Source organism: Gorilla gorilla, chromosome 1 (genome assembly GCF_029281585.2).
Source record: "Gorilla gorilla gorilla isolate KB3781 chromosome 1, NHGRI_mGorGor1-v2.1_pri, whole genome shotgun sequence".
Classification (NCBI taxonomy): Eukaryota; Metazoa; Chordata; class Mammalia; order Primates; family Hominidae; genus Gorilla; species Gorilla gorilla.
Window position 1 is genome coordinate 95592108 of NC_073224.2, and position 108643 is coordinate 95700750.

At 48.8% G+C, this 108643-nt stretch overlaps 9 protein-coding genes, 1 long non-coding RNA gene and 1 other non-coding gene across 42 annotated transcripts; 5 read left to right on the top strand and 6 right to left on the bottom strand.

The window, feature by feature from the left end:
- The first annotated feature begins 1066 nt into the window (after positions 1 to 1066).
- Positions 1067 to 7736, top strand: B4GALT3 (beta-1,4-galactosyltransferase 3). 2 transcript variants are annotated; one of them, XM_019025633.3, is made up of 8 exons: positions 1067 to 1629; positions 2467 to 2612; positions 2948 to 3235; positions 3815 to 4050; positions 4987 to 5177; positions 5309 to 5431; positions 6716 to 6820; positions 6957 to 7736. In XM_019025633.3, exons 3-8 carry the CDS (start codon positions 2983 to 2985, stop codon positions 7228 to 7230), a joined length of 1182 nt encoding a protein of 393 aa, XP_018881178.1. In that variant the 5' UTR covers positions 1067 to 1629; positions 2467 to 2612; positions 2948 to 2982; the 3' UTR covers positions 7231 to 7736. The 2 variants fall into 2 exon arrangements, with proteins under 2 accessions (XP_018881178.1, XP_018881186.1); XM_019025641.4 differs by having other exon boundaries at positions 1517 to 1629; positions 2969 to 3235.
- Positions 7737 to 7827: 91 nt separating this feature from the next.
- PPOX (protoporphyrinogen oxidase) lies at positions 7828 to 12814 on the bottom strand. 11 transcript variants are annotated; one of them, XM_055364076.2, is made up of 13 exons: positions 12656 to 12814; positions 12118 to 12212; positions 11818 to 11952; positions 11566 to 11681; positions 10922 to 11054; positions 10469 to 10613; positions 9862 to 10052; positions 9325 to 9385; positions 9021 to 9139; positions 8527 to 8637; positions 8277 to 8426; positions 8097 to 8139; positions 7828 to 8012 (listed from the first exon to the last, which is right to left on the bottom strand). In XM_055364076.2, exons 2-13 carry the CDS (start codon positions 12202 to 12204, stop codon positions 7870 to 7872), a joined length of 1434 nt encoding a protein of 477 aa, XP_055220051.2. In that variant the 5' UTR covers positions 12205 to 12212; positions 12656 to 12814; the 3' UTR covers positions 7828 to 7869. The 11 variants fall into 11 exon arrangements, with proteins under 11 accessions (XP_055220051.2, XP_004027798.5, XP_004027799.5 ...); XM_004027749.5 differs by having other exon boundaries at positions 12380 to 12671; XM_004027750.5 differs by having other exon boundaries at positions 12441 to 12668.
- Positions 12815 to 13324: 510 nt separating this feature from the next.
- On the bottom strand, positions 13325 to 19576 carry USP21 (ubiquitin specific peptidase 21). Of its 6 annotated transcripts, none has more exons than XM_063693551.1 (13): positions 19372 to 19576; positions 18543 to 18683; positions 17809 to 18429; positions 16954 to 17013; positions 16661 to 16781; positions 16325 to 16436; positions 15977 to 16132; positions 15431 to 15495; positions 15069 to 15172; positions 14800 to 14886; positions 14108 to 14516; positions 13907 to 14021; positions 13326 to 13693 (listed from the first exon to the last, which is right to left on the bottom strand). In XM_063693551.1, exons 3-13 carry the CDS (start codon positions 18406 to 18408, stop codon positions 13603 to 13605), a joined length of 1920 nt encoding a protein of 639 aa, XP_063549621.1. In that variant the 5' UTR covers positions 18409 to 18429; positions 18543 to 18683; positions 19372 to 19576; the 3' UTR covers positions 13326 to 13602. The 6 variants fall into 6 exon arrangements, with proteins under 6 accessions (XP_063549626.1, XP_063549621.1, XP_063549614.1 ...); XM_063693544.1 differs by having other exon boundaries at positions 18543 to 18720; XM_063693556.1 differs by lacking the exons at positions 18543 to 18683; positions 19372 to 19576 and adding an exon at positions 19284 to 19363 and having other exon boundaries at positions 13325 to 13693.
- A 617-nt stretch (positions 19577 to 20193) lies between these two features.
- UFC1 (ubiquitin-fold modifier conjugating enzyme 1) lies at positions 20194 to 46471 on the bottom strand. Of its 3 annotated transcripts, none has more exons than XM_055364369.2 (7): positions 46334 to 46471; positions 24955 to 25149; positions 22031 to 22098; positions 21731 to 21794; positions 21357 to 21433; positions 20840 to 20930; positions 20194 to 20639 (listed from the first exon to the last, which is right to left on the bottom strand). In XM_055364369.2, exons 2-7 carry the CDS (start codon positions 25075 to 25077, stop codon positions 20559 to 20561), a joined length of 504 nt encoding a protein of 167 aa, XP_055220344.1. In that variant the 5' UTR covers positions 25078 to 25149; positions 46334 to 46471; the 3' UTR covers positions 20194 to 20558. The 3 variants fall into 3 exon arrangements, with proteins under 3 accessions (XP_055220344.1, XP_055220355.1, XP_063549684.1); XM_055364380.2 differs by lacking the exon at positions 46334 to 46471 and adding an exon at positions 25226 to 25370; XM_063693614.1 differs by lacking the exon at positions 46334 to 46471 and having other exon boundaries at positions 24955 to 25331.
- On the top strand, positions 37772 to 37900 carry LOC115932621 (small nucleolar RNA ACA64). The gene has a single exon (XR_004068860.2). It is a non-coding gene; the product is annotated as a small nucleolar RNA ACA64 (small nucleolar RNA).
- Positions 46396 to 57767, top strand: DEDD (death effector domain containing). Of its 7 annotated transcripts, none has more exons than XM_031011606.3 (6): positions 46396 to 46563; positions 48241 to 48273; positions 54574 to 54962; positions 55155 to 55262; positions 55877 to 56023; positions 56575 to 57767. In XM_031011606.3, the coding sequence occupies exons 3-6, from the start codon at positions 54638 to 54640 to the stop codon at positions 56949 to 56951; spliced, it is 957 nt and encodes a 318-aa protein (XP_030867466.1). In that variant the 5' UTR covers positions 46396 to 46563; positions 48241 to 48273; positions 54574 to 54637; the 3' UTR covers positions 56952 to 57767. The 7 variants fall into 7 exon arrangements, with proteins under 7 accessions (XP_030867466.1, XP_030867478.1, XP_030867469.1 ...); XM_031011609.3 differs by lacking the exon at positions 46396 to 46563 and adding an exon at positions 46603 to 46723; XM_055364257.2 differs by lacking the exon at positions 46396 to 46563 and adding an exon at positions 46720 to 46871.
- A 263-nt stretch (positions 57768 to 58030) lies between these two features.
- Positions 58031 to 61028, bottom strand: NIT1 (nitrilase 1). 4 transcript variants are annotated; one of them, XM_019020093.4, is made up of 7 exons: positions 60934 to 61028; positions 60231 to 60326; positions 59724 to 59978; positions 59499 to 59602; positions 59153 to 59286; positions 58873 to 58998; positions 58031 to 58599 (listed from the first exon to the last, which is right to left on the bottom strand). In XM_019020093.4, coding segments are annotated over exons 1-7 (984 nt in total). In that variant the 5' UTR covers positions 60936 to 61028; the 3' UTR covers positions 58031 to 58332. The 4 variants fall into 4 exon arrangements, with proteins under 4 accessions (XP_018875638.1, XP_055220218.1, XP_018875639.1 ...); XM_055364243.2 differs by having other exon boundaries at positions 60903 to 61004; XM_019020094.4 differs by having other exon boundaries at positions 60873 to 60981.
- A 20-nt stretch (positions 61029 to 61048) lies between these two features.
- PFDN2 (prefoldin subunit 2) lies at positions 61049 to 78540 on the top strand. Its single transcript, XM_031011625.2, has 4 exons — positions 61049 to 61160; positions 76704 to 76792; positions 76908 to 77031; positions 78238 to 78540. The coding sequence occupies exons 1-4, from the start codon at positions 61086 to 61088 to the stop codon at positions 78412 to 78414; spliced, it is 465 nt and encodes a 154-aa protein (XP_030867485.1). The 5' UTR covers positions 61049 to 61085; the 3' UTR covers positions 78415 to 78540.
- A 209-nt stretch (positions 78541 to 78749) lies between these two features.
- KLHDC9 (kelch domain containing 9) lies at positions 78750 to 80731 on the bottom strand. 3 transcript variants are annotated; one of them, XM_019025515.2, is made up of 5 exons: positions 80611 to 80693; positions 80030 to 80426; positions 79587 to 79746; positions 79296 to 79494; positions 78750 to 79033 (listed from the first exon to the last, which is right to left on the bottom strand). In XM_019025515.2, the coding sequence occupies exons 4-5, from the start codon at positions 79465 to 79467 to the stop codon at positions 78870 to 78872; spliced, it is 336 nt and encodes a 111-aa protein (XP_018881060.1). In that variant the 5' UTR covers positions 79468 to 79494; positions 79587 to 79746; positions 80030 to 80426; positions 80611 to 80693; the 3' UTR covers positions 78750 to 78869. The 3 variants fall into 3 exon arrangements, with proteins under 3 accessions (XP_018881060.1, XP_004027794.1, XP_004027795.1); XM_004027745.3 differs by having other exon boundaries at positions 80030 to 80731; XM_004027746.5 differs by lacking the exon at positions 80611 to 80693 and having other exon boundaries at positions 78895 to 79033; positions 79296 to 79513; positions 80030 to 80604.
- Positions 80732 to 88420: 7689 nt separating this feature from the next.
- On the bottom strand, positions 88421 to 95318 carry LOC129527398 (uncharacterized). The gene is made up of 3 exons (XR_008672349.2): positions 94332 to 95318; positions 94115 to 94207; positions 88421 to 92244 (listed from the first exon to the last, which is right to left on the bottom strand). It is a non-coding gene; the product is annotated as an uncharacterized lncRNA (long non-coding RNA).
- Positions 89595 to 108192, top strand: NECTIN4 (nectin cell adhesion molecule 4). 3 transcript variants are annotated; one of them, XM_019025494.4, is made up of 9 exons: positions 89595 to 89935; positions 99213 to 99572; positions 101437 to 101727; positions 102697 to 102817; positions 104413 to 104561; positions 104796 to 104952; positions 105374 to 105449; positions 105870 to 105944; positions 106284 to 108192. In XM_019025494.4, exons 1-9 carry the CDS (start codon positions 89857 to 89859, stop codon positions 106506 to 106508), a joined length of 1533 nt encoding a protein of 510 aa, XP_018881039.1. In that variant the 5' UTR covers positions 89595 to 89856; the 3' UTR covers positions 106509 to 108192. The 3 variants fall into 3 exon arrangements, with proteins under 3 accessions (XP_018881039.1, XP_063549704.1, XP_055220026.1); XM_063693634.1 differs by having other exon boundaries at positions 89622 to 89935; positions 105870 to 106011; positions 106284 to 106344; XM_055364051.2 differs by lacking the exon at positions 105870 to 105944 and having other exon boundaries at positions 89622 to 89935; positions 106284 to 108189.
- The last annotated feature ends 451 nt before the right edge of the window (positions 108193 to 108643 follow it).

Genomic DNA, 108643 nt, shown 5'->3' on the forward strand with positions numbered 1-108643 from the left:
GCAGTGAGCTGTGATCTTGCCACTGCACTCCAGCCTGGGTGACAGAGTGAGACCCTGTCACAAATTTTTAAATTAAAAAAAAAAAAGTAAAGAAAAAGGCCAGGCGTGGTGGCTCACACCTGTAATCCCAGCACTTTGGGAGGCCGAGGCGGGTGGATCACCTGAGGTCGGGAGTTCCAGACCAGCCTGACCAACATAGAGAAACCCTGTCTCTACTAAACATACAAAATTAGCCGGGTGTGGTGGCGCATGCCTGTAATCCCAGCTACTGAGGAAGGCTGAGGCAGAGGTCGCGGTGAGCCAAGATAGCGCCATTGCACTCCAGCCTGGGCAACAGGAGGGAGACTCCCTCTCAAAAAAAAAAAAAAAAAAAAAAGTAAAGAAAAAAGAAATTAAGAAAAAAATGAACACGTGTTTATTTTACCTAACTCATGAAGAAACTAGCAGATGTTATAATTAATACAAGAGAAAATCTAGAGAACGGACATATTTATGGATCAGGAAAACAGAAATGAATATGAAAATGGACGCCAAAACTGCTTTTTTCCCCCACAGTGTGGGGAACAGCAGGTTAATTGAACCTCTACCAGACAGGACAGAATTTGCATACATATCAGTTACCTACATGAATTGTAAAATAACTCCCATGAAAACAGAATCTTTAAAGCAGAAGGATATGTTATAGACAAGTCCTTCAGGTTTCCCATTAGCCATCACTTCTGGGAAGCCTTTCTAGAATCTCCACGTATGAATGAGTTGCCACTTCTAGGCCAGCATATTTATCACGTTATATTGTTTACATCCCTCCCTCCATACAAGATACACAAGACCATGGGCTTTTTGGGGCAGATTCTCTGAGTTATTCAAGTCTCTGATTGTTTCTTCAGCGTGAACATCTGCTTCTAAGGAACACAATATGCTAGGGGGTAGTGTTTGTCGTAAGGTAAACATATTGCATGTTAACGGAGCATCCATTTTACTCTAATATCTGGGGAAACATCATTTGACTTTAAAGAAGACGCTGTCTTTCCCTCCACCTTCAGTGTTTCATTGTTTTATTAACTAATCGCTTTTTATTTCCAGGCCTGCGGGATACAACGGGAATACAAAAATGCGCTAGAGCGGTCCGCAACGCTGTAGTCTGCGTAAGGAACAATTGATACTAAGTGGCACTAGGCTGCAGGGGGTGCCACTGACACACTGGGAGAGGGCTCAGCCAACCACAAGGTGATAACGAGGTCAGCGGAGCACTAGAAACCGGCTCACTAGCCTCCTGATCAGTCTCGGCCCAGAGGAAAATGAAGGGCTTGAGCTTCTGCTTTTACAAATCTGAGGGGCAGGAAATGAAATCCCACTAGCAGTCTGCGTAGTGGAGTTGAACCCTCGCACCCGCTCCCCAGGGGGTCGCCTACAACGCGTTCCAGGTGGGCAGGCTCAGGCGCTGCTCCCTCACAAGCCCCCGGCCACGCGGTGTCTGGGACCGGGTGCCTAGTCAGCCCGGGTGGCTCCGCCCCGAGGCCCCGCCCCATGACGCGAGACCCCGCCCCCGCAGCGCCCGCTTCCAAGATGGCGGCAGCGATGCCTGCCCGGCCGTTAGGGTGGCGGTGACGACAGGCAGCAAAAGACCAGGTATGTGCGCTGGGAACGCGTCGACACGGAGGCCTGGGATAAAGGTTTGAGCATTCGAGAGAGTGAGAAGTTTTGGGTAACGCCTGGAGACGAGCCTGAGCAGGGACGGGGTCCTAGGTGGAAGTATGGACGGGGGCCGGGCGGGCTCACGTTGCTAGTACGTAGGGCAAAAGCAAGAGACTGGGATAGGATGGGCGTGCTCCGAAAGAGCTGGGTTTTAACCCCCTCCACAGCGCGGACCACGCCCCTCCAGGTGAGCCCTTCCAGCCACCCCTGACTGTCTCTGCCCCTGCTCTCCCTCTCCCTTTCTCTTCAGCAGTAACCCTCCTCCCCACCCCCGCTAGAAGAGGGGAAAGGTAGAAAAGGTAGAGGACGCCACCCCCACCCTACTCTTCGCCGAGCTCCGGGGCTGTTCGCTTACAGCCCCCAGGTGGTCACGGTCCCTGCACCTGAGGAGTTGGCACCCAGGCACATGAAGAATAGGAGCCTGTTTCCTACTTCGCCCTGGGTACTCCTTAGGCCACTCCACGGTCCTGTCATGACTCTGTCGCCACTTCAACTGGTTCTTGGTCTGGGGGAAAACAGTGTTTCCATTAGCTGTCCTGTCCCCACTCCCCAATCTGTCCTGTTGGGGTGGGGGTACGGGGGTGGTTAAGTATGAACCTGACACTTATCATTCCAGGGTAGCACGCGAGACAGGCGAGGGACCTACCATCTCCTCCTCCTCTTCCTTTCCAACCACTTTCTTTCACTTCGCCTGCTGGGAAACCAGCTTCACCCTGATCCTGATCTCTGGCGGTGCAGGTAGCTAGTTATCCTTTACCACTTCTGTTCCAGCTGGTCCCAGATTCGCTGCTGGAGTGCTGGATGGAGCCTTTCTCTGCCCTCTGTGACATTTCCAATTTTAGATAATGCCTCACATCTCTGTCCCCCCGGGACCCCCTGGAGCCCCCATGATCCCTAAGAAGACAGCTTGAACCTAGGTGAGTCTATCTCTTCCCTTCTAAAATTGGAAGAGGGGTTCTCTAGAGACTTTCTGAAATGAACATGAGATTTGAATGATGTAAACATTTTTGGGGGTGAGGACTGACAGTAGATGGTGGGAGTGGTTTGTGGGGAGGTAGAGGAGAGCGAAACTTGGGCTGAAGTGACAGGTGGTAGGGTTACTGGTGGTTACATTGTTTCCTTGCGTGACTGTGCACCTGTGTGCTCCCTTCTGTGACTTTGTTTTCTGCTTTTTCCTCTTTACCCCTGGCATCACCTTCAACCCTACCTACTGACCTCTCTGCTGGCTTGCTCTCTTCCTGCCTACCCCCAGAATTCCCCTCTCCCTCCCTAGATCTCACCCCCAGGATGTTGCGGAGGCTGCTGGAGCGGCCTTGCACGCTGGCCCTGCTTGTGGGCTCCCAGCTGGCTGTCATGATGTACCTGTCACTGGGGGGCTTCCGAAGTCTCAGTGCCCTATTTGGCCGAGATCAGGGGCCGACATTTGACTATTCTCACCCTCGTGATGTCTACAGTAACCTCAGTCACCTGCCTGGGGCCCCAGGGGGTCCTCCAGCTCCTCAAGGTCTGCCCTACTGTCCAGAACGATCTCCTCTCTTAGGTAAGTGCAGGAGGAAGGAGGTGGTGAAAGGAAGGACAAGGTGCCGAGACAGGGAGGCTTGGGGATAGGGAGGCATGGAGTGGCAGAAGTGGAACTTAGAAGAGGATAGGTAGGCTGAGGCTGCAGGTAGGCTGAGGTTGAGATAGAGGGCTGAGGTTGAGATAGAGTAGACTCTGAATTTGGAGTTTAGACTAGACTATTGGGTTTCCACTTTCTACTGCTTGCCCCTTTATGGGCTCTTCCTGCCCCAGGCTAGGAATTGTTTTCCTTGTAGATGAGCCCTGGTTTAATTAGTTGCAAGTCTCTCCAGCCTTCAACTATAGCTTCCAACCCTGTAAGACAGGAGAAAGTTATGCAACCCTAAAATAAGAAGAGAAGGCTAGGTAAGGATCCTGCACCTTCCAGCCTTTGTAGAGCTGTCCCAGTGATAGGTAATCCAAGGCATGTGAGATTTCTGAGTGAGCCCTGAGAACTAAGCCCCAGAACCAGACTGCCAGTGTCAGAGGTATTCCCAGACCCTAGTTTGATTCTTTTCTCTTTGCCCCTCTGATCCCTCTACTTGCCATTCCTTCCCAACAGTGGGTCCTGTGTCGGTGTCCTTTAGCCCAGTGCCATCACTGGCAGAGATTGTGGAGCGGAATCCCCGGGTAGAACCAGGGGGCCGGTACCGCCCTGCAGGTTGTGAGCCCCGCTCCCGAACAGCCATCATTGTGCCTCATCGTGCCCGGGAGCACCACCTGCGCCTGCTGCTCTACCACCTGCACCCCTTCTTGCAGCGCCAGCAGCTTGCTTATGGCATCTATGTCATCCACCAGGTACGCCCAATCTCCACCTCATTTTGACTTACTTTCTTCTAAGGAAGCCTCAAGCACATGCCACTTCACTTTCATCTAATGGGTCCCTAGAATAATTTTAAGAAGGCCAGACTGTTAGAGTGTGGAGAGGCACCTGGCACTGCTCTTCCAACTTTGTTAGTCCCATACTTTTCCTTAATCTGCTTAGGTTATTCCCACTGTCCTACACTCTTCTGTGATTTTTTCTTTATTGAATGGCTTGTGCAGAGTTGGAATTGGACACAATAGGGCTAAAATTCTAGTTCCGTCACTTGTTACATGTATGACTCTGAGCAAGATACTTAAACATCTAACATGAGGAAAGAGCAAAAGATAACTAATATACCATCTGTTCCACACCACACCATTGTTGGTTGCCAATTGTCAGGATTAAATGTTAGACAGCAGCATCTAAGTATCAGGTCCATACCAATACACAAGCAAGATTTGTCAAATGACTAAGTGGAAAAATGAAAAAGATAGTCTTTCTTTTTCATTCTCCTTGCCCTCCACCCCACTTTGATTTCCCTCTTTTCACTTTTATTCTTTTTTTTTTTTTTTTTTGAGATCTCACTCTGTCCCCCAGGCTGGAGTGCAGTGGCACGATCTCGGCTGACTGCAAGCTCCACCTCCCGGGTTTTACGCCATTCTCCTGCCTCAGCCTCCTGAGTAGCTGGGACTACAGGCGTGTACCACCACGCCCAGCTAATTTTTTGTATTTTTAGTAGAGGTGGGGTTTTACCGTGTTAGCCAGGGTGGTCTCAATCTCCTGACCTTGTGATCTGCCCGCCTTGGCCTCCCAAAGTACTGGGATTACAGGCGTTAAGCCACCGCGCCCGGCCTTCACTTTTATTCTTTAGCCCCCTTTTCTCCGCGCCACCTACAGACATAGTCTGGTTCCCCTCCATTATCTTCCAGGCTGGAAATGGAACATTTAACAGGGCAAAACTGTTGAACGTTGGGGTGCGAGAGGCCCTGCGTGATGAAGAGTGGGACTGCCTGTTCTTGCACGATGTGGACCTGTTGCCAGAAAATGACCACAATCTGTATGTGTGTGACCCCCGGGGACCCCGCCATGTTGCCGTTGCTATGAACAAGTTTGGATACAGGTAGAGGGCATGGAAGGGTACTGGGAAACAGGGAAGTCTACTATCCTGTGGAAGGAGGAGAGCCAAGCGGATTGTGGTTGGGGATGTGTCCCCAGAAGACTCGGGGTATGCAAGGATCTTTCTCTCCCTAGCCTCCCGTACCCCCAGTACTTCGGAGGAGTCTCGGCGCTTACTCCTGACCAGTACCTGAAGATGAATGGCTTCCCCAATGAATACTGGGGCTGGGGTGGTGAGGATGATGACATTGCTACCAGGTCAGACTTCCTGCCACTTCCTCCCTCCTGACCCCAGTCTGGATCCCTGTCCTCTAAGACCACCTTTGACCATAGCCCTTCTTCAACACTAACCTTTAGCTCCCTGGTCCTGCACTGAGCCCATTCCTTTCCCTTAGTCTTTTTAGGATACCCAGGTCAGGCTTGCATGCTACTGCCCATTGTGTCATCCTTCAGTCTCCTGGTTAGTTTGTTCTTAGGAGAGGACATAAGATCAATAGGAAATAGTATCGTTGGATTCCAGAACTGGAAAGGGGCCCAGAGACAGCTTAGTCTTGCCTTCTGCTGGGGTTCCAGCCAGGCCACTTCCTATGGGGTTAGGAGAGAGGGGCTCTGCTCCATGTTCCCAGAATCACTTTGTAAAAGGCCTGTGCCATTGGCACAGGGCCAACTCATTTTTAGCATGTGAAACATTCTGACCTTCAGCCTCAGCTGACCCAATTTCATGTCTGTGGTATGAATATTTGGGCTTGGTATGCAGGACCAATTGCCTCCATTCCCCCTGTGTCCTCTGTGATGACATCTCTGTGAATTCTCATCCTCTGTATGTGTGTGAAATACCCAGTGAATTGTAAATATACATAAGTATTCTTCTAGTTCCTTCCCAGGCCATCTGCACTCCATGCTTCTGTGTGTCAGAAGTGGAGTTTGTTTCTTTTAAGGTCCTGATTACCTGGTTCTACCCTTTTCTTTTCTTTCTTTTTTTTTTTTTTTTTTTCCTTTTTCTCTAGAGACAAGGTCCCATTATTTTCCCAGGCTGGTCTTGAACTCCTGGCCTCAAGTGATCCTTCTGCGTTGGCATCCAAAAGTGCTAGGATTGCAGGTGTGAGCCACTGCACCTGGCCTACCTTTTTCTTAACATGGGGAATGTGGGAGAGAAGCTGGGGTAGCTCAGTCACTATTCTAACTAAGATTCTCAGCAACTCCCAGTCTTTTCTTATTCTTTTGACAGAATGGCCTCTCTCTGCGTCCTTCCTAGACTGCAAGGGCAGCTCCTAGGAGCCCTTTAGGAAGCCAAGGGAATAGGTTGCCAACTGTTTAAAGGCCCTAGGGGGACTGGCACTGGGCCCTGAGGATTTGGATACATCCAGCTTTTATATTCTCTTCAGCCATTTCCTTCTTTCTGTTTGACTTCTGTCCTGGGCTTTTTTTTTCTTTTGCCTACTAAGTAATAGTTGTTTTTTGTGTGTACAGAAACATTTAATCCCTTCCTTGCTTGCTTTTCTCTACTCTGGATTCCCCATGATACCCTCACTTTTCCCATAGGGTGCGCCTGGCTGGGATGAAGATCTCTCGGCCCCCCACATCTGTAGGACACTATAAGATGGTGAAGCACCGAGGAGATAAGGGCAATGAGGAAAATCCCCACAGGTAGGAAGAAGGAAGGACTGCCTGGGAATTGTTACTGGATCCTCAGGGTTCTGTACCCCTAGCCAGGAAAATCCTAAAGGTCCCTAGATTTCTGGCTGTTCTTTCTGGGTCTTAGTCTCCAACCTCTAACCCTCAGATTTGACCTCCTGGTCCGTACCCAGAATTCCTGGACGCAAGATGGGATGAACTCACTGACATACCAGTTGCTGGCTCGAGAGCTGGGGCCTCTTTATACCAACATCACAGCAGACATTGGGACTGACCCTCGGGGTCCTCGGGCTCCTTCTGGGCCCCGTTACCCACCTGGTTCCTCCCAAGCCTTCCGTCAAGAGATGCTGCAACGCCGGCCCCCAGCCAGGCCTGGGCCTCTACCTACTGCCAACCACACAGCCCTCCGAGGTTCACACTGACTCCTCCTTCCTGTCTACCTTAATCATGAAACCGAATTCATGGGGTTGTATTCTCCCCACCCTCAGCTCCTCACTGTTCTCAGAGGGATGTGAGGGAACTGAACTCTGGTGCCGTGCTAGGAGGTAGGGGCCTCTCCCTCACTGCTGGACTGGAGCTGGGCTCCTGTAGACCTGAGGGGTCCCTCTCTCTAGGGTCTCCTGTAGGGCTTATGACTGTGAATCCTTGATGTCATGATTTTATGTGACAATTCCTAGGAGTCCCTGCCCCTAGAGTAGGAGCAGGGCTGGACCCCAAGCCCCTCCCTCTTCCATGGAGAGAAGAGTGATCTGGCTTCTCCTCAGACCTCTGTGAATATTTATTCTATTTATGGTTCCCGGGAAGTTGTTTGGTGAAGGAAGCCCCTCCCTGGGCATTTTCTGCCTATGCTGGAATAGCTCCCTCTTCTGGTCCTGGCTCAGGGGGCTGGGATTTTGATATATTTTCTAATAAAGGACTTTGTCTCGCATCTGCTCCTGCTTTCTGCATCCCAGGCACACTTTGCCTCTTTGCTGCCCCGCATTCTTATGCCTATAGGTGATAGAACAGCAAGACGAAGCCAAGCTCCAGCAATTTTTATTTTCATGAGTGAGAGTTGGGGATCAGCTGTTAGGTTCTGTGCCCAGGACACTGACTGCTGCCTGGCGCCCACTCTCTATACAGTCATTAACAGCAACTCCCTCATAGGAGGCTCCAGCCAGAGTCAGGGGCAACCTGTGAGCAGTCAGGAATTGCCTAGCTGACTCTGGAAGGAAAGGATGAAAGGAATGTTTTAGCTGGGGGTCTGATGTCTTTGGCCCTCCTCAGCCCAGCTGTTTTCCCAACTTACCTAGTTTTTGCCAGTGACCTAGTGTATACTGGGGAATGCAGTTCTGAGAAGAGAGGAGAGGATGCAGGGAAAAGTTTATTATTGATGTCCTAGGCCTTGGCTGACATACAGTGACAAATGTTCCAGTCTCTGTCTTCAAGGCCTTCAGTGGAGAGCTGAGGAAAGTTTATCCCAACTTACCTTGTGTAGATGGACCAAGCAGTGGCTCGGCATCTCCTTCAGTCCTAATTGTGTAGCAGCTGCTTCCTGGGCCCGCTGTTGAAACAGCTCCTGAGATAAGACACAGCCGCTAGCCTCCAGTGTCTGTAACCAGGAACCTCCCAGCATCACCTAAGGAGGGAATATAGCACTGATCAGTCTGGCCTTGCCTACATTGGAGCACAGAGGAGCCCTCTGGAAATGCCACTAGGCAAAGTTTCCTCCTCCTCACAGTTACTCTGAGGCCAGGGGGGCTCCCGTCCTGCTCAGGGAAAGCAACTGAGTCATACACGATTCCCAGGACGCCTGGATCTTCTGAAGATGGCACCAAATGTCCAAATCCCTGGAGAGAAGGACATTCATGCGTCAGAAGGAAAGGGCTCTAGCTGAGGCTGTCTCTCCTTCCCGTTTTTTTTTTGGGCGGGGGGGACAGAGTCTTACTCTGTCACCCAGGCTGGAGTGTAATGGCAAGATCTCAGCTCACTGCAACCTCCACCTCCTGGGTTCAAGCGATTCTCCTGCCTTAGCCTCCCGAGTAGTTGGGATTACAGGTGCAAGCCACCACACCTGGCTAATTTTTGTATTTTTCGTAGAGATGGGGTTTCACCATGTTGGCTAGGCTGGTCTCGAACTCCTGACCTTGTTATCTGCCCACCTTGGCCTCCCAAAATGCTGGGATTACAGGTGTGAGCCACCATGCCCAGCCTCTCCGTCCCTTTATCGTACCTGGACAGGCAGATGGGCGCCTCGGTACTGCAGATTCACCACAGCTACAGACACTGCAGTGATGGCACTCAGGGCACGAGCCAGAGGGGCAGCCTCAGCAGGGAGCAGCTCACTGAGCACTAGAGATCAGGCAGAGGCCTGACTCAGAAGGCATTCCCATTACAGTTGTCAGTTCTCTTTGGGATTAGACTCCCATAGAGATGACCAGTTCAGGGGCATGGTGTGGTCCTGCTGACCCAGGAAGGTATAGCTTTTGCCTCTCACTGGTAGGGGTTGGGGAAGGGGAAGGTGGCTATTCCATTACCTGAAGCTGGAATGGCACTAACAACGTGGTCAGCCTCCAGACTGCTGTCCCTTAGAGATACCTGAGGGCATGAAAACATTTGAGAGACCCAGAAAATTAGAATTTGAAGAGTGAAAAGAGACTTCTGGTGCCTCACTCTCAGTTTCCCAGGCACCCATGTGGCCGGGGAGACTGTGTACTGACCCAGGATGAAGAGATTGGGTGACTATGTAGACTTCACAAAAAATCATTCCTCTGTGTACTCCAGGAAGTGGACCAGACAGGCCAGTGTGGCTGTTCTGAAATGTTCAGTGAAGCTGGGTTCTTTCCCCTATCTCTAAGCCACTTATAAGTACTACTTCTATCCACAGACTTGCATAGGCTCTTTGAGGAAGGTTCACAAATAGGGCCTAGGATTCTGGGGTAGCCCATGTCTAAGTAGCTTCTAAGGCACAAAAACAATGAGGAACTCCAGTCCTATCGGCCCTGGCCTAGTTAAGCCACTTGGATAAAGATGGAAACACTGACAGGTTCATTACACTCCAGGGTTTCCCCTACCTTCCAGCGCCCTTCTGCCTGGAGGCTGAGCCCACAGACCGGCTGGCCTCTGAGAACACTGACCCCCCTACTAGTCAGGTGGGTTTCAAGGGCCTGAGGCAACATCTCTAGACCTCCACGAAGTGACCACTGGCTCCAGCGCTCAGCCAAGGCCTGGCGAATGAGTGCTGAGTCTGGCTGTGGGGTCCGCCCTGCAGAGGAAGCAAAGAAGAATCATTGAGGCTGGATGCAGTGGCTCACACCCGTAATCCCAGCACTTTAGGAGGCCGAGGCGGGTGGATCACTTGAGGTCAGGAGTTTGAGACCAGCCTGGCCAATATAGTGAAACTCCATCTCTACAAAAAAATACAAAGATTAGCTGGGAGTGGTGGCACATGTTTGTAATCCCAGCTACTTAAGAGGCTGAGGCAGGAGAATTGCTTGAATCTGGGAGGCGGAGGTTGCAGCGAGCCGATCTGAGATTGCACCACTGCACTCCAGCCTAGGCAGCAGAGCAAGACTCTGTCTCAAAAAAGAAAAAAAGAATCATTGAATAGCACCCCTTGTCCCCACTCCCTCACTTTGGCAGTACTTAATATCTTCACCCTTTGAATCAATGCCCCCTCACCTGCCCCCAGCAGCAGGCCCAGTAATATGGAACGATGGGTTTGCTCAGCTTGGAAGAGACTGGGAAAGCAGGACCTGATGCTGAGCTCACGGCTGTTGCCTGCAAACACTCCACGGCAGAGACTGTCCATGGCTAGAGACGCCACCTTAAGGGTGAGACTAGGACTAAGGAGCCAAAAAATAATCTACACTGACTGATTTCCACAGCCCCTATTTGGTAGGGAATGAGGGTGGGATAGGGTTTGGGTTGGGGGACATTCCCACTGTGACAGAAGGATGGAAGTGAAGGCCTTCACTCCCAATAGTGAGTTTTGGGAATTATGAGGGGGTGGGGTATGAAGAGAAGAGGGCATCCCCAAATGATACAGAAGAGCCCCTAGGTGGTAGATTTGAACAGGGAGCTCTGCAGCTGGTTTAGGAGGGAAGAGGTTTGGGGCCTCTGGGCAAGTGTCACCTCAGGTCCAAGGCGGCGCTGGGCAAAACTGTGCACAGTCTCATCAGGCTCTTTGCCCCGGGGCTTGGTCAGCTCCCTCAGCCCAGCCCAAAACAGAGGTTTGGAGAAGGGGGGTGAAGGGCGGAGTAGCCCCCTGCATGGAGAAAGGCATAGTGAGGGGGAAGCTCCTGACATACCTCCCCAGCTCCAGGCGCTGGGGTCACTTCCACTCATTTGGCTTCCTTTTGCTGGGAAGGCTGACAGGGAGATGAAGAAATGGAAGGCAGGTCAGGCGTGGTGGCTCACGCCTGTAATCCCAGCAACTTTGGCAGGCCCAGGTGGGCGGATCACAAGGTCAGGAGTTCAAGACCAGCCTGGCCAATATGGTGAAACCCCATCTCTACTAAAAATACAAAAACTAGCCAGACGTGGTGGTGGGCACCTGTAGTCCCAGCTACTTGGGAGGTTGAGGCAGGAGAATCGCTTGAACCCGAAAGGCGGAAGTTGCAGTGAGCCAAGATCGCGCCATTGCACTCCATCCTGGGCGAGAGCGATACTCCGTCTCAAAAAAAAAAAAAAAAAAAAAGAAAGAAAAAAAAAAAGAAAGAAATGGAAGGCATATGAGGATGAGGGCACAGTAAAAGGAGCGGAGGTGCTGATGTTACCTGAGGCCAGTGGGTAGGGCATGCAGGGCACCGCCCACGTAGAGGAACCTGTTCTGGGCAGCTGGGTGGTCTCCCCGGACAGGCAGCACTTCTGAATCCAAGCCAAGCTCAGAAACCTGCTCTCCACATGCCCTCAGAAGAGGAGAAACTAAGGGAAGGTCTGACCCACCAAACATACTTCCTCCCCTAAACCCTATTCCCCAATGGAAGCCCCCTCCACAACCTCTCCTAGACATCCCACAAGCCTCTCACCAGGAGCAAGGTCCGGGCCCCTAGGGCTCCCGCTGGCCTAATTCCCCGAGGTCCAAGCTCAAAGATAGCACCATTCGGGCCTCGAACGGAGCGAATCCAGCCTCCCAGACGCTCACTGCTCTCCACTAGGACCACCTGGCGACAAGAGGGAGAGACACTGCAGCACCGCCTGTAGCCGCCGGCGAGAGATCAGGAGGGGAGGGGAAGAGGCACATTCAGAGGGCCAGGATCCATCTAGCTTTTGATGGAAATGGGAAGAGCATTAAATGAAGCTCCCTCTGGCACAAGTGGAGCACTCACCTTAGGGGGGCAGGGGGCCCGGCTCAGGTGGTAACTGGCGGCCAAGCCGCTGATGCCTCCGCCCAGCACGACCACGGTCCGGCCCATGGGGAAACCTGGGGGAAAGGGGGCGATATGGATAGGCAGACCGGGGACACCCTGCGCTCCAGAAACCCCGCCGGTTTTGCGTTCTATCCCGGCCACTCACTGCTTTAGGGGAAACTAAGTGTGCACGGATGGGCTGGTGGAACAGTGAGGTCCCCGTCCAGGGGCCAGGACTCACCCACAATAGGTAGGGATGGGAGAAAATGAGGGAGAAGGAGATCGAGGTCCTAAGACCGTACCCCGCCGGCGCTCTGCTGGGTGCAGATAAGGGCCACACCCTCGCTATCGGCCCTCGCAGGGCTCGGGCGGCGGGCAGTACGCCTGAGTTCTGAGGCGCTCTGCTTGCCACACCTCTGTAGGCCAAGTGCTTCAAATCCGCTACTCCCACCCCCAGCCTTTTCGGTCTCTCCTACTCTCCGTCCACTCTGTTCTCGCGGCACGCGCCGGACCCTACCTCTCCTACATCTGGATTGGCGGGACCTGGAAGGCCCCGGATCACGTTCACCAATAAAACATTGAACTGGCAGAGGCGGAGCGACGGCAGCTGTAAGAGCTGGAGGTTAACCGTGTTAGCGCCGAGCTGGGAGTGAGCGGCCGTACCCGGCACTGCCCTCCTCAGGACCGAGGCGGCGAGCACTTAATGCTGGAGTTAGCGTTCCCCAGCACAAGCTTCCCAGGTCCAGCTAGGGTGACAACCCTAGAGGGAAGGCCCCAGGAGCTTTGGTCGTAGGGAGAATAGATAGGGACACTGAAGGCCAGTCCACGGGGAGGCGGCTCCATAAACAGCTCCTTGATGTTAGCAACAGACCGGGCCTACGGGAGCTAGGGCCGCCCGGCAACGTACCCAGTGTTTGTCAACAGTGGCACCCCCACCATCGCCGACCAAACCAGTCGCCCCAGAGCCTGCACGCAGCCTCACTCAAGTATGCCTTTCCTCTTTTCCTCCCAGTACTTAACCTTCACTGCTGGGGGACACAGGTCCGGGTCCAGCACCATCCCCGAAACCTTCCCCCTCGGCTCTGAGAGCGCCCCCACCTGTTAGAGAGGGAACTTGGGTCCCAAGAAGACTCCAATTTGGCCCAGTTCTCTATCACCCCCTAAGCAAAAATACAAATAAGCACATCATTTTTTCTTAATAAATTTATTCACAAAAAGTGATATTGCAGAGGGTCTGGGGACTGTACATGGGCAGGGGCTTGGTGAGCTCTGTACATGGGGCTGGGAGACAAGGGAGCCTCCAGGTGGAAAGGTATTTTTTAATAAAAAAAATAATGGAGCTACAACCACCCCCTCCCCCCTCCCCGATTAAAAAGACACAAAAATAGACGTCTCTGAGGTAAACGGGGAGCCTGGGGCTTAAGAGTGTTTAAAGGGCTTCACAGGTGCCAGAGCTTAGAGGTGTCACAGGCACCGGGGTGGCTCCTGCATCAGTTGGTAGAACAGCACGTAGCCCTCGCTGGATGCCACCTGGTTTTCACTGACAGGGGAGACACTAGGAAAAAGGGAGATCGGGAAAGGGTTGTGGTCATTCCTGTTTACTCCCTTCTCCCTACAAGACCAAACCTCAGAGCATCCAGGAAATGATCAGGCAAGACCTCCACCTCTCCTTTCACCTGGCACTCTGCTCTCCTGGAGCTTCATAGAAGGGGAGGGTGTCAGGGCTGAGTGGGAATGGGGCAGGATGTAAATAGGAGGCTATTCTCACCGAGAGTCATTGTAGACATGCCAACCAGTCTGGCACCGGCACAGGGCTGTGTAGTGGCCATAGTGGACGCTGCCTGAGTGGTTGCAAAGGGCATACAGCTGGTATACAGGACTTCCTGCAGGGTTGGAGATGATCAAGTTCTATAATCAGAGCTGTGCCCCCACTCCTTTGGCTCCTTAGGACTTTCCCCACCAGACTCACCGGCTTTGTCACTGGCAAAGTCCCCTAGGCTCAGTCGCTGCAGTGGAAAGTCTACACCTACTGAACTTTTTTTGATGGAGCCTCGGGAGGCAGAAAATCGATTCAGATCTAAGCCCTGGTTAAGGAGCATTTGGGAGGCAGTGGGCCTCTGAGGGGGACTTCTTCTATCCTGAAAGCTGTCCTCTCCCCACTCCCGACCCACTGGGAGCAGCTTGTGGAAAAGTGGGTGGCAGACTTTTCCTAAGGAAAATTCAATTCTCTGGAAACATGGAGGAAAGAGAATGTATGGGAGGTATCCTAAGAGAAGTAAGAATCTGAAGATTAGGATATGGAGCACGAGGATTCGAGGGAATCTTTGTACTGTCAACTTTTTGGTACTTCGAGTTTTCTGCCGACATCGGTCACACACCTGAATAAATGGCAAACAGTGTTAGGTTAATATGCTCCTAACCTCAATTGGCTTTTCTGACACCCCGATCCACATACAAATTTAGTATGCTCTTCATTACAGCTGGATCCTCTCGGCTTCTCCCCTTTGCTGTAGGAGTACTAGAACAGATCTGAGACTCCAACACAAACCCAGATACATAAATATTATTCCCCATATTAAGACATCATGCAATCCCTTTTATCCACATGGAGTCCCCCCAGGTCTCCCACCCTTACTGTATCCCTTGTGAACCTCCACATACTGGGGCATTCTCCGACTCTAGCTCTTCTTCCTTAGTGAAAAGGTTGAAACAATCCCGCAGAGACACCTTGCCCCCAGCAAATCCTTTCTGGGGGAAAAGGGGAAGAAAGGTCAACATGTTGTGAATTTCCTTTTCCAACTCTTCTCAATCAATCCAGGCTTCAGTTCTGCTCCAGAAACCCACAGGGTTCCCGCCCACACTCTGGGGGTGGGTAGGCTTGGGTCACAGAGCCCCTGTCCTGTCCACCCCGGAATCCTCTGGAATCCCACCTTGGGGATGGGCAGGGACAGGTCACAAAAAACCTCGAAGGTCGTGGAGCGATACCCACAGGCCTGGCACTTGAGACAACTTTTCAACTGGCCCACAAACAGGTCTAGACAGAAGCACAGGGACAGGAGAAAAGGTCATTGTTGGATGTTATGAGATGATTTCTTGGATTTCCATCTCTTCCTGCCCCTTTGCCTGACCCTTCCTTTCCCACTACCAACACTCCTAATCAACTCTTCACACAACTTCACATTTGCATCATCCAGTCTTGTTCCCATACCCCTTGATAGTATCGATTTTTCCCCCCAAGCCTGTACCCTCCTCACACACTAATTTTCCCTCATTGCTTTGCCCCATTCCATACCCACAATCTTGCTGTCCTCTCGCTCCAGGTAACGTTTCCACATTAGGTTGGCTCGGTCATCATCACTACCACAGATCAAAGGAAGTGGGGAGCACCCATGAGACAGCAGGAACACTGGGCACCCCCAACACCCACTGAAACAACCCACAGAGCCCTACTCCCCACCCACACCCCTGCTCCTTCCCTAAATTTCAAGGAAAAGTCAAAGGAATAATGCCTCAATGAACTTTCTAGGGAAATCCGAGGTGAGAGGAAAAGAAAGAAATGTACACAAGGGAAGAATATGCTGTCTTCCTCTACCTGTAAATGAATTATCCCCTTCTTCAATTTGGTGACATCCCTAGCATGATCTTCTGCCTCCATCTGCTCCCTTAGACTCCCCCTCTTCCTTCCTTCCTTCTACTTCTACGTTGCTTCTCATACTATTTTCTATACTAAAGGGTTTCCCTGGACCCTACATCTTCAATCTTTACTAGTTTAGTTCTATGAAGTGTGAATGATACTGATAAACTACTGGGGAGAGGAGGTAGAGGGAACGACCCTTACCTTAACTCAGGTTCTTCTAGCAGAGCCCCTCCTCGGCGGGGTGGAGAGGGAACTGGACCATTGGCAAGTATTGGTGGAGCCCGGCGGCCTCGGCGGTTGATTTCAAGGTGTAGCCGCTCCATGAGGAGCTTCAGGAACTCTTGGGCATCCTGCTGGCTACAGCCAGACAAAGAGTATGGGCAACTGACTCCTCTCCTAGTCCACAGACACTATTCCCTGCCCAGATATTGGTCCCCACTTCCTGGATGAAGAACATCTCAAGGCTCAGAACAATGCTGCCAGGGCCCTTGCTTGGCCCTACCCCCAGACACGGCCAGAGAGAAATCCCATAGCCTCCAGCTCTCCCACCTGTATCCAGAGAAGGAGGGAACATATTTCTGGAAGACAGCTCGGAATCGAGTAGGATTCACAGCTTCGCAGGAGTCAGGGTGCCAGAGGGCACCAATCACATCTGCAAAGGCTGTTGGGATGGGAGTGGGGAAGGCAAACAAAGGTTAATGTCTGGAAGAGGCAAGCAAAAGGTGGCTCAGAGGGTAGAAAATAACCTTTAGGAAAGTAGGCACTGGGAAAAGTAGATACAACTGCCAGATTTAAGAGTTGGGGGCCACCAGCAGTGGCAGATGGACCTGCAAGTGGTTGGGGGAAAAGGGACTTGAACAGAGGGAGCAGGAGTTGTTGCCCCACCTTCAGTGAGCTCTTGGGCTCGGCCTCCTCCAGGCACCTCTTGCCGGAAGTCCCTTCTCAGACAGAAGTCCCGAAGAGGTCGAGTGCTGCTCAGACACTGCAGCACAGCATTCAGGAAGCACTGGGGAGCAGTAGGGACACTGCTGTTATCTCTCCAGACCACTGCCCAGGAAGCCTTAGAAGAGCTTCAGAGCTCTCCTTCCACATGCCTTCCCCAAGCTCGTGGGTTTTCCCCACCCCCAGCACCATTTCACATTCCTTTTAGAGAGGAAAGATAGGAGAATGGCTCTCACCGTGTTTCCCAGGTTTCGAAGGCCAACATGACCAGAGCCCAGAAGCAGTGTGTGATGAGCCTGGAAGGTCAGAGTACAATCGGCAAGTTCCTATATATCCTACCTGGCACTTTAACCTTTCAACAGCATGCTGCCCACTGCCTCCCCCATCCCATGCATGTTTCATCCCCAAACTCTACCCTATTCCCCTCACTAGGTATTCTAGTCTCCCTACCTCACTGGTCATGAGCAGTAAGCCCATCACAGCTGAATGTACCACGGACTCAGCCATGGCTGTCCCACCTGTTGCCCACTTACTCCTCTGCTCAGCTAGCTGACGTTGCAGCTCTTGGGGCAACTCCCCCAGCACCGGCATGGTTGCCCAGCTGCTCACCACTCCCACCTTTCTGCCCCCAAAACCCCCTCCTGCCCCCGTGGCCCCTTCTTGCCCTTCTCCTGCTGGCTCCAATTGCAATCAGCCTAGCTTACTTAGCTCAGGAAATGTGCAACCACGTTTGCTAAGATGTTCTGTGCCTGCCTCTTTAGCTCCAGAGATTAATTAGGCCTAGGCAGAGTCCCAGTAGAGAAGGTGCAAGCAAGGGAAAGGAAGGGCCTGAGGACCCAAAGAAGAATTCTAAATAGTTGGGGTAATCCCCTGGGGACCGAAATGGCACACCATGCTGAAGAGTCACCAACAACCCAAAAAAGGGTCTAGGAGGCTCAAGGGTATTTAAGCAAGGGAGAGGTGTGTCCAAACTGCTGTAATGAAGGGCTGAGAAAGGAACTTCAGGGAAATGGGGGACAGAAAAGGCAGAGGATGGCAGGAAAGCATAGAGGAACATGGGCACGAAGGCCATATGTGTGGCAAGTCCTCACCATCTTGTCATCAGAGTAGAAAGGCTCAGAGGACCGGGCGGATATCATGTGGAAGGAGCCATGGGAAGCAGGGGGCTCTGTCCGTATGCTGAACAGGGTAGGGGGTCCAGGAAAGCCCCCTAGGCGGCGGAGAGAAGTGCTACGTCTCAAAGTGGGTGGCTCAGGCCGGAGGGCCAAGCGGCTCAGTGCAGCCCCAAGCTCTCCGGTGCCACGGTGCCCTCCCAAGGCAATCCCCATTGGACGCAAGTCCCCACTGCTCACAGACTTGGAACGGGCTAAGTTGGTCCGAGATGGGAGAGGCAAAGCCACTGTTGGGGGTGGTGAGCCAGGCAGGGGAACCCCATGATCTGCTCGAAGGGGGCCTCTGGGACGAGGGCCTGAGGTCCGTCCCCGTCCCAGCTCCAGTTTCTTGAGCCGTTCATCAGGCGGACCTGGCCGGGGAGGCAGAGGTCGTAACATGGGGTTTGGCCCAGAGGCTGGGTTTCTGCGCTCCTTGCTGCGGGCCCTGGGGGCAAATGGTAGCTTGGATCCCACTCGGGGCTGGATATTAACAGGTGGCTCTCGGGTCCGGCCCAGGCGGTGCTCAGAGGCCTGGGGCATTGTGGACACCACAGGCTGGACCTGGGAGGAGAAGAGAGTGTCAGCATTTGAATATGGGGGGAAATGGGAACCCAGGCTGCTGTACTGAACCCTGCCACACTAATTTTCCCTTATTGCTTTGCCCCATTCCATACCCACAATCTTGCTGTCCTCTCATTTCCACATTAGGTGGTTGGCTCAGTCATCACCACTACCACATCAACGAAAGTGGGGAGCAGTATACGCACTGAGAGCGGGAACCAGATCTATCGAATCAGCCATCGTATCCCCAGTACCTGGCATCGTGTTTGGTACAAAGTAAATACTTAGTATCTATTGGGTAAACAAATGAATGAAAGATAAGAAGCCCATGGCTTTGACCCTTTCTATACTCCCGTCCCCTCCCTGCAGAATACAGCTTTACTGAAAAGCCAGTGATAACTCCTATCTCGGCTCTAACGTAACATGGGACCCCATACCCGGCTAGTAAAGTAGGATGTGCCTCGGGTCACTTAAGACCTCTAGCCAAATGGTAGTGTAGATGCAAGAATAACAGCCCAAAAGACAGCCCTCCATCCTCAAATCCCTGCCTCTCTGGGCTGCAAATGAAACAGACTATATGGGTGACTTACGATCCATTCCCTCCCCCACCTCCGACCTCCGACATGGTGTCGAGGTTCAGGAAGCAGTGGTCGGGGATGGAGGACGAACAACTCCTTGACCCTTAATCTCTGCACTTCTCCCACCACAGCAGGGCTTTAGCCGGGTCCGCCCCCCTCGAGGGCAGAAAGGCCGAGACCGCTGATTGGCTACGGAATCCGGCGGCGTATTCCCCGCGGTCCAGGGATGCTGTCCCTCCAGCCCAGTTCTCCTAGGCCCCGCCGGGCCCCACGCGCCTTTGTGGAGAGTGTCCTCTCGGGTCTGGAGCAGTCTTCCCTCTGCGCCCCCCCACACCCCGCCATGCCATAACGCCCCGGCCCGTACCTGTCCCCCAGTGAGGCGGCGGGAGAGGCCAGCCGGGGCCAGGCCCCAGTTCAGGGCCACCCCCTACTACCCCCGTGCAGCCCCCCCGTGGGCCCGGCTGCAGCTTTAGCCGCAGCCGTTGCCCAGATCGCTCCCGCCGCAGGGGCCGCCGCCATCTTTGTTGGTCCCGCCCGGCCACCGGCCACCGGCTTCACCGTCTCTCAAAGCGCCTGCGCATCCACACCCGAACTCCTCCCACCGGTCCCTTGGCGCTTGCGTGAGCCCGCCCCCACGGCTCCGCGATCGACACCATGGAAACGCAGCCAAGTTTAGGGTCGCTGGTTCTCAACGCTGCCCAGAGAGGTCTTTAATCCATGACTCCAAAGCAAGTCCCTGAGGTATAGGGTGCCGTCGCCCCATCCTATAGCCCATAGGGATGGAGATCTGACAGTCGTAGTATGGCCGCGAGGCTTACAGCACAGATCCTTCCCAAACAGCAGGGGTGCAAGTATGGCAAACTGCAGGCCTGGGTCCAGCCCGCAGACCAGTGGAGAAGCATCTAGCACTTCACAGAGGGCTGGGAAGATCCCTCGAGGGCGGGAAGTGCTGGTCCGGCAAAACCACTTCTTGCAGGCTAACACGGTAGGGCGAAGCATGGCTCACCACTAAAGGACAAAGGTAGATCTGAGCAGCAGGGGGAACAGTCAACATTTCATTCCCACTCCTGACCAGAGCATCCCCTATTTCCGACTCTTTCCCAACCCAACCCGGTGTAGCTGTTCATGTGCCTCAGGTTTCAGCCCACTTGCCCTCTGTTAACAGCTCCCAATGAGAACCACAGGCTACCAGAGGAAGCAGCTTTTATTGATGGGTTATCTCCAGAAACCAGAAAGACTATATGTACTCACTTTCAGTTACCCCCTGTGCCTCCAGAATCGCATGTTGCTCCACCTGGAGGCGGATATAAATTACCTCTAGATTGTCCAAAGCCCAGTCTTTCCCTTCCCTGTGCAGCCTTAGAAACTAAGTAGCAGTACTGTTTGGTGTGTGTTTGTTTCTTCCCCAGCAATGCCTGCTGCAGCTACTTAGTAACAACTAGAGGTGGAGGGTGTCCGGGGAAGCAGTTAGATGAGTTAAGTGTGATGCACAGGAAAATAGTATCGTAGCCTATCAAAGGTCCCTCTGCCCTGCCTCAGTGGCTTGATTCTTCATTGGTTGCATTTCTCTTTGTGTTGGATGACGCCCTTCTGAATCAGATCAGGGATTTCCACTGCCAGCCATGGACCCAGCTGCAATACAAGGAAAATCCTGTGAGATTACTACCAGTCAATGCTTCTTGTTCCATTAGAAGCTCCTTCCTGGAGACAGATTCTGGGGGAACATGCTTAAGGGACATCACTGTTATTCCTTTTATTCTTAGCTGCTTTTCTTGTACTGCTCAGGGCCTAAGTCCCTCTTTCTCCTTTTATGCCAAATACACAAAACTTACCCCCAGAGCCATGAGATGAGCTAGTCCAAATTTGGGCACATTCCTGGCCCACAAAGGTTTGAAATGATCCGTCAGGCATATTTTGCCACCCCTATGAGAGGGACATGAAGAAGGTGTTGACATGCAAAGTTTACCATAAAGCACAGCAGCCTCTTGGGGGCATAGGAAGACTACTAGTGATCAGAATTGAGAACAAGTTCAGCTAAGTACTTTGCTTAGGCTCAGCAAAGGAGGGCCTGGCACCCCACTAGGCCAGGAGACCCTGGGAAAATCTCTGCCTCCAAAGTTCTTCCTTTTTTTTTTTTCCTTACATCTTTTAAGTTCAGAGGTACACATGCAGGATGTATAGGTTTGTTACATAGGTAAACGTGCCATGGTGATTTACACATAGATCATCCCATCACCCAGACATCAAGCCAAGCATCCATTAGCTATTCTTCCTGATGCTCTCCCTCCCGCCACGAAGTTCTTCCTTAAGGCCTTCTTTGACTCTTTGCCATCTCCTATTCAGTCCTACCTGTACATCTTTGCTGTCTTTCCATCCAGCTCAGGAACTGCAATTTCTGGGGCAGTAGTAGGATATGTGATAGGAATCTGGAGAAATTATAAAACCTTAATAAAACAGAATCAGGATAGAAAGGAACTAATATAATCAGACATACATATTTCTTGGTTAAACTGAAATGTTAAGTAAAACTCCCCAAGGAGCACATCCATACCAGGATTCTGGATGTGGAGATGAGTAAATATAACTTATGCTTGCCTCAAACCTCAGCTTTTCTCTCCCATTTTAAAAGTTTTCTGGTCCCTTCGAGAAAGGATAGCTTGTTACCAATCATCTAATCCCTCCCCTTCTACTAACCTTCATATTTCCCACTCTATCACACTCACGTCAAACTCGATGTCAAACTCATATTTCAGGAGGTCATGGATATACCAGCATTTTCCAAACCACCTGTAACAAAGACCAAACCTCAGTCCAATTTGCCTATTCTTCCAGTACTCAAATGATATCTTGGCTTAGGCCACCAGCCTGGGAGACTCATAGGATGGGAACTGGGGAACTCTGGCGCTGTGGGAGTGGAGACAGCTAACATGAGACAGGGCAGCTTTGGTAGTGGGCGCTAGGATACCAAATTGCCTAACTCATATAAGACTCCCACCCCACACCTCCCAAGAGGGTCTACCTACCGAGTCCCTTCCTTGTTGGACTCCAGTCGGAACCAATCGTTGTCAGCATTCTTGTTGTTCTCCACATACTGAAAGCAGAGAATGAGGTCTTTGAGAGAGTAGTTGGGGCCAAGGGCAGTCCCCCTCTCCTCGAAAGAAAAGTATGTGGTTATTTTTTTTATTTTTTATTTTTTTTGAGATGGAATCTCGCTCCCCTCGCACAGGCTGGAGTGCAGTGGCGCGATCTGGGTTCACTGCAACTTCCACCTCCCAGGTTCAAGTGATTCTCCTTCCTCAGTCTCCTGAGTAGCTGGGATTACAGGCGTGCACCACCATGCCCGGATAATTTTTGTATTTTTAGTAGAGACAGGGTTTTGCCATGTTGGCCAGGCTGGTCTCGAACTCCTGACCCCAGGTGATCAACCTGCCTTGGCCTCCCAAAGTGCTAGGATTACAGGCGTGAGCCACTGCACCCAGCCGGTTACTTTTTTTTTTTTTTTTTTTTTTTTTTTGAGACAGTCTCGCTCTGTCACCCAGACTGGAGTGCAGTGGCGCAATCTCGGCTCACTGCAAGCTCCGTTGCCTGGGTTCACGCCATTCTCCTGCCTCAGCCTCCCTAGTAGCTGGAACTACAGGTGCCCGCCACCACGCCCGGCTAATTTTTTGTATTTTTTTTTTTTTTTTTAGTAGAGATGGGGTTTCACCATATTAGCCAGGATGGTCTCGATCTCCTGACCTCGTGATCCGCCCACCTTGGCCTCCCAAAGTGCTGGGATTACAGGTGTGAGCCACCACGCCCAGCCTACTTTTTCTTAATATGTTTACCTAATTTTTCTAACATTAGCAAAGCTGAAGACAAGGCTATACTGGTAAGTGGGGGTCTGCCCAGAACAGAGAATAGAATGTTTGGGCTCCACTCAATTTAGCAAGCACAAAAGACCTGAAGATACCATCTGGATTCTCCTCTCACTTCTCTGATAGTGTCTGCCCTCAGCCCACAACTCATTTAATGATAGACTCCTTCTCTGGGTAACTCCCTTCTAGCCTCATATAGTCCTGGTTTCAACTAGCACCCACAGGCTAATAACTCCCAGATTTTCATCTTTGGTCCAGATCTTTCCTCAGAACTTCAGCCTTTAGTATCCAACTGTATGTTGACGTTTTGACCTTCATTTCACAGGTACTTCAAACTCAGCATTTCCATCTGGAATTTATAATATTCCTTTGGATACACTTCCTGAATTATCCTCCTGAATTATCAATTTCAGGTGGCAGTATGAGCATTCACCCAAGGCAAAAACCTGGGAATCATCTTTGACCCTCCCTATCCCTTACTACACTAATCCATGATGTTATGCTAATTTTACCTTCTGAATATTCTACAAATCTACCTCTCCTCTCTATCCTCACAACTGCCTAGTTTAGATTGCCTTTTGTTTCGCTGAGATTAATGACGGCCTAACTTGTCTCTTACCTTCAGTCTTGTCCCTGTCAATTGTATTTTCCCCTTATTGCCAATGTGACTGATCTAAACCCAAATCTGGCCATGTAATTCCTCAGCTTAATAACTTTTAACGGTATCCCAAAGCCTCCAAGAGAAAATTCAAGTGCTCAGATATGTCTCCTAGCTTTGTCTACCATTCCCTGCCTCACATTTGATGCTCTAACAACTCTGAGCTACTTTGTTTCTTCAAACACATCATGCCGGTGTCTGTGCCGTTTCTAGATTCTATGCCTTTGCTCATGCTGTCCCTTTTGGCTTGAATGTCCTTCTACTCTTATGTTTTATCAGGCTAGCTTATGTTTACTCTTTAAGTTTCAGCTCAAGCATTACCTCTTCCAGGAAACCTTCCGTAACCGAATGCAAACTGGATGTCTCCTCTTATGCTCTCAAAACATCCTAGCCATTTCTCGCTTTATATCTGTCCATATCTGTCTCAGTCTCTCTCCACTTAAACACTGTATTATAATGATCTGGTTTTGTCTACCTCAGTAAGTTCCTCCTTATTCGGCTTGGTATCTCCTCCCTAGGTTCTATATGCACAGTAATTTTTTTTTTTTTTAGTGAATGAATACATGAGGTAGGAGAACTAGAACTGCTGGTCTTTGAAGCAGGCAGAAACTACAAGGAAGACAAACTTTTCTCATCTTCCACAGTAGAGATAGCTGAGAAGACAGCCCGTTTCTAACTATGAGCTAAACTCCCCAACTCTCTGTAGTTAACACCTACTTGAATTTTCAGCCCTAATGTGGCTTGAAAGAGTGAAGAGTGAGGCCAGGCGCGGTGGCTCACGCCTGTAATCTCAGCACTTTGGGAGGCCGAGGCGGGTGGATCAGGATCACGAGGTCAGGAGATCGAGACCATCCTGGCCAACACGGTGAAACCCCGTCTCTACTGAATATACAAAAATTAGCTGGGTGTGGTGGCGCGCGCCTGTAGTCCCAGCTACTCAGGAGGCTGAGGCAGGAGACTCGCTTGAACCCGGGAGTCGGAGGTTGCAGTGAGCCGAGATCGCGCCACTGCACTCCAGCCTAGCAACAGAGCGAGACTCCGTCAAACAAACAAACAAACAAAACAGTGAAGAGTGAAGAAGGGGGCAGAGAGATGCGGACTGGGAGTTGGCACCCTGAGGATTTTTGTTCACATCCAGGTGAACAAACACCTGGAGCCAGGGAGACACGTCACCTTCTGCGGAAGCGTATCCCTAAAATAACTGCTGCTTTTAGCCGCAAGGTCTGGCCCCACTGTGCACCTCACCCGAGTCTTTTTTGCCCTCTCCCCACCATCCCTCCTTAGTCCCCGAGCCCCACAATAGTCCCATTTCTATGAATTTGGGCGTTAAACTTAAAAACCGGAAGCGGCTTCCACACGGAGCCTATTATTGAGGACACCTGATTTCTCCCAACCCTTATGCTACGCGTTAGACTGTAGAAACACAACTAACCCGGATAAGGGACTGATATTCCTCCTTCAGTCGCTGCACCCACAACTCACGATCTCGGGGTCCGGCGTTAGTCTTCAGCACCGGGATCTCAGACACAACACGTCGCGTGGCCTCATCCGCCATCTTGGACCAGGGCGCAAGAGAAACGCGGAAGTGATGTTGCCTGTGGCTTACCTCAAGGCGCCGTCATCTTTACTATGGGAAGATGAGACGTTGGGTCGCTGTAAGACCTCTTTTGAATAAGATCTTTGTTTTCTTGTCACCTAGTTACCTGCTTGTGAGTGCATCGAGAAGAACAGAATGTAAACAGATTACTCCGTCCTATGTATGACACCAATCATTAAAATCACCGCATAAGGCACAAAGGGTGACTTCCGTTCATGCTCAGAGAAGTAATCGCAGAAAACCCGGACACCTTCCCAAACTTGGAAAGCTCTTAGAACTTCAGGCTGCTGAAGGCATTTTTACTTATTTATTTATTTTTATTATACCTTAAGTTCTAGAGTACATGTGCACAACGTGCAAGTTTGATACATAGGTATACTTGTGCCATGTTGGTTTGCTGCACCCATCAACTCGTCATTTACGTTAGGTATTTCTCCTAATGCTATCCCTCCCCCAGCCCCGAGCCCCCAACCCCAAGGCGCTTTTCAAGGCACTGACTTCCTAAAACGAGCGATTCGTGTTTCCTCTTCGAAGAACTTTTCCTTTGCTTATATATAGTCCTGCCTGCCTCTAGATGCAGTTGTCCTGTAGAAGGATGTTTAACTCCTGATAAAGATTAGAAACCATGCAGAATCAAAAGACAAATCCCTGCAAGATTTCTGCCTTAGTCTAGCCATTCACCGAGTCCTAGACTTTTTTTTTTTTTTTTTTTTTTTTTTTAGACAGTGTCTCACTCTGTTGCCCAGGCTGGAGTACAGTGGTATGATCATAGCTTACTGCATCTTCCATCTCCCGGACTCAAGCGATCCTCCTGCCCCAGCCTCCCCAAAGTGCTAGGATTACTTGTGGGGAAACAATAAATAAACTCCAGTTGGTCTTAAAATCTAAACACATTAATTTTTGCTTTTTTTTTTGGAGACCGAGTTTCACTCTTGTTGCCCAGGCTGGAGTGCAATGGCATGATCTCGGCTCACCACAACCTCCGCCTCCCGGGTTCAATTGATTCTCCTGCCTCAGCGTCCTGAGTAGCTGGGATTACAGGCATGTGCTACCACGCCCGGCTGATTTTGTATTTTTAGTAGAGACCGGGTTTCGCCATGTTGGCCAGGTTGGTCTTGAACTCCTGACCTCAGGTGATCCACCTGCCTCAGCCTCCCAAGGTGCTGCGATTACAGGCGTGAGCCACCGCGCCGGCCATTTTGGCTTTAATTTAAATATCCTGTTTGGCTGGCATGGTGGTTCAAGCCTGTAATCCCAGCAACTTGGGAGGCCAAGGCAGGTGGATCACTTGAGGTCAGGAGCTCCAGACCAGCCTGACTGGTGAAACCCGTCTCTACTAACAATACAAAATTAGCTAGGCATGGTGGCGCACGCTTGTAGTCCCGGCTACTTGGAGGCTGAGGCAGGAGAATCGCTTGAACCCGGGAGGAGGAGGTTACAATGAGCCGAGATCCTGCCATTGCACTCCAGCCTGGGCAACAAGAACAAGATTCCGTCTCAAAAAATAAATAAAACCTAAACACGTTAATTATAGATTTAAATATCTTGTTTGGCCGGGTGCGGTGATTCACACAGGTAACCCCAGCACTTTCAGAGGCCGGGGTGGGCAGATGGCTTGAGCCCAGGAGTTCGAAAATAGCTTAGGCAACGTGGTGAAACCCCAGCTGTACAAAAAATACAAAAATTAGCCGGAGTGGTGGCGGGCACCTGTAGTCCCAACTATTTTGGGGGCTGAAGCAGGAGGATCTCTTGAACCCCGGAGGTCGAGATTGCAAATGAGCCAAGATTATATACCACTTCACTCCAGCCTGGGGGGTCAAAGTAAGACCAAAATTTTTAAAAATATATTTATTTATTTTATTTATGTTTATTTCACTGTTTATTCAGTGAATCATTCCAGCCTGTGGCAGTAAGTTTTTTTGTTTGTTTGTTTTGTTTTGTTTTTGAGACAGACTCTCACTCTGTCACCCAGGCTAGAGTGCAGTGACATGATTTTGGCTCACTGCAACCTCCACCTCCTGGGTTCAAGTGATTCTCCTACCTCAGCCATCCGGGTAGCTGGGATTACAGGCACGCAGCACCACGCCCGGCTAATTTTGTACTTTTAGTAGAGATGGAGTTTCACCATGTTGGCCAGGCTGGCTTCGAGCTCCTGACCTCAGGTGATCCAGCCCGCTCGGCCTCCCAAAGTGCTAAGATTACAGGCGTGAGCCACCGTGCTCAGCCTCCAGTACAATATTGAGTAAGAGTGTTGGCGGGGCGCGGTGGCTCACGGCTGTAATCCTAGCACTTTGGGAGGCCGAGGCGGGCGGATCACAAGGTCAGGAAATCGAGACCATCCTGGCTAACATGGTGAAACCCCGTCTCTACTAAAAATACAAAAAAATTAGTCGGGCGTGGTGGCGGGTGCCTGTAGTCCCAGCTACTCGGGAGGCTGAGGCAGGAGAGTGGCGTGAACTCAGGAGGAGGGGCTTGCAGTGAGCCGAGATCGCGCCACTGCACTCCAGCCTGGGCGACAGAGCGAGACTCCGTCTCAAAATAAAAAAAAGACAGTGTTAACAGCAGACATCCTTGTCTCGTTCTGCCTTTAGGGGGAAAATCAATGTCTTTCTCCTTTTTTTTTTTTTTTTTTTTTTGCGACAGAGTCTTCCTCTGTCGCCCAGGCCGGAGTGCAGTGGCGCGATCTCGGCTCACTGCAAGCTCCGCCCCTCCAGGTTTTAAGCAATTCTCTGCCCCAGCCTCCGGAGTAGCTGGGATTACAGGCGCCCGCCACCACGCCCAGCTAATTTTTTGTGTTTTTAGTAGAGACGGGCTTTCACCATGTTGGCCAGGCTGGTCTTGAACTCCTGACCTCGTGATCCACACGCCTCGGACTCCCAAAGTGCTGGGAATACAGGCGTGAGCCACGCGCCCGGTTGTCTTTCTCCATTAAATATGAGGTTAAGCTGCAGATTTTTCACAGATGCCCTTGTCAGGTTGAGGAAGTTCCCTTCTGGCGTTGACGGTTTTTCTCAAAAAGGAGTTGTTTTTTGATTTTTGTTTTGAGACGGAGTCTCCCTCTGTCACCCAGGCTGGAGGGCAGTGGTGTGATCTCGGCTCACTGCAATCTCTGCCTCCCCTCCTGGGTTCAGGTGATTCTCCTGCCTCAGCCACCCGGTAACTGGGACCACAGACGCAGGCCACCATGCTCAGCTAATTTTTGCATTTTTTGTAGAGAGGGGGTTTCACCCTGTCTGCCAGGCTGGTCTTGAACTCCTGACCTCAGGTGATCTGCCTGCCTCGGCCTCCCAAAGTGCTAGGATTACAGACATGAGCCACAGCGCCCGGCCTTATAAAGGAGTTTTTCAAATGCTTTTTCCATGTTGATTGAGATGATGGTGTGTTTTTTGTTTTTTATCAGCATGCTATATATCTCTTTCATAAAAAAAATTGGATATTGGATAAAGCTAAGGCAGAGCTTTGTACTTCTTAACTAGAGATCTCTCTTCTGGGGAAATAAGATTTATTCCATTTTGGGTGTGGGCACTGTGGTGTGATATAGAGAGCAGAGATTTGGAATGAGGCTTTGCAATTTAATTGTCGTAAGACTTTAGCGGCGGGGCGCGGTGGCTCACGCCTGTAATCCTAGCACTTTGGGAGGCCGAGGGGGGCAGATCACGAGGTCAGGAGATCGAGACCATCCTGGCTAACACGGTGAAACCCCGTCCCTACTAAACATACAAAAAATTAGCCGGGTGTGGTGGCGGGCTCCTGTAGTCCCAGCTACCGGGAGGCTGAGCCAGGAGAATGGCATGAACCCAGGAGGCGGAGCTTACAGTGAGCCGAGATCAGGCCACACTGCACTCCAGCCTGGGCGACAGAGCGAGACTCCATCTCAAAAAAAAAAAAAAAAAGGGTTACTTTAACTCTGTTCTTTAACTCTGTTAACTGTATTTTCTCAACTATAAAATGAGGATAATAAGGCTTATAAGGCTGGGCATGGTGGCTGACACCTATAATCCCAACACTTTGAGAGACTAAGGGAGGAGGATTTCTTGAGCGCACAAGTTCGAGACCAGCTTGGGCAAAACAGAGAGACCCCGTCTCCACAAAAAGTTTAAAAATTAGCTGGATGTGGTGGCGTGCACCTGTGTCCCCATCTACTTGGGAAGTTGAGATGGGAGGATGACTTGAGCCTGGGAGGTCAAGGCTGCAATGAGCCGTGATTGAACCACTGCATTCTGGCCTGCGTGACAGAGGGAGACTCTGTCTCAATTAAAAAAAAAAAAAAGCTTATATAGTTATAACTATATATGCAATGGCCATTCATTTACATAATAGGCTGTCAGGATGAAATTCAGATAAATAAATGGCAGTATTCAAACTTTTATATGGTAGTGAAGCCAGGTTTACAAACAAAATCTTACCTGGAGTCCCAAATTATAATCAATATAGCGCTGCTCTTGTTCAAGTGCAGGCAGAAGACCTCTATCCCTGAGAATACTTCTATGGTAACTACTCATCACACTTTATTAATTGTATAATTATCTTGATAACCTGGAAGCTCAGTCAGGGTAGGGATTGTGTATTTATCTTGTTCAATGCTGTGCTTCTAAAACCTAATATAGCGTCTGCCACAGATTAAATGTTCAATCAATATTTTTAACATCAATGAGTATCTTGATACATAAAGTAAGCACCAGAAAAGCTGTCTTTATAAAGCTGCATGTTGTTTTTGTTTCATAGTTTTGGAAAACCACCCTATTTTTAATTTCTATTTTTTTTTCCTTGAGACAGAGTTTCACTCTTGATGCCCAACCTGGAGTGCAATGGCTGAATCTCGGCTCACTGCAACCCCTGCCTCCTGCGTTCAAGCAATTCTCCTGCCTCAGCCTCCCCAGTAGGTGGGATTACAGGCGCCCGCCACCACACCCAGTTAATTTTTGTATTTTTAGTAGAGACGGGTTTTACCATATTGTCCAGGCTGGTCTCGAACTCCTGACCTCAGGTGATCCTTCCGCCTTGGCCTCCCAAAGTGCTGGGATTACAGGCTTGAGCCACCGCACCGGGCCGGAAAATCACCTTATTAAACCATTTAGTAAAGCATAGCACATAATAATGTATGATAATACAAAGCACTGTCTCTGTTATAAACATAGGCCTGCCTCTATTATAGGCATAGTTGCATCTCAGTAGGACATGCCTCTTTAAGAGAAATGTTTAAACTATGGATTTAACTTACTATTAAGTAATGCTCACATGAGACAAGAAACTAAAATTGAGAAGACTGGGGCTGGGTGCGGTGGCTCACGCCTGTAATCCCAGCACTTTGGGAGGCCGAGGCTGGCAGATCATGAGGTCAGGTGATCGAGACCATCCTGGCTAACATGGTGAAACCCCGTCTCTACTAAAAATACAAAAAAATTAGCCGGACGTGGTGGCGGGCGCCTGTAGTCCCAGCTACTTGGGAGGCTGAGGCAGGAGAATGGCGTGAACCCGGGAGGCGGAGCTTGCAGTGAGCCGAGATCGCGCCACTGCACTCCAGGCTGGGCGACAGAGAGAGACTCCATCTCTGGAAAAAAAAAAAAAAAGTGTGTAGTCCCAGCTACTCGGAGGCTGAGGTAGGAGAATGACATGAACCCCGGGGGGCGGAGCCTGCAGTGAGCTGAGATCGCGCCACTGCACTCCAGCCTGGGCGACAGAGCGAGACTCCGTCTCAAAAAAATAAAAAATAAAAAATAAAAAAAAATAAGGAAGAGTATGTAGGCCTGAGCCTCACTGTTTTTCAGAGGAAGAACTCATTCATGAGCAAATGTTTATGGAGTTCCTAATATGTTCCAGGCATTGGAAATACAGTAGTGCATAGGCAGGTGGGCTCCCTGTCCTCATGGAAATTATCCTTAAATAGTTATAAAAAGGAATTCAGCCAGGCGTGGTGGCTCACGCCTGTGATCCTAGCACTTTGGGACACCGAGGTGGGTGAATTGCCTGAGCTCAGGAGTTTGAGATCAGCCTGGGCAACATGGTGAAACCCCATCTCTACTAAAATACAAAAAATTAGCAGGGTGTGGTGGTGTGTGCCTGTAGTCCCAGCTACTTGGAGGCTGAGGCAGGTGAATTGCTTGAACCCAGGAGGCAGAGGTTTTAGTGAGGTGAGATCGCACTACTGCACTCCAGCCTCAGCAACAGAGCAACATTCTATCTCAAAAAAAAAAAAAAAAAAAAAAAAAAGAATAGAAAAGGATTGATTAAATAGCTCAATTCTAGGAAATGTAGGCAATGCAATAGGACAGTTGGGTGCATCGGAGAACCCCTGAAGGTAGTTGAAAGCCCCACTGTCTGTCATCATGGGAAAAGGCAGCTCCTGGGACAGAAAGAGAAGTGAATACTGGATTAGAGAAATAAATCTTGGATTAGGGAAAAAAGAGGAAGCTTTTCCTCTGTTCTTTTTTTTATTTTTTCGTGAGACAGAGTCTCGCTCTGTTGCCCAGGCTGGAGTGCAGTGGCATGATCTCGGCTCACTGCAACCTCTGCCTCCCAGGTTCACGCCATTCTCCTGTCTCAGCCTCCTGAGTAGCTGAGACTACAGGCACCTGCCACCACGCCCAGCTAATTTTTTGTATTTTTAGTAGAGACGGGGTTTCACCGTGTTAGCCAGGATGGTCTCAATCTCCTGACCTTGTGATCCACCCGCCTCGGCCTCCCAAAGTGCTGGGATTACAGGTGTGAGCCACCGTACCCAGCTCCTCTGTTCTTTAAGGCATTGGTCTGGACTCTAATATGCTGGAAAATAACTCAGAACGGTGAAAGAAATGATAGCTCTGCTATAGGGAGGAAGCCACGTTATAGATTAGTGTAGATGGACAGTAAGTTTTGGAAGTTATTCTCTTTTGTTATTACCTTTAATTATCCTGGAGACTTCAACAAAGAATTATGGTAAATTGTAGCTTGGTCTCTTATGCTATGAGAAACTGGGTTCACACTTAGAATCACTTGGTAAAAAGAATTATAATATTAAGCTAACATTTATACGGTGCTTATTATGTGTTTGGCACTGTCCTAAACATTTTACAAACATCAGCTCCTTTATTTCTGGTTATAACCCTGGGGTGGGTTCTCTCATTATCCTCATTTACACGTGAAGAAATTGAAGTACAAGTTGAATGAAAGAAAGCCCTATCACACAGCAATTAAATGGTAGAGACCTGGAACTCAATCCAAGCACAGCCTGGCTCTAGAAGTCACACACTTAACCAATTGATATACTTTTCTACCATCGCTAGGCCAATATAAAATTAGCAGCAGGGATCTGAGGGATTAGGAGCAGTAGCAGGGGGCTATTGATGGCCCTAAATGGCAGACAGTGATTAATAATGAACCTGTTTCTGAAAACACAAGGAGAGCCTGGTGGTTCTCCATTAAGCACAGTAGAGCGGCAGGGACTCTAAACCCCTCCTCCCTTGAATGGGCTGAGGTATGCGCAGCACCTTCTGTGGTATTGGTATCACCCTTAGGGATTTTGGAACTACAGACTTTGCGTTTAACCATTAATGGGACTTCATCTCTACCTCCTCTTTGGGTAGGAGAAACTAATATGGTGACAATTACCATAAAATAAGAAATCCCGGGGGGAGGGGGGAGGGACAGCATTGGGAGATATACCTAATGCTAGATGATGAGTTAGTGGGTGCAGCACATCAGCATGGCACATGTATACATATGTAACTAACCTGCACATTGTGCACATGTACCCTAAAACTTAAAGTATAATAATAATAATAATAATAATAAAAAAAAGAAATCCCTATTCTGGAGATATACAAAGTACTGTCTGAGTAACTATGCCTGAGAGAATCAGATATGGCTGATGGCCTTTGAACTGGAACTCTTAGGATGAATACATTAAACATGCAGGCAAGGAGAGAGCAGGGAAAGCACAAATATGATAAAATGAGAACAAACTTTTACATACATTTGGTTTTAAAATATTTACTTCTGAATAGATAATACATGCACCTGCCCCAAATTTAAAAAGGACAAAAGAATATACAGTGAAACCTATGTTTCAGAGTTTTGCTCTTGTCACCCAGGATGGAGTGCAGTGGTGCAATCTCAGCTCACTGAAACCTCTGCCTCCTGGGCTCAAGTGATCCTTTCACCTCGGCCTCCCGAGTAGCTGGGACTACAGCAGGCACATGCCACCATGCTCAGCTAATTTTTGTATATTTTTGTAGAGACGGAGTTTCATGCCATGTTGCCCAGGCTGGTCTCGAACTCCTGAGCTCAAGCAATCTGCCCACCTCAGCCTCCCAAAGTGCTGAGATTACAGGCATGAGCCACTGCACCTGGCCTACTATCTTTTTAGATGTTTAGTATCCATTTGTATTTCCTGTTCTGTACAATATTTTATTATTATTCATTTATTTTAGAGATAGAATTTCCTTATGTTGCCCAGGCTGGTCTCGAACTCCTTGGCTCAAAGGGACCCAGCCTCTCAAGCAGCTACATACAGGTGCATGCTACACCCAGCTCTGTTCTGTAAAGTCTTACCTCCTTTCCCCCTTTTAAATTATTATTCATTTTTCTTTTCTTTTCTTTTTTTGAGATGGAGTCTTGCACTGTTGCCCAGGCTGGAGTGCAGTGGCGCGATCTCGGCTCACTGCAAGCTCCGCCTCCTGGGTTCACACCATTCTCCTGCCTCAGCCTCCCGAGTAGCTGGGACTATAGGCGCCCGCCACCACGCCTGGCTAATTTTTTGTACTTTTAGTAGAGACGGGGTTTCACCCCGTTAGCCAGAATAGTCTCGATCTCCTGACCTTGTGATCCGCCCGCCTCGGCCTCCCAAAGTGCTGGGATTACAGGCGTGAGTCGCTGCGCCCGGCCTATTATTCATTTTTCTTACTGATTTGCTTTTTTTTTTTTTTTTGAGATGGAGTTTCACTCTTGTTGCCCAGGCTGGAGTGCAATGGCGCAATCTCAGCTCACCGCAACCTCTGCCTCCCGGGTTCAAGCGATTCTCCTGCCTCAGCCTACTGAGTAGCTGGGATTACAGGCATGCACCACCACGCCCAGTTAATTTTGTATTTTTAGCAGTGACAGGGTTTCTCCATGTTGGTCAGGCTGATCTCGAACTCCCGACCTCAGGTGATCCACCCGCCTTGGCCTCCAAAGTGCTGGGATTTGGGCGTGCTACAGGCGTGAGCCACCATGCCCCGTCTTTTTTTTCTTTTTCTTTTTTTTGAGATGGAGTCTCGTTCTGTTGCCCAGGCTGGAGTACAGTGGCACAATCTCAGCTCACTGCAACCTCCGCCTCCCGGGTTCAAGCGATTCTCCTGCCTCAGCCTCCTGAGTAGCTGGGACTATAGGCGCCTGCCACCACACCCAGCTAATTTTTGTATTTTCAGTAGAGACAGGGTTTCAGTATGTTGGCCAGGATGGTCTCCATCTCCTGACCTCGTGATCCACCTGCCTGGGCCTCCCAAAGTGCTGGGATTACAGGTGTGAGCCACTGCGCCCAGCCTTTTTTTTTTAAGACAGATTCTTGCTCTGTCGCCCAGGCTGGAATGCAGTGGTGCAATCTCAGCTCACTGCAACCTCCACCTCCCGGGTTCAAGCGATTCTCCTGCCTCAGCCTCCCGAGTAGTTGGGATTACAGGTGCCCACACCATGTCCGGCTACTTTTTGTATTTTTAATGGAGACAGGTTTCCCCGTGTTGGCCAGGCTGGTTTTGACTTCAGGTGATCCTCTCACCTCAGCCTCCCAAAGTACTGGGATTACAGGCATGAGCCACTGTGCCTGACCTGATTTGTATTTTTTTTTAAATATTAACATTAAAAGGATTAGCCATTTGTGATGAGTTGTAAATATTTTTCCCAGTTTGTTATTTGTCTTTTCTTTTGTTCATAGTATTTTAAACAATATGAAAAATTTTCACATATGAGGTTATCAGTATTTTGCTTGTAGCTTCTGGTGGTGGTGTCACCATAACAGCAGTCTCGATTATTTTTTAAAAATTTTCCTCAGGCCCAGCGCGGTGGCTTATGCCTGTAATCCCAGCACATTGGGAGGCCAAGGCACACAGATCACTTGAAGTCTGGAGTTCGAGACCAGCCTGGCCAACATGGTAAAACCCCGTCTCTACTGAAAATACAAAAATTAGCCGGGTGTGGTGGCAGGTGCCAGTAGTCCCAGCTACTCGGGAGGCTGAGACAGGAGAATCGTTTGAATCTGGGAGGCAGAGGTTGCAGTGAGCTGAGATTGTGCCACTGTACTCCAGCGTGGGTGATAGAGCGAGACTCAGTCTAGAAAAAAAAAAAATTTCCGTTAGTGTTTTTACCCCCAAAAATTACAATGGCTTTATTATTTGTTTTAGCTTATTTGAACAATAGAGAAAAATAAAATTAACCCAAAAATACCAACCCAAGAGATTTTAAAAAGCCACTGTCATTTTAGGTATATATTCTTCCAGACATCTCTATGTACACATTTCCAATCTTCTAAATCCTTTCAGTTTAATTCACTGTTCTAGGTTCTTGAGATGGATGCAGAACTCACAAATTCTCAGCTTTTCTTTCATCCTAAAATTTTTATTTATTTATTTACTTACTTATTTTAAAAGAGACAAGGGTCTCCCTATGTGGCCCAGGCTGGTCTCAAACTCCTGGCCTCAAGCAATCCTTCTTCCTTGGCCTTCCAAAGCACTGAGATTACAAGTGTAAGCCACCACATCCAGGCTCTTTTTTCTTATGTGCTCTTAAGACTATATATTTTCCTCTAAGCACATTTTTTTTTCTTTTTTTTCTTTTTTCTTTTTTTTTTTTTTGAGACAGAGACTCACTCTGTCGCCCAAGCTGGAATGCAGTGGCATGACCTTCACTCACTGCAACCTCTGCCTCCTGGGTTCAAGCAATTCTCCTGCCCCAGCCTCCCGAGCAGCTGGGATTACAGGCACACACCACCATACCCGGCTAATTTTTGTATTTTTAGTAGAGACAGGGTTTCACCATGTTGGTCAGGCTGGTCTCAAACTCCTTACCTTGTGATCTGCCCACCTTGGCCTCCCAAAGTGCTGGGATTAACAGGCGTGAGCCACCGCACCCGGCCCTTTTTTCTTTCTTTCTTTCTTTTTTTTTAAGACAGAATCTCGCTCTGTCACCCAGGCTGGAGTGCAGTGGCGCAATCTCGGCTCACTGAAACTTCCACCTCCCAGGTTCAAGTGACTATCTCGCCTCAGCCTCCTGAGTAGCTGGGACTACAGGTGCCCACCACCACGCCCGGCTAAGTTTTTGTATTTTTAGTAGAGATGGGGTTTCACCATTTGGTCAGGCTAGTCTCCAACTCCTGACCTCAAGCAATCCACCTGCCTCAGTCTCCCAAAGTGCTGGGATTAAAGGTTTGAGCCATGGTGCCCAGCCTGCTTTGTGACATTTTAAATTATCACTCAGGTCAAAATATTTTCTAACTCCAATTGTGATTTATTTTGTGGGTCATTTAAAAATGTATTCAGCACACTACAGCCTTAAACTCCTGGAATCAAGGGATCCTCTGGCCTCCAAGTAGCTGGGACTGCAGGCATGTGTCATTGTGCCCGGCTGTATTTAACTTGTAAACATAGGGACTTCCCAGTTACCTTTTTGTTACTGACTCTAGCCTCACTGTAATGTAGGCAAGAAACATACTTTGCATCATTTGAAGCCTTTGAAATTTGTTGAAACTTGCTTTATAGAACAATCTGGTCAGTTTCTTAAATGTTCCAAATGTGCTTGAAAATGTGCTTTGTAATTTGAAGTCGTTGGGTATAGTGGACTCTATACGCTTGTTGAATCAAATTTGCTGCTCGTGTTATTTAAATTTTCTATATCCTTGCTGATTTTTTCTTATTCTTTCTCTGTCTTTGTTTTTTTTTTTTTTTTAAGAGAAAGAGTTGGTCTCATTTTGTCTCTCAGGTTGAAGTACAGTGGTGCCATCATAGCTCACTGCAGCCTCAACCTCCTGGGGTCATGTAATCGTCCCACCTCAGCCTCCTGGGTAGCTGGGACTATAGGCATGCACCACCATGCTCAGCATTTTTTTTTTTTTTTTATTTGAGACGGAGTCTTGCTCTTGTCACCCATGCTAGAGAGCAGTGGCGCGATCTTGGCTCACTGCAACCTCCGCCTCCCAGGTTTAAGCTATTCTCCTGCCTCAGCCTCCTGAGTAGCTGGGATTACAGGTGCCCGCCACCACGCCCAGCTAATTTTTGTACTTTTAGTAGAGACGGGGTTTCGCCATGTTGGCCAGGCTGGTCTCGAATTCCTGAACTCAGGTGATCTGCCCGCCCCGGCCTCCCAAAGTGTTGGGAATTACAGGTGTGAGCCACCGCGCCCGCCCCTATTTTTTTTTTTTTTTTGTAGAAATGAGGGTTTCCCTATGCTGCCCAGGCTGGTCTTGAACTCCGGCCTCATGCAATCCTCCCATCTCAGCCTCCCAAAGTGCTAGGATTACAGGCATTAGCTACTGCACCTGGCCCTGACTTTTTCTATCAGTTCTGAAAGAAGTATACTCTATTAATTGAGAGAGGTGTGCTAAATCTCCTACGATGATTGTGAACTTGTCTATTTTTCCTTGTAGCTCGGTGCTGTATATTATTTGAGGTTTTGTTAAGTGCATACAAATTTAGAAATGTTTTCCGGCGTTGGTTGAAAATCACCCCCGGTTTTGGCCGTGGCCGCGGGTGAAATTCGGCGCCCAAGAGCCTCCGGGGACCTCAGCTCACCGCGTGCTGCCGCCATGTGCGGCGGTGAAACCCAGGCCCCGACAGGGGCCGCGGCCTCCCCCCGGGTGCGGCTGCTCGCGTGGTCTGACCCCTGACTCCTGACCCCGGCTGCAGACCCCTAACCCTATTTTTCTCCCCGCAGAACACTGGTCCTCCTACGCCTGAGACCGACGTTGCCAGGACCGCAGGGTCAGGGGGACTTGGCTGTCCCCCGTCTTTCAAATAAAGCTGTTTGTCTAAAATAAATAAATAAATAAATAAATAAATAAATTTTTTAACTTCCTGGTGAATTAAACTTATTGGTATAAAATGTCCTTATTTCTAGTAATGCTTTTTGCCTTCAAGTCAATTGTGTCTGATTTTAACATAAGCTTCTTTTGGTTTATGTTGCATAGCTTATCTTTTCCTACAATTTTACTTTCAACCTTTTGATAACCTTATTATTGTTTATTTATTTATTTATTTAATTTATTTATTTTTGAGACAGAGTCTTGCTCTGTTGCCCAGGCTGGAGTGCAGTTGCGCAATCTCGGCTCACTGCAAGCTCTGCCTCCTGGGTTCATGCCATTCTCCTGCCTCAGCCTCCTGAGTAGCTGGGACTACAGGCGCCTGCCGTGACCACGCCCCGCTAATTTTTGTGTTTTTAGTAGAGATGGGGTTTCACCTTGTTAGCCAGGATGGTCTCGATCACCTGACCTCGTGATCTGCCCGCCTCGGCCTCCCAAAGTGCTGGGGTTACAGGCGTTAGCCACCGCGCCCGGCCTATTGTTATTTATTTATTTAAAAAAAAATTTTTTTTGAGACAGAGTCTCGCTCTATCACCCAGGCTGTAGTGCGGTGGCACAATCTCAGCTCACTGCAACCTCTGCCTCCCGGGTTCAAATGATTCTCCTGCCTCAGCCTCCTGAGTAGCTAGGATTACAGGCACGCGCCACCACACCGGGCTAATTTTTGTATTTTTAGTAGAGACGGGGTTTCACCATGTTGGTCAGGCTGGTCTCGAACTCCTGACCTCAAGAGATCCACCTGCCTTGGCCTCCCAAAGTGCTGCAATTATAGGCATGAACCACCACGCCCAGCCTGTTATGTTATTTGAAAAAGAATGGTCTGGAATATAAGAGCATTTTTACTTAATTGAACAACCACCCAAAGAAAAATTGGTTAATTCTCTAATTAACTGGTGGGATTGGTGAGACAGGGTTGTTTTATGTTACGGTCTTTGGAATAACCAATGACTTGGAAAAAGTCATCCCCATGGGGGCAGCAAAGAGTCATTGATAAAGAGCCTGCTGAATTTCTGAAACCTGGTGAAACTTGTTATATATAATACAATAATAAATATTAGGTAACATTTATCGAGCACTAGGCCCTGTGCAACACTTTCTATACATCATTTAATATAATCATTAAAACAATGATCTGTAAGGTGGATGTTATATTTCTTTCACAGATAAGAAAACAAGTTTAGAGAAGTTAAGGAACTTGCCTGTCATATTAGTGAGGGTCAGAGCTGGGGAATGAAGAAAAGGGAACAGGTTGAGGCGACTTGAACAGCAGATCACTAGGATTCAGCAACTGATTGTGGTCCCTACTTCTTTTTTCTTTTTCTTTTTTTTTTTTGAGGCAGCAGGGTCTGGCTCTGTCACCCAGGCTGGAGTGCAGTGGTGCGATCTTGGCTCACTGCAACCTCGGCTTTCCAGGCTCAAGTGATCCTTCCACCTCAGCCTCCTGAGTAGCTGGAACTACAAGCACATGCCACCATGCCTAATTTTTGTATTATTTTCTGTAGAGACAGGGTTTGGCCATGTTACCCAGGCTGGTCTTGAACTCCTGGACTCAAGCAATCCACCCGCCTCAGCCTCTCAAAGTCCTCGGACTGCAGGCATGAGCCACCATGTGTGGCCGAGGTCCCTACTCTTTTATTCGGGAGCCATAGAAGCCAGAACTGCAATAAATTCTAGTTCTGGACTTAGAGCTAGGCTCCAAGCTGAACTGAAATTAGGAGGAGCCAGTAGTATAATGCCTGGATGAAAATGAGTAACTGGGGCAGCTTAGAGTTAATAGGAAACCAAGAATAGAGCAGATCATCAGGTCAGCAAGTCCCTGCAGAGTAAAGCAGAAGAGTAAAGCCATGGTAGGGACACAGGGATCCGAGTGGCCCTGGAAGAGTCAAGAGGATACTTGTGACAAGGGGCTAGTGCCAGCAAGATATAGACTTCTTAAGGGAATATCTGGTTTGAAAAGATTAATCTGGCAGACCTGGGAAGGAACATGGACTAGGACAAGCAGCCTTAACAGAGTATTCAGATCAAGAAAGAGAACAGATCTGCTTTACTCTAAACTGGTACTACCACTGACTTGTAAAAAAATATTTAGTAGGGACACGTGGCTATGATGTGTTGACCCAGAGAGAAAAAACAGAACCAATACATGGAAGTTACGAAGAGATTTATCTAAGGATAGTAAAAAGGCCTTTCTAATTACTGAGAATTACAGGGAGTTGAAAACTACAGTTAAGGACACAGTGGAAATGTGAGCCTGTGGATAGCTGAAGGGTTCCAGGTTACAGATTCCAGTGAAGGAAGAGGTAACTGTGGGAGTAGTGTTTTGATAAGTAGAAAAGGATGGGCATCAGGATAGAGCTGAAGGGGCCAGTCTTTGAAAGCTGGAGGGATGTTTTCTCAGCTGAGGAAGAGACAGGAACTAATGTAAAGGAAGAAACATAACAAGCAGAGGACTTCCACAAGAGAATTCTACACAGGGTTCTCAATCTTCTCAGAGGAAGTTCCCCCAAGTTTTTAGTTGAATCAAGGAGAGGGTGGTTCATAAGGCAAGAGATGAAGTTTTTATTTTAACTGTACAGATGATGTATAGTTTAAGCTAAGGAGGAACAGCAGTCTAGCTATAGCTAACAAAAAACTCTAAACTGTTTGAAATATTTTTTTCTCAGTGATGGACATGAGGGTGCCCATCTCTGCACAGGAGGTCCCTTTGGCTTAGCTCAGGAAATCTGCACAGCTCTCTTTGTTGGCATTACGATCTTAGGACTTCATGTTGAAAGAGTGAACTTCCAGGGCTCCCCAAGCAGAAAATATCCCTCCAAATAAACTGACTAGTTTAGGAACAGCTGGCCAGGCAACTGTCCCAATGTTTGGAATTTGGAAAATTTGGTCATTGAAGTCTGGCCCCAGGGAAAAGAACTGAGTTCTGCGAGTCCTGCAGGGGAAGAGAGATTACTTTGGAAGGCCTAATGAAGGCAAATCTCAGCCCTTCCTTCACCTTTCCATTCTTTTTTTTTGAGACAGAGTTCAATTCTGTTGCCCAGGCGTGATCTTGGCTTACTGCAACCTCCACCTCTCAGGTTCAAGCAATTCTCCTGCCTCAGACTCCCGAATAGCTGGGATTACAAGCGCATGCCACCACACCCAGCTAATTTGTGTGTTTTTTAGTAGAGATGGGGTTTCAACATGTTGGCCAGGCTGGTCTCGAACTCCTGACCTCAAGTGATCCTCCTGCTTCAGCCTCCCAAAGTGCTGGGATTACAGGCATGAGCCACCGTGCCTGGCTAAGCTTTCCATTCTCAGTGAAGAAAGTGATCTGTTCTCTTCCCCATTGGCTGCAATAAGCAGACTGGACATCATACTATGACTAGAAAAGGCAATCCCCAGCTTTCTCTAATCCTCTGAATGGAATTGGGTTAGGTTTGGAGGGGAGAGGTGGGTTCATGGAAAGGAATTACCATCATGGTGCCAAGACTACTAGGTGTCAAACCACTTCAGAATATGGATACAGAGGGAGAATATTATTCTCCTTTAAGAAGTAGTGCCTGTGTCTGCCTTTTTTGTGGGCTTATGTGGATTACATCTGCATTCCACACATCACAGCTACCTCTGTCCTGATGGCTATTCCTCTAGGAAAAGCTAAGGAGCAATCTACGAAGACAATGAATACATAAGGGAGATTGTTTACAAAAGAAAAGTGTTCCAGTGGATATAGAGGAAAAAATGGTCAGAGGTGAGGTAGAAATTTTTTACTTTTCCCAATTAGTGAACACCTTTTCCCTTCAACCTTCTACAGGCTGTTTATTCTTGCTCCTGTAGGAAGGGGTGGCAAGGTATCAGCTTTCTCTTTGCTACCCACTGCTACTTCTAGACCACTGTGCTTCCATCCTCTTGCAAAAATTCTTCTCCCTTTGAAGCTTATGCCATCTGGCTTTACTGCCCTTTAACACCTTTTTCTTTTTCTTTTTGGAGTGCAGTGGCATAATCATAGCTCACTGCAGCCTCAAACTCCTGGGCTCAAGTGATCCTCCAAACCCAGCCTTCAGCACCTATTAACCTCTTTTTGTGCCAACTCTTACTATCATCCTGGGAGGTTTTAGAAAAACCCATGAAAAATACAGTTAGTTCCTGACCTCCAACTCCAACGAATAAATACTCCCACTTTCAATTCCTTAATTTCACCATTTCTAGAAAAACAGGTTTTTGTTGATGGCAGCTTCAGGGCCATAGTAAGGACTGGGAGAGGGTAGCATTCTTCTTTTTTTTTTTTGAAACAGGGTCTCGCTATGTCACTCAGGTTGGAGTGCAATGGTGCCATCAGGGCTCACTGCAACCTCAAACTCCTCAGTCTCAGGTGATCCTCCCACCTCAGCCTCCCAAATAGCTGGGACTACAGGCAAGTGCACACCCAGCTAATTAAAAAAAAAAAAAAAACTGTAGAAATGGGGTCTCTCACTATGTTGCCCAGGCTGATCTTGAACTCCTGGCCAAAGTATTGGGATTACAGATGTGAGCCACCACACCCAGCCAGGGTATCATTATTGAGTGTAGTAAGATTGATGGTGCCAGCACTGGCTGGTGTTGACTTGAAGACTCACTGAAAGACTGGGACTGGCAGCCATGATGCATAAGGGCAGAATAGCCTGGGGGTTGTACTGCCCAGTGATACTTGGGGAAAGGTTCAAGATCTGGATTTGACTCTTGTGCCAAGCTTCCAAGAAACCTAGGTTCAGAGGTAAGAGCACCTTTCCTATTAGCTGCCTCTCTGGGGACATCTGACACTTTCAACATCCACCCCCTTGAAATACTCTTCCCTTTGATTCTGTGACAATTATCTACCAGGTTTTCTTCTTCTTCACTCGCTGTTCCTTTTCAAAGATTCTCCAAGAGCTCTTTTTCTACTTGTGCCTTAAATGTTGGAATTTCTGAGAGCACTCTTCCTAGCCCTCTGCTCTTTTCTGGGGAGCTTATCGAAATCTATGGCTTCAACTACCACTGAAATGTTGATGTTTCAGAATTTCTGGACTATATATCACAGGGCTTTCTAAAAAGTAGTTTTCTGGCCAGGCACCACGGCTCACGCCTGTAATCCCAGCACATTAGGAGGCCGAGGCGAGTGGATCACGAGGTCAAGAGTTTGAGACCAGCCTGGCCAACATAACGAAACCCCGTCTCTACTAAAAATACAAAAAATTAGCCAGGCATGGTGGCGTGCACCTGTAGTCCCAGCTACTCAAGAGGCTGAGGCAGGAGAATTGCTTGAACCTGGGAATGAGAGGTTGCAGTGAGCTGAGACGTGCCACTGCACTCCAGCCTGGGTGACAGAGCGAGACTGTCTCAAAAAAGAAAAAAAAAAAAAAGTAGCTTTCTATAAAATAATATGTGCATAATAAAATAATTTCAAGCAATAAAGATAGATGTAAAATGAAAAGTATAAGTCTTATCCCTCCTAGGCCCACTCTTCATAATTTTTTAATGCATGTGTAAATGTGTCATATTTATTCTGTGCTTGCTTTTTTTCTCCACTTATATTTTTCTCTTAAGTTTTAGATCTGTGTATTAAACATGCCACTAGGACATATCTATCTAGCTATCTCACAGGTACCTAAAACTTCTTCCCCTTCTTTGGAATTCTCCCTCCTGCAACACCCTACCACTAGTCTCCTTTTTACATCAACACCATGAAAAAACTGTCTTTATACGTTGTGCCTTCTCAATTCAATCTGGTTTCTATCCACCATAACTACAAAACAGCTTTCTCCAAATTTCCTAAATGACCTCCTTGTTGCAGTATCTTTTTTGGGGGGACAGAGTCTCGCTGGAGTGCAATTGTGCAATTTTGGCTCACTGTACCTCTGCCTCCTGGGTTCAAGCGATTCTCCCACCTCAGCCTCCCAAGTAGCTGGGATTACAGGTGCCCGACACCATGTCTGGCCAATTTGTGTATTTTTAGTAGAGATGGGAGTTCCACCATGTTGTCCAGGCTGGTCTCGAACTCCTGACCTCAGGTGATTGGCCCACCTCGGTCCCCAAAGTGCTGGGATTACAGGTGTGAGCTACCACACCTGGCCTTTTTATTTATTTGTTTGTTTTATTTACAAAAAAACCAAAGTCTTGTTCTGTTGCCGGGAGTGCAGTGGTGCAATCTTGACTCACTGCAACCTCCGCCTCCTGGGTTCAAGTGATTCTCGTGTTTCAGCCTCCGGAGTACCTGCGATCACAGGTGCGCACCACCATGCCCAGCTAATTTTTGTATTTTTTGTAAAGATGGGGTCTTGCCATGTTGGCCACACTGGTCTCCAACTCCTGGTCTCAAGTGATTCACCTGCCTAGGCTTCCCAAAGTGCTGGGATTACAGGTGTGAGCCACTGTGCCTGACCCTTGTTGCAATATCTGATAGATACATTTTATTTATTTTATTTTATTTTTTTGGAGACAGAGTCTCACTCTGTCACCCAGGCTGGAGTGCAGTGGCACGATCTCAGCTCACTACAACCTCTGCCTCCTGGGTTCAAGTGATTCTTGTGCCTCAGCCTCCCCAGTCGCTGGGACTACAGGCGCGCACTGCCATGCCTGGCTGATTTTTGTATTTTTAGTAGAGACGGGGTTTCACCATGTTGACCAGGCTGGTCTCCAGCTCCTGACCTCAAGTGATCTGCCCGCCATGGCCTCCCAAAGTGCTGGGATTACAGGAGTGAGCCACAGCACCCGGCCTATTTATTTTATTTTTTTTGAGACAGGGTCTTGCTCTGGTGCCCAGGCTGGAATGCAGTGGCGCGATCTCGGCTCACTGCAACCTCTGCCTCCTGGGTTCAAGCAGTTCTCATGCTTCAGCCTCCCAAGTAGCTGGGATTACCGGCATGTGCAACCACACCCATCTACTTTTTTTTGTATTTTTAGTAGAGACAGGGTTTCACCATGTTGGTCAGGCTGGTCTCGAACTCCTGGCCTCAAGTGATCCACCCGCCTCGGCCTCCCAAAGCTAGGATTATAGGTGTGAGTCACCATGCCCGGCCCTGATGGATATATTTTAGTTAGCATTTTACTTTATCTCTGTTACACTAAACGCTTTCACCAGTTTCCTTGATAGTTCTCTATGGTTTTCTTCTTTCCTTTCGGTTTGCCCCTTCTCAGTGTTCTCTTTTCGGCTTCCCTCATCCTATCCCGCAAATGCAGGTATCCTCTCTAGCCCACTTCATGGCTTCAACAGCTATCTATATGCACACGCACATACACCTCGGACCTTTCTTTTGGGTTCCCAACCCACATTAGCTAATATCCCAGGGGCACCTAAAACTCATTATCTCCCCCCTAAACGAGAAAGAAACTGGTATCATTATTCCCCGGTTGTCCAAGTCACAACATTCGTATCTCTTAAACCAATCTGTATCTCCCCATCCGCACTCTCCCTTCCACAGGCAGACCATCATCATCCTTGCCTGGAAAAGACCTCACAACTGCTCTCCTTGATTCTCACTTTGTCCCCTCAATTCATCCTTCACACTGCACGCAGCGATCTAAAATGCAAATGAAATTGTTCACATCTCTGCTGAGATTCTTCAAAGACTTTTCATTGCCTTCAGGATAAAAATCAATTAATTTACAAGGCTTCGCATAATCTGGTCTTCCCCTATCTATTACCACTTTCTTAAGCCACACCAGGCTGTTGGCAGCTCCAGAACGTACCCGCACCATCCTCCCCACCCCCAATTCCCAACAGCCCTACACGGATCAGCTAGGCGACACTTCCTACAGGAAACCGGCGTTCAAAAGGTAAATGCTGAACGAATGAATTCCGAGACGGGATCTGGGCACCGCTTTCGGCTCCGGATCCGGGTTTACGGAACGTCCGGGTTATCAGGAAGCTCAGAGGAAAGGTGAAAGCCAGATCTTGACCCTTCACTCAAGTTCGCCAGACAAACCGATCCCCGTGGTATTCCGCCCTTATGAGTCATGGCTGCCAATCCCAGCCTTCCAGTGGGTCTTGAAGTCGCCACCAACCAGCTGTGGCGCCACCAATGTTTCCCATTCAAGAATGCTATCCTCTTCGATTCCTTATTACCGCCCTAAGCAGCCGTCAAGACAAACCAGCGTTGCCAGCTTGCCCCAAAGCAAGATGGCTGCCAATCTCTATCTCTCCTCCCGAAGTGAAGCTATCCACTCCCCGATTAATGCCGCTGCCAGGCTGCCCTCACTTACTATGGCTACTCCGGCTCATGTCTCACTATGGCCTCGAAGCCGCCACTAACCGGCCGGGTTCCGGGAGGCGCCGTTCAGGATGCAGCCACCCCCGCCCGCCTGTCCCCTCCCCCACGGCCGCGGCGGCGGCGGCGGCGGCGGCTGCTGGAGCCCGCATGCGGCGCCGTGAGGCAGGCCCGGGAGAGCGGCGCGGATGGATCCAACATGGCGGCGCCGAGCCTGAGCCGAGAGTGAGGCGGAGGGGCGGCCGGAGTGGGGAGAGGGAGTCGAGCGGGACGGGGCGGGGCCGGGCGGGGCCGCAAAGGGCTTGGGGAAGGAAAGTGGAGGGGGAGGCGGTGGCGACGTCCAGCCTGAGAACCTCAAGAGAGGGAGGTGACGGGACGCTGAGAGGTGGGGGAGGGGAGCTGCCGAGGGGGGCGTGCAGGGGAGATGGCAACTGCGGGAGAGGGCAGGGGTCGAGACGGAGGAGTGAGGGCATGGGGAGGGGCGTAAACAAGGGCTGAGACTGGGCCCAGCCAGGGGTATTAGAGAGGCCGAGGTGGGGAGTGGGGCTGCGATCCGCTCGTATTGAAGGGGGTAGGAGCAGGAGGGAGAGGCTGAGGGTGTGAAGGGGAAGGGGGCTGTGGCATGTGGTTGGAGGGAGGACTGGACTCTGATGAGGGGTGTTGCGAGGAGGTGGGGAAAGGTCAGAATTGGAGTTAAGACGTTTCTGGGGGGGCTTCGAAAGTGTTAAATTGGAGGTGGGAGGGGGAAGGGCCTGGGGAGAATTTGGGTGGAAAAGGGGAGAACGGAGGCTTGGGGAATGGAGAGAGTGTCGGTGGGAGGAGGTAATGGAGAAAGTGAGAGACTGGGAGGAAGAAAGTTTGGGAGGAAGGGGAGTGGAATGGGAGATAGGACAGTGGAGCTGCACGGGTGATAGAGGTTCGGGGGTTTCCCTTTCCCCGGTGGAGAGGAGGATAGAACAGAGTTAAGCAGCATCAGTTGCAGCCAATTCTAATTGCCAGGCCCTTAGCTTTTAAGAGGGTGGGAAGGGCAGAAGGGAATGGTCATGTGGGTTTGCAGAATTGGGGTTGGATGAGAATTCAACTGGGTTTGTTTTCCAAAAGACTCCCTAGCTTACTGTTCCCTTGTTTTTCCTGCTTGGGAAAATGGGGAAGCCGGTGTCGCCCAAGTGTGGAGGAGCAAAGGACTTTTCTAGTTTTAGGCATTAGCAATACAAGAGTGGGGGAGCAGACATGGCTATATTGGAACCCTATATGCTAAGGTGGAGGCTCTGGAAGTCTGGGCATCTAGACAGGTTAATTAAATGAGTGCTGTAGTTTCCAGACCCTTTTGCTGTTTTAAGTCTGGAAGGGAGGGGGTAACATGGATACTGTATGTAGAAAAACTTTCCCTGGTGAAACATAGACGTATAAGTGGATGCTGCGCCATTAGATATTTTGTTCTTATTGTGTGCTAGTTAAGGGAAAGGGCCAAATGTAGAATTTGGAGGATAGTGCTGGTCTGCTGTAACCACTTTCCTCCCAGTTTTTTCTAAAGATGAAAGTTAACATTAATATTGTAACAAAATAGGAATAAGGAATTGTGGAGGAAGATGAGAAGATGCCAGAGGGTAATTGGTTTTCCCAGAAGTTCTTAAATTTGGGAGCTGTCTTGCCACAAGCCATTGAGACTGGAAATTCTTGGAGTTGGTATTGTTTTTGTAAATTGACTAATAGAGAGTTAGGGAAGCCTGGAGACTTGTTGGGGGTGAGTTCTCTAAATGGCTTTAGGCTTGTCTGTGTACTTTTGCAACAAGATTGTCTAATTCTATGGGCCTTTGAGGTTTCAAAGTAAAACTTGAAAATTAATTATTTTCCCCTCCTTATTTGTTTTTGTTTTGCTGCTGGCTGTGAAACTTGTGCTAGGAAGAGACCTGGGAAATTAAGTTTCTTGCGGAGGTAAGTCTAGAACTTTTTTATTGTTTTCAAACAATGGAAGGGAATGGAAATAGCATGGGAGTTATTTTGAGGTTGGGTACATTAATGAGGAGGAGAATGCCAGGGAAAATGAGTTATCATTCATCCATCTGAGTGCATGAGATCTGTTGTAATCACTGTCTTTAGTTAATTGGAGATAGGAGGTGAAAGAGAAGGAGATTTAGATGTCTTGGGACAATCCCCCAGCTTTGGTTTGTTATTGTCTAGTCTTCTTGGTCAGCTCCGAAACATTTTTTTTTTTTTAACATATGGAAGGCTGTATTCTAGTACATTGTCTACTAAATGTTGCCCTTGGAGGGTTGCTGGGACACCTTCCTTCCATGGGAAACTTTTCCTCTAACTTTCTCTTCCAGCTGTTGGGGGGTTCCTGGCATCCTTCTTTTGAAAACATACTATGTAATTCTGACTTCCAGATATTTGATTACATTTCCTATCCCACCAGCAAGAATGTACTCTTAACCATCTTTAAGATTTTCTATGTAGTTTTCATTTCAAGTTTCAAGATACCACTTTTTTTTGTAGTTCTTCTGCATGACTTTTCCTCTGAGGACTTCTGAGAGAGTCAGATATCTCTTAATTCTATGAAATTACAAATATCATCCCTGTTCAGAAAAGATGACTGTCATTTTCATTTCAAGACAGCACTCTTTTATTTCTTTCACGTCGCTTTCCCCTAAGGGCTTCTGAGAGAGCCAAGTACCTCAAAAACTACAGATATTCCTGGTTGGGATGAGACCAGACTTTGCTTGGAAGTAGAAACGTAGTAGAGAAGGACCAATCAGGAGGAAATCCTGAAGATACCTATAGACTGTTGGCCCTTGGCTGACTTGGACTTCTCTAAAGAAAAAAGCAAAACTCCAGGAAATACAATAATTCCTTGGAATCAATTATTCTTGGGAAACTGTAGGGGAGAATTCATGTGTTACTATCTCAAATACAGCCAGACCAGTCAGTGGGATCAGGACTTTCTGTGTGCTGGAGTTTCGTCTCTTGGTATTTGGCAGTGTTTCAGATACCAAGACTTGAGTTAGTTCTAATCTTCTGTTCAGAGGGTTACATTCTCCTCACCATTCTGATACCTGTCATCTAGAATCTCTGTATGTTTTAAGTTGAGCTCCCTTGCTTCATTGTCACAGAAATATGAGTATATTTTGGTTTTAGAGGAAACTGGTCATGTTTTCTAATTTTACTAATCAGCTGAACTTTCATCACTTTTTTTTTTTTTTTTTTTTGAGGCAAGGTCTCACTCTGTACCCCAGGCTGGAGTGCAGTGGTGCGATCAGAGTAGCTGGGACCACAGGTATGTCCCACTATGCCCAGCTAATTTTTGTTTATTGTTTGTAGAGATGGAGTTGTGTCATGTTACTCAGGCTGGTCTCGAACTCCTGGGCTCAAGCAGTCCTCCTGCCTTGGTCTCCCAAAGTGTTGAGATTACAAGTGTGAGCCACCATGCCAGCCCTCATCACATTCTTTTAATGTTAAAGTTAGATAGATTCTTGGAACCCTTATCTGGGTTGCATTAAGTGGAGAGGGCTGCCTCTTAACCTGCATGACAGTATCCTCATATTTCTCCCAAGGACATGGCCTTGAGGAACTTACATATTTCTATGTTTGCTTCATTGAATAAGCAATATAAGTCTGATTAGTGACCTAACAAGGAGAATTTGCTGCTCATCCAGTTCCAAGACTTTAAAGATGACCCTGAGGCTTACGAGCAGGATCCTTTGTGTCTGTCTTGCAGAGGATTACATTTCTAATATCCCCACAGAACTCCAGATTGAACTAGGTCAAAGTAGACCTCCTGGGATGGGGCAGAAGTGGATGTAGAACTACCACCTGTTCCTCAGCTGAATGGCAACAGCAGGTGACAGAGGACCCAAGGTTGGAGTGGCATGAAACACCTTAGTGCAGTTGGACTTGGGAGTTAAATGAACATGTATGTCCGACAGGCTTTTCTTTTCTTCCGGAATGTTGTTTGATGGGTTTGGATGGAGGGACCAAATGGCTTTTTCTAGATCTAGTGTGGAAAGTGACATGCATTCTTTTGACCCTTTACCATGCTCCACCTAGAATAGGGTTTCTCATCCTTGGCATTATTGACATTTTGTGCTGCATGATTCTTTGTTGTGGCAGACTGTTCTGTGCATTATAGGATGTTTCTTTTTTCTTTTGAGACAGGGTTTCACTCTGTCACCTGGGCTGGACTGCAGTGGCGCTATCACGTCCCACTGCAGCTTCGACCTCCCAGGCTCAAGCGATTCTCCTACCTTAGCCTCCCAAGTAGCTGGGATCACAGGTGCATGCCACCACGCCAGGCTAATTTTTATATTTTGCATAGAGATGGGGTTTCACCATGTTGTCCAAGCTGATCTCAAACTCCTGGGCTCAAGTGTTCCTCCCACCTTGGCCTCTCAAAGTGCAGGGATTACAGATGTGAGCCACTGCACCTGTCCTATAGGATGTTTCTAAATATCCCTGGCTTCTACTCATTACATGCTGATTGCAGTCCCCTTCCCCACCAGGCATAATAATCAGAAATGTCTCCAGACATTGCCACATATTCCCCAGGGGTCAAATTTGCCCCTGGTTCAGAACCACTGACCTAAAAGCTATTATAATTCCTAGTACATTGATGATCTAGCCTGGGATCTAGGACTCAAAAGGTGGCTAGTGTGTTTGTTTCCTCTCAAATGTAGGGAGTTAACTTCAAGGGATTGAAGCTTATAGAATTACATCCATTGATACATAAGTAGGACCACAGTGCTTTCCTGTATTTTGCCTTATTTTCCATTGCGAGGGTATGTGGGGACAGTGTTTCTTCATTTCCTGGGGTTTAAGCACACTTTAAATTAGGGAACTGTGGAGCAACCGGCTCTTCTGGTTGGTTTAATGTGAAACCTACCCATCTGCTTTATCTGAGAGCCTCATAATCAACAGCTGGCCCAAGGGAACAGGTGGGATAGGGAACAAAGAGAAGTTGCAGGGGCTCTGAGGAGGCTCAGTTTTCTCATGTTGCCTGCTATGAGCAAGAACTTATTTTCCTTTAGCACCTTCATTTGTACCCAGTGACAGCAACAGGTGAATCGAGAGGAAGAGACAAGGAATACCAGTCTATAATTGAATAGCTATTTCCCATGCTTTGGGTGGGGCATCTGGGCTCTCAAAACTATATATGGATTACATTTCCTGTCTGCATATCAGAACCCATGGTATAGGGTTAAGTGATCCCAGAGTGTACCTCCCCTTTTCTTAAGGGAATGAGTTTCTCTGTGCTTTCATTTTAGTTTTTCATCTGAGGAAGAAAGGACCAGTTCCTACTTACTCTTCAGCTTTCTCTATCAGCTTTGTTTTTCCAAAGAAGCTTATTATTTTATTGTTTCCTAGTCTAGCCTCAGTTCCTTTTTGTATAAAATGGACAGAGCAACCTGTTTTAGTGTTGAGTAGGGTAGAGTGGTGTGGTATGGTGTGGGTAGTTCTGGACATTGCAGAGGCGGCTATGGCTAGTTAGAATATATGCATGGTAACTGAATTACCTGTATCTGTTTTTAATGGGGTCCTCTCTTGGACTTTTGTGAATTTGTTTCTTAATTGGAATTGCTTGAGGTGATCTCCTGGAGATTAAGTTCAGTTCAACAGTGGGTTGCTCCCACTATATTTGAGGCTCTGTCCATTACTAGGCACTAGGGATATAAAGATGAATATATCTCTCCATGAGTTGAGTAGGATCTAATGGGATAATAAATACACAAATAATTTTAGTACATGGTGATAAATGGTGTAAAGGAGATATGCATAGTGTTCCATAAGCGCACAGAAGAGGACTACTTATCTCAGCATGGGGGTGTAGAAAATGCATTTTGAAGATGGCATCTGAGCTGACTCTTAAAGAATGAGTAGGAGTTAGCCATCTGAAAAAGAGTGATGATGGGGGTGTGGAATAGAGAAGGGAGAGGGGCATTCAGGCAAAGAGAAGAGCCTGAAGAAGGTATAGAGAAACAAATTGCATGATGTATGTGAACTATAAACAAACTGATAATGTTAGAGAATAAAAAGCGGATGTGATGGGAAATGAGGTTGGGAAGGTAGGCCTGATCTTAGAAGGCTTGATGTGTGTGTAAAGAATTTGGAGTGTTCGGCCAGGCGTGGTGGCTCACGCCTGTAATCTCAGCACTTTTGGAGGCCGAGGCAGGCGGATCACAAGGTCAGGAGTTCGAGACCAGCCTGGCCAATATGGTGAAACCCCGTCTCCACTAAAAATACAAAAAGTAGCTGGGCGTGGTGGTGGGTGCCTGTAGTCCCAGCTACTCGGGAAGCTGAGGCAGGAGAATCGCTTGAACCCGGGAGGCGGAGGTTGCAGTGAGCCAAGATCGTGCCACTGCACTGCAGCCTGGGCGACAGAGTGACTCTGTCTCAAAAAAAAAAAAAAAAAAAAAAAAAGAGTTTGGAATGTTCTTATAGATAACGATGGGGCTATCAATGGGTCTGAAGCAGGAAAGTGACTTGGTCAGTTGTGGACTTCAGACAGCTAACTGAACTAGATGTGGCAGTGGATGGATTTAGGTAGGTTAAGATTGGTGTTGCAGAGAACTTTTAAAGTTACAGTAGTCCAGGTGAGAGATTATTGTAATCTGAACCATGGCAGTGGAGGTGGAAAGGTAGGATAGATTTAAGAAATATCTAGAAGTAGCATTAACAGGAATTTAGGATTGATTGTGTGATTGGAGAGTGTGACCAGAGAGTGCACAGTATAGGATGGTACTGTCTGGTGGAGCAGTAAGTATGAGTGACTTGAATCAAAGTTGTTGAATTTGAGAATTGATTAATGGCTGCGTCATTGGTATTTCCCATAGCCCATAATGATGGAGGAACTTTGTGAATCAAGAGCCAAACTATATAATGAATGTGGGGCTGTAATTGGTCATTGATAGGGATTGGTAAATGACATCCATGAGGAAAGCTTAGAAGGTGGTATTGCCAAGGCCAGGTACGGTGGCTCACGCCTGTAATCCCAGCACTTTGGGAGGCTGAGGTGGGTGGATCACCTGAGGTCAGGAGTTCAAGACCAGCGTGACCATCATGGTAAAACCCCATCTCTACTAAAAATACAAAAATTAGCAAGACGTGGTGGTGCGTGCCTATAATCCCAGCTACTTGGGAGGCTGAGGCACGAGAATTGCTTGAACCTGGGAGGCGGAGGTTGCAGTGAGCCGAGATTGCGCCACTGCACTCCAGCCTGGGTGACAAAGTGAGACTCCATCTCAAAAAAAAAAAAAAAAAGTTGGTATTGCCAAATAGGGTGAAGATCAAGGGAGTACAAATGGCATAGAATTACAAGAATGCTTATTGTAGAAACTTAATGTTTATTTTAAATCCACGAGTTTTGGTAAATATTGATAAACTTTCTGAGCAGTTATCGTTTCTCGATGTGGTTGGATTGTAGGAAAAATGTGGAGGGATGATTCTGGGCTGCAAAGGCCAAGGATGCTTGTATCTTTGAAATGTTTCACAACCATTTATATAAGAGTTACCCAGTGATTTTCTCATTGGATTCTTAACAACTCTGAGGTGTAGATTCATTCATCCCTGTTTATAGATGACAGCACTAAGAATCTGGAGTTAAGTGACTTGCTTACGGTCACACAGCTACACAGCCTTTCAGTGATACAGTCAGAATTTAAACTAGTTCTTTTTTTTCGAGATGGGGGACTCACTCTGTCACCCAGGCTACAGTGCAGGATTATAGCTCACTGCAGCCTTGAACTCCTGGGCTCAAGTGATCCTCCTGCCTCAGCCTCCTGAGTAGCTGGGACTACAGGCACATGCCACCATGCCTTGCTAATTTTTTTCTTTTTTGTAGAGATGGGGTCTTGCTATGTTGACCAGGCTGATCTTGAACTCCTGGCCTCAAGCCTTCCTCCCACCTCAGCCTCCTGTGCAGCTGGGACTACAGGCGTGTACCACCAAGCCCAGCTAATTTTTTCTTTTTTTGTAGAAACAGGGGTCTCCCTATGTTGCCCAGGCTGGTCTTGAACGCCTGGGCTCAAGTGATCCTCCTGCCTTGGCCTCCCAAAATGCTGGGATTACAGGTGTGAGCCCCTGTGCCTGGCCAGTGTTTATTTTTAAACAAACACTTTAAAAAGTTAATAAACATGTATAAAGCACCATACTGTGCCAGGCATTGTTAGCGACTGGGAATATGGGAATGCATAAGACTAGTTCCTGCCCTTGAGTGTCTCATTGGTTCTTTCCCTGCCCTTTCAGTACGGTGGGGATTGCAGCTGCTGAGCAGGGATTCTGGAAAGCATTGCGTACCTGAGCCCCCAGCATGGCGGGCCTAAAGCGGCGGGCAAGCCAGGTGTGGCCAGAAGAGCATGGTGAGCAGGAACATGGGCTGTACAGCCTGCACCGCATGTTTGACATCGTGGGCACTCATCTGACACACAGAGATGTGCGCGTGCTTTCTTTCCTCTTTGTTGATGTCATTGATGACCACGAGCGTGGACTCATCCGAAATGGACGTGACTTCTTATTGGCACTGGAGCGCCAGGGCCGCTGTGATGAAAGTAACTTTCGCCAGGTGCTGCAGCTGCTGCGCATCATCACTCGCCACGACCTGCTGCCCTACGTCACCCTCAAGAGGAGACGGGCTGGTGAGGAAGTATTAGGGGCTGGAATCAGGGAAGAGTTGTGGGAGGCCAGGAAGGAGCAGCATAGGCGTCCAAAGGGGAGGACACATTGATCCTGGGGAGTACTTAGAGTTAAGTTGTGAGGCCCACTGGGGGTTTGGACTGACAGAAGGGAAGGGTGTATATTTTCCTGAATGATTACTTCTCCTCCTACAGTGTGCCCTGATCTTGTAGACAAGTATCTGGAGGAGACATCAATTCGCTATGTGACCCCCCGAGCCCTCAGTGATCCAGAACCAAGGCCTCCCCAGCCCTCTAAAACAGGTGAGAAGACATTAACTCCCCCTACTTTCCATCATCAAGTAAAAGGACACTGATCCCATCACATTCTGGGCTTTGCCAGCTTAAATGAAAGGATGCTGTGCCCCCACATCTTGCCCCATAAAAAAAAAAAATCAGGCGAGGTGACATTTCTCCTAGGTCCTGTATTTGCTCTCACATGTCTTTTTTTTTTTTTTTTTGAGACGGAGTCTCCCTCTGTTGCCCAGGCTGGAGTGCAGTGGCGCAATCTCGGTTCACTGCAAGCCCCACTTCCCAGGTGCATGCCATTCTCCTGCCTCAGCCTCCTGAGTAGCTGGGACTACAGGCATCCGCCACCACGCCCAGCTAATTTTTTGTATTTTTAGTAGAGACAGGGTTTCACCGTGTTAGCCAGGATGGTCTCGATCTCCTTACCTCATGATCCACCCGCCTCGGCCTCCCAAAGTGCTGGGATTACAGGCGTGAGCCACTGCACCTGGTCTCACATGTCTTTTCAAGTCACATTTTTCCACTGCTTTTAGTGCTAAGTCTAAATGATTCCTTCCTCATTCCAAGAGAAGTGTTTGAATTTCTGCCTTTACCCTACTGTGTTTTCTTCCCTTTTACTTTCTGGTCAGTGCCTCCCCACTATCCTGTGGTGTGTTGCCCCACTTCGGGTCCTCAGATGTGTAGCAAGCGGCCAGCCCGAGGGAGAGCCACACTTGGGAGCCAGCGAAAACGCCGGAAGTCAGTGACACCAGATCCTAAGGAAAAGCAGACATGTGGTGAGGAAGTTCAAGGGTTCCAGAGATGGAGCAGACTTGAAGGAGAATATAAAGAACTGTTGGGACACTGGGCAGTTTATGCTATTCAGTGTGAGATTCACTTTGATTGCCATTGCAAAGTGAGGCTGAATGGTTTGGTGTCTGGTGGAAGAACTGCTCTTTATGATTGTGGCAGGGTACATTTCAACTCTTGTTAGTTAATACTACATCACAGGGATGTTGTTATAACATCCTTATTGTAGGATGAGCCAAGTCGAGTATTAAAATGAACTTCTATGCCTGGTAATTAGGAAAATATCTCCTATAAACAAGTTGCTACCTGTGAGTAATGGGAACAGTGCTGACCTCGGCATGTCCCGTTTAAGGGAACCTCCTGCATTCAGGCAAGGATTTCAGAGATACATAGAAATAGTCCTGGGGAAGATGTAGAGAAGCTGTCAGGTGTTATTCCCTACTTTTTTATTCTGTTGTGCTTTTCAGTTTTCAAGCTTGGGTTGTAAACTCATCCCTTACTGTAACCTCTTCTGCTCTGTATCTTCTGTTTCCAACAGACATCAGACTGCGGGTTCGGGCTGAATACTGCCAGCATGAGACTGCTCTGCAGGGCAATGTCTTCTCTAACAAGCAGGACCCACTTGAGCGCCAGTTTGAGCGCTTTAACCAGGCCAACACCATCCTCAAGTCCCGGGACCTGGGCTCCATCATCTGTGACATCAAGTTCTCTGAGCTCACCTACCTCGATGCATTCTGGCGCGACTACATCAATGGCTCTTTATTAGAGGCACTTAAAGGTGTCTTCATCACAGACTCCCTCAAGCAAGCTGTGGGCCATGAAGCCATCAAGCTGCTGGTAAATGTAGACGAGGAGGACTATGAGCTGGGCCGACAGAAACTCCTGAGGAACTTGATGCTGCAAGCATTGCCGTGACCTATTCCCTCTTCTCACTTTGGGGACTGTTCCCATCACCCACCTCTGGAGCTTACACTGTTCTGGGGTTTGTTCTCTACCCTTCCAACCAATCACACCCCTGCCTTTTTTTTTTTTTTTTTCAAAGAAAAACACAAAAGAAAGTGGAAGTGGTATTCCCCACCCCTCCCTGCACCCATGTGCCTGGGCTTCCCCTTTGTTTCCCTTTTCCATTTACCCCCTAATGTGTCTCTACAGCTACCTTACCACTGAGCCGTAAGACAAATGTATAGGAAGAAGCAAAGTCTACAGCACATAGTCTTTGTAAGGGATTGATGTGAACACTTTTTTTGGATGCACTAAGGAGTTATCAATACTTCTGGCTTTATGAGAGCTCTTAAATTTTGTCTAAAAAACCAAAGGGCTGTGAGTAAGGGAGCTATGTGGAAAGTGGGACTCTGAAGTGTATTTTGAAAATTAATCGCCACCCTCTTCCAAATTATAGAATTTTTTAAAAACAAGCTGTGGCCCTTTCCACTCTCTCCTGGCCTCTGGTGCTGCTCCTCTCTGCCGCCTTTCCTCCATTCCATGGCTTGAAACCTCTGCCTGATGTGGCTCCTTCCTTTTTCCCATTTGTCAAACCCTCTTCAAAGGAGGAACAGATAAGACTGGGTCAGCCTAGTCATGCCTCCCAACTGTGGTGGTATATGTGTACACACATACACAGGGTGGATGGAGAAGAGGTTGCTGATTAAAATACACTCCCCCTATAAAGGGGAAGGGGGAGTGTGACACTTTCTTTCCATGTTCAAGTGAAAATAAATAATGTACCCTGCAGCCCTTTTCCCCTTTGCTTTCTTCTGGCTTGGGCAAAGGGCATCATAGGTGAAAGTGAAGTAATTCCTTTTTCCTTCCCCCTCCTCCACTCCTATGCCCACTCCCATGCTTGGGAGAATGGGGCTGGGACATGCATTGAGTGTTGCACTTTTATTTAGGTAGGGAGGCATGTTGAATGAGCCAGGAGGTCTAGAACTGGAGCTTAGTCCAGCTGGTACAATACCAACTCCCCTTCTAGTTCCCAAAGGCGATGTCCAGACACAGACTTTATGATTATTATATTTTTCAATGCCAGTGCTGCTCAGCCCTCAGCAGAACTTCAGTTTCCATGAAATAAACAATGACTATATAAAATTCCACCTTTCTGAAACTGCAGTCTGACCTCAGGTGAAGCTCAGGTGAAAGTTTCTTTCCCAAGAAGCCCATCTGTGTTCCATCAAGAGAGTCAAGGTTCTCCAAATGAGGGGAGCTGTGCCTGGGTCCTGCCTCCAAGTCACATGAGCACCAGCTCACAGTGGCGGGGTGGGGGTGGGAGGGGCAGGTCTAAACTCACGGAAGTCAAGTCTTAAGACAGTGGGTGACCCAGATTGCCATAGAGGTCAGGCCTGCGGTGCTGGAACACAGGCAGGTGTTGGCGCAACTGTCGCAGATAGTTGAGGTCTATTCGGGCAAGGCAGAGGCCTGGCCCCTCAGAGCAGCGGGCCACCACTGTTCCCCAGGGGTCTACCACCATGCTGTGGCCATAACTTGCTCTCTTCTCATGGTGGCGTCCACACTGTGCCGCTGCCACTACATAGCACTGGGTTTCGATAGCACGGGCCCGCAGCAACACCTGGGCATGAGATGTGTGTTCACTTAAGTACATGTAGCAAATAGTGGGGAAGTCACAGGTGAGGGACATTACAGACCAATCTACCCATTGTGACTATTTTGGTAATTGCCTAGGAATGATTTACTATTTTAACTATTCTGTAACATGAGAGAAATATCTGGGGAATGAGTTTTCCCATTAGGTGGAAAGGGGAAGGAATTTAACTGGTAGGGCCAAGGGGGGGAAGATGAGGTTAAGAAAAGGCCCTTATGTTTTAAAAAGGCATCGTCTTACCTCCCAGTGGGCTGGGCCTGTAACGGATCCAAAAGCTGAAGGATAGGTAAGTATCTCTGCTCCAGCTTGAGCCAATGCCAGAGAGAGTTCAGGGAACCGCATGTCATAGCAGACAGCTAGACCAATCTGGAATGAAAAACAGCCTACTTAGTAGTCTTCCTGCTCTGCTTGTCACAGCATCTAGTCATATTTCCATTACCCCCTTTCTTAGGGCTTTCTATCCTCTACTGCCAGTTCAAAGTATTCCTGTTCCCCTCCCTCATCCTTTCACAACTCCCACCTTGCCTGCTGGTGTGCTGACAGGTGACTCAAGACTGGGCCCAGGCATGGTAGAGTTGCTTTCACACATAGGCCCCTGCCCTGGAATCTCTACGTCACACAGATGTGTCTTCCTGTAAGTGGCCACTACTGCCCCTACAGTAAGAAAGAAGGAATATCAGTGCTGCTGTTCTAGAAGCCTTGCTTACTCCTCCCAAGGAGGAGATAGTTTATAGGCTAGGAACTGAAGTAAGACCACCCCTAAATCCTTGGGTCAAGGAAATAAGAGTTGAGAAACAATTCTGGAGAATCTAAGTTTAGGTAGAAGAGCATGGGAAGAGGCAGGCTAAAGGGTTATAAAGTCTCACCTTTGCTGTTCAGCAGCACGTGACAATTGTAGATTTTCTGAGTCTGCTCCCAGTCTTGGCCACGCTCATGGAAACCACCCAAGGACAGCCAGAGTCCACATTCCCTGGGGGGGAAGGGATACTGACAACTCTTCACTGACTTCTCAAGGCTCTACCCTCATATCTGGCAACCCAGGGACACTGTCCAACAAAGATTCTACCTCTCCCTCGCTCTTTCCCTGATACCTGGCAAGCTGGGTGTATTCTTCCAAAAGTTTCCCACCCAGTGGTTCAGACAGGTGTAGCGTCTCTGCAGGGTCCCGTGCAATGAAGTCAAATGCCTCAGGCAGGAAAGCCAGGCAGGCACCCAGTCTGGCAGCCTCTCGAACCAGCTCAGCACATGTTTTAAAGTTCTGTTGCTTGTCTGGCGTCGATGTTACCTGGCACACAGCCACCAGGGGCAGTTCGCAGGAGGAAGAGGAGATAGCCATGGCTCTGGGCCTGTGAACAGCATAGGCAGGATTCTCAGATTTCATAGCACAGGGAAACAAATTTAATGCTAAGGGGTGCAAGTGGAGAGGCAGGAAAGCTGGACTTCCTTTTGATCATGCTCTTACAGGGCACGCTGACCCAGGGCTAGTAGGGCTCACCAATCAAATGTGTGGATAGTTGACACTCCTGTGTCTCCCACTATCCATTTAACAAACTGAGCATCTAAGTGCCAGGCACTGAGGACACAACAAAACGTGTTACCTGGGCTGAGCACAAAGTACTGAGAGTTGAGGTATCCGGAGTCCGGGACACAGAAGGGACAGGAATCTGTGAGGAGGCCTGGTGATGAAGCCCAGCCTGAGGAAGGTGAGATATGAGGACACCAACCCCTTCTTCAAGCAATAAATTTCTAGGATTCTCTGACTTCTCTCTTTATACTGTGAGCCTGAATCAGGGCCCTGCCAGTAAAAACCTAGTCTTCAAAACGCTCTTTATAAGAAATTATAGGCTAAGGGACAAGACCATACAGTGGGAAGATGGAGGAAGGGGCTCTGCTCGCCGCCTGAATAGTTCAACTTCCAATGATCTCACATTAAACGGAAGCTTCTTTCCTCTGACAAACGTTTCCGCAGTCCAAAAGTCATCTCCGGCAACTATCCTTGGTTTTCCCAAGACTCTCTCCTTGACTGTGCACTTGCGCAGCTTTACTGACTCGAAGCATATTTCCCCTTTCACCAGAATCTCGCAGGGAAAAGTTCACCCTCTCTCGTCTCCCACCCCTCCCTGGTGGGCAACGGGCAAAGGAACCCAGGCCCCAAGCCGCGCCCCGCCCTCCACCCTCCCGCCGCCCGCTCCAGTTGGCCCGTCCCTCCCCGCCTCTCCCAGGGGCAGCATCTCTGTTACACAAGTTAAAGCACCGCAGGTGGGATTCACCGCGGCCGACGGGATAGGGAGTAGGTCCTACATGAAGATATGGCCAAAACCATACGCAGAGTCCGATCCGGAGGCCGGCCTGGAGCCAGAAGCGCCGCAGCGAGTGGGCGGTAACTCGCAGGCCGGACGTGACGCAAGGCGGGGGCTGAGCTGCGCCGGCCGGAAACCCAGCAGGCGGCGAAGATGGCGGAGAACAGCGGTCGCGCCGGCAAGAGCAGCGGGAGCGGCGCGGGGAAGGGGGCGGTGTCCGCAGAGCAGGTGAGGAGTGGCTAACGCGAAGCAGGGTACCCACCTGGGTCTGGAATACTAGCGAGAAGGGGGAGCCTGTGGCTTGTGCAGGCCTTTACTCCAGTACCACATGTGCGTGGCACCTAGAGAGGGAAGGGTCCCCGGAAAAGCTAGCCGAACCCCTTCGGAGAAGTAGACGGGTGGGTAGGTGAGAGCCACGCCTCCGTGAGGTGGTGGGTGAGCCTGAGCAAGGGGAAAGCCCTGACATGCAGGGTCTGGGAAGATGCACAGGTCTGAGGGGAGATGGTTTGCTGCTTTCTCTATCTCTCCTCAGCCCCTCCAAACAGGTTATGGCTGGGCAAGATAGCTCGAAACTAACCCTAGAGAATTAGTTAACGGGCTGGCTGTGTAGTCTGTTACGTGATCCTGAACCCACGTTGACAATCGCCGTCACGCTGCAGAGCCACGTGACTCTCATACTCGAACAGCCTAGTGTTCTATATACTATTTTAATTCGGTAGTTCATTACTAGATCGAATTTCTTTAGAGACCAGAAACCCCTTTCTAATCCGAGTTTGCATTTTCCCCAGTGCCTAGCATCGGGAAGCGTTTGATAAGTTAATTAGAAAACCCTTTGTGGCTTGGGAACCGTGTTTTGCTAAGTGGAAAAATAGGAGTGGGAGGAAAGCTACACAATAGAAATGAAAACAGTTAACAGCTATTTTATTATTATTGTTTTTCTTTGAGACGGAGTCTCGCTCTGTCGCCCAGGCTGGAGTGCATGCAGTGGCGCGATCTCGCCTTACTGCAATCCGCCCCGTGGTTCATTCAAGCTATTCTTCTGCCGCAGCCTCCCGAGTAGCTGGGACTACAGGCGCGCGCCACCACACCTGGCTAATTTTTGTATTTTTAGTAGAGACGGGATTTCACCATATTGGCCAGGCCGGTCTCCAACTCCTGACCTAGTGATCCGCACGCCTCGGCCTCCCAAAGTACTGGGATTACAGACGTAAGCCACCGCTCCCGGCCTACAGCTGTCTTAATTATAGGTTCAGTTTTTGTTGAACAATTAATACAAGCAGATGTATCAGCATAAAGATTTTTATTTTTATTGTTTTTTGAGACAGAGTTTCGCTCTGTCATCCAGGCTGGAGTACAGTTGCGGGATGTCGGCTCACCACAGCCTCCACCTCCCGGGTTCAAGCATTTCTGCCTTAGCCTCCCGAGTAGCTGGGATTACGTGCCCGCACCACCACGCCCAGTTAATTTTTGTAGAGGCAGGATTTCACCATGTTGCCCATGCTGGTCTCGAAGAGCATAGTCTAGTGGGGTAAATAAGAGAAGCAAAATGCTCATATGAGGCAGAAGATAAGTGTCCTAAGAGAAGTATAAAGTGCTATGGAATATGGTTTCTGACTTGGGGTGGGGGAAGGGAAAAGGAACCTAATACTTTTTAATACTTTTTTGTTGTTGTTGAGACGGGGTCTCTGTTGCCGAGGCTGGAGTGCAGTGACGTGATCTCGGCTCACTGCAACCTCTGCCTCCCAGGTTCAAGCGATTCTGGTGCCTCAGCCTCCCGAGTAGCTGGGATTACAGGTGCACCACCACACCTGGCTAATTGTTGTCTTTTTGGTAGAGACGGGGTTTCACCATGTTGGCCAGGCTGGTCTCGAACTCCTGACCTCAAGTGATCCGCCTGCCTTGGCCTCCCAGAGTGGTGGGATTACAGGCATGAACCACAATACTTCTTTTTTTTAGAGACAGGGTTTCACTTCGTTGCTCAGGCTGAGTGCAGTGGCGTGATGATAGCCTGCTGCAGCCTCGAAATCCCTGGGTGATCAAGCCATCCTCCTGACTCAGCCTCCTGAGTAGCTGGGACTATAGGCATAAGCCATTTGAATGGCTAATTAAAAAAATTTTTTTTGGTAGAGATGGGAGTCTCACTTTGTTGCTCTGGCTGGTCTTGAACTCCTGGCCTCAGGTGATCCACCTGCCTTGGTCTCCCAAAGTGTTGGGATTGCAGGTGTGAGCCACCTTGCCTGGCTCCCCCTAATAATTTTTAAGGCTACCATGGGCCAAGCACTCTGCTGGGTACAGTGATACAGATACAGTAGCTCCCCCTTATCTGAGGGGGACATATTCCAAGACCCCAGTAGATGCCTGAAACCTGGGATAGTATTGAACTCTATGTTTTTTCTCATACCTATGATAAAGTCTATATAACAGGTGCAGTAACTAATAGAACAGTTATGACAATGTAATAAAGGTTACATGAATGTGGTCTCTCTTTTTCAAAATATCTTATTGTACTGTACTCACCCTTCTTGTGATGATGTGAGATGATAAACTGCCTTCCTGATGAGGTAAGGTGAATGACAGCATTGTGATATAGCCTTAGGCCACTATTGATGATAAGTCAGAAGGAGAATCATCTGCTTTAGGTGATCTCAGATCATTGAGCCATGACAATGTTGAGCAGGAGATGTTGATGACTAAAGGGCAGGTAGCATATACAGCATGGATAGGCTGGGCAAAAGGATGATTCACATCCTGAGCGGGATGGCTCGAGATTTCATCACGCTATTCACAACAGTGTGAAACTTAAAACTTATGAATTGTTGGCCACGTGCCGTGGCTCACGCCTGTAATCCCAGCACTTTGGGATACCGAGGTGGGTGGGTCATCTGAGGTCAGGAGTTCGAGACCAGCTTGGCCAACATGGCGAAACCCCATCGCTACTAAAAATAAAAAAATTAGCCAGGTGTGGTGGCGGGCACCTGTAATCCTAGCTACCCAAGAGGCTGAGGCAGGGAGAATCGCTTGAATCCGGGAGGCAGAGGTTGCAGTGAGCCAAGATTACGCCATTGCACTCCAGCCTGGGCAAAGAGCGAGACTCTTGTCTCAAAAAACAAACACACAAAAAGTATGAATTGTTTATTTCTGGAATTTTCCATTTATTTTCAGACATTGGATAACTCTGGATAATGAGAGACTATTGTAAATGAAACAGACTTTGTCTTCAAATTGCTTTACTCAGACTCATTTGAGAAAAGACAAACCAAACAATAAAGATTTATAGTGTGCTGCACAATCCCTTCATTATGGCAGCAGAGGAGAGACCCCTAACTAATCATGAGGTTTTAGGATTGTGGGGGTAGGGGCTGGATAAGGGAAGCTGTGGTATAGTAGGGTGGCTAAGAGCATTCTTATGCACTAGGGTCAGACCTAAGTTTGAATTTCATTTCTACTATTTACTATTTATATATGACCTCCCATGAGTTACATCTTGGCCTCCCCCATCTGTAGAAACATAACAATACCTACCTCATCACTGAATTTAGAGTATTAGGCAGGACAATGCATGCGAAGTGTTTTGCACAGTGATTAGAATATAGTGTGTGTTTAGTAAATGCTAGTTAGCTTTTGTTTTCTAGAGGAGAAAAATCCTTCAGCTCAATTCTAAAGGATGTGAGAAGTTAGTCAAGCAAAGAAGGAAGTGGAAGATTTTCTAGGTAGAGGGAATAATGTGTTCCAAAACACTAAGGCGTGAAACTGCCTGGCATGTTTGGGATGCAGGTGGGACTTAATGTTTGAGGTGGATTACAGAACTTGAATATGGAGAAAAGGGGGTAAAAGAGGAATATAAGATGTCTCTCAGGTTTCTGTCTTTGGTGGATAATGGTGCCATAGGGAATGTAGGAAGACAGACAATTTTGGGGGAAATATAAGTTTATTTTAGGATTTTGAGTTTAGGTTTCTTGTGGGACACCCAGGTTAAACATTCAGTAGACACTTCGGTTTTTAAATCTTGAGATACAGTAAGAAATCTGAGTTGGAGATACAGATTTGAGAATTGAGTTTATGGATGATAAAGCCGTGATTATGGATAAAAATGATCACTTTCCATAGTTTGTACAGAAAGTGAAAAAAGAAGTAGAACAAGAGTGGAACCACTGTTTTAGGGGACCTAAAGAGAACCCCTCAAACTTCCCTCAGGAAACTGAGGAAGTGTGATAAGTGAGTTTTGAGGCTGTTCCTTGATTAACATTCTCTTGCCTTTGTTTATTCTGGAGAGAACACTGGGTAAAACATTACAAGATTTATCACTGCTGCAAATTTGAGCCACATATGTCCCTTACAAACAAGATGGAAGCAAATAACACATTGTGTTAGACACTTGTTTTACCTTCTGTTACTGATTGAGACAGGGTCTCATTCTGTTGCCCAGGCTGCAGTGCAGTGGTGCGATCACGGCTCACTGCAGCCTCAACCTCCCAAGGCTCAGGTGATCCTTCTACCTCAGCCTCCCAAGTTACTGGGACTACATGCGTGTGCCACCCTGCCCAGCTAATTTTTGTATTTCTTGTAGAGATGGAGTTTTGCCATGTTGCCCAGGCTGGTCTTGAACTCTTGGGCTCAAGCAGTCCACCTGCGTTGGCCTCCCAAAGTGCTAGGATTACAGGCATGAGCTGAGCCACCGCTCAGGCCTACCTTCTGTTATTTAATTACTGCCATTTGAAGTAGGTTGTGTTGTCCTCCATTTATAGGTGAGGACATTTTAATTTCAGAGGCTTTAGTTAACTTGCCCAAGGCCAGTAACTGGAAGAGCAGGATTTTTAAATGAGGGACTTAAGAATCAGGTATTTTTTTCACTTATGCCATGATTATATTAGAGATATTTGAGCAGAACCCTGAAGGAGTGGATGGATTTGAACAGGTAGCAGTGGGAATAGAAAGTAGGGAATATGATAAGAGGAGAGTAGTTGAATAAGGCCATAGAGGTCTTTGAGTGCATGCCAAAGAATTTATGACTTTTTAACATAAGCAGTGAGGAAGTCACAGAAGGATATATGTTATATTATTAATTGTTTAACTCTTATATAAAATAGTACATTTATTGTCGGAACTGCAGAAAACAAAGGAAAAAGTTCAAACCAGGAAATAAATTGCCCATAATCCAACTATCCAGAGATAACTTTTCTTGCCATTTTGGAGTATATCCTTTGAGAGATTTTTCCCCCCTCCTTTGTCTTTTTGTGTATATATGTGTGGATGGAAGGGGGAGCTTTTTTTTTTTTTTTTTTTACATATTTTATAAAATTAGGATTATACTACAGTATGTACTGGTTTGTAATCTGTTTTTTAAGCCTAATAGTATATGTTGAACATTTTTCTATGTCATCTAAGTGTTAGGAAGATTAATTAGCAGTGTGTAGGGTAGGTTTGGGGAGTCTAAAAATAGGATCATTTAGAAGACTATTGCAGTAATTCAGATAAGAAGGTAATGAACATCTGAACTAGGGTTATGCCAGTGAGCCTAAGAGAAATTGCTAAAGTAAGTGCAATACATTTGGCAGTTCATGGGATTATGGTATGTTCAAAGATGAACCTGGGTATGGTGGCAAGTGCCTGTAGTCCCAGCTACTCAGGAAGCTGAGACAGGAGGATCACTTGAGTCTGGGAGTTTGAAGCTATAGTGTGCTATAATTGTGCCTGTGAATAACCACTTTTCACCAGTCTGAGCAGCATAGGGAGACCCCATCTTTAAAAACAAAACAAAAGATGAAACTAAGGTTTCCTACCAGGAGGCCTAGAGTGATGTCAGTAGCAGAAATAGAAGAGATAAGATCACTTCAGCTTTGAACAACGTGAGTTTAAGATATCCATGGGACATTTAGGTGGAGATGATCTGTAATAATAGCAGCTACTATTTATTGAAAACTTGTTATATGATAGATATTGTCCTAAGTTCTTGATGTAATTACTTAATCCTTACAACATTCTGTGAGGCAGGTATTATCTGTATTTTATTGGTGACGAAACATCAGAAAAGAAGTAATTAATCCTTAAGCATTCTGTGAGGCAGGTATTAATCTGTATTTTATTGGTGAAGAAACATTCAGAAAAGAAGTAACTTGTCATGGTCTGACGTTAAGCCATTTCTGTCAGGCACAAAAAAGCTCCTTCCTCTAACTTGTAAATGTGGGACTAGAATTTCTGAAAAGGCCTGGTTTTGCAGGCAAGTAGAATAAAGGCAATTGCTGGAACTATAGAAGTAGCTAAGAATGCCACTTGAAATAGTATAGGTTACCCTGATTTGATTATATGAATGTATCAAATTATCACATATACCATGAAAATATGAATGATTATGAATCAATAAAAAATAATTTCAAAAATAATGTAGGTAATGAAGAAGTGCTATGAATAGAATCTTAGATCCTGTGGCCATTGTGGGAGTGAAAGAGGAAGAACTTTCAGAAAGGAGAAAGAAGGAGGCTTGAGATAGGAAGGAGAACTGAAGGGACCTGGAAACCAAAGGGGAGTCGAAGATCTACATTGTATCGGGCACTTGACCTATTATCTCAGTTAGTTCTCATTGTTACCCTATAGCAGTGATTCTCAACTGGCATTATCTTTTCCTAGGAGACATCTGGCAGTGTCTGGAGACATTTTTGGTTGTCACAAATCAAAGGGGTTGCTACTGACTTTTAGTGGGTATAGTCCAGGGATTTGTTAAACATCCTATAATGCCTGAGACAGCCCTCCTAGCAAAGAATGATTTGGCCTAACATGTCAGTAGTGACAATGTTGAGAAACCCTGCCCTGTGGTATATTATATTGTCCGTTTTATAAATGAAGAAACAAGGAAAGTTAAGTGACTCAGTCATATAGCAAGTAAATGGCAAAACTGGGATTTCAACCCAGGTCAGAATAAGAAGTTTGGGTTCTTTCCACTTTACTATGTTACTACTTGGATCCCAGTACTTGGGGAGGCTGAGGCAGGAGGATCTCTTGAAGCCACGAGTTTGAAACCAGCCTGGGCAACATAGTAAGACCCCCATCTCGGGCTGGGCGCAGTGGCTAACACCTGTAATCCCAGCACTTTGGGAGGCTGAGGCGGGCGGATCACAAGGTCAGGAGATTGAGACCATCCTGGCTAACATGGTGAAAACCCATCTCTACTAAAAAATACAAAAAAATTAGCCGGGCATGTTGGCGGGCGCCTGTAGTCCCACCTACTTGGGAGGCTGAGGCAGGAGAATTGCTTGAACCTGGGAGGTGCAGGTTGCAGTGAGCCGATATCATGCCACTGCACTCCAGCCTGGGCAACAGAGCGAGACTCCGTCTCAAAAAAAAAAAAAAGTCTCTACAAAAAAAAAAAAAAAAAAATTTCATGAAGAGAAGGGATGAGTACTATTATTTGATGGAGTAATAAGGTCAAAGAAGTTTTCTTTGACAGAGAGTTGAGTATGTTCTTCAGAAAAGGGGGCACTGAACTGAAAAGAAGGTAATTAGTGGAGCAGTATCCCAGATCATGCTTTTCCAGGTTCATCCAATCATAATTCCCTACCTCTTCTATTCTTCTATTGAAACCAGTAAGAGTAAATGTCATGTAAGAAGACCCTAGGACATTTTGGAGAGAAAGGTAATGATTATAGATTTTTTCCTAAAATTATTAAAACTATATGGTAAACAGAAAACAGGAATATAAATTTGCTTTGATAAGAAATTAATATTTGACAAGCCAGGAATAATATATTAACAGAGATTTTTAGAGTTAGACAAACCTGGGTACAGGTATGATTTCTGCAGTTCACTAGGTTATTTTATTTTTTATTTTTCGAGACGGAGCCTTGCTCTGTCACCCAGGCTGGAGTGCAGTGGTGTGGTGTTGGCTCATTGCAACCCCCGCCTCCCAGGTTCAAGCAGTTCTTTTGCCTCAGCCTCCCGAGTAGCTGGGACTACAGGCATAAGCCACCATACCCGACTAATTTTTTGTATTTTTAGTAGAGATGGGGTTTCACCATGTTGGCCAGGCTGGTCTCGAACTCCTGAGCTCAAGTGGTCTGCCTTCCTCAGCCTGCCAAGGTAATGGGATTACAGGAGTGAGCTACTGCGCCCATCCCACACTATTTTGTTTTGTGTTTGTGAGACACAGCCTTGCTCTGTCACCCAGGCTGGAGTGTAATGGCACAATCTGGGTTCACTGCAACTTCCGCCTCCCAGGTTCAAGCGATTCTCCTGCCTCAGCCTCCCGAGTAACTGGGATTACAGGCACCCCACCCCCACCATGCCCAGCTAATTTTTGTATTTTTATTAGGGATGGGGTTTCACTGTGTTGGCCAGGCTGATCTGGAACTGCTGGCCTCAAGTGATCTGCAGGGTTTCACCATGTTAGCCAGACTGGTCTCGAACTCCTGGCCTGAAGTGATCAGCCCACCTCTGCCTCCCAAAGTGTTGGGATTACAGGCGTGAGCCACCGTGCCTGGATCCACATTATGTTATTTTGACCACCACACAACACTCCACCAGCCTTGGTCTCCTTATTTACAAATTGAAGGTACAGGTCTTACCGTCTTTTTTGTTTTTTAGAATTAAATGAGATAGTTTAGCACAGTGCCTGGCATATAGTAGGTGATCCTTTACTCTTGAGACTGTGGAAGGCAGATTATAGTAGGACTATGAAAGAAATAGATATTTTAAAATAGGTTGCATTTGCATATTTAAAATTTTAAAAGAAGATGAATAGAAGGCAGTCTGCATGGTGGAAAATAACACAATATAAATAGAAAAGATTTTGTCAAATTATTTAAGTAACTAATATGCATTTTTATGTGAGCACATATAAAGGGTTAACATATGGGAATGGAAGATGGCCAGATTCTTCTGCTTCCCAGAAGAATCTAAGTTGAAACCTGAAGAAGGAACTAGACTTAAGCAGAGAAAAACTGAATGAGAGAGGTTTGGGAAAGTATACCAAACGTAGGGTGATGATTCTATGCAGATGCCTGAAGACGGCTGTTAAGGGAAACTACGAGTGACTTAGGACACTGAGTGCTGAGTTAAGATGTGGAGGGAACGACTGATTGGGAGAGGTAAGCTGGAACCTGGTCTTTATAGGACTTTTTGAGGAGTTCAGATTTTATCCTGTGAGCATTGAGAAGGTTTTAGGCATAGGAATAATTGGTTAGATTTATATTTTTCGTCACTTATGCTGCAGTGTGGGGAGTAGATTAAAGGGGGCAAATCAGGAGGCGGTATAGAAATCAGGAGGGTATAATAAGTAGTACACATGTAATTAATTTGATGTGGATAGTGAATCAAGGATGATTCCAAGGTTTCTGGAGTTACATTCCAACTCTAAAAATTATTAAGGTAACAAAAATAATAAAAGTTACCATTAGGGTTCTGGGGAAAGAGAAGAGATATAATCATGATATTGCTGGTAGCAGTATAAATTAATCTGGTCATCTTGGAGAGCTTTCTAGCGACATGCAGTGGAAGCTATAATAATGCTAATGCCTTTTTGACTCATTGATCTTACTTTTGAATACGATTCAAGAAATTCAAGAAAAGTGGCTGTAAATCGTGCATTACTTGTCCAAAGGGGTTTTTTTTTTTTTTTTTTTTTTTTAAGATGGAGTCTCACTCTATTGCCCAGGCTGGAGTGCAGTGGCGCAGTCTCAGCTTACTGCAGCCTCTGTGTCCTGGGTTCAAGTGATTCTCCTTTTTTTTTTTTTTTTGAGACGGAGTTTCGGTCTTGTGCCCAGGCTGGAGTGCAATGGCGCGATCTTGGCTCACCGCAACCTCTGTCTCCCGGGTTCAAGCGATTCTCCTGCCTCAGCCTTCTGAGTAGCTGGGATTACAGACATGTGCCACCATACCCAGTTAATTTTTTGGTATTAATTTTAGTAGAGACAGGGTTGCACCATGTCGGCCAGGCTGGTCTTGAACTCCTGACCTCAAATGATCTGCTGGCCTTGGCCTCCCAAAGTGGTGGGATTATAGGGGTGAGCCACCACACCCAGCCTTTTTTTTTTTTTTTAATTTTATTTTGTTTTTGTTTTTGTTTTTGTTTTGAGACAGAGTCTCACTCTGTTGCCTAGGTTGGAGTGCAGTGGTGTGAGCTCAGCTCACTGCAACGTCTGCCTCCTGGGTTCAAGCGATTCTTCTGCCTCAGCCTCCCAAGTAGCTGGGACTACAGGCACACACCACCACATCCAGCTAATTTTTTGTATTTTTAGTAGAGATGGGGTTTCACCATGTTGGCCAGGCTGGTCTCGAACTCCTGACCTCAGGTGATCTGCCCGCTTTGGCCTCCCAAAGTGCTGGGATTACAGGCGTGAGCCAGCACGCCTGGCCTTTGTTTTGTTTTTTTGAGACAGAATCTCACTCTGTATCCCAGATTGGAGTGCAATGGCATGATCTTAGGCTCACTGCTACCTTCACCTCCCGGGTTCAAGCGATTCTCCTGCCTCAGCCTCCCAAGTTGCTGGGACTACAGGTGTGCACCACCACGCCCGGCTAATTTTTGTATTTTCAGTAGAGGTGGGGTTTCACCATGTTGGCCAGGCTGGTGGTGAACTCCTGACCTCAAGTAATCTGCCCGCCTTGGCCTACCAAACTGCTGGAATTACAGGCATGAGCCACCATGCCAGGCCTGTCCAAAGAGATTTTATATTGGTACTATTTATTACAGAAAAATTGGAAACAACCTAAATGTTCTAATGCAGAGGATTAGTTAAGCTTTTTTTTTTTTTTTTTTGAGACAGAGTCTCGCTCTGTCAGCCAGGATGGAGTGCAGTGGCACGATCTCGGCTCACTGCAACCTCCGCCTCCTGGGTTCAAGCAATTCTCCTGCCTCAGCCTCCCAAGTAGCTGGGACTACAGGCATGTGCCACCACACCCAGCTAATTTTTTGTATTATTAGTAAAGACCGGGTTTCACCATATTAGCCAGGATGGTCTGGATCTCCTGACCTCGTGATCCATCTACCTCAGCCTCCCAAAGTGCTGGGATTACAGGCGTGAGCCATCATGCCCGGCCCTAGTTAAGCAGTTTTTAAAAATGTATCAATAGGGTATGGGCCTGGTGGCTCATTCGTGTAATCCCAGCACTTTGGGAGGCTAGGATGGGAGGATCACTTGAGCCCAGGAGTTCGAGACCAGCCTGGGCAATATGGCAAAACCCTGTCTCTGCAAAAAAATACAGAAATTAGCCGGGCATAGTGGCACATGCCAATGGTCCCATCATTCAAGAGGCTGAGGTGGGAGGATCGCTTCATTCAGCCCAGGAATCCAAGGCTGCACTGAGCCATGATTGTGTCACTGCACTCCAGCCTAGGGAACAGAGTGAGACCCCATCACTACAGAAAGTTTAAAAAACTAGCCAGGAGTGGTGATGGGTGCCTATATAGTCCCAACTACTCTGGAAGTGGAGGCAGGAGGATCACTTGAGCCCAGGAGTTCAAGGCTGCAATGAGCCATGATTGCACCACTGTACTCCATCTGGGCAACAGATGAATCAGGAGTTCAAGTAAGACCCTGTCTAAAGAAGAAAAGAAAAAAATTGTTTGTACATAGATGATTTAATAGGGTTGAGAGACGCAACACTGACGTGTCAATCTGTGCTTACAGCAGACAGAGAATAAGGAATAAGGAAAGAGAAGGATAATTAGGTCCTAGCCATAGGGGAGAAGACTATTAGAAAAGTTTTGTTTTAAAAGGAAAAATGGGGGAATAGAGGATAGCTTCTCTGTTTTCATTACCTGGCAGACCCCAGAAATGGCTTCATATTGGCTTATTTACATATAGTCTACAGTTAAGTTGCAGTTAGCTGCTGTATTAGGCCGTTCTTGTGTTGCTATAATTACCTGAGACTGGGTAATTTATAAGAAAAGTGGTTTAATTGGCTCATGGTTCTGTAGGCTGTACAGGAAGCATGGCATCTGCTTCTGGGGTGGCCTCAGGAAGCTTCCAATCATGATGAAAGGCAAAGGGGGGACAGGTGTCTTATGCATGGTGGGAGCAGGAGGAATAAAGAGGGGTAGGTGTCATACTTTTAAAGAACCAGATCTTGTGTGAACTCAGACCAATAACTCACTTATCATCAAGGGGATGGCAACCAAGTCATTCATGAGAGATCTACCCCCATGATCCAAACACCTCCCACCAGGCCCCACCTCCAATGTTGGGGATTATATTTCAATATGAAACTTAGAGGGGACACATAAACTATATCAGCTGCTAAGAGATTTCATTTCCTTTAAGTGCACTTATGGCTGAAATTTTCCATAATAACTGTGGATAACTCAACATGTTTAAGTAGATTTTAGTTTGGTATTTGATTAAAAGTTCATAAAATGGAACAAGGGGAAATTAGTTATTAGCAAGAATGTTGAAGAAAAGTTGGAATTAAAAAAAAATCTCAGGCGGGTGCAGTGGCTCATGCCTGTAATCCCAGCACTTTGGGAGGCTGAGGTGGGTGGATCACCTGAGGTCAGGAGTTCAAGACCAGCCTGACCAATATGGTGGAACCCCCATCTCTACTAAAATTATAAAAATTACCTTGGTGTGGTGGTGTGCACATGTAGTCCCAGCTACTTGGGAGGCTGAGGCAGGAGAATCACTTGAACTCGGGAGGCGGAGGTTGCAATGAGCTGAGATCGCGCCACTGCACTCCAGCCTGGGCAACAGAGCAAGACTCCTCTCAGAAAAAAAAGAAAAGAAAAGAAAAGAAAAGTAGATTCCTATTAATTACTAAGGAAAATAAATTCTTCTGGGCATGGTAGCTCCTGCGTGTAATCCCAGCTCTTTGGGAGGCCAAGGTGGGAGGATTGCTTGAGGCCAGGAGTTCAAGATCAGCCTGAGCAACATGGTGAGACCCTGTCTCTACAAAAAATAAAAATAAATAAAAATAATTGCATGGTGGCACATGTCTGTAGTTCCAGCTACTTGGGAGGCTGAGGCAGAAGGATCACTTGAGCCCAGGAGTTAAAAGTTGGGGCATCAGAAATTTTAGACACTTAAGCTGATTTCTTTGATGTATTTAACAACATACATCCAGAAAAGTGGATCATTTGGGTGCTAAGGGAACATCTAGAATCTGCTTTAGTCATAATTTTTTTTTAGATGGAATTATTTTGATCTAGAATATTAACAGTGGAGAAAAAGCTAATATAAATGGGATGGTTTTGAGATAGGCAATGAAGGTTAAGGAAAAACAGTCTGTAGATAAGTTAGATTTCCAAGGCATTTGTTGAAATGAATGGCTAAAGTAGATTGAGATGAAGGGGTGATAGATGGGAGAAAGGAGGAGGTTGCTGGAATGACAAGTTTTTGGTGAAGTATTATTCCTTGGTTTATTGGCAGTAGAAGGGATATAGGGGTGGTGCAGGTCAGCCATTTGGATAATATTTGCTGTATGTGATCCTTGCAGAGGGCGAACTAGAGCTAAGGGGCCAGGCCAGGCATGTTGGCTCATGCCTGTAATCCCAGCACTTTGGGAGGCTGAGGCAGGCAGAGCACTTGAGCCCAGGAGTTTGAGACCAGCCTGAGCAACACAGTAAGATCCTGTCTCTACAAAAATATTAGGTGGTGTGCACCTGTAGTCCCAGCTGTTTGGGAGGTTGAGGCAGGAAGATCACCAGAGCCCAGGGAGATTGAGGCTGCAGTGAGCTGTGATTGTGCCACTGCACTCCAGCCTGGGTGACAGAGAGTGACCTTTCTTAAAAAAAAAAAAAAGAAAAAGAAAAAGAAAAAAAGAGATGGGGCCCTAGTAAAGACGAAGTGGTTAATCATCTTTATTAGGGGAAAGTTTCTGGCTGTGTGACTGGAGATGATATTTGCAAATACACCCGTATTTGGTAATGGTTTGAATGGATTGAGTCCACTGTTGTCAGATGACCAGGAGAGTCTAAAGGGGCAATTCTGGACTTGGAGAGAAGTCCATGATAGCATTAATGTACTTCACTGTTCACATAGATGTTTCACACTCATTGGTTCACATGATACAACAACCTTATGCAGTAGGAATCATTATCTGCATTTTGCAGGTAAGAAAACTAAGGCTTAAAGGGGTTAATCCAGTGGTTCTCAGTTCACACTACACATTAGAATTATGTGGGAGATCTTTTTAAAAATACTGAGGCCTGAGCCTTACCCCCAGTAGTTGTGTAGTTGTTCTGAGGGTCCAGTATTCATGTTTTTAAAATGATTCAGGTGATTCTAACATATAGCCATGGTTAAGAACCACAGGGTTAAATGTCTATCCCAGGCCATAGAGCCAATAAAGTAGCAGAGGCAGAACCTGAAACCTGGTCTCTGAGCCTCATATTTTTCATTTTTTCCCCCCACACTCTGATTTTTCAGGTTTCATTTAAGACCATTACATTATCCCTCAGGAAGCCTGTATCAATTCTGTATCAGTTCGGGTTTATAGGCTACAGAAACCAACTTTGACCAGCTTTCTTTTTTTTTTTTTTTTTCTGAGACGGAGTCTTGCTCTGTTGCCAGGCTGGAGTGTGGTAGTGCGATCTCAGCTCACTGCAACCTCCGCCTCCTGGGTTCAAGCAATTCCCCTGCCTCTGCTGAGTAGCTGGGACTACAGGCACATGCCACCATGCCCGGCTAATTTTTTTGTATTTTAGTAGAGATGGGGTTTCACCATGTTGGCCAGGATGATCTTGATCTCCTGACCTGGTGATCCACCCACCTCGGCCTCCCAAAGTGCTGCGATTACAGGCATGAGCCACCACGCCTGGCCCTTTTTTTTTTTTTTAAGGGCTATTTTTGAATAATAATGGGTATTTCACAGAATGAAAAAGAAGGCTAAATAACTAGACTGAACAAAGTTCAAGAACTGGGGCAGCTTTAGGGAATCTAGGAATAGGAATGGAAGGTCATCTCTACAGAACCAATAGGAATCTTAACTCCAGCTGTCTTCTATACCCATTTGTCTGCAAAATTCCAATTCCTGTAGAGAGATTCCGTAGGTCACTGCCCCTGGGTCAGGGGTCATGTGGTTAGTAGCCCCAAAAGAACCACACCAAGTTAAGGAGGGGCAGTTCCCCAATGGATGGGATACTGAGCAGACCCAAACAAAAGTTACTCATTACAAAGCCCTTCCTGACAGCCCTCACTGCAAGTCTAGGGTCCCCTGTAGGTACTCCAGTAGCTCTCCAACCCCATTCTTTTTTATTTTTTTTTTTGAGACGGAGTCTCGCTCTGTCGCCAGGCTGGAGTGCAGTGGTGCGATCTCGGCTCACTGCAATGTCTGTCTCCCGGGTTCAAATGATTCTCCTGCCTCAGCCTCCCAAGTAGCTGGGACTACAGGCACACACCACCACACCCAACTAATTTTTCTATTTTTAGTAGCAACAGAGTTGCACCATGTTGGCCAGGATGGTCTCAATTTCTTGACCTCGTGATCCGCCTGCCTCGGCCTCCCAAAGTGCTGGGATTACAGGTGTGAGCCACCGCGCCTGGCCCCCATTCTTATATTAAATGCCTATTTCCCACCAAACTATGAGCCAGGAGAAGCCAGAGGCCAAATCTATTCTGTGATATCCCTCAGTGGGCCCTCAAGTATCTCAAAAATAGTAGGCCCTCCGTGTTTGGTGAATGGAATTCCAGAAAAATTTTAGGTAGAAATCGCAAACTTGTGGTTCTACTCCTTTTCCAAGGTAGGTGCCCACTACTGCACCTTTGTAAAGCCTGCCACCCTATGTGCTATCTGGACCCTCTGCCATTTCCACTATCCCCTCTTTCATCTCTTCTCTCACCTTGTTAGGTGATTGCTGGCTTCAACCGCCTTCGGCAGGAACAGCGAGGCCTGGCATCCAAAGCAGCTGAGTTGGAGATGGAGTTGAATGAGCACAGGTGAGAAAGTCAGGGAGAGGCAAACAGTAGGACAGTTGTGTGGGCTAGACCGTGAAGGGGATTTGTAGTAGAGTGGGGCTGAATCCTCAGGTCCTGCCTTGTTCTCCTATCCCAGCCTAGTGATCGATACACTGAAGGAGGTAGATGAAACTCGTAAGTGCTACCGCATGGTTGGAGGAGTGCTGGTGGAGCGAACTGTCAAAGAGGTGCTGCCGGCTTTGGAGAACAACAAGGAGCAGGTGAGCAAGAATCATTGAATAGGATCGGGTACAGTGGCTGTAAACCCAGCACTTTGGGAGGCCAAGGCAGGTGGACTCTTTGAGTCCAGGAGTTCGAGACCAGCCTGGGCAACATGGTGAAACCATATCACTACAAAAAATACAAAAGATTAGCTGGGTATGGTGGTATGTGCCTGTAGTCCCAGCTACTCACCTGAGCCTAAAATGTCGAGGCTTCAGTGAGCTGTGATCACCTCACTGCACTCCAGCCTGGGTGACAGAGTGAGACCCTGTCTCAGAAAAAAGGAGGGCAGCATAAAATAGCCTATGCTCATTATGCTATGCTAAGTCCAACTCTTAGACAAGAGGAATTGCTGACTGCTGTGGGCTCTGTGACCTGGCTGAATTGGGGTGGGAGGATTGGAGTTAGAGTAGTGTTTCTCATAGTGTGTGTTTCACGGATACATGAATCAAAATCACCTGAAGGACTAATTTATAAATGCAGCTTCCCAGACCCACTGGATTAGAACCTTTGGGAGTGCCATGAAGTGACATTTTAAAAATAAGCTAGGCAGGCTGCAGTGACTCACACCTGTAATCCCAGCACTTTGGGAGGCCGAGGCGGGCGGATCACGAGGTCAGGAGGTCAAGACCATCCTGGCTAGCATGGTGAAACCCCGTCTCTCCTAAGAATACGAAAAATTGGCTGGGCGTTGTGGCGGGCGCCTGTGGTCCTAGCTACTCGGGAGGGCGAGGCAGGAGAATGGCGTGAACCCGCGAGGCGGAGCTTGCAGTGAGCCGAGATTGCACCACTGCACTCCAGCCTGGGCGACACAGCGAGACTGCAACTCAAAAAAAAAATACTAAAAATAAAAAACGAAAAAATAAAAATAAGCTCATGCCTGTATTCCCAGCGCTTTGGGAGACCGAGGCAGGAGGACTGCTTGAGGCAGGAGGACTGCTTGAGGCAGAAGTTTGAGACCAGCCTGGGTAACACAGTAGGAACTTGTTTCTGTAAAAAATAAAAATAAGCAGCCCAGGTGATTCTAAGTACATTAAAGTGTATAAACCACTGTGTTCAAGAAAGGAATAATTTTAATGTCTGGGCTCCTCTACTTGGTTAAAGGTAAGGTTAAATGTGTTAACACTTCCTCCAACCATAGTCCATTCCAGGTGGGGGAAAGGAGTCCTGAGTTCCTTATATAATCCCTGTCACTTGTCCTCTAGATACAGAAGATCATTGAGACACTGACACAGCAGCTTCAGGCAAAGGGAAAAGAACTAAATGAATTCCGGGAAAAGCACAACATTCGTCTCATGGGAGAAGATGAGAAGCCAGCAGCCAAGGAAAACTCAGAAGGGGCTGGGGCTAAGGCCAGCTCAGCTGGAGTGTTGGTGTCCTAGGGACCAAGGCCTTTGCATTTTTTTCTACCCTGACTCCCACTTCTAATTTCTCTTTATTGTTATTATTATTATTTTCTCTGCTATTGTAATATTTTTTGTTAATTAAATGTTTTGGTCAGAATCTTAGCTGTAGCCTGAAGTTTTCTCCCACTTGGGGGTGGAAATTGTTTTGAGACACGGAACAGCATATGATGTGTGGTTTTTGTTTCCATCAGGTTAATGACTCATAATATGAGAGTAGGACCCATATTTATTTTATCCTTTCCTTTCAAATAAAGGTATGTCCACTTATTTACTGCCCTTCCTCCTCCCCCCAAAAATTTCAGAGACAAATCTTGAGTCTCAGATTGAAATTTAATAAGCATTTGAAGTGAAGCAGATAGCTCTGGTGATAACACTATAGGTTTGCAACAAAGCAAAACAAAACGAGGTTTAGTGATGTGTCTTGGCACTATTTAGATAAAGTCCAGGATGCAAACCTGTGGACTGGCTGTCCTGCCATCCTCACCAAAACCCCCAACCAGGTAAAGCTGATCATTCCAAAGGCAGGTGCGATGGCCCACGCGTTTCATCCCGCGATCTGCACAGGGGAAGTGGAACCACAGAGGAGGAGATGTGCCTGTTGGATACAGGCAGAGGGTGGTTATTGAGGCAGTAGCACTTTGTCATTCACAGAATTCAACACGACCAAGGGCTTGCCCATTGTTTTTCTGCTCACTTGATTTGTAGGCCTCTTCAAATGCTTAATATTCTATGTACTCCTTTAACTCCTGTCAACTAATTTTTCCTCCTCCCTACCCCATCACTCCATCCTTTCTGTAGTCTTCAGGTTCCCCCATCTTCCCACCTTCCCCCCCTTCAGCCATTAGTCTGGCTCTCACGGGTATCATAGATGTAGAGATCATTGCAGATGGTGTCTCTAGCTCTGGTCAGAGTTTCTCCACCATACAGCACAGCAAAGGGCCCGACCACAGAACATGAGTGATGCCGTAGTCCATGGGGCCCCTTCTGGGACCCCTGCCCACTGCTCACAAGCCTTGCAAGCTGTTCCATCAAATGAGGAGCAACAGGTGGTTCCTCCTTGGGGAGAAAGAAAGGACTGTCCGAAGAGACCTGGGCATCACAATTTTAGCCTCTTCCCATCCTAAACAAGATGTGTGAGGAGCTAATACCTTAATTTTCCCATGACTCCAATGCCCAGCTACTTCTGGTTCAGCTAAGTTGCAACCTCCAAAGAGCAATAGCTGATGACCTGGATGGGGTCCAGGAGTTTGGAGCAGGGCCGCACAGTGACCTGAGCGTGAGGCTGTGTGGCAGCCTTCTTGCTTGTAGCTGTGGACATGCAGAAATTCAGGGCTGAGTGGGTTTTCTGGAAAATGTAAGTGCCACCGCCCTTGCCAAGGATGGATGGAGAAGAGGCATAGGGCAGTGCGGTAGGTGGGATAAGAGGCAGGGTAATACTGTAGAGAGCTCAGCTAGCTTAAACATGGTAGGTTCCCCTGGAAGGAGGGTGCTAGAGTGAGGACGTGGATAAATTGCCTGAGAAATCTGCTTAGGCTTTTGTTTTTCGAGAGTGTAGATGAGAGTGAAAGGTTTTGGGCAGGGGGTGCCATACCAATAGGTGCGGGCGCTGGGGTCCAGCCTTAATGTGTAGATGCTTCCATAGCGTCGCTGAGTGTGGATACCGCCCTCCCGGCCAGCCACCTGCAGCTCTCGGTCAGAGATGCGGGTGCAGGTGTGACTACTGAGGCCGGCGGGGGGGCAGTCACCAGGGGTCCCTGTCCACGCCTCCCACACACCGCGCTCTGTGTCCAGTGCGGTCACTGTGGCCAAGCGGCGAGACCCGTCCCAGCCGCCCACCACGCAGAGCCAACGCCCGTCCACGGGTGCCGCGTCGTGGTGACTGCGCGGGGGGCTGCCCCGGGCTCCCAATCGTACGGCCTGGCCCCTAGCTGGGTCGAAAACCACCGTATCGCTGCTGGGCTCTCTCGCTCCTCCTGCTAGGAGACCACCTACGAGATAGAACCGTCCCCGCAGTTCGGTGCATGAATGGAAAGCCCTAGCCAAAAGCGCGTCCCGCGCCACTGGCCTCCAGGCCCAGCCTGAGCCTGCGGCCCGACCCGGGGGCACGGCCACCGCCATGGGCCCCGGGGAGAGGGAGGGCGGTGGGGTCTGCGGCTTGGAACGAGTCCCTACATGGCGGGCCGGGCACCTCGCCTTCCGCGGGCTTCCCCGGGAACCTCCCCCTACCGGACGCCAGCCGGGGTTCCCACCTCAAGTCCCGGCTTTCTCTCCGTGGTCGCCCAGCAACCACTGCAGCGGCTGCAGCGCTACCGCTGCAAACCGAAGGTCGCAAAGCAGCAGTTACCGTGGAGACAGGACACCTGGGTGGCTATCGGGAACCGTATGGTGGTGCCACCAAGGCTACGGGAGCTGTATCAGGTCAATAAAAATCCTGCAAGATTGTTAACCTCAGAAAGTCGGAGGACAGTCGGGTCCTCAGAATAAACCCCTGTGATCTCCGCTGTGAACTGATTTGCGATTTTGACATTTGAGGTGCAGGTGCTGCTCCACTAGGGCCGGGAGGGATCATTTGGCTTCAGGGTTTCTTGTTCGGGCTAACCACCCCAGGGATGAGCAAGGAAGGAGAAGCAAAAGTCAGAGGGTGGGGAAGTGAAAGTGGACTGAGCACTGGCCCGAGAGACAGGAGACCTGGGTTCTAGTCCCAACTATGCCCCTGACCCTCAAAGGCATTGTTTCTCTCTAGGCCTTCTCAGTTTTGTCATTCATCAAATAGGCTGTTCATTTATTCCCAAAGGCTTGAAGGTCCCGATTGATTGGGTGGGAGAGTCCTTTCAGCTCTGGCCACTAGAGGGTAGCAGAACCCAGTCTCTCAGGTGACACACACACACACACACACACACACACACACACACACACACACAGAGAGAGAGAGAGAGAGAGAGAGAGAGAGAGAGAGAGAGAGAGAGAGAGAGAGAACCCACACACACACACAGAGAAAGAGAGAGAGAACACACACACACACACACACACACACACACACACACACACACACAGAGAGAGAGAAAGAGAACCCACGCAGCCTTAGAAGGGTGAAGTGGGGGAAGAGTGAGAAAATGAGAAAAACAGACTCCTACCCTTCCCTGATATCTTTTATTTAAGCCAGTTTCCAGATATTAACTCTGTCCCCCAGGACCAAGTGATAACTGAAGAGGCCCAGATGCAAGCTTTCTGGTTTCAGCTGAAGGAGGAAATACAGACAGAATTTTCCTCCCAACACAGCTGGGGTGGGGCAAAAACAGGATCTGTGTCCTCTGGGACTGGGCTGTAAGTGGGAATGATGACTGCTACTTGTGGCCTTTGGTTTCTACACATCACCTTGCTCCCCATCATACCTGAGATACTGCGACCATAGAAAGTGGCCAGGCAGGAGAATCACTTGAGGCCAGGAGTTCAGGAGTTCAAGACCAGCCTGGGTAACATAGTGAGACCCTGTCGAAAGAAAGAAAGAAAAAAAGAAAAGAAATAAAGAAAGGAAGAAAGGAGACAGTGGCCAGGGCTGCAGTGAGGATGGGCATGTAATGCAGGGTCTGATAGCACAGCAGGGCTTTTCCCTCCTCTTCCCAACTCTTGGTCCTCAGAGAACAGCATGGGGATGGCATGGGCAGGAAAGGCACAGTTATAGAGATTGGAAAATTACCAGGACCTGTTCCCCACCTGTACCTTAAAGCCAAGATTCAACAATAGCTTTGAAAGTCTCTGCCCTCCCAACTATAGCTTTCCATGAGTATGACAGGCAGTATTTTCTCAGTTTTCCAAAATCATGGTAAGAATCTCTAAAAAATCACTAACTTTTACTGTCCTTGGCTGAAATTTAAAAGTCAGTCTTTTCCTTCAGGCTTCTTTCTCACTGGCTAACCTCCCAACAGCTGGATTCAGATCTGTCATACTCCTAGGATTAGGCAAGGGCTTGCCTCAGGGGTGGGGCAATTTTGCTTAAACCTTATTGGCCTATATGTCCATTTTAGGCTCTTGCTTTTGCCTAAGTCTTGGCTGTTCTGTTAGACTTACTTTCTGCCTTTCCTGGATAGAAATGGGAACTCCCCACCCCACGGGCCTTTCCAGCTCCTCTCTCCCAGCTTCCTCTCTGACTCTGAGTCCTTAGCAGTAGGCATCTTAGTTAGATATAGAGCTTGAACCTCACATACTCCTTGGCTGTACCCTCTCCAGTTCTGTACCTAGATGCTTCCAGTTCCTCCTAATAGCTGGAAGCATCTGTCCATTGCTTTGCCATCCCAAGACCCTGGGAGAGGAACTGCCTAGGACTCCTACCTTCTTAGGTTAGTTTGAACCAAATCCATATTTTGGAGGAGGGAGAAAAGAAGCCAGAAAGAGAGAAACATAGAGAGGAAGAAAGCAAACCAGCCAACCTGGACTTGTATGACACATGCTTCACACCGCAGGACAGCATCTGCAGTGGTCTATAATGACCTTGTCAATGATACACAAACTGAAAGGGCATTAAGATAAGTGAAAGGGGGAACTGAGAGAAAATTGTGAGAGACAGGGAAAAGGGCAGCCAGGGCTGTGAACCTGCTTTCACCTGCTAATAATATCCAGGGACAACCTCTGTCCAGAAATGAGAGCAGGGACTGGATATCCCGAAAGTCTCATAATCCTGATGTGATCCCCTGACGTTGGCTTTGTCTCAGTTGGCCAAGAGTCTATATGATCTCTAGCAAGCAAGCACCCAGCTTCCTACCTAGCCTTAGATGTCTGTCCTAGCCCCAAATCTACGCTCCCTTGCCTCAAACTTTCACAAAGCTCTTACTCTATCTTCTCCCTTCCTTAACCCCATTTTCTGACCCTGGAACCATCTCTGGTTCTTAGCATTATTCAGTACATACAGAAAACCAACAATTGGGCTGGGTGTGGCGGCTCACGCCTATAATCCCAACACTTTGGGAAGCCAAGGTGGGTGGATCACTTGAGGCCAGGAGTTCAAGACCAGCCTGGCCAACATGGTGAAACCCCATCTCTACTAAAAATAAAAAATGAAAAATTCACCAGCCGTGGTGGTGCATGCCTGTAGTCCCAACTACTCTGGAGGCTGAGGCAAGAGAATCGCTTGAACCTGGGAGGCTGAGGTTGCAGTGAGCCGCAATTGTGCCATTGCACTCCAGCCTGGGTGACTGAGAAAGAAAGAGAGAGAGAGAAAGAAAGAAAAGAGAGCAAGAAAGAAAAGAGAGCAAGAAAGAAAAGAGAGAGAGAAAGAAAAGAGAGAGAAAGATAAAGACAGAAAGACAGAAGGAAGGAAGGAAAGAAAGAAAGAAGAAAGAAAGAAGGAAGGAAGGAAAGAAAGATGGAAAGAAAGAAAGAAAGAAAGACCAACAGTTGCACCAAACGGTCTTAGTCGCACTCAAGACTCCCACAGTTCCCTCTGCCCATGTCTCCCAGGCTGTCCCCATCCTTCAGGCCCTTTCTTTGACTCTTCTTCTGCTGTACCCTGACCCTTCTCTATTTCCCACACAGCTCATTCTAGCTGCTTGACTTCCTGGCCCTATGCCATCCTGGCCCCAATTCTGACTCTGCTCTCAGCTCAGCCAGAATAAAGACAGGGACAAAAGGACAGAGAAATGACCAGGCAAAGAGACTGCATGAGGTCAGATCTTGAGAGCTCCTTTGACTGAATGTGAGCTAGAAGGAGATTGAGAGAAAGGTGAAATTGTAAGCAGGCTTTAGGGTGGAGGGGAGTGGTAATCAGCCAAGTTAGAGAATGATGGAGAGGTGGAATAAGGATGGGGAGAAGCTTATGTTGTTGAGGGAGTAGGCAATGTTGAGTAGGAGAGTATCATTGGGTCATTGCTGAGCGGTGGGAATTGAGGGCAGAAGACGGAAGGACTTGAGTAATCATGGCATCCAGAAATTTCTCTTCGGGTCCTTCTGTCTCTGTTTCAGATTTTGTCTTGGCCACTTCAGCCACTTTGTCTCTTTGAATTCTCCCCCTTCAATAACTCATGTGTTTGTGTGTGTGTGTGTGTGTGTGTGTGTGTGTGTGTGTGTCTCCAATACAATCCCTGACTTACGATGGTTCAACCTGCAATTTTTCTTTTTCTTTTTCTTTTTTTTTTTTTTTTTGAGACGGAGTCCTGCTCTGTCACCAGGCTGGAGTGCAGTGGCACAATCTTGGCTTACCGCAACCTCCGCCTCCTGGGTTCAAGCGATTCTCCTGCCTCAGCCTCCTGAGTAGTTGGGACTATAGGCACGCACCACCAAGCCCAGCTAATTTTTTGAGTTTTTAGTAGAGACGGGGTTTCACCATGTTGGCCAGGATGGTCTCGATCTCTTGACCTCATGATCCGCCCGCCTCAGCCTCCCAAAGTGCTGGGATTACAGGTGTGAGCCACCATGCCCGACCCAACTTATAATTTTTAAACTACAGTGATGCAAAAATGATAGCGTGTTAGGTAGGACCCATACTTGAATTTTGAATTTTGATATTTTCTAGGACTAGCGACTGGTATATTAAATGCATTTTCAACTTATATGTTCAGTTTGCAATGGGCTTATCAGGACATAACCCCATCATAAAAGTCAAGGAGCATTTGTATATTTTTCTGTCTCTAAGTTTCCATTTTTCTCACTGTGCCTTGAGATCTGTCTCTCACTGTTTCGACTTTTGTGTTTTTCTCTCTGGGTTACTGCCCTTTTTTTCCTGCTGACCAGAGCCAGCCATCTGACTTTCCTGCAAGGAGCTTTAGAACTTTCCAGAAGTGGCCAGACTTCTTCCCTTTGGCTGCTTTCTAGAACTATAGCACCAGTTTGGGGTCCCCGGGCACAGTCATAAGGTCTCAATTTTTGATGAAGACCTGAGTGAGCTTCAATACATAGGGCCTTTTCAGGGAGTAGAATTTCCCCACAGTGGGGTCTTAGTGTCAAAATAAAGACATTTGTCCCTTAACCCATACTGTGGTCCTGGATTTCATGGTAGTGTGTTCATGGAAACTTGGGAAGTTCATGGGGTGAGAGCAAGGAGGATGGGGCTCTGCACACAACTGGACCTACCGAGAAACAGGACCTGAACATGCCTTGCATTTAGCTGCCTCCTCCCCTGGATAGCACACTCCAGCTTTAGGGCCCTCGAGGAACAAGCAAATTCAGCCCCCTGATCTCCAAGGGTTGTTAGGCAACCAAGAAATGTGGTTATCATTAAAGGATGGGGCTGGGGGCTGGGTATTGGGGAATCGGTGGGCCTGCAGGATAGGCAAAGAACAACATAGCACATGGCAATGTTTTGATGTAATTTTCTAGAAAACAGGAGGCCACCATCCTAATATTGAGCATAGTGAAGTTCCATCTGGAGGGGAGTAAAGGTGTTTTCTAGGGGAAGAAAAGCTGCTGGAGCCCCTGTGTTCTGTATGGGGGTATGCCCATACCTCCAGGGATGGAGCAGGGGTGATCCTAGGGAGGAGCAGGAGGAGTGACTTTGAAGCCTTGGTCCTAGGGGGTGAGATCAAGGCCCATATTGGTAATCTTTCACCACGTCATCAGCTCCCCAACATCTTTCTGTACAAACTGCAGAAAGTTTGCAATGAGCAGATCAGGAATAACTTATCACAGAGACAAAGCTGTACAGAAATGGATCACAAATATTTTATCCACACTCATGCTTCCAACTAGTTCCACTCTGATTTATTTTTCACCCTCCTCTCTCCCTTAGCACAAGGGACTCTCCCCCAGCCTCTGACTCTTCTCTGACCTGGGACTTCACTGCAGACAGACAGGATATTACTCACCAAGGAGCTCTCTCATCTACTCCTACCCCCAACTCATCCTCCTGCACCCCACTCTCACTCCCACCCCTTCCAACCTGGGCCCACTCCTTCCCTCCCCCACTCAATCTGACCCTCACTCTCACTCTTCTTCTCCCCCACACCACCCCACCCATCCTTGTCCCTCTCTGACTCACCTCAAGTCCCATTGACACAAACAAAAATTTCAGCACAACCCACTCCAACCGGTTTGGCTGAGGCGTGCAGCCTGTCATGGGGACAGAGACAGGTATAAGCGGATGCTTGGATGCATGCAGATCATGAAGAACATCCGCTGCTGTGCACACAGAGACAGTCCCACATATGTGCATAGCATGTATGTGTACAGAGATACGTAGGGAACACATGATGGTGGGATATAGCATGTTACAGTTGTTTCTGTGTCTGCCTCTCCTGATTGAGGGCTCCTTGAGGGCAGGGACTATGTGTTATGTGTCTCGGTCTCCTCCCTTGAGCCTGACACATAGTGGCACTCACTTAATGTCTGTTGAAGGAATGCATGGGTGCAGGCGCGCATGCAGCAATGTCACTCAGACAAACACACATGATAAAGACACTATCATGGCTTGAATTGTTCTCATTCTTAGGGACCACAATGTGGGTAGGAGGAGGGTAGGAGTGAGGCATGTGGGGAATGGGAATTCAATACGGAAGGGAGAACCAAGCCAGGATACCAGGCATTGGTCTTGAAAATCTTCCTCATCCAATATTTCCTTCCAGCCTCAATCCTAGAATATGCCTTCTCCAGGCTTCATCCTAGGAGAGGGTAGGAAAGGCCTAAGTTTGAGGGCATATTCTCCAAGAGCACGGCCCTTGTGAGACATACATGGCTGAGGGGAAGGAGGGGACAGAGGGACTTGAGATACGTATTTGTGAAATGAGAAGAGAGATCCCTAACTCCGTCAAAGGCCTGGAGTGGGCTGCTGGACTCTAGTGCTCCCTCTCAGGCCCTGTGGTGCCCTTAGCCTACTTCAAGGCTGCATCATACCCATGAAAAAATGAGTATAGCCATACCCTAACTCCACCTCTGGACAGTTCTGCCTCCCTTCCATGCTCCGTATGGCTAGAGTTCAGGGTGAGTGATTAAGGGGCCCAACCAGGGGTTCAGAGACATCCTGACTGGTAGCACTTTCACAGGGGTATACTGTGAATGGATAGGCTGAAGGAGATTGGACATCCATCTTGTGAACTAACTGCTTTTCCACTCCTGTGCCTCAGTTTCTCCTGTGGCTTCCTGTACCTGGAGGTGTGAATCCGTGGGAAGGAAAGCATCTCCTCCAAAAGCATGCGATAGGATCCAAGGTGTGATAATTATAATTATAACACAGGATGCTCCCCCTCCCATTCCCGCTGGCCCTACTCCACCCCTGCCACAGAGGATCTCAAAGCAGCATCTGGGCGGGGCTGTTCCCCTGGCACAGGTGGGGACCTGAAAAAGGGAAGGGGTTGGAGGTGGAGAGAAACTGGGGAATTCTGGCATCCGGCCTGGCCTTTAAGGGCCTCTGACCTGCAGGAAATAGCCCCTGAAGAAGAGGTCACTGCCGTGATCATTGCTGACAGTTGGCATCTAGAGCCAGAGTTGGGGTCATAGTCCAGCTACAGGAGTAAAGTCCAGGTCACAACCCCAGTTCAGGATAGCAACTCACGGCCAGTTGGGATCTCTGCTTTACTGATCCGACTTCACCACCCTTTTCATCCGGACAACTCATTTATTCAGAAATTCATGCCTTCACCAAAATGTAGTCAGTTCCCGTGAAATGCTGTGGCCTGTCCTAGCAGGGAAGACTGAGACAAGATTATAAAACAAGCCCAACTTTCAAGGAGTTCACAGGCTACAACTCTTGCCCTGTCCCACAATTTAATACATTTACTGAATCCCTGGCACACAGCAGGCCTCAATCGATGTTTTTTTGACTTGAAGCTTACAATTTAGTTAAGGAGATAAGATGTGCACAAATTATGAGCACATAAGCTATAATAAAAGGACTAGCAAAGGCTGAGGAAGAATAGAAGAAAGATTAATTTGGGGTGGGAGGAGCAGAGAAGGCTTCACGAAGATGTGGCATTTGAGGTCAGCTTTGAAAGATGAAAAAGAGTTTGACAGGTAGAGTTGGTGGGGATGGTGGTGGTAGAAAATCTATACAGAACAACTCTTCCTTATGGCTTCTTTATTCCTCCTTTCTGCCTTCTCCAGATGGAAGGGTCCTATTGCAAAACTTTAAGCTATATTTTTTTCTTCTCCCACGTCTATCTCTATATTTACCTGGTTTTTGTATTAGCCCTAGTCTGCAAGTGATGTTGTCCCTCCTGTTCACTAAATTTTCAGTGGGCTCAGAATATGCCCTCTTCCTCTGGCTATCCCAGGGAGGCCAGGAAGGTTTTGTGTAATTTGGCGGTCACTTTTTATGCATTCAGAATGGAAACACATGGTCTGACAAGGATGTACTTATAGGAATACAGGGCTAGAGTACTTGAAATTAAGATTCTCCTTGCAAAGTCCAGACATGTGGTCTTGTCCAATGACCTTGGAGTAAACTGGGTAAAATGGCCATGGAGAGGGTAGAGAGGAACCTCTCTCCATTCAAGTTGTGCTGCTGCACTTTTGGGACTCCTGGCCAGGAGACAAGGTGTTGAAGCTGAGAGAGGGCCCTGATAGGGAAACCAGGAACCCCTAGGGCTAATTCCTTGGCCACTTCCTTGGCCTCTTATATATGGAGGTGGAGTTAGAGGAGTTACGTAAGTTCTTTCTCAGGGGTCTTTGAACTACTTCCCTACCTCAGGGATAGAGGTGTCTGAGCAAACCATGAGACTAAGTTGTGTGTCCTCTGGCAAGTCCCTCCCCTTCTCTGGGCCTTGGTTTTCTCTTCTGAAGAATGAAGTATACAGCGCAGCACTGACAGACTCCTTCCTCCTCAGTTCTGGCCTTCTCCGATTCTGTGGCTCCAAAGCTGAGACCCTCCAGGAGATCCGGGAACTTGTCAAGGCCCCCAGGAGGTACCAAGGCTAGCTGGGGTGTGGGACGCTTGGGTTCCTTTCTACCCACAAGGTCCTTGCCCCTTTCATCCTGGCCTGGCCTGGTGCCCTGGGCCTCCCTTAGTCCCCACCCTTGCCTCTCCCTTCATAGCCCCTTCCACATACTCGCAGGTAAAGCCTGGAGCTGAGCATGGGACCCCACCGCCCCCACCCAGGTCCTTCCCTCCTTCCCTCCCTCCCTGGCGCCTATTAGCTAGCCCAGGCCATGGGGGCGGTGGCTGCTGAGTCTCCGTGCCAGGCCCAGCCCCCAGAGACGCACCTGTTCTGACCTGCTGAGCAGGTTCCCAGGTTTCTGCCGTCGTTGTTGGCCACAGCGTGGGAAGCAGCTCTGGGGGAGCTTGGAGCTCCCGATCACGGCTTCTTGGGGGTAGCTACGGCTGGGTGGGTAGAAAGGGGCCGGGGCTGGGGCTGGGTCCCCTAGTGGAGACCCAAGTGCGAGAGGCAAGAACTCTGCAGCTTCCTGCCTTCTGGGTCAGTTCCTTATTCAAGTCTGCAGCCGGCTCCCAGGGAGATCTCGGTGGAACTTCAGAAACGCTGGGCAGTCTGCCTTTCAACCATGCCCCTGTCCCTGGGAGCCGAGATGTGGGGGCTTGAGGCCTGGCTGCTGCTGCTGCTACTGCTGGCATCATTTACAGGTAGGACTTGCCTGAACCATCAGGACACTTGCTTCTGAGCCCAACCTGGCACTGACACACATGCACAAACACATAGACACACACGCACGCACACACTTATCCTCCTTTCTTTGACTCTGAACTGAGGAGCCAGTCTCTCTCTCCTACCCCCAGCTTCCAGCAGTGCCCCCAGAAAAGCCAGTATAGCCCTTCCCCTTCTTGTTTCCTCCCAGCCCCCAGGCCAGGTCACTATGTCTGGGATCCCTGACACCTCTGCCAAAGCCTTGCCTAGGCCTGAGCTGTCTTGGGGAATAGACATGGTGACCCAGTGTAGGTGGGCAGGCAGGTGGGACTTGTGAGGATCCTGTTCACCCCAGGGTTTCCTGGAGGTGCCTTGGCCTACCCCCTGGGCTCTGGAACGGCTGCCTGCAACTGGGGCTGACTCAGGGCTCAGCTGGTTTCTGCAGTCATCAGGGTGCAGGAAGCCTGATGCCCAGAGAGTGGATGGGGGATTTCTATTTCCTTCTTTTCTCTCCATGATGTTCTAGAGCACCAGGACTGGGGCACCTGTTGGGGACTATAGGAGAGCGGAGAATGCCCGCCACTCTGACCCCTCCCTTTCCCTGGGCACAATATTAGGTGCCAGGGTGGTAATAAGGGGGTCTAGATGGATGGGGGTCTAAGGAAGGGAACCTTCTAGGTAGGGTGTGGTCCCCATTTGTTCATCTCCTGTTCCCCCATTTTCTTAACTAGATGCCTTGTATTACTTCTCACCTCCTGTCTGTCTAATGCATATAGAGCAAATATGAATTATAGGAATGTATAATCTTCAGAGTGGAGGAGAGTGTGTGTGTGTGTGTGTGCACAGTGAGACCTCAGTGGGATTCCATAGGCTGTTCCTAGGGTAATGAGTAACAGAAATATTTCTCCTTCAAAAGATAGGGCCTGATCTGGACAGGACAGTTTGATTCTCAGGCCCAGGAGCAGTAGCAAGGGAGCCTCTGTTGCCCAGCAAGATCTGGCAGTGATTCCCCTACCTCCATCTCCAGCCAAAGCTTTGAGGAGGGGAATAAGGCCTAGATGTGTGGATTGGTTGAGGTATGGGCTGCTCCAACTCTGATTTTATTATAGGTCATGGGCCCAGCCTCCAGTCGTAGGATACTGAGCTCCTACCCCTGCCATCCCCTCACAGTCCCCTACCACCTGTGTTTTAATTCCCATCTTCCAGATAATCCTTCTCACTTGTTTAGGCCAAAAAGGTGGAGCCTAGTTGCTGGAGTTGGGGAACCAGCAGTCACTTTCCTGTGGGATCTACCCACACCTAAAGAGTGGAGTCATGCCATCTCAGGACTTGGAAGAGATCAAAGAGATCACCACTCCAACTCTCTCATTTTACAGATGAAAAAACTGAGAGAGATAGGCAAGTGAGATCTGCAAGATTACTCAATGTTAGGAGTAGACACACACGCACACACACAAACATCTCTTTCCTTTGACTCTGAACTGAGGAGCCAATCTCTCTCTCCCACCCCCAGCTTCCAGCAGTACCCCCAGAAGAGCCAGTGTAGGCCTTCCCTTTCATGTTCCCTCCCAGCCCCCAGGCCAGGTCACTATGTCTGGAATCCCTGATTACCTCTGCTCAGTGTTAGAAGCATAACCAGGGTTAGTGTCTTGGTGTTCTCACTCTAAGTTCATTGAAGAATAGTACATTTCAGTGCACACTGGGTACAACCTGGATACTAGATGCTGGAGATGCAATGGTGACTGCATCACATGGTTCTTGCCTTCCTTTTCCATGACGGCAAAACTGTTCTTACGAAGAGAAGCCCAGGGAAGGGGACAGGAGACCCCCTTCTAGTTAGACCTCATGCAATGCCTGGCAGTAAGGGAGGAAGCCTGGCTCCAGATTGCCCCAGGCACCTGGTAGGAGGCCACTCTGCTGCTGCTCCAGCTACAACCTGCACAGAGCTGAGGTTGCTCTGGGGGCTGGAGGCTCCTAGCCTGAGGATCAGATGGTCCTACCTCCACTACCACCCCCATTCTGGCTCTTCTGTGTGTAGACTCTCCTTAATAGCTCCTAGGAACCTGGAATGTTTCATGTCTCTGAAAAAATCCTTGGACTGGGAAGTCAGGAGTCTTGGTCCAGATCCTGTTTCTGCTATTAATCTATTTGGTAACCTTAGGCAGCGATGAAACCAGACTTCAGTAGACCAAGAGCTAGGACCAGATGATCTCTATTGACCTTCCAGCTCTGAAATACGATAACTCTGTGATGGTCCAGGCCTGGCTGAAGTGGGGTGCTGGGGTGTTGGAAGGGTCACTGGGTCTGGCTGTGGAGACAGGAGGAGGAAAGGGTTCTGGTCTCATCTCTCAGAGGGTACCAGAGTACCTTTCCCCAGGCCTTCCTGGCCGTACTGCAAATTCACCCCCCACCCAAATCCTGGGCCATTAGAGCTCTGAGCCCCAGGGCCCTGCCCCACCCCTGACAGGGAAAGGAGCCCAGGCTTGGGAGGCGCCTCAGCACCACAGCTCTTTGTCTCTCCTTAATGGGTTGAGTTTCCGGGTGAGGTCTCCTCCCTTCTCCCTCCCCCATCTCTTGCCCTGGGGCTGAGGGACCCAAATCCATGAGACACCCCTCCCTCCATTAGGATCCTAGTCCCTAGCTCTTTGTCGGGTTCAGGAGCCCTGCAGGACCAAAGGGCAAGTGGTGCTCTGCATTCTGAGGTCTGCCTTCTGGGGGTTAGGATCAGCTTTCTGTCTGAGGTTAATTTCCTCGAAAGGGAGGGGCCCATCCTTACTTTTCTACTCCTGTTTACAGAGGGGGGCAGGCCCTTTCGTGTAGGACCTACCCAAACCCAGGGAAGCCAGCAAGGGAGGTGGTGAGAACTGGGAGAATCCCAGGGAAGCCCTGTGACCCCAGTGACCTTGTTCCCACCCTAGTGTTTAAGGAGGCCGGGCCAAGGAGACCCTAGCTACAGAGATGAGGAGGTTAGAGTTCATGATTCCATCAGCCAGACCAGAGCCTCAGGATCTGGGGGTCCTCTAGGCAAAGTGAATGGGGATTAGCTACTCTGGGGCCCAGTGAGGAGCGAATGATTGGATGTTCTAGCCTCCAAAAACTTGCCCTTGCTCTGACCGAAGTCTAGGCAGAGAGAAGGGATGGAGGTGATGTGGGGAACGAAGTCAGAAGGGATAGGAGTAGAGAAGCCTAGGGTCTTAATTTGGGAAGAGAATCTAAATGAGGAGGGGGCCAGGCGTGGTGGCTCATGCCTATAATCCCAGCACTTTGGGAGGCCAAGGCAGGTGAATCCCTTGAGGCCAGGAGTTTGAGACCAGCCTGGGCAACACGGCAAAATCCCGTCTCTACAAAAAATACAAAAGTTAGCCAGGCATGGTAGCATACCTGTGGTCCCAGCTACTTGGGAGGATTGCCTGAATCCAAGGAGACTGAAGTTGCAGTGAGCCATGATCGCGCCACTACACTCTAGCCTGGGTGACAGAGTGAGACTCTGTGTCAAAAAAAAGAAAAAAGAGGAGGCGAAGTTCAGAACTGGGGAGACATCTGCCATGTCTCCTGAAGGAAGGCCGTGGAGAAGGCGGCTGAGGTCACTCTTTCACTGGAACAGGCAGCCTCTGGCCTCAGGAGATTTTCTCATAGTTTTCTGGCCACCCCCACCCCCTTCCCTCTAAATCTGGTGTGTCCTGAGAGCTGGAGTTGAGGCTGTGATTTGGGATGGGGCAGAGCTGGCCATGGTGGGTGGAGGGGCAGCGTGGAGCAGGGGTTAGGATCTCAGGAGTTTGGGAGAAGCTGAATCCTGGTTCTCCCACCCACAGTGTGGCTGTTGTGGTGACTCAGCCAGGCTCAGACTCTGGCTCCGGGGGGTTTAGGGGACTTATCTGTGCTGGGAGCTGTGTCTGGGCCAGAGTGGGGCTGCCTCAAGGCCTGTCCTCCCCATTGTTCTCATCTCCCTTTGTGATTGTGTGGCCCCCCTCCCCAGACACTAATCTGTGGGTGGGCGTTTTGCCCAGGCTGGGAAGCTCTCACTAAGCTGGGGGGCTTAGGACAATGGGGGGTAAGTGACGGAGGTGGATGAAGGCGGAGAGGGAATCTTCTGGTTTTTAAAGTTCCTTAGCACTCCAAGGCCAAGGTTATGGGGCAAAGAGTGGATGGAAAGGGGTTTGCTGGGTTGTTTGTGTCACCTGTCCTGGATGGTGAGCTTCGGTGCGTCCCTCCTAGGTCCTTTCTCACCCCAAACTCGCCCACATACTCCAGCTCTCGGGTGGAGATTGTTGCTGTCAGGTAAGGGGAGGCAGGAGTTAACAAAGGAGCATGAGACCCTAGACAGCCTGGACCCCTCCCCCTAGCCCCAGGCAGGATTCCCCTCACCCCCCCAAACCCACACCAGACAACCCTTACCCAGGCCTGGAGCCAGAGCTGGTTTTTCTGGTGGTGGCAGCAGCAGAGCCCTGACAGAGATTCCCAGGGAGAGGCCTCCTTGGGGGGCCAGAGCTGCTGAGGGGCCCAGGGGAGTGGCTGGGGGTAGTGGTGAGAAGGTTGGCAGTCCTTTTAGTAGGAACTTGAGGAGCAAGGGGAGAGGGAACATTTGTTTTGTTCTGCTGGGGAGTCCTTACTGGCAAGTTCCCATCACCTGGAGGGACAGTGACCTCATCTCTGGGTACTTCCACCTTGAGCCTGAGATGAACATGTCTTCAAGTCTTGGGGTAAGGTGGGGAAGGATGCTGGGGGTGACATTCCAGGCAGGATGCAGAGGCAAAGGCTCACAGCCACATACCACTGACCAAGGGCAGCTGAGACAGAGAGACATGTGGAAGCCAAGATAAACCGACAGCAAAATATTTACTATGTGTGCAGAGTTCCGCGAGACAAGAATGCACTCCATGCATACAGAGGGTGTGACACGCACACGGAATCATGTGTGCACACACATTCACACATACTAATACACAGCTCTTCCCTCTGGACACAGACAAGTAAGTACGTATATGCCCCTAAGATAAGACATGAACACATATATGTGCCAAACACCCACCAGTTTATGCAAGGAGATAGCCTCACATGCGTTTGAACCAGCACTAAGATTGGCCAGGCCCTCAGCCACAGCTCCCCATACACAAAAAACTCATACTTACTCCCTCCCTCCTTCTCACAGACCCACCTCTAGGATCCCCTACATTCACACCTGTAAGTCCCAGCAGGGGATACTGATGGAGAAAGGCCCCTCATAAAGAAAAGATACTTCCTTAAAGATGCTCTTGATGGCTGGGTGTCAGCAAGTGCCAGCCTCAGTTTCCCCTCCTGAGATCAGAGGCCAGGCTCACATAGGAAGGAAAGTTGAGACCCAGGCATAGGGTGGGGAAGAGCCAGCCAGCCCAAACCTGGAATGGAGGGCCTGTCTGGGAGCGGGCGGGGTACACAAAGGGCTGGGCTCCAAAGAGGCCCATGGGGGCCTGGCCAGGGTGGGGGAGGCCAAGGGCAGGGATCCCGTCTGGCCAGTTGGGCCTGTTCTCTCCCTTGCGCAAGGTGGTGGTGGCTGTGGCTAGGCTTGCTGCTGTGAGGCAGCTTCTGAGTCACCAAGGCTCCTGACCAGCGTCCTGGTACTCCAGGGAGGAGGGGTGGGAGGGTCAGAGGGAGGAGTGTCCAACCAGCCGGAGTCCACCAGCCTCAGTAAACAATTTGCAACAGAAGGGTCCCTGGGCTTGGCCTGGCCTGGCCACCACATGCCCTCAAGGTGACCTCACCAGTCAGGCAATGTGTCTCCTTTGGTCTGATGACATCATCATGCTGACGCCAGGCTGACACTGGGTGGAGGAGAGAAGGAGGAGGCAGTCCTGGCCTGCCCTGGCCTGGAAACCTGGACTTCTGGGTCTGTTTAGACAAGGACAGGGATTCTAGGGCCCAAATTCTATTTTCTCTTCTCTTGTACCCTAGGGTGGTAGGGGGGTACGCAGCTGGAGGAGGGTGTTGCCTCAGGCTGAGATGTTCCTACTAAGTAGTGGATTTAGAACAATGAGGATCTGTGGGAGATATCCAGAAGGGAATTTCCTGTTTTACTGGGTTCCTCGGTCTGTGAAGCTTCAGTTCGTCCCGTAGGGGTGGGGATCGTGGACTCACAGGTGAGAACATGGAGGACTGAGATTCAGGCATGCGCTGGGTATCTAATGCCTGCTGTACCCTCAGAAGGTATTTTCCAAGGGAAATATAGGTGATTAGTGGTGGGGAGGCAGCAGGTGGTTGGCTAGTATAGGAATAGGGATGGAAAATATGCCATCTGATATTGTCTCAGAAATAGTCTTTAGAAAGGTTTGAGTGTCCTAATGGGGCAGGTCTTGGGATCCCTGTGACCTTCACAGACACCATCGTTTGAAGCAGAGGATATGTTGTGCTGGAGATCCCCTACCCACGCTCACTCACAGCCCTTCCTTGGCAGCCCTGTCCTTTCCAGTGCCAGGAGGAGAAGAAGCCTGGGAGGGGTGCGGGTGGTTAGCTGGACTCCCAGGCTGGGCTGGGTGGGACCAACATTAGCTTAGGCAGGTCAGGGCTCTGGTATCTGGCCCTGCAGGTCTATCCTGTCCCATCTGGGCCCTCTCAGCACCCAACAGCATCCTTCTTCCCTCTCCTTCTGGTAGCAGGGCCACAGGAACCCCTTCCTGTGCTCTATGTGCTGCCTCACTAAAACTCTCTGATCCATTCTGGTGGGGCTTCATTTCCTCCCTCCATGCCTGCCTCCTTCCATCCCTATTTTTTTCCTCTGTCCAGTCTGGAGGTGCTCCCTTTGGCAGTGAACCCAATTAGCTAGCCCAGCCTATCCTGCCTCCACCCCAAGGTTACCATGTAATGTTCCTCCCTGGCCAGCCCAATGCTTGTTCCTCTTCATTTTTTTTGGTGGTGGTGGGGGGGGGGGGGGATGGTGTCTTGCTTTGTTGCCCAAGCTGGAGGTCAGTGGCATGATCTTAGCTCACTGCAACCTCCACCTCCTGGGTTCACCAGTTCTCCTACGTCAGCCTCCCGAGTAGCTGGGACTACAGGCGCCCGCCACCACACCCATCCAATTTTTTTATTTTTAGTAGAGACAGGGTTTCACCATTTTGGCCAGGCTGGTCTCAAACTCCTGACCTCAGGTGATCTGCCTGCCTCAGCTTCCCAAAGTGCTGGGATTAGGGTGTGAGCCACTGTGCCCAGCCTGTTCCTCCTCATTCTACACTTTCCTTCTGTCTCTCTCATTTATTAATTCACCTGTTCATTCATTCACTTGGTCAATAAATGTTGACGGAACCCACATACCTCTGAGCACTAAATCAGAAACAATGGTTCCAATGGTGATGTGAGGCCCAGAAAATAGGGATAAAGTGCTGTGACGGGAATGAAAGCAGGGTGCTGGGGAGCACAGAGGAAGGGCACCTAATGCTGCCTGGGGTGGGGGTGGGAGGAGGGAGGACTCCTGCTGGAAATGATGTCTAAGCAGAGTCTTAAATGATGAGTAGGCACTACCAGACATAGGGAGGAGGGCATTCCAGGCAGGGGGTACGGTGTGAGCAGAGGTGAGGAACAACAAGGTGTGTGGCTTGCTGGGCAGAGGCAGGGACAACACACTGTTGGGGGTTGCTGGGGCACGCGTTCCAAGGCAAGGAGCTCCTGCCATCCCAGCATGTTCCTTTGCTCTGTCCCCAGGCTCCAATCCCCATATTTCACTTTTGATTCCATGACTCCAAATTTATTTCTTCCCAACAATGAACATCCTCAGGCCCTGTCTCCCTCATAAGTTACTCATCCTAGAAATTTAGGAGCTGCCTTTGAGTCTTTCCTCTCCTTCATCTCTCTTTCTGGTCAGTGACCAAATCCCTGTCAAATCTCCCCCCAGAACTGTCCCCTCCTCTCCACCCTAGCACTACTGCACCCAGGCTGCAGCTGCAGCCTTCAGTGACTGCCCCTCACCACTTGCTCATGGCACTCCCTGGCTAAGGAACCTTCAGTGACTCCCCATTTCCTCTTGACCAAGTCTGAATTCCTTTGCTGGTATGGAAGTTCCCCAGTGATTTGGCCCCACCCTGTCCCAACCATATTTTCCACTCCTGCTCAACACACACACCCTGTCTTAGGCTGGGTCCTCTCCTCTTTGCTTCCTAAACAAGCCACCTTCTCCATCTCCTTGGTGTTTGCTCACCGTGGTCCCTGACTTAGAATTCCTTTCTAGGCCTCTCTCCCTCCTAATCCTACCCAACTCATGCATGGGGCCCTCCCAAATGATTCAGTCCCATAGTGATTGCCCCATCCCACAGTTGGCCTGTAACACACCCCTGAGCACTAAATCAGAAACCATCATCACATGTTTCCATATATGTCTCCATATGTATCTCTTGCTCCTGAGCAGAACTCAAGTCCCATGAGAGCAGGGAGTGGATCCTTATTTGCAGATAAGGTAACATGATGGATAGTTCTGATTCCAGAATCCCTGAGGGCTTCATTAATATGCTAAATACTAGCCCTTTGTACTAGCCCTTTGTCCCTTGTCCTCCGATTCCGGCTTACAATTCTGACCCGGTTGTTGTGTGTCTGCCCTGATCTCATCTCTCTGGGCCTCTGACCTGGGCCCTTTCTGTCTTTAGTGGCTTGCTCATTCCTGCCTCTGAGCCTTGGTTCATGCCTTTCCTCCCACATGGAACACTTCCTGCGCTATGGGAATCCAGGTCTCTCATCTTCAAGCCATGAAAAGAATGTTCCAAAGGGCCTACTGAATAGACCCTTCCTGCCCTATGTGCCCCATTCCAGACACCAACAGTTTTGGATTCTTGCCGTGGCTCCCGGCCACACTTTCTGAAACTATCCACTTTTTCCCGGTTGGTGGGTTGAACCTCCTCTGAAAGTTTGTTCATGGCTTTCCCTGTTTCTTTGTGCATAAATTCCATTTCCCTGATGACCGTGAACTCCCTGAGGGCAGAGGCTGGGTCTCCTGTTCTGTTACAGCCTCCCACCTTGCAACTGCTCAGGATACAATCCTAGGCTGCAAGAGGGTGTGAGCCTTCCATAAATCGTCTGTGTGGCCTTAGGCAAGCCACTTCCTCTCTCTGGGTCTCAGTTTCCTCATCTGTTAAATGGTGATAATAACGCCTACCTCTTGGGAATGTTTTGTAGATTTAATAAGATAATGAACTGAATGTGCTTTGCAAGCCCAAATGCTCCAGGAGTTCCGGTCACCTTTGCTGTCATTATCATTATGACTGTGCTCCCCCAGCTCTGGCAGCACCCCTAATGGTGGCTGTCCCTCTCTGCCCCCTGCAGGCCGGTGCCCCGCGGGTGAGCTGGAGACCTCAGACGTGGTAACTGTGGTGCTGGGCCAGGACGCAAAACTGCCCTGCTTCTACCGAGGGGACTCCGGCGAGCAAGTGGGGCAAGTGGCATGGGCTCGGGTGGACGCGGGCGAAGGCGCCCAGGAACTAGCGCTACTGCACTCCAAATACGGGCTTCATGTGAGCCCGGCTTACGAGGGCCGCGTGGAGCAGCCGCCGCCCCCACGCAACCCCCTGGACGGCTCAGTGCTCCTGCGCAACGCAGTGCAGGCGGACGAGGGCGAGTACGAGTGCCGGGTCAGCACCTTCCCCGCCGGCAGCTTCCAGGCGCGGCTGCGGCTCCGAGTGCTGGGTAAGCGGGGATCTCTGGGTATGGTCTGAGCCGCTGTGGATGCAGGGGGAAGCAGAGATGGGGACTGCAGAGATGGATGGGGCCGAGGTAGAACAGGAATAAAAAGTGGGGTCATGTTCAGGTGAGGGAGCTTCATCCAGCTAGCTATCCTCGCACCCAATCCAGAAATTCTCTCCAAGTAACCCCAAAAGCTGGGGAAGAATCCATTTATTAGGAAGTTCTTCCTTCCGACGACATGAAACTCCCTCTGTTACTTTTGCCCTGTGGCAATATGGCACTGGCTTATTCTTTAATGCACAACAACCTTTCCAAAAGCAGAGGCCCTTTGTCATGCCCCACCCAAATCTACTCTTCTCCAAGCTAAACTTACTGGTTGCTGTCACAGTGTCAGCTTACTGGTTGCTGACACTGGTTGCTGAGGCAATTTCAAAGCCTCTCTCACCATCCTGTGCTCCATGGTATTTTTTACAATGTGGGTCCTGAATGTGAACACAGGCCCAGCAATGGTGTGGCCATACACGATCAGAGGAGCTAATACCTTCCTTGATATGGACCTTCAGTGAATGTGGTCTGAGATCACAATCGCTTTTTTTATTTTTTGAGACAGAGTCTCGCTCTGTCGCCCAGGCTGGAGTGCATTGGCACGATCTCGGCTCACTGCAAGCTCCGCCTCCCGGGTTCACGCCATTCCCCTGCCTCAGCCTCCCGAGTAGCTGGGTCTACAGGCGCCCACCACCACGCCCAGTTAATTTTTGTGTATTTTTAGTAGAGACAAGGTTTCACCGTGTTAGCCAGGATGGTCTCGATCTCCTGACCTCGTGATCCGCTCGTCTTGGCCTCCCAAAGTGCTGGGATTACAGGCGTGAGCCACCGCGCCCAGCCACAATCACTTTTTAAACCATCACTTTATATTGTGGGCGCTTGTGGTGAACTCTGGACTTATGGTCAAGTTAAGTCTTTTCCATTCTGTGTTAATATTTTGAAGGTAAAAATAAAGGTTTTTGGCTGGGTGAGGTGGCTCATGCCCTGTAATCCCAGCACTTTGGGAGGCTGAGGTGGGCAGATCACCTGATGTCAGGAGTTCGAGACCAGCCTGGCCAACATGGTGAAACCCCATCTCTACTAAAAATAGAAAAATCAGCTGGGTGTGGTGGTGCGCACCTGTAATCCCAGCTACTCAGGAGGCTGAGGCAGGAGAATTGCTTGAACCCAGGAGGCGGAGATTGCAGTGAGCCGAGATCATGCCACTGCACTCCACCCTGGGCGACAGACAGAGGCTCAGTCTCACAAGTAGATACATACATAAATAAATACATACATAAAATAAAGGTTTTTATAGTTTCCCTTTATTCACATATAAGTTAATAACATCAGCCTTGGAGTAAAAATAAAAACCCAAGTGTAAATCTAGGCTTTGTCACCTAATAGCTGATGAGTTGGGACAGTCACTTAACTTCCTTGTGCTTTGGTTTCCTCATCTGGAAAATAGAGATAATAATACCTAACTCACTGTTTGTTGACAGAATTTGAGATAACATTTATAAGGTATTTAGCATAATAGTTGACACATAGCAAATGCTTACTAGATGGTGGTTATTATTATTAGGTAGATGATATCTGGTTAGTTTTTTAATTACTTCATTATTTTATTTTTTAAAATAACCTATGTTCATTGTAAAAAATTCGCACAGTAGAGAAGGATACAAAGTCACCTGAATTTCTACCATTCATCTGCGTCTCCATGAAATAAGAGAAGGAAAGGGGGCCTGAAAGTTTGTACTTGTGCAAGACTGAAATGCGACGAGTGGGGGCCTCCTGACAGGGATTGTGCAGACCTGTGACCCCTGCCTTTCCCCATTTGCAGTGCCTCCCCTGCCCTCACTGAATCCTGGTCCAGCACTGGAAGAGGGCCAGGGCCTGACCCTGGCAGCCTCCTGCACAGCTGAGGGCAGCCCAGCCCCCAACGTGACCTGGGACACGGACGTCAAAGGCACAACGTCCAGCCGTTCCTTCAAGCACTCCCGCTCTGCTGCCGTCACCTCAGAGTTCCACTTGGTGCCTAGCCGCAGCATGAATGGGCAGCCACTGACTTGTGTGGTGTCCCATCCTGGCCTGCTCCAGGACCAAAGGATCACCCACATCCTCCACGTGTCCTGTAAGTACTTGGATGCTTGGGTAGGGAGGCCCAAGGGGTACTCAGCAGATTGGTGAGATGCCATAGGTCCCTGAGCCATGCCAGGCTGGCCAGCCTGTGTCCTGGAGGCTATAGTATGTGACAGAGCACTAGTCCAAATGTAGAAGACCTGGAGCCCGATCCCAGAGGATAGACCTCTCTGAGCTTCTGTGTCCTTATCTTTACAAAGGAGATTGCCTTGTTTCACAGGGTTGTTGGGAGAATCAATTAGAAACATGGAATTGAAAGCACTTTCTAAAATATTAGGTAGGATTTGGAAATAGATAAACTTAGACAAGCCCTAGTTCTACTTACCAGCTGTTATTCAATCTTGTTAGGCTTCATTTTCTTCATCAGCAAAATGGGTATAATTATTCATAACTCATATCAACTTTAGAGGGTTTTGATGGGAATTAGAAACTATGAACGCAGAGCAACTCACACAGTGCTTAGCGCTTGAAGGCGCTTGGTAAATGGTAGATACTGTTTTCCCAGTGCTAGATTTCAAGCCTCTGGAGGGGATGACTGTCAGCATTTGGCTCAAAGCAGGTCCTCAACAAATGTTTGTTGAAGAAATGAATGAACTAGTAGGATTGTTACACCTTTGAAAAATCAGGCAACATTTATTCAGCACCTGTTCTATGACTAGCACTATGCTAGGCAACACAGGACATCCAGAAAATGTGTGATGGATCACTACCTTGAGGGACTTATGGTCTCATTGTACAGGTAAACCAATACAGACTCTCTGAGCTTAGAGAGGGGAGGGAACAGTGTGGCCAGGAGCTGTCAGCAGGGTGGGGCTGAGCTAGGTTTGGCAGCAGATGAGTAGGATGGAGAAGGGCAAAGGGAGGGTATTTCAGGCAGGGTGGGGTGGGGGCAGGGCCCTTTGAGGTACCACATGATCAAAGGCATCATTCCCATTCTTTCTCCTCCCACTTCCCATTCCAGTCCTTGCTGAGGCCTCTGTGAGGGGCCTTGAAGACCAAAATCTGTGGCACATTGGCAGAGAAGGAGCTATGCTCAAGTGCCTGAGTGAAGGGCAGCCCCCTCCCTCATACAACTGGACACGGTAAGGGCCCGAGCCTGGGGAAGGCCTAACTTGAGACTAGGTTCCTCCCCTCTCAGGGCCAGGATATACCACTATGGAATGGGACAATATATTCTGAGTCCCCAAATAATTTGGGGTATGTGTTCAGATCTCTTGTATTATTATACTCATCATACAAGAATATGTATGGTCACCAAATATTATTGGCTTGCCCAGGGAATCTAAGATACATGGTCATTAGTAGGGAATAAATGGATAAGCCCTTAAATTTTTTGTCTTTTATTTTATTTATTTTAGTTTTGAGATGGAGTCTTGCTCTGTCGCCAGGCTGGAGTGCAGTGGCATGATCTCGGCTCACTGAAACCTCCACCTCCTGGGTTCAAGCAGTTCTCCTGCCTCAGCCTCCTGAGTAGCTGGGATTACAGGTGCGCGCCACCACCCCCAGCTAATTTTTGTATTTTTAGTAGAGACAGGGTTTCACCATGTTGGCCAGGCTGGTCTCAATCTCTAGACCTTGTGATCTGCCCACCTTGGCCTCCCAAAGTACTGGGATTACAGGCGTGAGCCACCACGCCCAGCCCTTGTCTTTTATTTTTATTTTTTTGAGATGGAGTTTCACTCTGTTGCCCAGGCTGGAGTGCAGTGTTGCGATCTTGGCTCACTGCAACCTCTGCCTGCCAGGTTCAAGAGATTCTCCTGCCTCAGCCTCCCAAGTAGCTGAGATTACAGGTGTGTGCCAGCATGCCCAGCTAGTTTTTTGTATTTTTAGTAGAGATGGGCTTTCACCATGTTGACCACGCTGGTCTCGAACTGCTGACCTCAGGTGATCCGCCAGCCTCGGCCTCCCAAAGTGCTGGAATTATAGGCGTGAGCCACCATGCCTGGCCTTGTCTAACTTTTAAATTGTGAAATATAACACAATATTTCGATATTAATATTTTATATATTTATGTGAGTGCATAAAATGGACAAGACAGCTGTGCCTTTTTCTAATTGTTGTTAAGCCAACACTCCTATAACCACCACGATATTGCTAGCACCTCAAAAACACCCACTACCTCCAGTTCCCTCAAGGCATCCTTGGCCTTTTTCCAAGATCTGAAATATCTAGAGAGTCAGGGAGAGGTTGGGTACACATGTGTGTGAGCCCATCATGGGCATGTTCTCACATGTGAGCATATGAGCGATGCATGTGGCCTTGTGCCTGGGGCTATGTTTGTGTATCCTGCCATGCAACATCACGGGTGTTGGAGCAGGCGGTCACATTTTCCAATTACCTCTACACCCAGCTAGGAGTGGAGTGTCCTGTTGTGTGGACTTTATAACATGTGTACCTGGTACCCAGTGTTGGATGACGTGATGCCTGTGGAAGCATGTGCGATGGCACACGTGTGGATCTTCCCCGGGTGTGTGTGTGGGGTGCCCAGGTCAGGCTGGGCAGCAGGGAGAAAGGACCTCTGCCTAGACCTGCCTGGTGGAGGGAGGGGCACCGTGGGAACAGCCGGCGGCTCTGGGTGACGTCATGGGGGTGGAGGGTGGAGAGCTGTCTGGACACGTTGGGTGGTGGTGGCTTCAGCCCTTCCCGGCTGGCACCCTTCAGCTTCCCTGTCTTCCAGGCTGGATGGGCCTCTGCCCAGTGGGGTACGAGTGGATGGCGACACTTTGGGCTTTCCCCCACTGACCACTGAGCACAGCGGCATCTACGTCTGCCATGTCAGCAATGAGTTCTCCTCAACGGATTCTCAGGTCACTGTGGATGTTCTTGGTAAGCACTGGAGCAGAAGGGACAAGGGACCTGGGCCAAGGGCTTGGTGGGGGCAGCAGGAAGCAAGACAGAGACAGTGAATTGGGAAAGTGTTTATTCAGAGGGGGCTGGGCTGTGTGTCTTGCAGAGAATCAAACTGAGGTGTGGTTTTAGATGTTTTGCGGGGGAGCTGTGACGTCTGGGGTGGGTTGTGGCTGCAGGCTTCCACCTCAGACAGTGGCCTGTCTCCAGCAGACCCCCAGGAAGACTCTGGGAAGCAGGTGGACCTAGTGTCAGCCTCGGTGGTGGTGGTGGGTGTGATCGCCGCACTCTTGTTCTGCCTTCTGGTGGTGGTGGTGGTGCTCATGTCCCGATACCATCGGCGCAAGGCCCAGCAGATGACCCAGAAATAGTGAGTACTGGGCACTCCTGGGTGGGTAGAACTAAGCTGAGAACAAAGAAGAGGATAGCAGGAGGTGGGCCAGGACCGAGGAGACTGGATAGGCTGAAAACTGAGGAGTTTCAGACTAGAGGTGGGCAGGGTCTTTCTAGGGCGGAGGAGGAGCTAAGGGTCTGGAGCACAGATGGAGCACTCAATCCTTCCACCTTAGTGAGGCTCAGATCCATGTGCCTGGATGTTGCCAAGTATGCACATGCACACAGCACACACATGCTCTTCAGCCGCACTGCCACCTGCAGCCACACACTCACACTTGCAGGGCCAGCACGGCACCCACACCCTCCAGGCCTGTCTCACTAGGCTCAGCCAGGATAGGCTCACCTTGGGAGGCTACCACTACCCTCAGCTCCTGACAAGGGTGTGTCTTTCCCAGTGAGGAGGAGCTGACCCTGACCAGGGAGAACTCCATCCGGAGGCTGCATTCCCATCACACGGACCCCAGGAGCCAGGTGTGTGCCAAGGTTGGGTGTATGCATGCAGGGGTGTGGTCGCATTGGGGTCTGCTTGTGCCTGGGCCCCTCTGCAGACCAGGAGCACAGCTCTCTGCTGGGTCAGCCACTGACTCACAGCTGGGGTTGGCCGGGGTAGAGTTGAGAGGGTGTAGCTGCTTTGGGTCTGCTAGGGCTGCTCCAGAAGGCCCCCTTCAGCATTGGCCTAGGGCCTTCTCTGGGAAGCCACCATCAGTTCTGCTTCCAGGGTGGGTTTGTGGTTGCAGTGGGGAAATGAGGATGTTCGTTTCCAGGAGAGAATGGACCTGTTGGGTTGGGGGACAGGCAAGTAGGGAGGAGGCTGGTGGAGGACAAGAGGGGAAGAGGCTGAGGGGAGGAGGCTGAGCCCTGTTCTAACTGCCCCGTGTCTGGGCCCTGCAGCCGGAGGAGAGTGTAGGGCTGAGAGCCGAGGGCCACCCTGATAGTCTCAAGGACAACAGTAGCTGCTCTGTGATGGTGAGGCCCCCGGCCCCACCGGTGTCCCCACCACTCTCCTCGGGCCCCTGTCCTGGTCCCAGATATGGTGCGTCAGCAGCCCCCTTACCAGTCCCTCTTTCCTTAGCCCTGGCTCATGCAGCCCAGCACCGCATCTCTGCTACATCTTTGTTCTCCCGTCTCCCTCTCCCCATGCCTAACACTTGTTCCTGGTCCCCGATCTCTGGGCCCCTATGCTTCTGAGGCAACCGTTACCCCTGCTTATGCCTGGCCTCTGATCCCACCATGACCCAGCCATGCCCCACCATGTCCAGCTGCTCTGCCTTTGTTCCTGACTTGCCCTTTGCCCTTGGTCTCCAGAGTGAAGAGCCCGAGGGCCGCAGTTACTCCACGCTGACCACGGTGAGGGAGATAGAAACACAGACTGAACTGCTGTCTCCAGGCTCTGGGCGGGCCGAGGAGGAGGAAGATCAGGATGAAGGCATCAAACAGGCCATGAACCATTTTGTTCAGGAGAATGGGACCCTACGGGCCAAGCCCACGGGCAATGGCATCTACATCAATGGGCGGGGACACCTGGTCTGACCCAGGCCTGCCTCCCTTCCCTAGGCCTGGCTCCTTCTGTTGACATGGGAGATTTTAGCTCATCTTGGGGGCCTCCTTAAACACCCCCATTTCTTGCGGAAGATGCTCCCCATCCCACTGACTGCTTGACCTTTACCTCCAACCCTTCTGTTCATCGGGAGGGCTCCACCAATTGAGTCTCTCCCACCATGCATGCAGGTCACTGTGTGTGTGCATGTGTGCCTGTGTGAGTGTTGACTGACTGTGTGTGTGTGGAGGGGTGACTGTGTCCGTGGAGGGGTGACTGTGTCCGTGGAGGGGTGACTGTGTCCGTGGTGTGTATTATGCTGTCATATCAGAGTCAAGTGAACTGTGGTGTATGTGCCACGGGATTTGAGTGGTTGCGTGGGCAACACTGTCAGGGTTTGGCGTGTGTGTCATGTGGCTGTGTGTGACCTCTACCTGAAAAAGCAGGTATTTTCTCAGACCCCAGAGCAGTATTAATGATGCAGAGGTTGGAGGTGAGAGGTGGAGACTGTGGCTCAGACCCAGGTGTGCAGGCATAGCTGGAGCTGGAATCTGCCTCCGGTGTGAGGGAACCTGTCTCCTACCACTTCGGAGCCATGGGGGCAAGTGTGAGGCAGCCAGTCCCTGGGTCAGCCAGAGGCTTGAACTGTTACAGAAGCCCTCTGCCCTCTGGTGGCCTCTGGGCCTGCTGCATGTACATATTTTCTGTAAATATACATGCGCCGGGAGCTTCTTGCAGGAATACTGCTCCAAATCACTTTTAATTTTTTTCTTTTTTTTTCTTGCCCTTTCCATTAGTTGTATTTTTTATTTATTTTTATTTTTATTTTTTTTTAGAGATGGAGTCTCACTATGTTGCTCAGGCTGGCCTTGAACTCCTGGGCTCAAGCAGTCCTCCTGCCTCAGCCTCCCTAGTAGCTGGGACTTTAAGTGTACACCACTGTTCCTACTTTGAATCCTTTACAAAGAGAAAAAAAAAATTAAAGAAAGCCTTTAGATTTATCCAATGTTTACTACTGGGATTGCTTAAAGTGAGGCCCCTCCAACACCAGGGGGTTAATTCCTGTGATTGTGAAAGGGGCTCCTTCCAAGGCATCTTCATGCAGACGGCCCCTTGGGAGGGCACCTGAGAGCTGGTGGAGTCTGGAATTAGGAATGTGAGCCTCGTGGTTACTGGGTAAGGTAAAGTTGCATCCACCGTTGTTTGTGATACCTTGGGGAGTTGCTTGGACCTGGTGACAAGGGCTCCTGTTCAATGGTGGTGTTGGGGAGAGAGAGAGCAGTGATTATAGACCGAGAGAGTAGGAGTTCAGGCGAGGTGAAGGAGGTGCTGGGGGTGAGAATGTCGCCTTTCCCCCTGGGTTTTGGATCACTAATTCAAGGCTCTTCTGGATGTTTCTCTGGGTTGGGGCTGGAGTTCAATGAGGTTTATTTTTAGCTGGCCCACCCAGATACACTCAGCCAGAATACCTAGATTTAGTACCCGAACTCTTCTTAGTCTGAAATCTGCTGGATTTCTGGCCGAAGGGAGAGGCTCCCATCCTTCGTTCCCCAGCCAGCCTAGGACTTCGAATGTGGAGCCTGAAGATCTAAGATCCTAACATGTACATTTTATGTAAATATGTGCATATTTGTACATAAAATGATATTCTGTTTTTAAATAAACAGACAAAACTTGTTCTGTTTGGCTCCTGTCTTGCCCCTTGAACTGTGTAAGCTCTGAGTCACATACTCTCTGTCTCGGTACCATCCTTTCTGTAGTCCCAAGTAGGGGAAGACTTAGGATGCCTGTAGCTGGGAGGGAAAGGGAAAGAATTGGCCTCCACAAGGCCTTTGGCCATCTCTGAGAGTCCCCTGGTAGGAAAGTGGAGCTAAGAACCCTTTCGAGGATGGCCAGTACCTTAGTTTGCAAAGTGTTTTAAATTCCCTTTTTTTTTTTTTTTGAGATGAAGTCTCACTTTGTCACCCAGGCTGGAGTGCAGTGGCACCATCTCAGCTCACTGCAACCTCTGACTCCCAGGTTCAAGCGATTCTCTCACCTCAGCCTCCCGTGTAGCTGGGATTACAGGCACCCGTCACCATGCTCAGTTAGTTTTTGTATTTTTAGTAGAGACAGGGTTTCACCATGT

Bases quoted from the DNA above. Each gene is read 5' to 3' on its own strand.
- B4GALT3 (XM_019025633.3), top strand. From the start codon at position 2,983: ATGTTGCGGAGGCTGCTGGAGCGGCCTTGCACGCTGGCCCTGCTTGTG. The intron at 5,178-5,308 runs GTAGAGGGCATG...TTCTCTCCCTAG, and splicing joins ATGAACAAGTTTGGATACAG to CCTCCCGTACCCCCAGTACT. The intron at 5,432-6,715 runs GTCAGACTTCCT...CTTTTCCCATAG, and splicing joins GATGATGACATTGCTACCAG to GGTGCGCCTGGCTGGGATGA.
- PPOX (XM_055364076.2), bottom strand. From the start codon at position 12,204: ATGGGCCGGACCGTGGTCGTGCTGGGCGGAGGCATCAGCGGCTTGGCC. The intron at 10,614-10,921 runs GTGACACTTGCC...CTCACCCTTAAG, and splicing joins AGCGCCGCCTTGGACCTGAG to GTGGCGTCTCTAGCCATGGA. The intron at 8,638-9,020 runs GTACGATAAAGG...CCTTCTCTCCAG, and splicing joins GCGCCCATCTGCCTGTCCAG to GGATTTGGACATTTGGTGCC.
- USP21 (XM_063693556.1), bottom strand. From the start codon at position 19,349: ATGGCGGGGTGTGGGGGGGCGCAGAGGGAAGACTGCTCCAGACCCGAG. The intron at 17,014-17,808 runs GTGAGGACTTGC...CTGACCTTCCAG, and splicing joins TCTACTCTGATGACAAGATG to GCTCATCACACACTGCTTCT. The intron at 16,133-16,324 runs GTGGGAGAGCTG...GTCTGGCTGTAG, and splicing joins CCCTCCTTCTCTGGATACAG to CCAGCAGGATGCCCAAGAGT.
- UFC1 (XM_055364369.2), bottom strand. From the start codon at position 25,077: ATGGCGGATGAGGCCACGCGACGTGTTGTGTCTGAGATCCCGGTGCTG. The intron at 21,795-22,030 runs GTAGGTAGACCC...TCTTTGTTACAG, and splicing joins TCCAACAAGGAAGGGACTCG to GTGGTTTGGAAAATGCTGGT. The intron at 20,931-21,356 runs GTAGGACTGAAT...TCCCTCTCATAG, and splicing joins AAGACAGCAAAGATGTACAG to GGGTGGCAAAATATGCCTGA.
- DEDD (XM_031011606.3), top strand. From the start codon at position 54,638: ATGGCGGGCCTAAAGCGGCGGGCAAGCCAGGTGTGGCCAGAAGAGCAT. The intron at 54,963-55,154 runs GTGAGGAAGTAT...CTCCTCCTACAG, and splicing joins CCTCAAGAGGAGACGGGCTG to TGTGCCCTGATCTTGTAGAC. The intron at 56,024-56,574 runs GTGAGGAAGTTC...TGTTTCCAACAG, and splicing joins TAAGGAAAAGCAGACATGTG to ACATCAGACTGCGGGTTCGG.
- NIT1 (XM_055364243.2), bottom strand. From the start codon at position 60,955: ATGGTTTTGGCCATATCTTCATGTAGGACCTACTCCCTATCCCGTCGG. The intron at 60,327-60,902 runs GTGAATCCCACC...CACCTTCCTCAG, and splicing joins TCCCTATCCCGTCGGCCGCG to GCTGGGCTTCATCACCAGGC. The intron at 59,287-59,498 runs GTGAGACTTTAT...TTCTTACTGTAG, and splicing joins CGTGCTGCTGAACAGCAAAG to GGGCAGTAGTGGCCACTTAC.
- PFDN2 (XM_031011625.2), top strand. From the start codon at position 61,086: ATGGCGGAGAACAGCGGTCGCGCCGGCAAGAGCAGCGGGAGCGGCGCG. The intron at 76,793-76,907 runs GTGAGAAAGTCA...CTCCTATCCCAG, and splicing joins ATGGAGTTGAATGAGCACAG to CCTAGTGATCGATACACTGA. The intron at 77,032-78,237 runs GTGAGCAAGAAT...CTTGTCCTCTAG, and splicing joins TGGAGAACAACAAGGAGCAG to ATACAGAAGATCATTGAGAC.
- KLHDC9 (XM_004027745.3), bottom strand. From the start codon at position 80,556: ATGGCGGTGGCCGTGCCCCCGGGTCGGGCCGCAGGCTCAGGCTGGGCC. The intron at 79,747-80,029 runs GTATGGCACCCC...GCATGTCCACAG, and splicing joins CCCAGCGCCCGCACCTATTG to CTACAAGCAAGAAGGCTGCC. The intron at 79,495-79,586 runs GTATTAGCTCCT...TTTCTCCCCAAG, and splicing joins GGAGTCATGGGAAAATTAAG to GAGGAACCACCTGTTGCTCC.
- NECTIN4 (XM_019025494.4), top strand. From the start codon at position 89,857: ATGCCCCTGTCCCTGGGAGCCGAGATGTGGGGGCTTGAGGCCTGGCTG. The intron at 101,728-102,696 runs GTAAGTACTTGG...TTCCCATTCCAG, and splicing joins CCACATCCTCCACGTGTCCT to TCCTTGCTGAGGCCTCTGTG. The intron at 102,818-104,412 runs GTAAGGGCCCGA...CCTGTCTTCCAG, and splicing joins CCCTCATACAACTGGACACG to GCTGGATGGGCCTCTGCCCA.